The following is a 143,800-nucleotide window of genomic DNA, read 5'->3' on the forward strand; positions in this document are numbered from 1 at the left end:
CCCATCTCTAGGCCTGGCTTTCAATCCACTGAGCAACCCAGCTGCGCCCTCCCTTTCATTTCTTAAAGCTTTTTCTGTGGACCTCTCCTTTGTAGTACACACTTATATACATCCTATTCCCCCATCAAACTGTAAATTCCTTGAAGGCAGGAACTTCACCTTTGTCATTTTTCATCCTTGTCTCTCTTATGCTTAGCATATTGACTTTTACATAGTACACATATGCTTTTAAGTTTGCAAAGTACTTTCTGCCTATTGTTTCATCTGATCTTCACATAACATGGTCACATTACCTCTACTTTATAGATAAGGACACTGAGGCTTAGAAAGAATAACCAACATAGCTGGGAAGCATCACAGGTAGCACTCAAAGGAAGATCTTCCTGACTGTCCTTTCTGTAACTTTCTGTAACTCCTATTTCTGACACAGGATTTATTAGGGAGAAATGATTTTATAAACCTCTCTTGGTCTTTGTGATAATAGACCTCCAGTCAACATTTCTTTACTGTGTGCTGAATTCAAGGCTGGTAGGTATTTGAAGTACTTCATTATAGCTACATGGCTATGGACCATACCTCAGCAGAAAAAGAAAGTAAAATGTTTGGGGTCAAATAGACTCAAAGAAATGCACTACTGGTCCCCTTGGAATATAGAACCACAGACTATTGAAGACAGTGGCCAGGATCCTCAAGTCCAGCTTGCCTTGAACCATAACATCTTCTAGTCTCTTCTCAATCTTTTTACACTCATGGCAGGGGCCACTAACTAACTAGCACTCCAGTTTTATCTACTCAGATTTTGCTGTTGAAAAGGAATAATCACTTCAAAAGAAACAGCAAGAACAAAAGTGTAGGCATTTTCTTCTCAGTGTCTCAGAGCATATTCTCCCTCTGTCTCTGGGGGAAGTAGGCTCAAACTTAGCTCATTCCTATAACACTGCTCCCACCAGGTTTATATCCAAAGGTGAAATTTCTGCCAGATGAGTCTTTGTATTGTTAGCATTGGACTGAGGTCCCAAAGGTCACTTGTTGGGAAATTGATGTTAATGGTAAATAATATATATTTATATAGTGTGCCAGACCTCATGTTAAGCGCATTACAAATAACTCATTTGATCCTCATAATCATCCTGGGAGGTAGGCACCATACCCATTTTGTAGTTGGGGAACCTGAGGCAAAATTGTATAAAGCTAGATTTGAACTTGAGTGTTCCTGACTCCAGATCTGGAGCTCTATCTGCTGTATCATCAAGCTGCCCTGCCCTATTACTGGTGAAGGACCAGCCCTAGGACTTATTTTCTCCCTTCCCTGACCCCCTACTCATAGAAACCCTGCAGGCAAGTCATTATATCCTGACATATGCCAGGAGCCTATAGACCCCAACTCCAGAAGTTTCTGTCACTCCCCCTCTTGGCATATGCCAGGAACTGATAACACCCCAGCTCCAGGAGTTCTGTCAAGTTCCTGTTCACTCCCCCCACCCCAGGAATTCCTGTGCACTCCCCCTACCTCTCCAGGATAAAAAGCCTGCAAGCCCCAGACTCAGGGCTCCAGCCATTTTTAGAGTGCTGAGCCCAAACTGAAGTTTGTTTAATAAACTCCCTCCTATGTGTTACATTGTTGGTCATTGTTTCATCCTTGGGATCAATTAACCGAGCACTTCACTGGAACCTAGACTCTAGAACAAAGAAACACTAGTGAGGACCTATAACCCTTTAAATTCATGAGGTTTATGGATCCAGTCCCCTAAAAGAGGAAATAGCAAAGCCCAAGGATAGAGGTCCTTTCATGAGGCCTTGAGGAAGTGGTTGCCCAGACTTTTCTGAACGCCTATATAGCTAATCAAAGAGCCTTTTTGCCCTCACATAAAACACAACTTTTGAGTTCCAAATTCTCTTTCCCTCTAGTCCTTCCTCAACTCATTGAGAAGGCAAGCAAGATTATCAATTATACATGCAAAGTCATGCTAAACATGTTTCCATATTAGCCATGTTACAAAAAAAAGTGAAAAAGTATGCTTCGATGTGCATTCAGAGTTCATCAGTTATTGAAAACACTAGAAAGTATAGGAATAGAAGGGCTGTTCCTAAAAATAATAAACAGTATATATCTAAAACCATCAGCCAACATCATCTGCAATGGGGATAAACTAGAAGCCTTCCCAATAAGATCAGGAGTGAAATAAGGATGCCCCTTATCACCTCTATTATTTAACATTGTACTAGAAACACTAGCAGTAGCAATTAGAGAAGAAAAAGAAATTGAAGGTATTAAAATTGGCAATGAGGAGACCAAGTTATCGCTCTTTGCAGATGACATGATGGTCTACTTAAAGAATCCTAGAGATTCAACCAAAAAGCTAGTTGAAATAATCAACAACTTTGGCAAAGTTGCAGGATACAAAATAAACCCGCATAAGTCATCAGCATTTCTATATATCTTTAACCCATTTCAGCAGCAAGAATTAGAAAGAGAAATCCCATTCAAAATCACCCTAGACAATATAAAATACTTAGGAATCTATCTGCCAAGACAAACACAGGAACTATATGAACACAACTACAAAACACTTTCCACACAGTTAAAACTAGATCTAAACAATTGGAAAAACATTGATTGCTCATGGGTGGGATGAGTTAACATAATAAAAATGACAATCCTACCCAAATTAATTTACTTATTTAGTGCCATACCCATTGAACTACCAAAAAACTTTTTTACTGAATTAGAAAAAACCATAACAAAGTTCATTTAGAAGAATAAAAGATCAAGGATATCCAGGGAAATCATGGGAAAAAAATACAAAGGAAGGTGGTCTTGCAGTCCCACATCTCAAACTATATTATAAAGCAGTGGTCATCAAAACAATTTGGCACTGGCTAAGAGATAGAAAGGAGGATCAGTGGAATAGACTTGGGATAAGTGACCTCATCAAGACAGTCTATGACAAACCCAAAGACCCCAGCTTTGGGGACAAAAATATCCACTATTTGATAAAAACTGCTGGGAAAATTGGAAGACAGTGTGGGAGAGATTAGGCTTGGAGAAACACCTCACACCCTACACCAAGATAAACTCAGAATGGGTGAACGACTTGTACGTAAAGAAGGAAAGTTTAAGTAAATTAGGTGAACACAGAATAGTATACATGTCAGACCTTTGGGAAGGGAAAGATTTTAAAACCAAGCAAGACTTAGAAAGAGTCACAAAATGTAAAATAAATAATTTTGACTACCTCAAATTAAAAAGGTTTTGTACAAACAAAACAAATGTAACTAAAATTAGAAGGGAAGCAACAAATTGGGAAACAATCTTCATAGAAATCTCTGACAAAGGTTTAATTACTCAAATTTACAAAGAGCTAAATCAACTGTACAAAAAATCAAGCCATTCTCCAATTGATAAATGGGCAAGGGACATGAACAGGCAGTTTTCAGTTAAAGAAATCAAAACTATTTATAAGCACATGAAAAAGTGTTCTAAATCTCTGATCATCAGAGAGATGCAAATCAAAACAACTCTGAGGTATCACCTCACACCTAGCAGATTGGCTAACATGACAGCTATGGAAAGTAATGAATGCTGGAGGGGAGATGGCAAAGTAGGGACATTAATGCATTGCTGGTGGAGTTGTGAATTGATCCAACCATTCTGGAGGGCAATTTGGAACTATGCCCAAGGGGCGATAAAAAGACTGTCTGCCCTTTGATCCAACCATAGCACTGCTGGGTTTGTACCCCAAAGAGATAATAAGGAAAAAGACTTGTTCAAGAATATTCATAGCTGCACTCTTTGTGGTGGCCAAAAATTGGAAAATGAGGGAATGCCCTTTAATTGGGGAATGGCTGAACAAATTGTGGTATATGTTGGTGTTGGAATACTATTATGCTAAAAGGAATAATAAAATGGAGGAATTCCATGGAAACTGGAGCAACCTACAGGAAATGATGCAGAGCGAAAGGAGCAGAACCAGAAAACATTGTACACAGAGACTGATACACTGTGGTACAATTGAACATAATGGACTTCTCCATTAGTGTCAATGCAATGTCCCTGAACAATCTGCAGGGCTCTAAAAAACACTATCCACAAGCAGAGGATAAACAGCGATGAAAAGCAACTGCTTGACTACAGGGGTTGAGGGGATATGACTGAGGAGAGACTCTAAATGAACACTCTAATGCAAATACCAACAACATGGAAATGGGTTCGAATCAAGAACACATGTGATACCCAGTGGAATCACTCATCGGCTATGGGAGAGGTGGTGGGAGGAAAAGAAAATGTTCTTTGTTTCCAATGAATAATGTTTGGAAATGACCAAATAAAATAATGTTAAGAAAGAAAGAAAGAAAGAAAGAGAGAGAGAGAGAGAGAGAGAGAGAGAGAGAGAGAGAGAGAGAGAGAGAGAGAGAGAGAAAGAAAGAAAGAAAGAAAGGAAGGAAGAAAGAAAGAAAGAAAGAAAGAAAGAAAGAAAGAAAGAAAGAAAGAGAGAGAGAGAGAGAGAGAGAGAGAGAAAGAAAGAAAGAAAGAAAGAAAGAAAGAAAGAAAGAAAGAAAGAAAGAAAGAAAGAAAGAAAGAAAGAAAGAAAGAAAGAAAGAAAGAAAGAAAGAAAGAAAGAAAGAAAGAAAGAAAGAAAGAAAGAAAGAAAGAAAGAAGAAAGAAAAAGGAAAAAAAACCCAGAGTTCATCAGTTATCTTTCTGGAGGTGGATAGTATGTATCTTCATCATGAGACCTTTGGAATTAACTTGGATATTGTATTGATTAGAGTAGCTAAGTTTTTCACAGTTGATCATTGTTGTAATATTGCTATTAACTGTGTATAATGGTCTCCTGGTGCTGCTTACTTCACTTTGCATCAGTTTATACAAGTCTTTTCATGTTTATCGGAGATCTCCTTGCTTATTTTTTTAAACTCTTATCTTCTGTCTTGTATCAGTTCCAAGGAAGAAAAGCAGCAAGGGCTAGGTATTTGGGGTTAAGTGACTTGCACAAGATCATACAGAATAGTATCTGAAATCATATTTGAACACAGGACATCCCATATCCAGACCTTCACTGAGTCACTTACCTAGCTGCCTTTTGCTCATTATTTTTTATAACACAATGGTACTCCATCATAATCATATAACACAGCTTATTCGACCATTCCCGAATTGATGAGGATTTATCCTTAAACCCTACACTTTGCTTTGATTCTCCTCTTACATTCACACACCATCAGGAAGCCCTCTCTTTACCCCTCTGACAATATCTTTGGGTGCTTTAGGGCTAGCTAGAGGCAAGACTGATTCTAAAACTGATGCTCTCACTCCTGTTAGAGCATATGGTCAGGACTGAAATTAGACTGATAAAGTCAAAGGGAGTACTTGCCTCTGATTATCACCCTCAACCAGAGTTGGCAAACCTTTTCAAGTTTGAGTGCCCAGAGGGCAAATTCAAGCTGTCTGTGAGTCGCCACCCCCATTACCAGAGAGAGGAGAGGGAGGAAGTAATTGCTTTGGGCAGCTGTTTGGAGGGACTGGGCATGCAAAAAAAATGTCCTCTGGTGCTGGGAAGAGGGGAAACAGAGCAGCTCCCTGAGTGCTGCCTCTACTTCTGCCATGTCTTCCCCAATGCTGCTCTAAACCAGTGATGGGGAACCTTTTGGAACTTTCTAGGGACCCTGTACCATGTTCCCCCACATTATGTGCCACACCCTGCCCCTAAATGCATGCAGGGGTGTGGCCCCATGTTACATTAGGATATTATTATGTACAATTGGAGGAATACATCTTCATTCCCTTCCTAGAGGTGACAGGGCTCCCAGTACAATTTCTACACAGTGCAGGAGTCTTATTAAAAGTAAGGGACAGTGACCCAACCCTTAGCAAAGCACTTATAAGGGAAGGGGTCTTGATTAACCCATCCATCCTGAATGAGCATAATCCCTGTGTGGGGAGGTAGGGATACTGAGTAAAAACACTGCCCCATGAAAAAGCAGGGGGCCTTCTCTCAGGTATCCCACAGGTAGCTAGAACCAGAATGGATGAAATTTCCTAGAAGCCTCAAGCATTTGGTAGGCTTTTGAAGCATCTGATGTAAGGATAATTAAGGTCAGTGCCACCTGTATGGGAAGAGCAATGAGCTACAGCTAGGGTTTTAGCAGCTGGAGAGCAGAAAGAACATCATTAATAATTCCTGCACTAGCTATAGATTTTCCAGCTAAGGTTAAAAATCCTCTCTGGAGCCATAGCATCCTGACTGAGTGACAAATGCCAAAAGCACATCTAGAATCCATATAAATTGTTACCTTTTTATCCTTGGCAATTACACAGGCGTGTTTCAGAGCTATGAGTCCTGAACCTTGAGCACTAATATTAGAGGGCAGTGAAGCTGACCAATCAGTGGCAAATTCTGTGACTACAGCAGCTCCAGTGTAGCATATACCATCCCTCATGAAAGAGGAACCATCAGTAAATAAGACCAGATCTGGATTGTCTAAGGGAGTGTCCAAGAGATTATCTAGAAACTTTTCTGCCATAGACACTAGTGTTTCACAACTGTGTAATAGTACTCCTGAAGTTGGTAAATCTGGAAGCAAGGCTGCAAGGTTAAGGTTTGTACAGCATTTTAAAGTGATATTTTCCATGTTTAACAAGGTTATTTCATACCTTGTAATTTGCTTATCAGAGAATGCCTGTGTTCTATCCTTAGCAACAATGCTTCTACCTCATGTGGGCATATAATTTTTGTTGTTGTTTTTTCACTTTTAAACATTATTTTTATTTGGTCAATTTCAAACATTATTCATTGGATACAAAAATCATTTTCTTTTCCTCCCTCCCATCCCGCCACCCCTCCATAGCTGACATGCGATTCCACTGGGTATCACATGTGTCCTTGATCCAAATTTCCATGTTGTTGGTATTTGCGCTAGGATGTTCATTTAGAGTCTGCATCCCCAATCATATCCCCATAGCCCCTGTAGTCAAGCAGTTGCCTTTTTTTCGGTGGTTTTATTCTCACAGTTTGTCCTCTGGATGTAGATAGTGTTTTTTCTCCTGTAATCCTCTGAGTTGTTCAGGATCAATGCATTACCACCAATGGAGTAGTCCATTACATTCAATGTACCACAGTGTATCAGTCTCTGTGTATAATGCTTTCCTGGTTCTGCTCCTTTCGCTCTGCGTCACTTCCTGGAGGTTGTGCTAGTCCCCATGGAATTTCTCCACTTTATTATTCTTTTGGACAAGTATTCTATCACCAACATATACCACAATTTGTTCAGCCATTCCCCAATTAAAGGGCATTCCCTCATTTTCCAATTTTTTGCCACCACAAAGAGCACAGCTATGAATATTCTTGTACAAGCCTTTTTCCTTATTATCTCTTTGGGGTACAAACCCAGCAGTGCTATGGCTGGGTCAAAAGGTAGGCAGTTTTTTAGTGGCTTTGGGCATAGTTCCAAATTGCCCTCCAGAATGGTTGGATCAATTCACAACTCCACCAGCAATGCATTAATGTCCCTCCTTTGCCACATCCTCTCCAACATTCATTACTTTCCATAGCTGTCATGTTAGCCAATCTGCTAGGTGTGAGGTGGTACCTCAGAGTTGTTTTGATTTGCATCTCTCTGATGATCAGAGATTTAGAACACTTTTTCATGTGCTTATAAATAGTTTTGATTTCTTTAACTGAAAACTGCCTGTTCATGTCCCTTGCCCATTTATCAATTGGAGAATGCTTGATTTTTTGTACAGTTGATTTAGCTCTTTGTAAATTTGAGTAATTAAACCTTTGATAGATGCTTTTGTTATGAAGATTGCTTCCCAATTTGTTGCTTCCCTTCTGATTTTAGTTACATTGGTTTTGATTGTACAAAACCTTTTTAATTTGAGGTAGTCAAAATTATTTATTTTACATTTTGTGACTCTTTCTAAGTCTTGCTTGGTTTTAAAATCTTTCCCTTCCCAAAGGTCTGACATGTATACTATTCTGTGTTCACCTAATTTACTTAAACTTTCCTTCTTTACGTACAAGTCGTTCACCCATTCTGAGTTTATCTTGGTGTAGGGTGTGAGGTGTTTCTCCAAGCCTAATCTCTCCCACACTGTCTTCCAATTTTCCCAGCAGTTTTTATCAAATAGTGGATATTTTTGTCCCCAAAGCTGGGGTCTTTGGGTTTGTCATAGACTGTCTTGATGAGGTCACTTATCCCAAGTCTATTCCACTGATCCTCCTTTCTATCTCTTAGCCAGTGCCAAATTGTTTTGATGACCACTGCTTTATAATATAGTTTGAGATGTGGGACTGCAAGACCACCTTCCTTTGTATTTTTTTCCCATGATTTCCCTGGATATCCTTGATCTTTTATTCTTCCAAATGAACTTTGTTATGGTTTTTTCTAATTCAGTAAAAAAGTTTTTTGGTAGTTCAATGGGTATGGCACTAAATAGATAGGTAAATTTGGATAGGATGGTCATTTTTATTGTATTAGCTTGTCCTTCCTATGTGCAGTTAATGTTTTTGCAATTGCTAAAATCTAGTTTTGGTTGTGTGGAGTGTTTTGTAGTTGTGTTCACATACTTCCTGTGTTTGTCTCGGCACATAGATTCCTAAGTATTTTATATTGTCTAGGGTGATTTTGAATGGGATTTCTCTTTCTAATTCTTGCTGCTGAGATGGATTGGAGATATATATATATAGAAATGCTGATGACTTATGCGGGTATATTTTGTATCCTGCTACTTTGACAAAGTTGTTGATTATTTCCACTAGCTTTTTAGTTGATTCTCTAGGATTCATTAAGTAGACCATCATGTCATCTGCAAAGAGTGATAGCTTGAGGGGGCAGCTGGGTAGCTCAGTGGATTGAGAACCAGGCCTAGAGACGGGAGGTCCTAGGTTCAAATCTGGCCTCAGCCACTTCCTAGTTGTGTGACCCTGGGCAAGTCACTTGACCCCCATTGCCTAGCCCTTACCACTCTTCTGCCTTGGACCCAATACACAGTATTGACTCCAAGACAGAAGGTAAGGGTTTAAAAAAAAAAAGAGTGATAGCTTGGTCTCCTCATTGCCAATTTTAATACCCTTAATTTCTTTTTCTTCTCTAATTGCTACTGCTAGTGTTTCTAGTACAATGTTGAATAATAAAGGTGATAAGGGGCATCCTTATTTCACTCCTGATCTTATTGGGAAGGCTTCTAGTTTATCCCATTTGAAGATGATGTTGGCTGATGGTTTTAGATAGATAGGGTTTATTATTTTTAGGAAAGATCCTTCTATTCCTATACTTTCTAGTGTTTTCAATAGGAATGGGTGTTGTATTTTGTCAAAGGCTTTTTCTGCATCTATTGTGATAATCATGTGATTTTTGTTGGTTTGATTGTTGATATGGTCAATTATGGGGGTGGTTTTCCTGATATTGAACTATCCTTGCATTCCTGGTATTAATAAATCCCACCTAATCATAGTGAATAACCCTTGTGATGACTTGCTGGAGTCTTTTTGCTAGTATATTTGTTTAAGATTTTTGCATCTATGTTCATTAAGGAGATTGGTCTATAGCTTTCTTTCTCCATTTTTGGCCTGCCTGGCTTTGGGATCAGTACAATATTTGTGTCATAAAATGAATTTGGTAGAACTCCCTCTTTGCTTATTATGTCAGATAGTTTGTATAGTATTGGGATCAGCTGTTCTTTGAATGTTTGATAGAATTCACTTGTGAATCCATCAGGCCCTGGGGATTTTTTCTTTGGAAGTTCTTTGAATGGCCTGTTAAATTTCTTTTTCTGATATGGGATTTAAGAATTATATATCTTCTTCTCTTAATCTAGGCAATTTATATTTTTGTAAATATTCATCCATATCACCTAGATTGGCATATTTATTGCCATGTAATTGGGCAAAATAGTTTTTAATGAATGCCTTAATTTCCTCTTCACTGGAGGTGAGTTCTCCCTTTGCATCCCTGATACTGTTAATTTGATTTTCTTCTTTCCTCTTTTTTATTAGATTGACTAATATTTTGTCTATTTTGTTTGTTTTTTCAAAATACCATCTTCTAGTCTTATTTATTAGTTCAATAGTTCCATCACTTTTGATTTTATTAATTTCTCCTTTGATTTTTAGGATCTCTAATTTGGTTTTCTTCTGGGGGGGGTTAATTTGTTTGCTTTCAAGTTTTTTGATTTGCATGTCCAATTCATTGACCTCTGCCCTCCATAATTTGTTAATATATGAACTCAAGGATATAAAAATTCCCCTGAGTACTGTTTTGTCTGTATCCCATAGAGTTTTAAAGGATGTCTCATCATTGTCATTTTCTGCAATGAAATGATTAATTGTTTCTATGATTTGTTCTCTGACTAGTAGATCTTGGAGAATCATATTATATAATTTCCAATTAATTTTTGATTTGGTTCTCCATGTACCCTTACTGATCATTATTTTTATTGCCTTATGACCTGAAAAGGTTGCATTTATTATTTCTGCTTTTCTGTAGTTATATTCTATGTTTTTATGACTTAGTATATGGTCAATCTTTGTGAATGTGCCATGTGTTGCTGAAAAGAATGTGTATTCCTTTTTGTCCCTATTTATCTTTCTCCATATATCTACTAACTCTAATTTTTCTAAGATTTAATTCACCTCTTTTACCTCTTTCTCATTTATTTTTTAATTTAATTTATCTAAATTTGATAATGGTTGGTTCAGGTCTCCCACTAGTATAGTTTTATTATCTATTTCCTCCTTCAATTCTCCTAGTTTCTCCATTAGAAATTTGGGTGCTATACCATTTGGTGCATACATGTTGATTAGTGATATTTCCTCATTGTCTATACTCCCTTTTACCAGGATGTATTTATCTTCCCTATCCCTTTTAATCAGGTCTATTTTTGCTTTGGCTTTGTCAGATATCATGATTGAAACTCCTGCCTTCTTTCTGTCAGTAGAGGCCCACTAGGTCTTGCTCCACCCTTTAATTCTGATCTTGTGAGTATCTACTCGCCTCATGTGTGTTTCTTGTAGACAACATATGGTAGAATTCTGGATTCATATCCACTCTCCTATTCGTCTACGTTTTATGGGTGAGTTCATCCCATTCACATTCAAAGTTATGATTGTCACTTTTGAATTCCCTAGCATTTTGATATCCTCTCCTAGTTCTGACCTTTCTTCTTTTGGTATATCCTTTTAAACCAGTGGTTTACTTTTAGTCAATCTCCCTATTCCCCTCCCTTGATATGCTTCCCTTTCTGTCCCCTTCATTTTTGTTCCCTTCTTGTTTTTTTTAGGGTCTGTTAAGTTCCCTCCTCCCTCTCCTTGCCTCCCTTTTTTTTGAACTCCCTCCCCCCTCCCCCCCCTTAGTTTTCCCTTCTTTCTTACCCTGTAGGATAAGATAGATTTCAATATCCCAATGGATCTAGATGCTTTTCCCACTCAGAATTGATTACACTGAGAGTAATATTTAAGTATTACCTATTAGCACTCTCTTCCTCTCCCTCTTATAAGAGTATTCTTCCCCTCTCTTTCCCATGTGTATCTTTGTGTGACAAAGATTATTCTGTTTATTTTATTTCTTCAAGTATCTCTTAGTACCATCATTGATTCCCCCTCACCCTTCTTTTTCATATCATTTTATAGCCTTTGATGCCCCAATCTTTTCCTATGAATGATTCTTCTATTTACTATTTACTATTTACTATTACTTCTATATACTATTTACTATTTACTATGATAATGAAAACGTTTTGGAGAGTTACAAAAAACATTTTCCTCATATATATATATATATATATATATATATATATATATATATATAATTTGATCTAATTGTAGCCTTTAAAGAAGAGAATTTGAATAAGAAAAAAAGAAAAAACACATTTTTCTCCTTTTCCCTCTCCTTCATATTTACCTTTTCATGTTTCTCTTGATCTTTGTGTTTGAATATCAAACTTTCCACTTAGTTCTGGTCTTTTCCTTACAAATACTTGGAAATCTATTTTGTTGAATGCCCAAACTTTCCCCTGGAAGTATATAGTCAGTTTTGATGGATAGGTGATTCTTGGTTGAAGACCCAGTTCTCTTGCCTTTCTGAATATTGTGTTCCAGGCCTTGCAATCTTTTAGTGTGGAAACTGCCAGGTCTTGTGTTGTCCTGATTGGTGCTCCTTTGTATCTGAATTTATTCTTTTTGGCTTCTTGTAGGATTTTCTCCTTAGCTTGAAAGCTCTGGAATTTGGCAATTACATTTCTGGGAGTAGTTTTTTTGGGGGGTTTATTATAGAGGGTGTTCTATGAACTCTTTCAATGTCTATTTTTGCCCCCTTGTTCAAGAACATCAGGGCAGTTTAATTGGATGATCTCTTGTAGTATGGTGTCAAGGTTTCTGTTTATTTCTGGCTTTTCAGGTAGACCAATGATTCTCAAATTATCTCTCCTTCCTCTGTTTTCCTGATCTGTCACCTTGTCAGTGAGATATTTTATGTTTTCTTCTATATTGTCAGTCTTTTGACTTTGCTTCATTAATTATTGCTATTTTGCAAGATCATTGGTTTCCAGTTGCTCAATTCTGGTCCTTAAGACCTGGTTTTCTGCTTTAATCTTTTGGTATTCAGCTATGATTTCTTATTTTTTTTTTTAACCATTTCCCACTTCTCTTTCTGGAAGGCTTCTGTCTTTTTGATAAGCTCCACTTGATATTTTTCCAGGTCTTGTGGACAATTTCTGTTTGTTTGTTTTTTCCCTTTGTTTGAGTTTTGATAAGTATTTCCTCTGTAGCCTGGGTTTTTTCTCCATAAAAATTCTTGAGGGTCACAGCCTTCTTTTTGGTTTTTTTTTTGGAAGGATTTTTGAGGCTCCTGTGCACAATTAGCCATTTTTCTAGATGTTTTCCCTTCCCTCTTTAGTCAGAAATCTGAGTAAGCTGGGCAGGTTCTCTGTGTATGAAGTTAAGGAGCAAGGATTTTGCCTGAGGCAAGCTCTCAAGTCTCCACAGTCCTTTGAAGCTCTTCTTGGTGCCACTCTCCCAGTGGCGTTCAGGGTCTGTGGTCTCCTGCCCGCCTAGTTTTCTGGTCTAGCTGCTTTCAGGGCTGGGTCCCCTGGGGTCCTAGTCAGCTCCCAAGGACCCAGAAGTGCCCCCTGCTTGCTCCAGAAGCACTCCTTGCTTACTCCCTGGTTCCGGCAGGCACACTGGCTCTGGGCACTTAAGGTCTGCCCTCTCTCAGGCGCTGGGGTTTTCCATCTAGCTGACTTCAGGGGTCCCCTGGGGTCCTAGTCAGCTCCCAAGGACCCAGAGGTGCCCCCTACTCACTCCAGAGGCTCCCCTTGCTCATTCGTCTTGGTGTGTGCTGGCTCTGGCTCTGTAGGTGGGGGTGGGGGAGGATGGATCGGTTCACGTTTGGGTGGAAGCCCTTTCACCCTCTTATAGACTGGAAAAGACCCAATTCCACACACCTTCAATGCTGCGCCCTACTATACAGCTCCTCCACTCCTCTGAAAATGATTCTTAAGGTCTTTTGGGGGTAGTCCTTGTCGGTGTGTGCTGAGGAGAGTAAGTGACCCACTTTAGACTGCCACCATGCTTACCCGGAAGTCTCCCACATAATTGTTAATGGGCATTCCAATACTAGATCAACAGTTTTTGTCACTAGTAAGGCTGTAGCAGCTACTCCTCTAAGACATGGTCATGCTCATGAAGCTACTGGGTCCAGTTGGGCAGAATAATAAGCAATTGGGTGTTGAGAAGGTCCCAAAATCTGAATTAAGACACCTGAAGCTACCCCTCTTCACTCATGTACATACAAAGTAAATGGCTTGTTGTAATCTGGGATGCCTAGAATAGGTGCAGACAGGATAGCCTGTTTTAGATCTGATAGTTCTTACAGGTGCTCTGGCTCTAATTTGAGGGGTTCGGGGACCAAATACCTTGTTAGTGCTAGAAGGGGTTTAGTAATTTCCCCATAGCAAGGAAACCATTGTCTACAAAACCCTGTTGCTCCTAAAATTGCTCCCAACTATTTCTTAGTATTAGGAGTGCTTAAATTTTGAATATTTTCAATTTGTTTCAGCGAAATAGAGTGGGCACCCGCAGTCAGGATGATCCCCAAATATTCTACTTTAGGGAGACAGCACTGAACTTTATTCTTTGAGATCTTATCCCCTCTTTTGTTTAGTTCCAAAAGAAGGTGTTTACTATCTTCCTGACATGCTTCTGCATCTGTTGAGGCCAAGAGTAGATCATCTACATATTGATTAATTTACTATTTTTAAATGTTATATTATCTGTGTCTTGGCTCAAAATTTGTGCAAATATACTTGGGATTTCCACAAACCCTTGTGGCAGAGACTCCATGTAAATTTAGAGCCCTTAAAGCAAAGGTATGCCTGGAGTTCTCATGTATGGGTATGGAAAAAAAGGCCGAGCAGAAGTGTACTACTGTAAAGTATGTAGCTATGCTAGGAAGAGAAGAAATAATCATATGTATGTTGGAAACTATGGAGTATCTCTTTATAATGTGATTGTTCACAGCCCTCAAATCCTGTACAAATCTATAGAGGTGCTTGCTATTGGGCCCTATTTTTGGTTTTTTAATGGGCAGGATGGGCATGTTGTATTCAGATTTACAAGGGATTATTATTCCCTGGTCAATTAATGAGTTAATTCCTGGGGTAATACCCTCAATTGCCTCTTTTGAGAGGGGATACTGAGGAATGGAAGGAGGTGGGCTAGATTTAGTTTTTATCTGCACAGGAACAGTTGATTTAAGTAAGTCTACATTGGAAGAAGATGTGGCCCAAAGAGACTCCAGTATATCTGCAGGTATTACAAAGGTGGGATGCTCTTTTCCCTCCTCTGAGAGAAGTACAGGGAGTAATTTTAAAGATTCCTCAGGTACTTCCAATGATAAGGAACCATTTGGGGAGCAAGTTATTGTGGCTCTGAGTTTGCATAGAAGGTCCCTCCCCAGCAAATTTAAAGGGGAGTCAGGCATCAAAAGGAAGGAATGTTGTACTTCTAGAGGTCCTACAGACACCATTCTAGGGGAAAGCTTTTTAACTCTTTGGGGTATCCCTGACATTCCCATTACACTCTCTGAGCCAATCAATAGCAATGTAAATCAGGTGTACTCTTTAATACAGACCTGGAAGCTCCAGTGTCCAAAAGACCATCATAATAGGTGTTACTCACCTTTAAGGTAACATGGGGCTCATCAGTATGGGGTGGGGTAGTGGATAGGGACAACGGGTAGTAGGACATCAGGGTCCAGAAAATCAAAGGTTGTATCCTCTGATTCCTGTGCCCCAGCCCCCCCCCCAACACCTTCATAGTATTTTGGGAGTTCCTTGGGCTCCTCCCTGAAGGGCACCCCCCTGAGGGGCATTAGCACCCTGAGTATTTTTTGGACGAGCGCCACTTAAGTTAAATTGTTGTGGAGTCATTTGGTTTGAGTTATCATTTTCCCAATATCTATTCCTATAGTTATCATTTCTAAAGTTGTGATTTCCATTATCATTATTATAGTTATTTCTATATTTATCACTTCTATAGTTGTTATTAAACTGCATATTCCTTCTGATTGCCTTGAATAAAGTTCTACACTCTATCATTCTTTGGCCCTTCTCACAGAATTGGCAGGTAATGGATCAATAATTAAATTCCTGGAGAGGGGCAAGTGCTATTGGTTGAGTATCATGCCCTCTTTCCAGTTTAGCCATCTTACCTGATAAATATGTCAATCATTTCTCAATTTTCTCCATGAGATCATTAGTCTCTTCTTCCTTTTCTCTGTTTCCCTTTGAAACATATAGAGCAGTTTTTCATAATTCTTCAAGATCCATCTGTGGCCTCCTTGGGCAATGTGTTCTAAAATAATCCCTAATCACTTTGCAAGAGTTATTGACAAAATGCCTTCTAATTTGTCTTGTGCAATTTTCTTTAGAAAGGTCAAAATCCAGGCATCAACCCCCAAACTCAATTATTCTGTCCATGAATCTGGAGGGTGTCTCTTCTTCATTTTGCTTAATTCTTTCAAATTCTGTCCACTTATCTGTACTGTCTGCACACTCTCTCATGGCTGTTAAGATAGACTCCCTACAATGGTATAGTTGTAAATAATCCTCAGAGTTGCTATAGTCCCATTTGGGATCCTGAGATGGCCAGTGCCCCCAGGCTTTATTGACATGAGAAATTTTATTTTTCTCATGTTTAGTTAAAAAAAGCCTGTAGCAAGTTTTCAACGTCTTTGTAAGATGGATTATACTGAAAAAATATGTCTGTCATCTTTTTTGTTACCAGAAAGGGATCTTGTTCATATGTGGGAACATTTCATGTGAATTCATTTATTTCTTGGGAGTAAACGGTATATTGTGCCTTAGAGTCACCACATCCCCAATGCGTCCTATTTCAGGTACTTCTCTTAGAGGAAAAAGGCCTCTAGTTTAATTTGGTACCTGTGAGTCAGTTTTTAGTCAAATTAAAGTCAAAAGGAGTTTCTTTAGAAGGATGAGATTTCCTCGGGGCTGAAATTGGTTTTTGGGTAGGAGGACATTTCCTTGGGGCTGGGATTGGTTTTTGGGTAGGAGAAGGAACAGGAGAAACTGGGATTTCAGAAGTTTGGGTTTCAGGAGAAGGGTCTTGGAGATTAAGTTCAGCCAAGATTTGTAGGCCATGAGAGAACCAGTCTGTTAGCTGAGCTATAGGGAAGGTGTTTTCCATCTCCATTTCTGGGAAGGGAATTTCCTCATTTAAAGGTTCAGAAACAAGTTTGTCAGGTTCAGACCTGTTTTTGGTGGGGTGGATATTTGCCAGTTGATCCTGTAAGAAGCATTTTAAATTATCCAATTGGGTTTGTATGTTCTCCTGTATTTTAGCCTCAAAATTTTTTATGTTTTCCTGTGTTTTATCTTCATATTTTTTAATGTTTTTCTATACTTTAGCTTCAGATTTTTGCATAATTTCTTGTATTTTAGCTTCAGATTTTTGTATGGTTCCCTGGATTTTAGTTTTGGATTTTTGCATGTTGTTCTGCATTTCAGCTTCAATTTTTTTATGTTAGTATTTCTTTCTTTTTTTTTCAAATTTTGGAAGATACTTATGAAAAAAAAAAGAGCCCACAAAGAAAATAAAGTAAAAAATAGTATGCTCTGATCCACATTCAGACTCCATCATTCTTTTTCTGGAGGTAGAAGGTATTTTTCATCATGAGACCTTTGGAATTATCTTGGATCATTGCATTGCTATAGCTAAGTCATTCTCAGTTGATCATCATACAATATTGCTGTCACTTTGTACAGTGTTCCTTGGGTTCTGCTCACTTCACTTTGTATCAGTTTATGTAAGTCTTCCAGGTTTTTCTTTTTTTAAAGTTTTTTTTTTACTTTTTCCCCTTAGATTATATGCAAGTGAAGTTTTCAATAATTGTTTTCTGACATTTTGCAATTCAATTTCTCTCCCTTTCTCTCACTCCTCCCTCTTCACCCAGACAGCAGGTAATATGATGTAGTTTGCATATGTGTTATTATACAATACATATCTCCATATTCATCCAGATTTTTATGAGATCATCCAACTTGTCATTTCTTTTTTTTTTCAGTTTTTTTTAATATATTTTATTTGATCATTTCCAAGCATTATTCGTTAAAGACATAGATCATTTTCTTTTCCTCCCCCCCAGCCCCCATAGCCGACACATAAATCCACTGGGCATTACATGTTTTCTTGATTTGAACCCATTGCTTTGTTGATAATATTTGCATTAGAGTGTTCATTTAGAGTCTCTCCTCTGTCATGTCCCCTCAACCACTGTATTCAGGCAGTTGCTTTTCCTCGGTGTTTCCACTCCCATAGTTTATCCTTTGCTTATGAATAGTGTTTTTTTCTCCTGGATCCCTGCAAATTGTTCAGGGACATTACACCGCCACTAATGTAGAAGTCCATTATGTTCGATTATACCACAGTGTATTAGTCTCTGTGTACAATGTTCTCCTGGTTCTGCTCCTCTCGCTCTGCATCACTTCCTGAAGGTTGTTCAGTCTCCATGGAACTCCTCCACTTTATTATTCCTTTTAGCTATGTTAGTATTTCTTAACACAGTATTGAGTACAAAAATGACATTACCTAATAACATAAGAAATTGGAGGTATCCTGAATTCCTTAATGTCTCTAATTCTTCAACTGCCATATAAATGTCAGAGAATGTAGTATTCATTTATATATATACATATATATATATATATATTTTTTTTGGTAGTTATTTCCCTAGTGGGCCTCACAAAATACATGGGGAGCAGGAGAAGGCCAAAACTTTCTTCAGGTTTCTCTCAGTGCTAATTAAGAGTAATCTAGGCAGTATTGTCAGGGAGGGTTGCCTAATTGGGTTGTTTGTTCCCTGAGGGAAAGGGGATTCATAGGTAAACATCTTCCCCAGTCCAGCTTCTAGGTTTTTTTTTTTTAAGTTTTCAATTCAAATTAAGGATAAGAGAGAAAAAAATGTTTTATACTTATCTGCTCTAGCAGCTGTATTTGTTAGCTGTTTAAAAGACTGACTTGAGCAAGTAATAGAGAAAGGAAAGAGATTTCACAGAAATTTGAGGGTCCCTTCGTGGATTAGCCAGACTGTGAGGATAATTTAGGATTGTGACCTAATCTAAATCTGATTTTTGGTCGCCAGGGGATATCCCAAATAAAATATACCAAAGGCAGTTTGTAAATATATGGTGGTTTAATCAATATATAGGGAAGAAATCAAGGAGAAGAGAGAGGGAAAAGAATAGGATTTCTCAGAAAGAAATCACAGGAAAGAGAGGGAAAGGAATAGGATTTCTTCCACCCGACCTGTGCTGGGTGAGTTCAAAGTCCTCCGCCATGGAGGTCCTTGAAGCTTAGAGGCTTTCTCTAAGATGATAGTGTTTGGAAGGTAAAGGAGAGAAAAATCAGCTTAAACTCCGAGAGATCTCAGAGAAGAGCCTCACCTGAATTAGGTTACTAGGCTTCCTCCAGTATGGTATCAAGGAAAACTCACCGCTAAACCCAGACAATAGCAGCCGCCACACCAAGATGCTGAAAAACGCTCAGCAAGTTGCCTCCAGCCACCTCTTCACCATCAAAGAGAGCCAGAGAAAGGAAGTGACGCGAAATATATAGAGGGTTTTACATTACTTTCCCATGTCTCACATGTACCAATGATATCTTAGACTTGACTTAGGACAGCCCAAGGGTCTGTCAGTTGTTTCTGATTTGTCATTTATTAGCACATGTCTGTCATAGGCCATCCTCCTAAATACTTAATCCTTAAGTATGGGTGTAGACATTCCTGATTTTGTTAGACTAAATAGGGTGGAGTAATCTAAAGTTCACACTGGAGACCCCCAGGTAGCTAGGTATGCATAGTTCAAAACCCAGGAGACCACCACCTGTTTCTGGGGGGATCCATGTATTCTGCCCTTTCAGTTTTATAGGTGGGTGTGGATAGGGTTGACCACATTGAGGTGTTAGCTGGTTTGATTCCTTTGAAGGATTCTGAAAGATCGGGTTAGCACATTCCCTTGGGGCAGGGGTCCCCAAACTATGGCCTGTGGGTCACATGGGGCCCCCGAGGCCATTTATCCTTTCAGAAGGGGCACCTCTTTCATTGGTGGTCAGTGAGAGGAGCACTGCATGTGGAAGCACCACAAAGTGTGGTGTCGCTCACAAATGGTACTACTTCCAGTGACATAATCCTTTGTGTGGCACCTTGTTTGAACAAGGCATGGCACAAAGGATTATGTGGCTACACAATGGAAGACGTCAGCATGGTGAGCAGCGATCTGGGGGGAGGGGATTCCGCACTGTGTATACTGCTGCCCGGTATAGTGGTGGCAGTGATGGGTCTGTGCAAGTGTGACAGGCCCATCACAGCCAGTGCTGCAGTCTTCACTATCCCAGACAGAAGTATACAGATTTGTTCGTAGTTTTCTTTTTAAACCCTTACCTTCCATCTCGAAGTCAATACTGTTTATTGACTCCAAGGCAGAAGAGTGCTAAAGGCTAGACAATGGGAGTTAAGTGACTTGCCCAGAGTCACACAGCTGGGAAGTGTCTGAGGACAGATTTGAACCCAAGACCTCCAGTCTCTAGGCCTGGCTCTCAATCCACTGAGCCACCCAACTGCGTCCCCCCCCCCCCAGTTTTTTTTTTTAATAGTCCAGCCCTTCAATGGTCTGAGGGGCAGTGAATTGGCTCCCTGTGTAAAAAGTTTTGGGACCCCTGCCTTAGGGCTTGGTGAAAAGGGCTCAGTCTTTGATTTGCTCAGGGGGTTATTTTAATTACGGTCTTTGCCATCTGGAGCACCAGGACCCAATCAAATTTTTGCTTACAAAAGCAGTATTGTAACCTGTTCTATTCACCCAGAAAGGGTCCACAAAGACTAAAAGGACTTTGTACCTTTTGCAGAGTGATAGGTGGGTAATTCAATCTATTGCCAATCTGAGGGGTGTGGCCATCACATTTGCTGCTCAACTTCAGGGAGGCTGGGGAGAGGTGGGGAGAGAGAGCCCCTGCAACAGTGGAGAGGCTAGAATGCCCCACCCTGTGTTTGGGGGTGGGGCCAGCCTCCCAGTCAGCCAAGCCAGGGGCCTGCCTGTGCCCACTTAGAGGCCTCTGCATGCCATTGGTTTGCCATCACAACTCTTGGAAAGCAGCTTCTATCTTATTGGCAATGATTCAGAGTTCACAGAGTACCCACTATGTGTTTACACATAGTGCTTAATACTTAATGAAGTGTTATCAAAGGAACTGGAAGATAGTTCCTCAGTCCTTTAGTAACTTGCCCTTTCATGGGAAACAAGCACAGTCTTATAATCCTGCATTTATTTCATTTTACCAATTTTCCCCTAGAGCTGAAAAAATCTGCAGTTGCTCTCTAAAGGATAATAGTCCCTATGTTTACAAAGTGACCCAAATGGCTTGGGTAAACTTTGGGAACTTCTCAGCTCTCTAGCTTTTTTCCCATCCAAACGCAATGTGAGAACTTTAGTGTCTGACACTTTCTTGAGGGAAGCCACCATTTCTGGTACTTAAAAAATGCTTATTGAATGAATTCATCCTACCTTCATTTTACTGAGTGAAAAGATATAAAGTGACTTGCTAAAGATCACTTTTTTAACTCTCTAAAGTAGCAGTTGTTAGGGTCCGTTTAGGGGCCAAAGGAACAGAACAGACGCTGCAATCAGCACAGAGAGGTGGTTTATTGTAACTCACTTCACACGCGTGGGGAGGAGCCCAAAGGGGTTCCCCCCCCCCCCCCCCAGCAAACTTTAAGGCAGGCTTATATACCCTTGGAGCTCACCGAGGGTCCATATGGTTATCACACGGGGTGGAGTGGTCAATGTGGCTATCATTCAGGGTGGAGAGGTCAATGTGGCTATCCCCCAGGGTTCGTTGGCCTAGGAAGGGTGCTTATCTACACCAGGTTCATTGGCCTAGTTCCCTTTCATTGTCAGATCTGAAACGTGGCTGACTTCAAATTCAGTATTCCTGCAGCTCTGAAACACTGCATTACTAGTTCTGAGTTCAAATATTGGCACTGCTGTCTCACTAATCCATGAAGTGACAGAATAGGCAATGCTGGGGTGAACTTATCCTAAAAGGGAAAAAGGTTGAGTATGTTCTAAGTCCTTTGATGAGAAGAACATGTTATTAGATTTAATTAACTTTTGTAAGTTTATTGGCAAGCAAGGTCAAATTGCATGTCTCCTGGAAACCAATGACCTGGAAACCCAGAAACTACACTGGATCTTAGGTTCATTTTTATGCCCATTTGCTTCCTGTCCTAGACAGGAAAGTATCATACCAGAAATCCATCCCACTTGCATTTCAAGAAAAAATCCCATAATTTTTTTTTTTGCATAAAGCAAAATGCATTTTAATGCCCTATCACTTTATTTTTTTATTTTTGTTTTTAAAATTTCCATGGTTACATGATGCATATTTTCTCCCTCCCTCTATCCCCCCACCCCAATCTTAGAGTTGACAAACAATTCTACCTGGTTATTGACATGGGCACTGTACCCCAGAAACCCAGGCGAACTATTGTCAGGGGAACTCCCTTGTTGTTTTCCTGTCTCTGAGCCTAAAAACATCCAATCACCCCACCTAGGGTCCTGAGATGACTATCTCCCTCTGATCGTCCTCTAGATGGTCAGAAAGATGCACCTTCAAGCCATACCTTGATCCTATCGGACATCTGTTTGTCCCCTAAAACTAAGGAATCTTTATGTCCCCAGGCAGACCCCAGTATGATCACCCCACCTCATGCCTGAGTGACTAACTGTTGTGAAGAATGTATAAAATCCCCAGAACTGATGTCGTCTGGGGGACAGCCTCTCTATCCATGCTGTCCCCATGGAGGAACAGCCTTTCCTTTCATGCTGTCCTCCCAGGGAACTGCTCCCCACCTTGCTGTTCTACCCTGCTATCCTCCTGGCCACTCTCAACATTACTTTCTAAATTAATAAATCTCTTTTTGTTTTAAGCTAAGTTTTGGAGTCATTGCATGCTTGCAAAAGGCATCCTTCCCGAACCCCAAGGGTATCCTTTCCACACCCATAACAGTTATATATATATATATATATATATAAATATATTATTGCTCAAACTCATTTCCACATTATTTGTTCTTGTAAAAGAGCAATCCTTTAAAACCAAAACCCCAAATCACATATCCATATAAACAAGTGATAAATCATATGTTTTCTTCTAGAAATCCCATAGATAATTCAGGCAGGGAGCACAGCCATAGAAGAAGCTACCATTACTACTTTAGGATACAGTCCAACAATGACACACACAAAGACTTGGAAAATATATTTAGTGTTTGAGTTGATGAAATGGTTCAAATGTCAGAGATGTGGATTTAAAATGCAAACAATTATACATTTTGCACTCCCTTCCCCGTGCATCTTTGCATCATGCACCTATCACCTCAAATATGTACCTATGACTTGCCTCCAAATCCAAGGTAGCTCTGGATATGCTGTAGCTGTTTTGAAAACAATCATGACAGCCAAGATTCAGTCTTCACAGCCTCTGAGGGCAGCAGAGACACAAGCTGAAGATGGGGTGGATTGGGGATAAGTAAAATGTCTATCTGGAATGCATTAGGAAGGGCATGTTAAGAGAACCCTCCACAAGTACCCAAGATAAACCATATTGCTGAGGGCCAACAAATCTCTGGGATTGACTTTGTAACTCTAGAAATTGACCCTCTCGTACCAGATTGTGATATTGCATTCTGGTCTTCATCACAGCTACCCCTTAATAAAGAAGGCAAGCCTAGGGAAGTTATTGTACTAAATAGGTGAGAGTGGGGAAGATCATTAGATAGCTGGGCTTACTCTAAGAGGCTATAACAGTGTACTTGCATACCAGTGAAATGCACATGCCAAGGAATGAATCATGTCAGGTCAGTGACTTTCTATGTACCCTAAAATGGCAAAATCAGAGGAATTCAGGGACCAGTCTTTTTTATGGCATCTTTGGCAGATTTTGGTTCAAAGGGCATTGCTGGATCCCACTTTTGCTGGTCCAACTCCACTGGAATTCCAAAGCGTAATCGAAGCTGCTCCAAGAAGACAAAAGTTAAAATGGTTTGTGGTATCAGGCGAAGAGCAGTAGGGAACAAACTCTGAAATGAGAGGGGAAAAAGATGGGATGGAGGCAGAAATGAATTCAGATATGTGATAGAATCCTGATGCTAATCTAGGAGACCTAAACCATTCAGCAGCACAAAACACAAATGCAACATAGCTGATAATAAAAAGACATATACACAGGTATAAATAAGTAACAGTATGAAGTGTTATATAAGTAAAAAACCTACTAGTTCAGCATGAAGAGGTGGCAGGAGTACCATGAACAACAGTGATTCAGGAACGTTTAATAGATGACATAGTCCCTGACCGGGCTTTTTAGGTTCACTAGGATTTGGATAGAGTTAGTGGTTATTGCTCAGTCACTTTAGTCATGTCTGACTTCTTTATGACTCCATTGGGGTTTTCTTGGCAAAGATACTGGAATTTTTTTTTTGCCGTTTCCTTCTCCAGAGTGAAGTGACTTATGCAGATGGTTTTGAACCCAGGAAAAGGAGTCTTCCTGACTCCAGGTCAGCACTCTATTCACTGCACCACCTGTCTGCCCTATTGATCATCATAGCAATAGCTTAAAGGTTCCTGAGAGTGCCTCAGATGGAACAGAAAGAAATGTAGCAGGCATATAAAAACAGCATTCATTTGACAGGTACTTAATGAATGCCTCTTGTGTGTAGAACACTATACTCAACTGTACAATCAGTCCACAGACAGGTACAACTAGGAGATTGGATCTTACTTCTAGTTCTAGATATATGCTCTTGGTAGCTGGGCACATACCTGTGATTTGGTGCCAATCTGTTCCTTAGCTTCTCCTTGTTCAATTTAAGAGATTCTTTTGAGTGAGTGCTCTTGGCAAACCCAAATCTACTCTACTGGCTAGGCTGGTCTCACATGCTCCAGTTTTATCTTCTCCAACAGAACTACCATGCCTGCCTAAGGCTATTTCTTTCCAGGACTCCTCTGTGACCTCTGTCCTTATGCAAATACTACTTCTAAGGTTTCTGGAAGACAGAGTAGCTAGTAGTTGGAAAATCTGGGTTTGAGCCAGTTCTGTTGTCACTTCTTTCTCTGTGCTTACTTTTGTATCTGTAAAATGGGGTTAAAAATACCCATGCTACCTGCTCAAGGGTTTTTTTTTTTTGGTGAGGATTAAATGAGTTAGTGTATGTAATTATCTAATTGCTGTATGTCTGTGAAACCTGGATAGTATACTAGCACCATACCAGGAAACTGAATCTCTTCCATTTGAATTGTCTTAAGATTCTGAAGATCACCTGGCATGATAAGGTATTGAATACTGAAGTCCTTTCTCAAGCCAAAATGCCAAGTATTCAGACTGTATAGCAGAGAGCACAACTTCAATATGGTGGTCACACTGTTCAAATGCCAAACTTACATTTGCCTAGGAGAATATTCTACAGAGAACTCACACAAGGCAAATGCTCATAAGAGGGTCCAAAGAAGAAATATAAGAATACTTCCAAGGTTTCTCTGAAGAACTTTAGTATCTATTGGGAGGCATGGAAGACATAGGTGTGGGTATGCCATTCAGAATGGTCCTGTTCCAGGGGGCGGAGTCAAGATGGCAGCTTAGAAGCAGCAGAAGTTCAGACCTTTGAAAACCCTTCCTTACTGATTACAAACTTACTGCTTCTAGGAAACTGAAAATCAAACCTAACAACAAGACAGAGCCAAGGAACCCTCCTGCTGGACTCAATCCAAAAGGTACACCCCCCAAAAGCCAGAATCCAAGAACACTCGGCTTTAAGGGGAAGGCAGAAGGAAGGTCCCAGGACCCTTCACTCCCCCCCCCCCAGAGCGCTGAGCCCCCAGCAGCAGCGGGAACCTCTGGGAAGGCAAAGGTGCTGGTCTAGAGGGTGTACGTTGTGGGCAGGGCTGTGCCAGGCTCAGAGCTTCCAACACAAGCAGCAGGGAAGCAGCCTGAGAGGGATCAAAGAGCTGGCAGCCTGGGAAGCTGGGTCCTTCCATTTGGCTCCAGCCTTACCTGAGGTTTTTGCCTCTGGGGCACATCTAGCCCAACCCAGCTGAACTCAATCCCATCAGAAGTCCTAAGAGCTTAGGGAGGCCAGGACCCCTTCCCCTCATGCCCCAGAGTGCTGGGCCTCCAGCAAGGACAGGAACCTCTGGGAGAGCAAAGGCACTGGACTAGAGGGTGTACCGTGCAGGCAGGGCTGTGCCAGGCTCAGAGTGTCAAACACAGGTGGTGGGGAATCAGCTGGAGAGAACTGGAGAGAGCTTGGGCAGCTGAGACCTTCCATTTGGCTCCAGCCTTCCAGGAGGTTTTGGCCTCAGAACACATACAGTCCAACCCAGCTGAACTTAATCCCATCAAAAGCCTCCAGAGGACAGGGAAGCTCAAACTCCTCCCCCAGAGACTGCACTGAGAGAGCTGACAAAGCTCCAAGAGGGGGGACTGACAGGAAGTCCGAAAACCAAAAAAATGAGAGGAGCAAGAGCACAAACAAATACGGGGAGCAAAGAAGGGGCAAATATGAACAAACAGCAGAAAAAGAAGAAATAAATTACAATAGACAGCTTCTATTCAGCAAACGGAACAGAGGGGGAGAGATAAGCAAATGATAAATCAGAAAGCCCAGCGAATTAGATACAGGCTGTGGAAGAACTCAAAATACAATTCAAAACACAATTAAGAGAGGCTGAAGACAACTGGGAAAAGAACTTAAAAACTCAGATAAGTAATTTGGAAATAGAAAATAGTGTCTTGAAAGCCAAAATCAACCAGCTGGAAAATGAGGCAAAGGAGATGAAAGATGAGGCAAAGAAGATGAAAGATGACCTCCAAAGAAAATCAGACCAGAAGGAAAAGGATGACCAAAAAGCCAGGGAAGAAATCCAGTCTTTAAGAACCAGAATATAACAACTGGAATTAAGTAACCTCATAAGGCATCAGGACACTATAAAACAAAACCAAAAGAATGAAAAAATTGAGGAAAATATGAAGCATTTCATTCCAGAGGATTTAGAAAATCGTTCGAGGAGAGACAATTTAAGAATCATTGGTCTACCAGAAGACCATGACAAAAGAAAAAGCCTGGACATAATACTACAGGAAATTATTCAGGAAAACTGACCTGATATCCTAGAACAAGAGGGAAAAGTGGAGAGTGAAAGAATCCACAGATCACCTCCTGTACTTAATCCCCAACTGACAACACCCAGGAATGTTATAGCCAAATTTAAGAACTATCAGACAAAAGAAAAGATATTACAAGGTGCCAAGAAGAAGTCATTCAGATATCATGGAACCACAGTGAGGATAACACGGGATTTGGCTGCATCCACACTGAAGGACCAAAAGGCATGGAATATGATATTCCGAAAAGCAAGGGAACTAGGTCTACAACCAAGAATCAACTACCCAGCAAAACTGACTCTATTCTTGCAGGGGAAAGTATGGCTATTCAACAAAATGGAAGAATTCCAAGAATTTGTAAAGAAAAGGCCAGACATGAACAGAAAATTTGATGTCCAAGCACATAATTCAAGAGAATCATCAAAAGGTAATTAAAAAAGAGGGAAAAAAGAAAAACAAAACAACACAAAAAAATTTTAAGATACTAAATAAGTTAAAATGATATGTAGCCTTATAAGAAAAGTCATTGGTAACTCTAAAAAACTGTTGTTACCACCTGGGTAGCTAGAAGAATTACACTTAGAGGGAACAGTGACAAACTGTATAGGATGAAAGGACAAGACATAAATAGGTATATAGATATATGCACACATAAATACATATACATGTGTGTGGTGTATATAGATATACAACAAGAGCTAAAAAAAGAGGTTAATATTAAAAGAAATGGGAAAAGAAACAAATGGGGGTAAATTCATATATCACAAAGAAGCTCATGGTGGGAGGGGGGAGAACATCAATACATTGGATGGGTCAAGAGGTCAGAGATAGGAAATATTCAACTCTTACTTGCTTTGAAACTTACCTAAAGATGGAAGAATAATCCAATTCATTGGGGCAGAGAATAGATTTGCGCCCTATAGGGGAGTAGAAGGGTAACAAAAGGACTGGTGGGGAGGGAAGCAGTACAAGGGAGAGAGAGGGTGGGGGGTAATTTTAGGAAGACTACAGGAAAAATAAGGGGGGGAATAAGAAGGAAGGGGTAGAAAGGGAAGTAAAATAAGGGTGGGAACTAGGGGGACTGATTAAAATCAAACATTGGTGTAGAAGGAAATAGTGAAAGAAGAAAAGGTAGGACCAGGAATAGAAATCAAAATGCTGGGAAATACACAGCTAATAATCATAACTCTGAATGTGAATGGAATGAACTCACCCATAAAATGAAAGTGAATAGCAGAGTGGATTAGAATCCAAAACCCTACTATATGCTGTCTGCAAGAAACACACATGAGGAAGGTAGGTACGCATAGGGTGAAAGTAAGAGAATGGAGCCAAATCTATTGGGCATCAAATGATAAAAAGAAGGCAGGAGTCGCAATCATGATATCTGACAAAGCCAATGTAAAAATAAATCTAGTTAAAAGAGATAGGGAAGGTAATTACATCCTTATAAAAGGCAGTATGAGGAAATATCTGTACTCAACCTGTATGCACGGAGAAACTAGTGGAGATCAAGGATGAAATATAGAAAAACTGTACTAGTGCGAAACCTGAACCTTCCTCTCTCTGAACTAGATAAAGCAAACCAAAAAATAAATAAGAAAGAGGTAAGAGAAGTTAATGAAATCTTAGAAAAATTAGAGTTAGTAGACATGTGGAGAAAAATAAATAGGGACAAAAAAGAATATACCTTCTTTTCAGCAGTACATGGTACATTCACAAAAACTGACCATGTATTAGGGCATAAAAACATTGCAAACCAGTGCAAAAGAGCAGAAATAATAAATGCAACCTTCTCAGACCACAATGCAATGAAAATAACAATTAGTAAGGGTACATGGAGAGGTAAATCAAAAATTAATTGGAAATTAAACAATACGATTCTTCAAAACCAGTAAGTTAAAGAACAAATCGTAGAAACAATAACTTCATTGAAGAAAATGACAATGGTGAGACATCCTTTCAAAACCTGTGGGATGCAGCCAAAGCAGTACTCAGGGGGAAATTTATATCCTTGAGTTTATATATTAACAAAGTAAGAAGGGCAGAGGTCATTGAATTGGGCATGCAAATTAAAAAACTAGAAAGTGAACAAATTAAAAATCCTCAGATGAAGACTAAATTAGAGATTCTAAAAATCAAAGGAGAAATTAATAAAATTGAAAGTCAAAGAACTATTGATTTAATAAATAAAACTAGGAGCTGGCACTTTGAAAAAACAAATAAAACAATGTGCTAGTCAGTCTAATTAAAAAAAAAGGAAAGAAAAAAACAAATTGACAGTATTCAAGATGAAAAGGGAGACCTCACCTCTAATGAAGAGGAAATTAAGACAATCATTAAAAACTACTATGCCCAATTATATGGCAACAAATATGGCAATCTAGGTGATATGGATGAATACTTACAAAAATATAAATTTCCTAGACTAAAAGAGGAAGAAATAAATTATCTAAACAACCCCATATCAGAAAAAGAAATTGAACAAGCCATCAAAGAACTCCCTAAGAAAAAATCCCCAGGTCCAGATGGATTCACAAATGAATTCTATTAAACATTCAAAGAACAACTAATCTCAATATTATACAAACTATTTGACAGAATAAGCCAAGAAGGAGTTCTACCAAATTCTTTTTACGACACAAACATAGTACTGATCCCAAAGCCAGGCAGGTCAAAAACAGAGAAAGAAAACTATAGACCAATCTCCTTAATGAATATAGATGCAAAAATCTTAAATAGGATACTAGCAAAAAGACTCTAGCAAGTCATCACAAGGGTTATCCACTATGATCAGGTGGGATTTATTAATACCAGGAATGCAAGGATGGTTCAGTATTAGGAAAACCATCCACATAATTGACCATATTAACATGCAAACTAACAAAAATCACATTATTATCTCAATAGATGCAGAAAAAGCCTTTGATAAAATACAACACCCAATCCTATTGAAAATACTAGAAAGTATAGGAATAGAAGGGCCTTTCCTAAAAATAATAAACAGTATATAACTAAAACCATCAGCAAACATCATCTGCAATGGGGATAAACTAGAAGCCTTACCAATAAGATCAGGAGTGAAACAAGGATGCCCATTATCACCTCTATTATTTGACATTGTACTAGAAACACTAGCAGTAGCAATTAGAGAAGAAAAAGAAATTGAAGGTATTAAAATTGGCAATGAGGAGACCAAACTCTTTGCAGACGATATGATGGTCTACTTAAAGAATCCTAGAGAATCAACCAAAAAGCCAGTGGAAATAATCAACAACTTTAGCAAAGTAGCAGGATATAAAATAAACCCTCATAAGTCATCAGCATTTCTATATATCTCCAATCCATCTCAGCAGCAAGAATTAGAAAGAGAAATCCCATTCAAAATCACCTTAGACAATATAAAATACTTGGGAATGTATCTGCTGAGACAAACACAGGAACTATTTGAACACAACTACAAAACACTCTCCACACAATTAAAACTATATCTAAACAATTGGAAAAACATTGATTGCTCATGGGTGGGATGAGCTAACATAATAAAAATGACAATCCTACCCAAATTAATTTACTTATTTAGTGCCATACCCATTGAACTACCAAAAAAACTTCTTTATAGAATTAGGAAAAACCATAACAAAAGTTCATTTGGAAGAACAAAAGATCAAGGATATCCAGGGAAATAATGAAAACAATGCAAAGGAAGGAGGACTTGCAGTTCCAGATCTCAAACTATACTATAAAGCAGTGGTTATCAAAACAATTTGGTACAGAATTGTCCTGTTCCAAAGAAGGTGCTGTGCTTTATGAACAAAGCAGTAGTTCAAAAGAAATATAAAATGTACAAATTTAGAGACATCTCCACCCCAAATGTTATACAGGTTATTTGTGCCCAACTTATGGTAGAACTTTCTGAGCTCATACTGGTCTGATCATTCACAGTCAGACACACTGTGCATTGACCTGGACATGGTAATGTAATTTTGGTTCTCTCCCCAAAACTAACAGTGCTATAAAACACTGAGGGGATATTATAAAGGAGATTCCTATTCAGTTATGAATGGGGCTGAGATGCTTTCTGAAGTACCCTTCAGCTCTGGGATCCTAATTCTATCATCATCATCAATTTGCTATGTGAAAGCCATGATTAAATTAAAGTCTACTCTTTGTTTTGAAGTGACCTGTGTAGGAGGTGGCATAGAGGCAGCAAAAGTTCAGACCTCTGAAAATCCTTCCTTACTGATTACAAACTAAATGCTCCCAGGGGACTGAAAATCAAGCCTAACAAGAAAACAGAGCCAAGGAACCCTCCTGCTGTGTAGGATTCCAGGATGATAACTTTGGGTCGAGGTTTTGTTTGGATAAAGTTGCATTAATATGCCTTATATAAAGTTTCTGAACTTCATTCAGGTTTTTTTAAAAAATAATGTCTAATAACTTCTATCCTTGCTGCCCTTATGTCCTGCTTAAAAATATAATTCCTACATATTTAAAATTTGAATGTACTAGAAATTTCTCTAAGGCATATACCAATTCATGCTTGTCATTTAAACAATTATATTTAGTATTAACTTTCCTTTTAACCAATTCCAGTACTTGTGATAAAAACTTATAACCTGAGGTGTGGGAGTGTTGTGCCCCAGGTGTCTTTAGGACCTTTTACCTTAGGCATAGAGTTCCAGAGTGCATTCATCTTTGAGGAGACAAGGGATTCAGAGACTGAAGTCTGAACGGAGATTACCGTCGACAGGCCATCGAGGTAAGGCTCCTTCTAACAGAGATGGGTCAGAACACTTCCTCTCAAACTTGTTATATTAGATTGCTAATGTCTTTGATTGAAAATGGAGTAAGGTCTCACAAGCCAAAATCAAGGCGTTACTCAAGGTTATTCAGAAAGCATATCCTGAATTTCCATCAATGGGAGTTCTAAATGTTCATGAATGGAACCTCATAGGACAAAAGCTGAAAAAATATAAAAAAGAGGGACACAAAGTTACACAGATCAATTTAAATACGTGGAGTATTTTCAGGATGATTTTAGTTGATCAGCCTCTTCAAATAAATCCTCGACCCAAAGTTATCATCCTGGAATCCTACATGCTGGACTCAACTTAAAAGGTACACCCCCAAAAGCCTGAATTGGAGAACACTCAGGTTTAAGGGGAAGGAAGAAGGAAGGTCCTGGGATCCCTCCTCCACTTAGAGTGCTAAGATTCCAGTGGCAGCTGGAACCTCTGGGCGGGCAAAGGCGCTGGTTTGGAGGGAGTATCTTATAGGCAAAGCTGTGCCAGGCTTTAGAGTGTCCAACACAGGCAATGGGGAAGCAGTTAGAGAAGAAACGCAGAGTGCAGAGTGGGAGACATAGTTGCAGCAGCAGAGACACTCCATATTCCGCCCCCTTCCTGAGGTCTTGGCCTCAGGGCACATTCAGTAACCCAGCTGGGCTTAATCCCATCAAAGCCTCCAGAGGGCAGGGAAGCTCAAGCTCCAACAACCCTTCCCCACAGACTGCACTGAGAGATTTACTGACAAAGCTCCAAGGGTGAAGGTGGAAAGAAAAGTCCAAAACCACAAAAAAATGAGAGGAGCAAGAGTTCAGGCAACAGCAGGAAGTAAAGAAGGTGTAAATATGAACAAACAACAGAAAAAGAAAAAAGAAATTACAATTGACAGCTTCTATAAAGGCAATGAACAAAGAGCAAACAGAACAGAGAAGGATGAGGAAACTCCAAGCAAAAAAACAGAAACCCCAGTGAACTGATACAGGCTCTGGAAGAACTCAAAGTACAATTCAAAACACAATTAAGAGAGGCTGAAGACAACTGGGAAAAGAACTTAAAAACTAAGATAAGCCACTCTGAAACAGAGGCACTTGAACTAAAACAAGAAAATAGTGTCTTGAAAGCCATAATCAACTGGCTTGAAAATGACACAAAGGAGATGAAAGATGACCTCCAAAGAAAATCAGACCAGAAGGAGAAGGATGAAGCCACCTGTGTAGCAGAGACCTAAGGAGAAAGTTCCTTTGGCAGCCGAAATTAGCCAAAGTAAAATAGGCCTGAAGGTCATTCTGAGGATTGGGAAGCTGAAAGTGTAAATGCAGGAGGAGGCATCCTTAGACATGGACTCTAGTATTTTTACTTTCCACAGGATCCCTGGTTTTTTAAGTCTCTTCTAGGATGTGGACCTTACCTAACAAAATCTCCAAAGCCTGTGCTAAGTTTACCCAGACTTGTGGAACAAGGGTCTTTCTGGGGTCTGTCCCTTTCATTCACTGGTTCATTCATTCAATCATTCAGCATTTTATTAGGCATCTACTGTGTGCTAGGCACTGTGCTAAGCATGCTAGGGTTTGATAAAATTATATAATACCATAATATAATAATACTAATTTCAGCTTTCAAGGGTCTCATATTCTCTTAAAGGAATGACAAATACACCTAGAAGTAAACAAGTCAACACAGAGTCAGGTGTGGAATGGACTCTAGTCATGGATGAATCAAGAAAAGTCTTGTGAAAGAGGTGCTGACTTTTTAAGGAAAAGCAAGACTCTTAGTGGGGGAGGGGAGTGTTGAGGGGGAAGTGTATATGCTAAGCAGAGATAGGAGATGGGATACTAGGGTCAGACTTGAACTTCTGGGGCCTCTTTAGTCCAATAAATATTTATTAAGGATCTACTATATACAAAAGCATTGTATCTCAGCTAAGATCAAAACACAAACAGTTCCTACTGTTAAGAAATTTTCATTCTCACACCCCAGTGGAATTGTTCCTTGGCTATGAGAGAGGGTGGGAGGAAGGGAGGGAAAGAACATGATTCATGTAACTATAGAAAAATATTCTAAACTAAATAACTTTAAAAAGAAAAATAAAGAAAATTTTCATTCTACCTGCATGGTGATGGGATACAACACATGTATAAAACAAAAAACAATCTGGTTAGAATGAAAATGCCCTAAAACTGCACTAAGACTTTGGGGATGTCCTATATAAGGTAATTTGGGGAGTGTAAAACTACTAACCACTGAAAAACAAGATTTCAATTTGTGGAATGGAGGGTATGATCACCCCTGGCACTGAAGGTAAAAACTTAATAGTTTTTAATTTTTAATAATTTTTAATTCATTTTTAAAAATTGATATCTTTTGTTCTTACATCACCTAAACCACCATTAAATTCTTCTTAGAAATACACTTTAATTCAATAAACACTTATTAAATACTAGATATATGTCATTTTGCTAAGTACTGGGAACATTAAGATAAAAACAAAATCATCTCTGCTCTTTTCCTAAAGTCTACTTGGGGCTAGGAAGATGGTGTGACCATAATTGACAAGTATGGTTTGGATGGTTATTGAAACTTCACAAGCTTTTGAGAGTGTGTATAAAATTGGTAGAATATTAAGATTTTTTTGTAAAAAAATTTTTTTAAAGTGATTCATCAACTCTTCTCTGTCTTTCTCTCAGGTTAGGGCCCCTTTCCCCAAAATCCTATTGATGACAAGTCCTTAAGCCTCTTAAAATAATAGATACCTTGTAAAAAGCCCCTGGTCCCAATTTGGCTGTCTCAGTTACACAATAAAAGACACTCTGAAAGAGACAAAAAACACAATTTCCAAAAATTTATCAGTTTAGTTGTATGTTAGTTCCTGTATAGCTCTCTTCCATCAACTTTATGATTTATGTTGCAGACAAATCAAGGCAAGTTCTCACCTTTATTTAAAGAGAAAATTGAAGGGTAGCTGGGTGGTGCAATTGATAAGAGTGCCAGGTCTGAAATCAGGAAGACTCATCTTCCTGAATTCAAATCTTGTCACAGACATTTACTAGCAATGGGACCCTGAGTAAGTCACTTAACCTTGTTTGCCTCCGTTTCCTCATCTGTAAAATGAGCTGGAGAAGGAAATGGCAAACTACTCCAAGATCTTTGCTAAGAAAACCCCAAATGGAGTTATGAAGAATCAGATACAATTAAAAACAATTGAACAACAAAGTTTAAAAAATTAAGTTAAATAGAGATAAAAAAATACCATATGCTGATTCTTTGGGTTCATAATAGCAATGACATTTGGGAGGAAGGATCTTTGAGAGAAGTGAAATAACTATAAACTTACATAATAATCCTGGTTATTCATCATTCGAATTTTGAGTACATCCAAGGGCTGGCATAGGAAGGTGGCACATAAACCCTGGGGAGATGAAAACTATTAAGATTATAGGGAGTAAAAGAGCTCTCTTTCTTTCTTCCATGGGATATTATAATTTTCTAGGCATTTTCCTCATGCAAGTTTCTCAATGATTTGGCAAGCAGATGGTGCCAGTGAATTGCCTGAGAAATCAACTAATCACCCAATGAATGCATATGATTTATCATACACTTTCTACCACCATGGTTTCAGAAAATTGGCGTCATGGTTATTTACCTAAATAAAAGCTTCAAGAGAAGCTGCTTCTGTCCAGGAGCAAGTCTGTCCTTAAAAATTTGTTTCTGGGGGCAGCTGGGTAGCTCAGTGGATTGAGAGCCAGGCCTAGAGACGGGAGGTCCTAGGTTCAAATATGGCCTCAGCCACTTCCTAGTTGTGTGACCCCGGGCAAGTCACGTGACCCCCATTGCCTAGCCCTTACCACTCTTCTGCCTTGGAGCCAATACACAGTATTGACTCCAAGACAGAAGGTAAGGGTTTAAAAAAAAAATTGTTTCCTTCCCAACCATTGAATTAAGACTTTTTTTTTTTTTGGGGGGGGGGGATGCGTTGTTGATCTGATCTCTTATTCCTAACAGCTCTGCAAGTCTTAGTTTACTCTTCGTATTCAAGTTAAATGGGAATAGACATCTGGAATGGTAAATGGGCTGATCCCTACACAATAATGCAGTTGTACCTAACACAATCAACTATTGTATAGACCTCAAAAACAAAACTTTTTATTGGAGTTGGTGTTCATAATAGGAGCTAAGAGGGGCAGCTAGGCAGCATAGTGGATAGAGCTCAAAGCCAGGAGTTGAGAGGACCTAAGCTCAAATGTGGCCTCAGACACTTCCTAGTTTCTAGGTCAATCATTTAACCCTAATTGCCTAGCCCTGTGGTAGTGAACCTATGGAATGCATGCTAGAGAGGGCACACAGAACCCACTCTATGAGCAAGCGCACCATCACTGGCCAGAGTTTGTTACTAGAAAGCCAAAGGGACTCTGGGTGCTCCCCACCTCTCCACCATACCTGAGGACATTCCTCACTTCACCTGCCCCTCTGTCCAGGAGCCCAATAGGAGTGCTTCTTCCCTCTCCTGTCTGGGGTGGGGGTGGGGAGTGGCACTTAGTCTCTAAAAGGTTCACCAACACTGGCCAAACCCTTGCCTCTCTTCTGTATTAGAAGTGATACTAATATAGAAAGGCTTTTTAAAAAAGGAGATAAGAATACAAGGGAAATTGACACCACATCACACATGATAAAGAATAAATAAATCTTGACCTTGTGAGACATACTAAGTGATAAAGGAGTAAAAGCTATAAATTATAAGAAAATTAGAAGTAGTGACATGAGTTCAGTGGGCATCACACAACCTAAATGTGCATAAATAAGTCTGTGACTTAAGAATGAGATAGCTTTCATGTCATTGGATTGTCGACCTGGAATCTAGACTTGTAGCCTAGTGAGATCTGATAACCCCCCCAGGTCTAGTTAGCTTGAAGGTGAAAACTTCCAAGTTTGACCTTGTCACATGAGAATTTCTCCTGAGGGAAAGTCCAAACAGTTTCAGGGTAACAATAGATCTTAAAGTAGTTTAAGTGGAGATGGCTAATCCCATCAGGTATTAACTCTTTTTGTCCCAATGGTTTCTCCCCTTAGGCCAAAATCCTTTACCAAGGTAGCCCAGCCCTTTGGCTGGATCTTTCCCTTTTGTGTCCATTGTAAAGCAGTCTGCCTCTCACTGTTATTCCTGTCTAGGACTCCTCATTTTCTTTAATCAACTATACTGTCTGGTCCATAGTTCCTGAAGAAGTATATAAGCTTCCCAATTGTAATGGCTCTTTGGAGTAGTCATCTCTGGTGGTGGCCCTCCCAGGAATTCTGTGACCAGAGATGGATTTGTATTTCAGCCCTGAGAGGAGGCCTGATTTAGTGCTAAACTCCTCTCCATAATTAAAGAATGTTTTTTCTGACTATTTAATAGTTCTATGTTTTTTTCCCAGTTTAACAGGATATAAAGAAATTTTCCAAGTTCAGGTAAGACATTAGATCAAACTTATTCAAGGTCACATGAAATTCTTAGGAAAGAGAACCTAGGAAAAAGGAGACAGTGCAAAGGAGGAAAAAGGCAATTGTCAAAAAATGCAGATATGAAGAAAGGGAACATAAAGGGAGGGAGAAAGGGACTGGGAAGAGATAGAAAGAGAAAAGATATAATAATATAACCAAGACCCAGAATTTTAGACAGTAGTTTGCTGTTGATTAACAGAAATAAGAGTGTTTCATCTCTGTAGGCCTAGCTCTGCTTCACTGTTGCTTTGCCAGAATAAGTGCAAAAGAACCCAAGTCCAAGGTTAAAAACAGAGTTGAAAAATTAGGCATATGTTCATACAACACCAGATTTAAACTACTAGATAAATTTGAAGCTATGGCCACATTAAACTATACCTTCTCAGAAGTCCTCTTACTTTTTACTTTAGTTAAAATAGAGACTTGATTTTCTAGAGAGATTAAAGAGAATTCATATTTTCTTGTTACTGGTAGATATTCATAATAAAAAAAGGAATGTAATTCAGGTTCTTCCCCTGGGACTTTTGTCCTTGTCCTAACTTCATTTGAATGCAAATCAAAAAAGACCTTGGGAGTAACCTTGGGTTTCATCATCCTAGCCTCCATATAGTTCCAGTGAAATTTTTGGAGGGTATAAGTCTCCAAAATAGGTTTTGAGTATATAGGCTCACAATCAGAATGGAATTCCAGTGATTTCCTAACCCTGAGTTATTTGTTTGGGAATATGAATTTTCAAAAAGGACCCAACACATTTAAATTTTTAAAAAACCATACCTGCATTCTGCCAGCTTTTGTTGACCTGATGAAGTGTGGAGATTCATAACCATAAATTCTTCATTAAAAGAGCTGTAGCTCTCCCTGGAAAGACTTTCTAGTCAACCCACCCTCCAGACAGTAATAGAGAACATCTCACTGACCAGGAAATCAGGGGAGATGCACATAAAGCATAGAAGCATGACACCCAGCAGAAATGACATCAAAGAGTAGTGCAATAAGGTCATGAAATGAGATAGGCAGCTCTACAAAATCTGAGGGATGAACTGCCCTAACCACACATACCCTATTGTCTTTGTGGGTTCCTGGTCTGTGCCTCTTTACTTACATTCCTTAGTGATGTGTATTCTTTGCAATGTGTACTTTATCCCATTGTTCATATAGAAACCTATCGGAAAATTTACCTCATACATGTTTGGGAGAAGGAGGAGGCGGCAAAATCTTTTTGTCACTTTATTTACCATGCTATTAATCAAATACCTTTTGTTCTGAACCGAGTTCTTTGGCTGACTGATAAAAATAAATAAAATCAAAATATACACACTAAGGACAAAAGGGCAGCTATGTAACTCAGTGGATAGAGAACCAGTCCTGGAGACAGGAGGTCCTGGGTTCAGACACTTCCTGGCTGTGTGCCCTTGGTGAGTGAGTCACTTAACCATCACACCCCCCCCCCCCCCCTTACCACTCTTCTGCTTTGGAACCAATACTTATCGATTCTAAGACAGAAGGCAAAGATTTTTTAAAAATACACATATTGGTAGGGGTTTGTGGACTATGGTCTTGCATGAATGTTGACTCCAAAGAGTACCTTGAAATGGATAAATTTTCTGTGAATCTCAAAGCAAGAGGAGTGATGCTTACATTAATATTCTGGTAAGATTCCCCATCTTGTGCTAAAATCTCTAGAAGTTTCTATTCTATGATAACATATGCCATATGTCCATTCTACTACCCGTACAAGGTCATGGAGCTGCATGATTGTCATTTGGAGCTTTTAAAAGGAACCTACGGCCATGAAACTGACTATGATGTGGGTGAAGAGACTGTCAGAGAAGAGATTGGAGGTGATCCCAATTTCCTTGACTTGGTCATAGCAGGATGCCTACAGAATGAGATTGAAATCAAGAGGAACTATGTCAACAACTTCAACCCTTAACTGCAGCAACCTTTAATGCCCATTCCTCTCTATCAACTATCCAGCAGGGCCTTTGCATAGGTGAAAATGAGATGAACTCTCCCCTGCCCATTTTTAGATTTATTCACCAAAAGCATATACATCCCACTTATCCTTAAGTATGGGGAGGTCTGTGACCCACAGTGTGCTCTAGTGAGTGACTAATCAAAACTCACTGACTGTCCTCTGGGCAGTCCTAAGCAGACCTATAGCTACAATTGGTCCATGTAAAGTGGAAGGAAGGCACAGAAAATGACAAAAGGAAGGGTCTTTAAAAGTGGCAAGAACTTCCTATGACCAGCTCTTTCTCCTTCAAACTTGGCCCTAGAGGAGCTCCAGCTGGTGACCTCAGACTGCTCTTGGATTTTCCCTTAGAATGACCACATGGATGAGTAAAAAAGGCTGACTTCCTTTCCAGGCTTTTCTGGAGGTACTAGCCTCCAGAGTCTTAGAGGAGGTCTTGTGGCTAAGACCCTTATTTAATTTACCTCTGTGCCCCCTTTGCTGGGCCTCTGAAGTCCTACCTGATTCGGAACACCAGAATAATTATCTGCTCTCTTTTATTTCCTTATTTTCACCCTTTCCTTCTATTTTATAAATAAATTGCTGTAAAGTCATTTTGACTTGAGATATATTAATTTTTGGTGACCACACCCTTATCCAACCCTTTAATTTTTAACCCTTACACATAGAAGCTTAGTATGAACCCAGTAATAATTGTATACTCCGGCATAATGGATAGAAATTTAGCCTCGTATCCAGGAGAGCCAGTTTTAGTTCTAACCCTAACATTTATTGGCTATGTGACTATGGACAAATTGCTTGATTTGAGATTCATTTTCTTGATCTGAAAAATAAAAATAATGCTTCTATTATTTATCTTGCAGGGTTGTTGTGAAGAGAGTTCTTTATCAATCTTAAAGCACTCTGTAAATATAAACTGATTATTCTATATTTGATCTCACCAAACCCTTTTCTCTGAGACAGCAGTTATGAATACTTTACTTCAAATCTCTGACTATAAGGTATATTAATAGGATTCAATAGTATTTTTATGACTAGGTGAGGTTGCATTGAAAAACAGCCTGAAATTCTGTGACTTCATTTCTGATCTTCTGTCCTTCTATGACACTCTCACACCCAATAGATAGAATTCATGTAGGTGGCTAGAGATCTGGGAGAAGGAACATGTGTCTTACCTGTCCCACCATCATCAAAGCCCCTCTACTTGATGCCAGGGTAGCACCAGAGAATAATGCCCTAAACCTCTCTGGAGAAAAGAAGAGGGGTGGGGAAACAGGCAGAATGAAATGGAGCAAGTTTGGACTACCTTCCCAAGGATCTATAGGTCCAATCCCAATGTAAACAAATACCAAGACACCCCGTGAAGTTAATTCACCACTATGATTAATTCTACAAACCTCATTTAATAGTGTATGAAATATGTAAGGGTCCCAAGGTAGGTGCTGGTAACCAGAGAAGAAAAGTGACTCTAGCACTTCATCTTTGAGAATCATGAGGTTCATTCCATGCAATTTAATTCCAATAAACATTTATTAAGCTCCTACTAGGTATTGAGCATTATGCTATGCTGTGGGGGTACAAATATGAATGGTTCCTATCCTTTAAGAGCTTACATTCTCCTTTGTGGGACGGAGTATACACATAGAAACATAAAGACAAGATATATGTATTGTATTAGATTGCTTACCGTCTCAGTGAGAGTGGTTAGAAGAGGAAAAGAATTCAGGCCCTGTGTGACCTGGGCAAGTCACGTAAGCCCCATTGCCTAGCCCTTACCACTTTTCTGCCTTAGAACCAATATGCAGTATTGAGTCCAAGGTGGAAGGTAAGTGTTCAAAAAAAATAAATAATAAATAGATTAAAAAAAAAGATTTCAGGCCTCAAAATTTTTTTAAATGTTAAAAATTGTTTTCATGCACTGCTGTAAAAAAAAAGGTTTAAATTACTGAGTTGAATAGTTATGGGAGAACCCACAGACTTCTATAGAGATGATGGATGTCATGCTGAGCATTTGAGAACTATGATAATCTAGACTTTATCATTTCAAAAACTTTTTTTTAAAGAATATACTTGCATGCCAAATGTCTTTTTCAATGATTTGTAATATATGTTTTATGACTGGAAACTTTTTTGTACAAGACACTCCAATAAATGTTTTGATTTTCAAAAAAAAATTGTTTTCATGTATTATTGGGGAAAACAATATTTTTAAAAATCAAAATATATGTTAAAAAAAACATGGTCCATAGGCTTTCTCATACAAAAAGCCTTTTCTGATCTTCATCATCATTTATCCTCTTCCCTTCTTCAAATTGTAAGGTTATTTGTTTATATGTTGCAACCCCTCAAAGGAATGCAGGCCACTTGAGAACAGGGATCATTTCATCTTTATACTCCTAACATGGTTACTTGCATATTTTACTTTTGGAGTCTTGACCAATATTTACATTGGTATAAATAAAGCTGCCACTAGCAACACAGAACAGCTGCACCCCACCCCCACCCCCCAACTCAGTCTTAGAGAATTGCTTGGGGGCTCTGAGGGTTAAGGTGACTTGTTCAAAATCACAGTTAGTATGTGTGAGGCAGATTTTGGGCCCAGATCATCTTTACTCCCAAAATAGGCCTCAATGTTTATTCTCAACCTGAACATAAAAGGTACTTAATAATTACTTGTTAAATCATATGAAACTCTGAACTATATGCCCTTATTTAAGAGGCTTCATTTTGATAGGCACCTGGGGCTTACTTTGTTCTAATAAATGTGATTCAAATGACATGGGCACTGTACCCCAGAAACCCAGGCGAACTATTATCAGGGGAACTCCCTTGTTTTTTCCTGACTCGGACTAAAAACATCCAATGACCCCTCTAGGGTCCCGAGATGACTATCTCCCTCTGATCGTCCTCTAGATGGTCAGAAAGATGCACCCTCAGACCACACCTCGATCCTATCAGACATCTGTTTGTCCCCTAAAACTAAGGAATCTTTATGTCCCCAGGCAGACCCCAGTATGATCACCCCACCTCATGCCTGAGTGACTAACTGTTGTGAAGAATGTATAAAATCCCCAGAACTGATGTCGTCTGGGGGACAGCCTCTCTATCCATGCTGTCCCCATGGAGGAACAGCCTTTCCTTTCATGCTGTCCTCCCAGGGAACTGCTCCCCACCTTGCTGTTCTACCCTGCTATCCTCCTGGCCACTCTCAACATTACTTTCTAAATTAATAAATCTCTTTTAGTTTTTAAGCTAAGTTTTGGAGTCATTGCATGCTTGCAAAAGGCATCCTTCCCGAACCCCAAAAAGGCTATCCTTCCGTGCCCATAACACAAAAAATAACAACAGCAAAACAACAATAGACCAGCATTCTCTGCTTTTTCCCCTTTAGGAGAGCCTACCTTCTCGTACAATACGAATCATCCCGTCCAACGCATGGGAATAGCTATAGGACAAAAAATGTTTATAGAGATTATAGTTATGTCTCAAGTATTCTAGGACTAGTTATTTAGTTTGTAGGTTTTCCATTCTGTTTCTCTTTTTCCCTTTTGCAACCAGTGGGAATGAGGTGGAGTGGGGGTGGGGGGGATTGTTGGGGAAGACTAAAGCGGATTTCAGAGATCATCTATGGAATTCATTTATCCAGGCAATTTGTATTTCCCTGTAACCCCAAATTATTTCTTCCTAACATTCCTAGTCAAAAGCAGCACATTTCTATAGGGAACATTGCCATCTGGTAACAGCAAGACCTACTGCTATTTATTTCAGGGGAATTGTGGAACTCTTTTGCACTTTGTTCCCAGGAGGTGAGATTTTTTTTTTCTTCTTGTATCAACCAGCAAATTTGTGTATTCCTCTAGGCACTTTGCCACAGGGCTCAGTGTCCCTGGGGCTTTAGTGACAGCTAGGAAGAAAGAGTAAGAAAGCATAATCCTACCATGGTATGTTTAAGATTGGAACATAGGTCTATTAGCTCCATCTCTACTTCCAGACCTACCCCAAAACACTAAGGCAGGGGTCCCCAAAATACGGCCTCCAGGCCACATGCGGCCCCCTGAGGCCATTTATCCACCTCACTTCTGGAAGGGGAACCTCTTTCATTGGTGGTCAGTAAGAGGAGCAATGTATGTGGCAGCACCGAAAAGCGTGACATCACTCATGTACAATACTATTTCCAGTGACATAATCCTTTGCATGGCACCTTGTTCTGAGAGCAACTGAATGAGGCTCTCCGCAAAGGATTATGTGGCTGCACAGTGGAAGCCGTCAGCATGGGGAGCAGCGATCTGGGGGAGGGGATTCCACACTGTGTATACTGCTGCCGGGATTAATGGTGGCAGTGATGGACCTGTGCAAGGTGTGACAGGCCCATCACAGCCTTTGCTATCACAGACAGCGGCATACAGATTTGTTCATAGTTTTTTTATAGCCTGGCTCTCCAACGGTTTGAGGGACAGTGAACTGGCCCCCTGTGTAAAAAGTTTGGGGACTCCTGCACTAAGGAATAGCTAGCTCTCTCTGAGTTTCAATGATCTCCTGTTAATTTCAGTTGACCTCTGGCCTTCAGTTTGGTTCAGGTGATCTCTAAGTTCCCTTCCAGTTAAGAGCTTCAATGAATTATGAAAAAAGTCTCCTTTGCAACTTACTTCCTCTTCATGTGCAGTGGCATCTTCACATCATTCTGCATCCTGCTTCCAAATGAGATCCAATGATTAAACAGATTGATCACCCTTGTAGGTCACAGAGACATGACAAAGTGCAGAAGAATAGAGATGCCAAGGGGTCTGTGGTAAAGGGAAGATTTCCCCAGGTAAAGAAGAAGGAAAAAAGAGAGGGAGGGCAACAGGGGATGTAACTGACCTAATTTTTACGATGTCTGCTGGGGTCCCCACAAACCCACCGGCAAAACCTAAAATCAAGGGGAAAAGGGCACAGGATTTACAATCCTGCTTCAAACTCCATGAAACTCTAGGAACCATCCAGTCTCTTAGCAACCAAAATTTCTTAGTTACAACAGCCCTCCCAGGGAAAGGACACCCACCCTTTGCTGGCTACAACAACAATCCTTAGGCTTTCAGGCATTCTGGGCCCTCCCTATCAACTCCAACCTCATCCCCTCTTTACTTACCTCCCATAGCCCCTATAATCACCTTCTGATGGAAGGGTAGGTACTTCTTCCTGCTTTCTGACAAAATTTCCTTCAGAAAGTCATAGACAGAGAAGCGAATCATAGAATAGGTCAGCTAATAAAGAGATAGAAAGTTTCAAAGAGAAGGAAAGGGTGTATAGGATAAATCTTCAGTAGCAATCCCTAGATCCCATTGCCTGGGGTATTAAAAAATAAAAAACAACTCTCAGAGTTACAACATTTATTAATAACATTTAAGTACCTACTACGCACCAGGCCCTAAGACATGGGGATACAAAGACAAAAAGGAACCGTCAAAAAGTTTATATTTTATTGGATGGGAAAAAGTTTGGAGAAATTAATCAATCAACAAATATTTGTTAAATACCTACTATGTGCTATGATGTGCTAGAGATAAAAATGACAAAAAATGTTCCTGCCCTCCAGAAGTTTACATTACACAAGCACAGATGTTTTTTGTCCTACCCTCTCCCCTCCAAGAGGACTAATGATATCATGGGATGATGTCTTGACTCAAATGTAAATTGGATTTAAGTGAGATAGAGTTGTGCACAAACATATATATATATATATATATATATATATATATGTACATAAAATACAAGTATCCCTTCCACATCATAACTTTCCTCACTGTGGTTTCAATGGTGTCATAAGAAATTAAATGGGAAGCTTTACAGAAGTCATAGCCACAGATTGCATAGAAAAGTTTAGAAATTGATTAGTATGGTATAATATCAACATGTTATCTTTTTTTTTTTAATCCTTACCTTCTATCTTAGAATCAATACAGTATATTGGTTCTAAGGCAGAAAAGTGGTAAGGGCTAGGCAATGGGGGTCAAGTGACTTGCCCAGGGTCACATAGCTGGGAAGTGTCTGAGGCCAGATTTGAACCCAGGACCTCCTATCTCTAGGCCTGGCTCTCAATCCACTTGAGCTACCCAGCTGCCCCCAACATGTTATCTTTTAATACAATAAACATAAATAATTTTTTAAGGTTAAAGTATTACACAGATTAAAATTTTATTTAGATTTTCCAGATTTTGAGAGGTGCAGCATCCCTAATTCCTGTGATGTAGAAGGGATACCTCCAAATGTCCTTAATTTTTCAAGTTGTCTGACAGTTATACAAGACACTTTAAGGAAAACTTAAATATTTTCCTCTTTATTTAGATGTTATTGGAATAGTGTTTGATTCTGATGAGTGTGTGTATATATGTACATGCATATATGTATGCATGTACATATATACAGATATATTTTATATATTTATAATTTTTGTACAATTGTTTTAAAATAAAAGAAAGATATTAGTAAAATACCAAAGTTTTACTGTCTCAAAAAAATACAAAAATAAAATACAAGATAATTTCAGAAGGTCTAGCAGTTGGATGAGTCAAGGGGGATCAGGAAAGGCGTAATGCTTGATCTAAGGTCTGAAGAAAGCTTGAGATTCTAAGAGCCCATGAGAGAGTACATTCTGAGTAGGGAGGTGGGCTGAGTAAAACCACAGAGGTGGCATATGGGAGCAACAGAAAAAAAGCCAATTTGGCTGGGACAAAAAGAGAGTGACAGTAATAAGCCTGGAAAGGCAGGTTGTATAGGATTGCAATAGAGTTTATAGAGGAGGGGAGCAATACCTTCAAAGCTGGGCTCTAGAAGAATGGAACTGTGTAGAGTATACTTTAGAGAAAGGAGGAGCTAATACAAACAGTCTAGTCCTGTGTTCCCCTCCCTCTCTACTCTGCCCCAGAGGACATTTCTCCCATCACCCACCCCTTTACCTAGCAGCCCAATGGGAGCACTTCCTCCCTCCTGTCTGGGGTAAAGGAGCAGCTCACATGTGGTGTGAGGGTTGGGATACGAGGGTTGCCATTTGGGCACTCGGTCTCTAAAAGGTTCACCATCACTAGTCCAGATGAAAGGAAAGGAAAGCCATGAAAGAGAGAGGAGAGGGGACGGGAGAGACTCTGTAGAGGTAATGGCTGAGAAGTGCCAGCAGCTGACTGAACACATGGGATGATGGGGAATGAGCAGTTAATGATAATGGCCAAGTATAAAGATGTCATCCTAGATTTAATCAAAAACCCTGAAGTACTGACAGTCAGGATGCCATCTAGGTTGATTGTTTTCTGAACCCAGGAGGGGTGATATCTTGGATCTGAGGACAAGAGTACTCACCATGGGTCACCTACCTGTCTACAGAGTGAGCCAGAGAACCCATTGTAGAAGGAACTAAAGCCATTGATGGTAATCACTCTCACTGTCATGCCAGCAACACCAAAATGTTTTCCATGTTCTGTCTGAAGAAGTACCTACACCAGGGAGACAAGAGGAGATGAACATGTGTATAATTGAAAATCTGTTACCCTAAAAAAGAACTACATTTCCTGGGAGCCCACTGACTTCCTATCATTAGGTACTTCCTGTAGATAGGGAATAAATAATCATTGGGCAGTCCTGTTCACTCTCTTTGGCATGATGCAGCAAGCATGGTGATGATGGTAAGCTAAGCACGGGGATTTTAAATGGACTAATCAACATGGGCACATGATCTTTATTTTGTATCCTCTTTATTCCTTTATTTCTAATGATCACTAATAAATCTCCTAAAATATAATATTTTTATTATTGAGATTTAATTTTAACTTTTATACATGGAGGTGCTGCTGCTGCAGTAAGCTGCTGTATTACAGGGTAACTGACAATGTGAGGAGGAGCTGAGTAGGAGTCTAAGTAGATTCTATCCATGTTGGAAATGCTTCAAGCGCAGATCCAGAAATGAGGACCTATCATCTGAGTACTAGTCCAGCTAAGTTCTGCTGGCTGGGATAAATGGGATGAGTATGGGAAAACCAACTGTCCATAGGAACTTTGGAAGGATGCCTCCCAACATGTAGCCAACTGCAATTTAGTATGGTAGAGGGAGAACCTGGACTGAAATAAATTGTAATACACTTGGGCAGCTAGGTGGCACGGTGGATAGAGTACTAGGCCTGGAATCTGGAAGACATTGGCTCAAATCTTGCCTCAGATACCTCCTAGCTGTGTGACCTTGGGCAAGTCATTTAACTCTTCTTACCTCACTTTCTTTATCTATAAAGTGAGCTGGAGAGGGAAATGGCAAACCCACTCCAGTGACTTAGTCAAGAAAACTACAAATGGTGTCAGACACAACTGCCCCTTCTTGACTAACTAAACCTTACTGCTCACTGCTTAGAGATACAGCTATAATAACCACAAGGAAGTGACACCTCTTTTGTGTGTTTGTGGGAAAGGGGAGAATACAACCTCTTCATTTGATGGATACTACCTGATGGTTTCAATTTATGTCTCAGGGAATAGCTAAAGAGATAATTTTGTAAAAATATATCAAGGAAATTTTAGGAACTACCTGAGCTGATGAGGTCATCACTTGACAGTGTGGGAAGTGGGTGTAGTGTTGGTGAACAAAAAATTTAAAAATTCAGTTATCCTCATAAGTAAATACCGAGGCAGAAGAAAAGGAATATGGAAGAAGAGTAGAGTCAGAAATAATTGAACAACAAAAAGAACACAAGGGATGTCTGGGAAAAATAATTCAAAGGGACTTTGGAAAATGACCGAAAAACATTGATAGCTGGTACACTGAGATTAATAAATGTGGCCAATAGTTACTGAGCAATTTCAGTGGCTGCTTTGATGTTCAGGTTTTTTGGTCTGGATCTTTGAAGTCATGAAGGTGGAGAATTCCCTATGAGGAGGCTGACCAATGTACCTGGTTTGCAAATTCTAGTTTTCTGGAAGCAATGAGAAGTTTAAATTATTTGCCCAGTGTCACATAGCAGGTATGTCTCAGAGGCAGGCCTTCCTGAATCCAAGGGCAACTTCCTATGTGAGAATTGCCTTAAATTTGAATAAAACATTTAATTTTAATTTTTGGTTTTATTTTAAAGAAGATCTAGAAGAAATAGCATGAGATTAGAGAGGGGGAAGAAACTTAAGGATATTCTGAGCTATATAATCAAAAGCAGGAAGCCTGGAACTTTGGTTGGAGAGATGGGGATCTCTTGTTTATGAGGACTTGGCCAAGAAATTTTCACTAGACATTTTTCAGTTTTTTTTAACTCCTTAATTTTCCTTAGGCAATGTTTTTTTAAAACTAGTCATATTCTTGTGTGTATTCAATCGGAGAAAAGAGCAAACTCCTAGGAGAATGGTCTTCCAGGAACAGCTCAGGAAGGGGAAGAACACACTTTCTCTCTACAGTGTGAGATTTAAAATGGTTGAGGTCTTAAACTGTAGTGAGTTAAAATGGTGGAAGATATAAATTGTGATAGATATAAGAGAGGGTGAGTAAATTTGACCGCAGAAATATGTTTCACTACAGTGTCTTGGTTTTTAAATCAAATATAAGGTGGTCACCAGGGAAATATTCCCAATTATTCAAATACCCAAGTCAATTGGGTTTTATAGAGATTTTAATTAACAATACAATGATAATCAAAGAAAGAGAGAGAGAGTAAGAAAGGAATAAGTATGAAGGGCCTCAAGCCAATATGGCCTAGACCTGAGTCTTAAGAGAGAAATCAGTCAGTTTTTTAACACTCACCACAAGCTCTGACTAAACAAGGATTCTAGTGACATCAGGCCAGCTCCATCTCAGCTGACTTCACCAGAGAGCCTTCCAGCCAGAGACTGTTCCAAAAGGCCTCTCTCAAGAGATTCTTCCCAAGCTGTCCTCATCAGAGATCCTCCAAAAGGCTTTCTCCAAAAGGCTATCTTCAAGAGATTCTGCTTTTTCTTATATAGGGGTTTTTTTCCCATGTCACCTCCCCTAAGTCCCTACATCTACCAATCACTGTAGACACTTTCCAAAGGACTGCCCATCTGAATTCCTGCTAAGTCTACCAAGATCCTCAGTAAGTCTGAACCAGTGAAAACACAGCTGAGTCAACTAATCTCATTAAGACAAAACTTGCCTGACCCTTTTAGGTACTAGCATCTCATTGTATCAATTCTAAAAATAGGCCTGGCTCAAAGAACTCCTTGCCCCATCATAAGCATGGATCCAAGTACTTTCTTTTGTTTAGCAAGGAGTTTTCTCCCCCAAAGCAGTCTTAAGTACTGGTGGAGTAGAGGTCCTCCCATTTCTGATCCTGGCGAGTTCTCACATCAAAATGGGGAATGTTTCTCAGTAGGGAATTTGTTCCAATTAAGAATTCCCCGATGGGGAAATTTTTAACATTCACAAGTCTGAGAGATTTCAATATTTACAAGAGATAATGCTAGAACATGGGGCATGAAGCAAAACCCTTGTGTGACTTTTGACAGTTACTCCCCTTGGCTTTCTCTCTGTAGAAAGAAGAGTCCTTAATCTGGAATCTATGAATTCGTAATTTTTCATATTCTGTTAACTATACTTCAAAATAATTAGTTTCCTCAACAGGCTTAAGAATTTTATTCATTTCACAATACTATTCTAAAAAGGGGTCCATTGGCTTCACCAGACTCAGTCAGATCCATTACAAAAAAGGTTAAGAATCTCTGCTTTAGAGTAATCATTAATGACAACATCTACTCTTGGCATCAAACCATTTTCAGGAATTTTTTTTTGTGGTGGCAAAGATTGTGGAAACTAAGAACATGCCCCTCAATTATGAAATGTCTGAATGATAATTATGATATACTAATGGGAATACTACTGTTGTATAATTAGAATCCATTACCCTAAAAACTACAATCCCCAGCAAAAACTACAATACCCAGCAAGACTACAATTCCCAGCAGCCTATTTACTTCCTGTTGTTACATGCTGAGGTAGACAGGATATAAAATGGATCTTTTTCCTTCTTGTTGCAGCTTTGGTGGAGTGGGGATTTTTGAGCAGGTAGAAAAACTTAATCCCATGCTGAAGTAGTCCCAAAAGGGGAGGATAGTAAAATTTTTTAGGGAACAAACCTGGTTTCCCTCCCCCAGGAGGTGGAGCTGTTTATGCAGACAGCAGACTAGTCTCTACTTAACTTGGAGGATGAGAATTAGAAAGGGGCAGGAGACAAAAGGAATTTCAGTAATATCAAAAAGGTCAGGATGGAAGCAAGATGACTAAGTGCATGTGAAAATAAACAACCCCTGAATAACAACCCCCAATAAATCTGAGGATTGTCCCCCCCCCCCCCATCACTGACCTCACATTCCTGTGTTAAGGTTTGTTTTATTGCCAGATAAGAACCTATATGTGAAAGGAAATAACTCTGTATCCTGTAACCCTATATAAACTGTTTCCTAATGTTAGCCCAGTGCTGCTTCCACTAGGGAAGTCTGTCCCAGCTGGTAGATTTTTTTTTTCTGTTATTAATAAATCACGGTTCCAATAATTGAAATTCTGGGTGTTTGGACTCACTTTGTGAAATGTCCTACTTCAATGGTTCTATTTTGTCAGATAATAATCTTTATAAAAATAATACTTATAGTATTGCATATTAATTTAAATTTTACACTATGTTCTAAGAAATGATAAAACAGCCATCCCTAGAGAAACCTGGGAAGGCTTATATGAATGAAGGGAGTGAAGTGAGAACTGAAGGAACAAATTATGTAATGAAAATACATAAAAATAAAGAAAAACAGTTTTGAAAGGTTTGAGAATTCTGAACAACACGATAAGCAGCCATAATCTCAGAAGGCCAATGATATCAATGAAATATGCTACCCACCTCCCTGCAGAAAGGCAACAGATTCAAGGTATAGATTGAAACATACACCTTTTAGATATGACCAATGTGAGCATTTCTTTTGCTTAACTAAGAATATTGGCTACAAGGATTTTACTTTTGTTTTTGTCCTTTAATTGGAAGAGAGTAGCAGAGAGAGAATATGTTCTTCTTTATTGAAAAGATTTAAATAACAAAAAGATACTGAATGAACCTGGGTGATGGACTAGGAACAACCTAATTAATTTCATAGAGCATCATCATCATTAGGTTGGGGCAGGGTGATGAAACTTCTAGCCACAGCAACTATTATGTAATTATTTAATTAATATATTAGATTGTTATATGTTATATAATTATTATAGTAATATAATGTTACATTATATTATTTATGGATTGCGATCTAAATTAGTGAATGAAATACCTCCTCCTAACAAAATTTATAGATCTTTAAAGCACAAGGTATAGATTAATTTACAATTTGGTCACAACGTCTACCTGTGGAGAAGTACAAACCTAACCAAACTGCAGTTCCTTTAAGTATATCTTATCTACAAAAGACTATAAATTCTCTCCTAGCATATAACATAGTATATTGCCTGTTTTTGTTTTCTTCTGGACATGTGAATTTATTGTCTTTAGGAAGTCTTTCTTCATCAATGGAGAGATCAAAAGCTCATCTGAAACTTTAAGTCTTAGAGTTGCCCAAGGGGCACTGAAAAAGTTGAAAGACTTGCTTGTGGCCACACATCTATTAAGTGTCTGAAGTTTTTGGTTTGCTTTATCTTTTATTTTAATAACAAATTTCCACATAAATTTTCCAAAGTTATGAGATTCATGTTGTCTCCTTCCCCACTTCTTTTCCCCCTCCTGGAGCTGACAAGCAATTCAATCTGGGTTTTACATGTATTATCACACAAAACCTATTTACATATTATTCATTTTTGTAAGTGAATAGAAAAAAACCAAAACCCCAAATCAAACACACAAATAAACAAGTGGTGTAAACCTTAAAATTTCTTAGACTTATGAATGTTGGAAATTTCCCCATTTCCAACATTAGGTAGGGAGGGTCCTTCTCCTCCCTTTAGGACAGAAACCTTTTGCTAAACAATGGAAAGGGCTTTGACCTATGCTTAAACATAGAACAGGAAGTTCTTTGAGTCATGATTGATTTTAGAATTGATACAATAGAGATACTTGGAATGACAGAACCAGGTCTTGGAAAATACAATTTCCACCCTACTTAGAGTAACAGGATTTAGGAAAGGCTGCAGCAAAGGATCAAGATTTAATTATTTGAGAATATGACCTTCAACAGACATGTGCAAAGCCCAGACCTCTGGGCGGTCCTGGGTTAAGCTAGAACCATCATTGGCACAGGGGAGACATGGACAGTGATTGGTAGATGTGAGAACTGAGGGGAGGGAACTTAGATGGTTCCCTGAGATAGCGGGGTCGAGGAGGTTTTGCTCTGAGCGAGGTGGCTCTGAAGGAGGACTGAGAAGCTTGCTCTGAAGGAGGCGGGAGGTGAAGGCTCCTGAGACTGTTTCTCCATTTTGGTCACGTGAGTGATAGGGACTGATCTCTTTTCTTTGCCTCAGCTATCTAAGGGCTTGGGCCTTTTGGCCCAGCCTAAACAGAGGGGGTATTTAAGCCCTATTCCCTTCTCTCTTCTTCCCCCCCCCCCCAATACCTTTCTTCCTCCTGTTTGTAATTAAAAACTCCATAAAAGGTTGACTGCTGACTTGAGTTTTCATTTAGGAATTACATAGCTGAATTCCTTGGCGACCTTAAATTAATATATATCAGTCTTTTAAAGTGATCTCCTTGTCACAGTGGTAAATCATATATTTTCACCTATATTTCTACTCCAACAGTTCTTTCTCTGGAGAGGGATAGCATTCTTTGTCATAAATCTGAGGTAGGACTTTGAACCAATGTCTTTCTGACTTCAAGAAATTTTATCTATGACAAAACTTTCTACCTTTCTATGGTTGGCATTCATGAATGATTACTTTAGGAATGCATACGTAAACCCTTAGGAGAAGACATTATTTTCACCTATTTTTTGGAATGGAGAGGATGGTACCCACCTTGAGCAGATCCAGTGGGTGAGTCACACAGACAGCTGCAAGAGAAGCCAGACCTCCAAAGTACCACCGAGACACTGATTTCTGGTACATGGAGCTGCTTTGAGAGTTTCCCAGTTACTGGGAACAAGTCACTTGCCAGGCAGGGACTCAGTAGAAGTCTTGGTTATCAATATGCTTACAGGCCAAGAAAAAATGATCAGAGGTTGCAGCTGCCACACTTTTGCTCTCACAGTAGTTGGAAGAGGATGCACCAGAGTGTTCAGGGAGTCTGTGTTAACTGATCCATTTAGAAAGGCTACACATCAGGCAACGTCCACAGGGCATTTGCCAGGTCTTGGTTGTTCCATGAGCTCATTTAACTTAAAGAAGACTAAGAACCTGAAGGATTCAAAGGTGTGAAAAATTAACAATAGCACTGTGCTCTTTTCTTTTGGGGGATCCTAACATTAATTGTGGATTTTAAAAAGGGTGAATTTTGATATTAAGTTTGAAGTCACCCTCTGACTGAATTAAGGGCAGCTTGCTCTTACCTTCTGATTGAATTAAGATAGTGGGGGAAGAGAGGAACAGATATGCATTGTCTAAAGATCCTGATTCCTGGGATTCTGGAGACCCCTGTCTCTTGTCCCTTATGACTCCCTGACATCTAGAAGACCTGCCTCTTGCCCAGAGTGAGGTTGGAGTCCTCCAATTGCAGGGATTTGGAAATATAAATTTGAAGCAAGAAAGGGAGGGCTTTTTTTTCCCCCTGGAAAATCCAGAGGGAGAAGTGTGTGTAAGCTCTGTTCTTGGCTCTTGGAGGTGGCTTGTTAATTGAACAGCCAGCCACATGTGGCTAGAGGCCTTTTTTTTTTATCCTGTGGCCCACTTCTTATTATTTAAGAAATACTTGTAAATTAAGATAGAGTCCCTAAAGAATTTTATTCTTAACAAAGGACATTTGGAGTCAGTCAGGCAGAGCAAGACTGGATGCAGGGGAAGGGAAGACAGAGATAGCAAAAACATGTTCTGCTCATCATTTCTTATAGCACAATAGTTTTCCATCACCAACATATACCACAGTTTATTCAGCCATCCCCTAATTAATGGACATCCTCTCAATTTTGAGTTCCTTGCCACCACAAAAAGAGTTGATATAAATTGGCCAATATGCCGGTAAAGGGAAATAATAAATGAAGGGGCTGTGGGAAAATTGGGACACTAATGCATTGCTGGTGGAGTGGTGAATTGATCCAACCATTCTGGAAGACAATTTGGAACTATGCCCAGAGCGCTAAAAGGCTGCCTGCCCTTTGTACCCCAAAGAGACAATAAGGAAAAATATTTGTTCAAAAATATTTATAGCCATGCTCTTTGTAGTGGCAAAAAACTGGAAAATGAGGGGATGCCCTTCAACTGGGGAATGGCTGAACACATTGTTGGAATATTATTGTACTGGAGGAATTCCAAGTGAACTGGAACGACCTCCAGGAATTGATGCAGAGGAAAAGGAGCAGAACCAGGAGAACATTGTACACAGAGACTGACACACTGTGGCATAATCGAAAGTAATGGACTTCTCTACTAGTAGCAATGCAATGACCCAGGACAATCCTGAGGAACTTTTATTTTTTTTGGAAGCTCTGGATGCAGCAGAATTGATTTTGTTGTATTTTTTCTCAGTTTGCCTCTACCCTGTCACCAAAATACCTCTCTATTTTATCTTTTTTATTGTTGTTTGCTCATTTTACTGCTTTTCTTTTCTTTTAGTTTAAAAATCTGTTAAAGTTGGGGTTTGTAACTGTGGTGAAGGGAAGCTGCAGGATTTTTGTGCAGTTTCCTTCAGAGCTGGCACTGGCGATCTACCTGCTTTCAGTTCTTCCAATGTGGTAGGATGTAAGGAGATGTATGCTTAATACTCTCTGGACCTGTGCTGTAGTCCATAACTCCAAGCCCTCTTTTACCTTTGGGTCCCCTACTCCCCTGTGGCTGCAAGTGCTGGTGGATGCTAGTGCTCCTCCTTAGCCCAGGTCTGTGCCCCCGAACTATGACCTGGTTCTGTATATGGACAATTAGATGAGTCTTGCATCCAGAGCCAGCAAAAGGTCCCTTGTAATCTCCTTCTGAACAATTGTCTGACTGGCCCTTACCACCTGTGGCTGAAAGTTCCAGAAGCCATGGGTACCCTTTGGTTTGTGAAGATGGGATTAACACACCCCTCATCTACTTTTAAATTTAATCAACAAAAGTGAATATACCCCTAGTTAGGGGTATATTCACACTAAAGTAGGGGAAGTCCACAAACTACTTACTAAAGGGGTTTGCACCTCCAGAAGCAACTGACTTCCCCTTGGGCAGTCCTAAGCAAATTTGAAGACTACAATTGGTCTCAAGTGGAGGAAGGAACAGGAAGTGATATAAAGAAGGGTCTTTAAAAGTGGCCAAAACTTCCTATTATGAGGTCTTTAAGCACTTTCGAGGTTTTGGAGGCTGGTGGAAGTGGAAGACCTTCTTTAGCGTGGACCTGGGACTCTAGCATTTGGAAAGGCTGCTCTTGGGTCTTCCCCTTAGGACTTCAATGTGGATGAGTGAAAAGCTGACTCCTTTCTTGGCTTCTGGAGAGATTAGTTTCTGGAGGAGGCCACGTGGTTTTTCACCAATGGGCTGAGGGTCCTCTGGTGGAGGATTAACAAGCCCTGCATGAGTTGAGCCAGGCACTAGAGAAATATTTAATGTGTTAGATTAGATATCTTACTCTACCCTCTTTCACATTTCCCTACTTTCACTCTTCCTCTCTTTTTGTAAATAAAGTTGCTAGAGTCATTTTGACTTGGGCTGTATTAATTATTATTTAAATTGGTGACCACATTCTCTTGTATTTAGTACAACCATAAATTTAATCCCTACAGATTATACCCAAGGCCTGTTGCCCTGGTGTGCTGTGCTCTACCTCCACCCTGATGCACTAGATCCCTTGGGCAGAACATCTATGTTGTTTTGGGCTGAAAAATTACTTCACCTTGTTTTTTTTGTGGGTTATGCTGCTCCAGAATGCATTATGAGACATTATATCATTGTTTCTTAAAGGTTAATTTGTAACAATCAGATATCTTCCTGTACCTTCTCTGCCATCTTGGCTCCACCCCACATCTTAGCCTTTTTTGTGTTGTGTCCAGTAGACTGCTGGCATCTGTGAACCTTTCTTAGAGAATCAAACAAAATACATAGTATTACAAAGGAAACTAATTATATTGAAATAATTTTTTAATTCAGGTCTCCAGGTTGAGAATCTCTGCCCTAAAGGTTGCTAATTTAGTCTAGATCAACATTATATGCATAGTCAAAGGCAGACTTTGACTCTGTATTGTGCTGGGTTTTGCTGAGGGTTCATACTTTGCTTCTAAATGGATCATATAATACATACCATAAAAGCCTCTACAAATCTTTCCTTGACATCCTCTTCTCCCTAGTCCTTCTTCCCCCAAGGAAAGGGGATTTCTTCTACTTCAAATTTCTCAAAGTCCTTTGCCTGGCTTTCTCTTTTGGCATGAATCATGGTTACTCACATACAAATATTTTCCTTCACTCCCATCATTAGATGCTAAGTTCCTCAGGAGTCATCTGTACATCTCCATAGTAGCTTTCCTTGTGCATAATTTATGCTAATAAATGGTAACAACTTGAACTGAATTAATAGGTGGAGCTGTTTCACAATAGAATGTGTGGTTGTGTCCTTCATTTTGTTGTTCAATCTTCTTCAACTTTTCCTGACCCTATTGGAGTTTTCTTGGCAAAGGTACTGGAGTGATTTGCTATTTCCTTTTCCAGCTCATTTAACAGATGAGTAAACTGAGGCAAACAAGGTGAAGTGACTTGCTCAGGTCATCTAGGTGTTTAAGACTGGACATGAATCCAGGAAGCTCAGGACCAGCATTCTATCCATTACCCTTCCATTCACTAAAGATGTTGGAGAATACTAGATAGATGGCCAGTGGGCAGGGCTTAGGGCAGATTCCTACACTAAGTGGGAGGCTGGAATTTCTAGTCCTAAAATTCTTTCATTCTCTCACTCTCTGGTTCTGTCCAAGCCAAGAATGGCAATTGCATTCCCCTCTAGCAATATAGACTCATAGTAACTTCCACATTTAGGCTGGAATATTTGCTCCAGGTTACTGCTCTGTGTGTGGAAGGAAGGACTTCATTGGGAAGGTGGCAATTGTGAGATACAGTTAAGCTTGAATCAGGAGTACCCAAAACCTTCTTCTCTACCAACACTGGGCTAAGGACAATAGTGGGGGTGATAATTTGGAATGGAGATAGCAACATCTTATTTTGAAACTTAGAATTTCAATTTATATAACTGTCCCCAAACATTCTGAGGATACTAGAGATGATGGCAGAAAGAAGTCTTGTTTACCATAGAACAGATCAAGTCACATTTTGCTGCTAGAGGTGATATTTGAGAATTTACTTGAAATGATGCAATTAGAGGATGATACTAAAGAAAACTAAGGAAAATGACAGATGCTGGAGTGAATGTGTACAGTAATGCACTGTTGGTAGAACTGTAAACTAGCCCAACCATTCTGGAAAGCAAAAACTACTGAACTATATATACCCTTTGACCCAGCAATATCTTACTAGATCTGTAACCCAAAGAGATCAAAGAAAGAGGAAATGGACTCATGCATATGCAAATATTTACATTTGCTGGAGAATTGGCTGAACAAGTTATAGCATATGACAGTGATGGAATGCTATTGTGTTATAAGAAATGAAAAGGATGGTTTTGGAAAAACTTGGGGAGAATTTGTTGAAACTGATGCAAAGTGAAGTAAACAGAACCAAAAGAACAATTTATACAGTATAAGCAATATTATAAAGATAATCAACTTTAACTGATCAACATAATAACCACCCACAGTTCCAAAGGATGATAAACCCAGTCAAATGGAAGCATCTTTTTTTTCCTTCCTTTTCCTTCTTTCTCTTTCCCTTTCTTCCTTCTTTCTTTCCTCCTTCCTTCCCAGATTTTGTTCTGCATGCTTACACATTTGTAATGGGTTTTTTAATGCCTTCTCAAAAGGGTGTGGGGAGGGTAAGAAAGGAAAAGAGAGGGATTTTGGAATAGGAAATAAAATTTAATTTAAAAAAAGAAAGCCGGGTAGCAGCTACCCTTCCTACATGCCTCAGGCAGAGTAAAGCCCCAAATACAAACACAGAAGAGGCTACTGTATTAGAAACTATACATCAGATGAAACTTGAAGTTGGCCTCCTTGCTGGCATTTCATCTCCTGCCTCCAAACTTTTTCACTGACTGCTCCCCATGCATTGGATTCTTTGCCCCTTTTAACTCTTGATTCCTAGATTCATGAAAGCCCCGTTTCCTGTACAAAGCCTTTCCCAGCCCTCCTTAATCTCAGTATCTCTTTAGCCAGGATTATTTGCACGTTGTTTTCCCCATTAGACTGTGAGCTCCTTGAAAGGTCTATTTTTTGCTTCTTTGTATCCCCAGAGTTTAGCATAGCACCTAGCATATAGTGGCCTTGTGTAAATCATAACTGGCATTTCCCTACCCATCTCTAGCCCAATGAAATGACACAAACAGGGTGGCCCAGAAAAGTGAACTCAAGTCCCAGGTTCCCTGGAGCTGTATGAAGAGGAGCTGCTGCATGGGCTGGTTGAGGCTAAGCCTTCTAAGGGGATTCTGAGTTTTGTGGCAGGTGATAGATTGGGAGTGGGGGATGGCTCCTTCTTTCTCCCAGACCCCCTCCAGGCAGCTACAGAGGCCTTCCCTAGCTCCCCAGGGTGTGGCGCTGGAGCAGATCCTTTATTTTTTTCTTTTAAAACCCTTACCTTCCGTCTTAGAATCAATACGGTGTATTGGTTCTAAGACAGAAGAATGTTAACGGCTAGGCAATGGGGGTTAAGTGACTTGCCCAGGGTCACACAGATAGGAAGTGTCTGAGGTCAAATTTGAACTTAGAGCCTCCGGTCTCCAGGCCTGGCTCTCAATCCACTGTGCTACCCAGCTGCCCCCGAGGATCCTTTATTAATGGTCTGAGGATTATTTTCCCAGCACACTTCGGGGTATGACATTTATAAGAAACTAATCCAAAACCAGAAAGGGAAAAAGACTCCTGGCGCCTCGATGTGCTCACCTGTAAGATGGAGGGATTCCCTTTAAAGCCTGGGTTAAGTTGCAGTGAAAATAAACATGAAAAAGGAAGGTGAAGCATCCGAGTAATTAAGAGGTCTTGCAAGATGTCTTAAGATAAGGTCCCCCAGCTCCACCTCCTACCCCTGGACTCACGTGGTGGCCCCAACGCCTGACCGAGGTAGGAGGAAGATGGAGGGGCAGACCAACCGTCAGGGTGGTCCTGGGCCCCGCCCACGTGCGGAGAGCGTGGAGGAGGGGCCCGCAGGCCAATGCTGGTGGGGGAGTGGGGAAGCGATGTCGTCATACACAGCCGCGAGGCTGACAAATCCCATCCTGGGAAGGGTGAGGCATCTCTCAAGTTTGAAGATGGGGAATAGGGCCTTCCGCATGTGTAAGGCGTTTAACAAATGTCGGTCCTAAGAAGTGTCAAGAAAACGTTCCCAACAATTTGGAGAACATGGCAGAAGGACTCAAGTGGTAGTGGCCCTCGAAGAAGGTACAGAAGGGTCACTCCTTTGTCCCTTTTGGGGGTGGGGGAGGAGTGCTTTCTTTGCGTCCCCTTGAGTCACACACTTATGGGCTTATTGACCAAGCAGCCTCGAAATCCCAGGAAAACTCAAGTAGGGCTCAGGGCTTAGCAGCCAACAAGGAACAGGGCTGCAAGGTACCTGCAACATTGAGTCTGGGTAACATTTCTGGGTACAACAAAACTTTCTGCCTGAGGTTAAAGGCCTCTATTCATCCAGTGTTCAACCAGAAAGCTTGATTCTACTAGGAAAAACCTATCCCTCCTCCAGCTATCAGAACAATGCCCCACTCGTTCACTTTTAAAATGCATTTTATTGTTTCCAGTCAGTTTACTAAAGACACTAAATATGAGAGATGAGTGCTCAGAAGCAGAGGTGTACAGACTCCAACCTTTGGCCAAGTTCTATGGGGGCCCATGACTCCTTAGAGCTAGCTAGCTTCTCTGAGAGGGGAGCCAGCTTTGGTCTATACTATATAGTTCCATATATGTTCCCTTATGGCCTCCACAGAAGCTGGGGATCCACTCAACAAACACAAAGTAAAAGAGAATTCTGGCTGCATCTGAAGGTGGAGAAGAAACCAAAGAAACCACATTCTAACCAAGTCCCGGGAAAGGCTCAAATGAAGCTCTTTCTTTATCAGGGCCAGAATTGCCTTGGAAGGTGATTCTACCCTCCTAACCCCACCCTTCTCCTTTCACAAGGGCCAGGCCTGGGAAAAGGAGTCAATTTCCAGAAACATGGCACCAATGAGATGAATGATGGTGATGCAGGCCTGGGAAATGAAGAAACTGCAGGAAGACAGAAAGAGCTTTGGTGAAAGGGAGATGTCCAGAAACCATGACCAAACATGACAATTCTACCTTCATTCTTAAGATTCCCCCTCTCCCAACCTGTACAGAGAAAGAACTACACAGCAACAGGCAGAGAATGAGGTGACAGAATAATGGCTAGTTAAGTACAGAAGTAATTTCTGATGAATCAGTGTCATACTGGTATGGTGATCCCCCAACCCTACTACCCTTCCCCAAAGATCAGTCAAAGGAAATGAGCTGTGCCTCTCCACTGCCTGGGGCTGGCTGGCCCTGGGATGGAGGCTGCGGAGGCACAGGTGGCTGCTGCTGCAATGGGCCTCCTGGAGGTGCCAACTAGAGAGAAAAAAAAGACATTTGTTAAGAGGCCGTTTAATGACAAAGCACTATTTGGTCAGTCTTCTTTTGCCCACTAGGACAGCTCTATAACCTTCAGGTTCTAGGACATTCACTTGTCTGATAAAGAACCTTCCCTGAGTGCTCAGCCCAAACCCTATTACTCATAAAGATTTCAGAGCAGAGTGGCTTTCTTGTCACTCTTTGTTTGGATCCCCAAATCTACTAGAGTTGTATAGAGGCCTTTCTTAGAACAGTATTTTTCAAGGTCATACAGCTAATTAACCAACAACAGGGGGTGAGACCTATGGAAAAGACTCACCTGTTGGTACATGGGCTGCTGTCCTGAGAGGTAGGGTTGCTGGGGTGGCATGGCTGGATCCTGGCCAGGCAGGGTAGTCATAAGATTCTAGGGACGAACAAAGGAAAGCTGAAAGCCCTAAATATTCCCAAGGCCTGAAGGATTGGAAGAACTTCAAGGATGAGCATGGGGAAAATGGATTGCCTATCACTCTGTCACTTGATTAGCCCAGGCTCCTCAGGTGAATGTTTTGGCCACCACACCTCTCCAAGATGAGGGAGAGTGGCTACATTAATGAATAAAAATGCCTGATGTCTGAAATATATTAGGCAGGCTCAAAAGTAGGAAGGGGAAAGTGTTAGATGGGAAGAAAAGAGGGATCAGAAGGCAAAAGATATTCCACTTGTGCTTAGCTCACCCCAATACCAGTTTCTATAGGAAGTGATGGCCCACGAAGCATAGAGGTACAAACTCCACTCAGCCACTGACCCTAAGCTATAGACCATGGTCTCACCTGCATGCTGTATGGCTGATATCCCATGGAAACGGACTGGTTCCCCATATAGCCCATTGTACTGGACTGTGGAGGCTGAGAAATGGGTGGAAGGCTCTGTGGGGCTTGGGAAGCGACATTCTGAAAAGGGAAGGTAAAGTAAGATAAGGTAAGGTTCCTGTGTGTCTGTGCCTTTATAATAAGACAGTGGCTCTGACTCTTTTCCCAAGAAAAAAGAGCTAAACTTTCTGCTTGCTTGGTAGGTATTCTATCTACTTACCTGATAACCTTGTGTGGGGGTTGGCTGGTAGGAAGAATAGGCTGGATTTGTGGTGGGCACAGGCTGCCCTTGCTGAGTTGCTTGCCCACCACCTGCCCCTGCTTGGTACATGTAGGCGCTCACCATATTAGGATCTGTGGCAGAAAAAAAATGGAGGATATCCATGTTTAACATGCTTTCTTGTCTATGTACCAGTGGCCTAATGACCCTGTGATATCCATACCATACCCTATTACCTGTTCCAGCCACTGGCATGCTAGGATAGGGTCCACTGCCTGCCTGTGCTGGCTGGTTCATGTATACTGTGTGCATAGGGGAGCCCTCCACTGAGCCTGCTGGGCTAAAAGTACCAGGGAAATTTGTAGGGCCAGAAGGCTGGTATATCACTCCACCTGCTGGGGGCATTGCCTGTAGCTGATAAAAGGAAAAATAAGAAGTTATTAGAGAGAGAACATTTAGAAAAAAATGCCTGATTGAAGATAGAATGAATAGCATACCTGGGCATAAGGCAAAGAGAAAGCTGGCATCTGTGCTCGCATCTGAATTGTTTGCTTCTGTTGTTCCAGGCGCATCTGCCGCTCCTTTTCCTGCTCCTGTAGGCGCTGAATGGCCAGTTGCCTTTGCATCTCCAGGTATTCCTGGAGAGAAAGCAGGATCGACAAGGCATCCCATCAGTATCTTCCCTGGAAATCAGGAGTCATAGCATAAACACTGATGACTTGGAAATTACTAATGGAAAGAACATTTGGAATTAAAGATCCAGGTTTAAATTCTGACTCAAGTATTCATAGACTGTGCAATCTTAGATAAGTCATTTTAATGTCTTTGAGATTCAGTTTCTTCATAGATAAAATGAGGAAAATACCACTCCACTTTACAGAGTCTTTTTGAGGAAAGCATTTTGTAAACCTGGAGGGGCTATACAAGTGCAAACTGGGACTCCTACATACAGCTGAGGAACTCAGAAACTATAAACCTGTGTCCTCCTCCCTAGCAACACACGAAGGTATATCTAATTCTAGAACCATGGAATCCTGGAGTTGAAAGGGACCGAAGCCTTTATTTTGTCAAGTTAGAACATTATTCCTTGGTTATAAGAATCATATTCTTTCCCTCTCTCCCCTTCCCCTCACGCCCCTCCCATAGCCTACACACAATTCTACTGGGCATTACATGTGGGACCCTAAGGCTTTTGACTTCAAGCCTATATATACCTGGATGCCCACCTGAAGAGGCACCACTACAACATTAAGGTCATACAGCATACCTGCTCTAGGGCAAGGGGAACTGCACTCTGGAGGGATCCCACCCTGCTTCTGCACACATGGCCCTCACTATTTCTAGGCTTAAGCTCTTGAGGCAAAGCAGAACAGGTTTACTACTTCTTCCACATGGTGTCTAACCCTGCAAAGGGCTTAGTCATTTACGGCAAGTTGTCTTTTCTTTAAGCTAAAAACACTGCTTTTGGAAAAGACTGGCCCTCTGCAATGAAACATTGCTCCTAGGGAAGCATTCAGGACTTGCTCACTTGCTTCTTCTGCCTCATGATTTCTAGCTTCTGGGCCAGCTGGATCTGACGCTGACGCTCTGCTTCTTCAGCTGCCCGGCGCAGTTTCTCCCGGTGCTCCTCTCGAAGGGCATTGAGCGCTCCCCGAGCATCTCGGATCTGGGCCAGCTTATCTTGGAGTCCCTCATAATACACTGTGTGGGGAGGGGCAAAAAGAGTAAGTTTGAACGTCCAGTGGTGCTGCTGGATCATCACCATCCTGCACACACCAGGACAGTTCTCACCCCAGCCAATACTTGGGCAAACTCTTCCCAGAACAAGTACAGAGCTGGACTGTCTCCGTCCATGTCATCATCAAGATCAAGATTAGGAGCACAGCCAACATGTTCTGCCAAGACTGTGTTAAGGCTTCTGCTAAAGAATGGGCACCCAACACAGGAGATCCCCAAAGTCTGAGTTGCCTCTAATATGCTCTAATGACTCTCAGGGTATGTGAGGAGACTCACAGGAGGCAATAAGTTCAGAGGGCAAGCACTGTATTTAGGACCATTAGGTAGGCATCACAGTGCCTAATAGAAGGCTATATGCCTAGAGTAGGCATGTAATAAATATTTGCTCTGAAAAATAACTAGTTTCTGAACACACACACATGATGTATAACTTGACATTTTTTTACCTGACACAAAATTAGCTGTTTTTGGGGAAGAGAAGGAATGGTGATAGTATAACCTAGTCTCACTGGGAGAGGGGGCAATGTAGTCCTTGCTTCCAGAAAGGCCAGGAAAGGCAGTTCAGATATGACCCTTGGGTTGTGAAGGCTGAACTGCCCTTCACTCTTTGTTACTATCTTGGAAGCAAAGTCCCATTCAATCTGCACTAGTTCTAGCTGATGTGGCATCAGGAAAACAGAATTTCTTGACTGAATAAGTATAATGGAAAAGACCATTGGTTCTGACTTCCAATAGTAAAGAATTCCAAATGTTGGATATGACAGATGCTTTGGGTCATACTGGGTAGTAAGAGTAAGGTTGGAGTGGAGCTCAAGAGGGTCCAGAAATCACGTACACCTTCGCTCATCCAGCTGGTTGAGCAGCTCCAGCAGCTGAGGATGCATGTTATTTATAGACTGGAAGAGGGAGAGCACAGCCGAGTCATTGGTGATGCTTCGTCCCCTCATGTGGTTGCTCTTCATGCGGTTAACAAAAGTGGTGACAGCATTCTGTAGGGCCTTCAGGAATTGCTCATGGTTTTCCTCGGACTCCCCGTTCTGGTACTGCTGCTGGAAACAAAGCGTAGGAGATTGCCAAGTACCACTCAGCCTCATAAGCTAAGATTTAGTAGCTCCAGACTTTCCCAGGGCAGGGAACCAGTCTATCTAATAGGCCTTCAGAGCAGTGGAACATTATAGGGAAACTAATAACTTTTAACATTTTGTGAAAAATCCTTTCTTCTCTCCATGGTAGAGAGCTTCCCTTAATTCTACAAGGCCTCAGTTCTTGCTCTCATCTAACAAACCCAAAATGCCAGGGGATAACTATTGTGGGACAAACACCCAGGAGTTAACATTCTACTTCCCTTGGGATGGCTCCAGGCAATATCTGGACCCTGGAGCTCATCCCAGGGCAGGCTCAAGCTAATTCTAGGTCTCTAGTCCACAACTAGCATTCCAGACCCTCTAACCACTACTTCACCTTCTATAACAAACCCACTTCTCTCAGGTCCTCAGCGTCAAGGTTTCAATCAATTTAGAAATGTAGGATCCATAAATGATCCAGATCACATTCCTGGAGCCAGAATCAGCACAATCCTGAGTAAAGGGGGAGGCCATGGTGGATCAGTCAGGACATCCCCTCCACTGTGGCACTAGTCTCTTGCTTGTTTACTTCAAGGCCTTTTTCTGGTGTGTCCAGGAGCAGGCTGGCTGACTCCTTGCATATTTCTTGCTAAGATGGACAATATAATTAAGCCTATGGGCTGGGCCAAGCAACAGCTTACCTCACTAAAGGGGCCACCGGAGGGAGTTATGGGCTGAGAGTCTGTTTCCGGGAGGGGAGTCTGGAAGAGACCAGAGGTTCAGTGGGGGCCTGTCATCTTAAATCTTTCCCCCAGGTCCTCCCCGCAATGGTGGGACACATGGATGAGCTGCTGGGGGTCACCCCGCTACCTCTAGCATGTTTACTGGGGTGGTGTGTCCCTCTGTAGGCTGTGGAACAGAATCTGCCAGCTGAGCAGGGGCTGATGGTGTGGGGCTCTTTTGAACTTCTTCTTGCTTTTTCTCCCAATAGTTCCGGTTGAGGTACCGAGCAAGCTGCAAGAAGGAACAGAGGGGAAAAGGTCACATCCGTGGACCAGGAAAAAGAAGGCAAGATAGTATGGAACAAGCAGTCATGTCCCTACCTCAGGATCAATATCCTCAGCCAAGGGGGCGGATGAATTCTGTGAAATAAAAAGAGGATATTCTGAAATAGTCACTCCCTACAAAGAAAACGGTCACCCCATCATAATTAAACACCCACAGTGGAAGACAACTGAGAATATTGCCCATTCAATAGGAGTAACAGAGGGCAAGCCCAGGACTGAGCATACACCACTCCTCCTGCTCCCTCATTCACACCCACAGACCCTTGGGGAGCATTCCTTACAAGGAGCCAGATTCAAACAGTAAATTACAGATCATTTAGCAGCTCTGACCTTACCCCCTTTGCTTAAAACCCCCATAGGCTGACACTGAATAAAGCCCAAACTCATGTATTCAACATTTGATGGACAACTTTGCTCCATCCCAGTCTTCTTTTCTTCAGCAAAATTCCTTTAAGCAGTCCACATTATAGTCAAATGGAAATATCTGTCATCTTCTGAACACATTTCTAACTCTCCCACCCTTCTACAGTTTATAACATTACTCTGCCTAATCATTCTGTCCTGACCATCTCTGCTTGCTAGAATACCATGATATCCCCTTCAAGACCGAGCTAAAATAACATCTTCATGAAACTTTCCTAGACTCCTTTACTTGCTGTAGCTAGAAGTGATATTTTCTTGTTTTTCAATCATATTTCATCTTATGGTGTTCATCTGATTTGTATTATTTATATGTATTCCTCCCATCTTCTACTAACTATGGAAAATAAGGACAGGAACCATGGCATTGTCATTGCTGCATCTACCCATGAAACTCGGCATAATATTCTTCATGTAGTGCCTTCCAAATTTAAAATCCTGATTCCTTTGAATGACCAAAAAGAGCTATAAGGTTCTTGGTGACTTTGAAATGACTGTACTTCTTTTGTCAGTTAATAAAATGAATGACCTTTTGGAAATAGCTCTTTAAGGAAGAAGGCAACTTCATCTTCAAAATGTAAAAAAAGAAAAAGATACACTGCCCTCCTGACTGAAGAAAAAGCTTCAAGTTGGTCTGGTTGTGGTAGAATTATGCAAAAGGGGCCTTACCACAGGAGAAGAATACAGGGTGCTAGCAGGGGGTGCAGATGAGGTCACAGGGGTGGGCTCTGCCTTTGGATACATGGTATATGTTGTCTTTTGCCTCTGAAATAAGAGTGGAAAGCAGAGTTTTTCAGAAAAGATTGATGAAGAAACAAGACAAGTGGAAAATTCCTTCTTTTCACCTAACACCTCTACAAGTGAATCCTTGAACCCATGTCAACAAAGCAAGTGAAAATCTGAGGACCTAATTCAGGCAGGGGTTGGATTAACAGTTTCCTTTGTAATCTAGGGGTCCCCCTACCCCACACAGGCTCACTTACTCACCATCCTCTCTTTTTCCTCAGCCTCTGACTGTGACAATGCGATGGCCAGCTGCAGCTCTTCTTCCTCCTGCAGAGCTGTCTCATCTCTCTTGGGAGGCAACTAAGCACAGAGAGAGCTAAGTAAGAGGCTAATCCAGGGAAGAACCATACAAGACCCCTGGGAAAGTGAAAGGAGGAACAGGAGAGCAGGAGGTGGGAACTCTGCTACTTCCCAAGGCCCAGGGCAGGGAGAGGCTGCCAATGAGGAACCTCTATACCTGAGACTGCTGGGACAGAGGGCTAGTCAGGTACTCCGGAGGCAGCTCTGTTGTAGTGTTAGCTTTACCTTCGGCCTTCCTACATGAAAAAGAGCATAAAAGGGGAGTGAGTGATGAAAAATGCTCTTCAAAGTAGCAAAACCACATGGAGTCACCCCTAAAACCAAATTGCCAATTATGTATTTCCTAGGGGTTTTCTAGGTATATTAGATAAGATTAGAAAGGAATGAAAAAGATTCCATAAGACACAATTGGTCTCATTACTTTATAGTCAATTAGAAGTAATAATTAATATCACTTCTTTTAATTTTATATCTTACACCAGTACAGCATTTTACCTCTTTGTTCACATGCTTTTATATACATCTTACTTGTTGACAACAACCTTATAAGGCAGAGAGACAGCATATCCTCAAGTCCATTTTGCAGATGAGGAAATTAAAACTCAAAAAGGCTAAGTGACTTGCTGAAGGGAACAAAGCTAGTATGTGACAGGAACATAAAGCTTTTTATAATACCTTTACTTGAATTAATTTATCTTAAAAAATTTGAGGTATCAGTATCAGATGGCAAACTACAAAATAGTAATCATGAAAACAATTGAGTTCTGAGTAAAAAAAAAAAAGGCAAAGCTACCCAACAGAACAAAGCAGTAGCTTAGTGTTAGATAACCCCAAGACCCAAGGTAATGGGGAAAGGTCTTATGAAAAAAGCTATTAAAGCTATTAAAACTGGATCACTGAGGCAGTTAGGTGGCTCTGTGGACATAGTCAAGCCTGGAGATAGGAAATCCTGGGCTCAAATATGACCTTACACACTTCCTGGTTGTGTGAACACCTGGCACGTCACTTAACCCTTAGCCTCACCACACTTCTGCCCTGGAACCAATGCTGTAATCAATTCTAAGACAGAAGGTACAGGTTTAAAAAAAAACAACTGAATGACATCAGTTTAAAACAACAACAACAAACAAACTGGATGCCAGTATGGCAGAAATTAAAAAATGCTCCAAATGGAGAGTTGACTTAAATATAGAAAGTTACATTATAACTTAGAAAAACAGGAAGGAAATGATCTTTTAACTTCATTGGTAAGGGAAAAGATAATGACTAAACAAGTAATAGAATAACACAAGTTAAATGGAAAATGTTGATTAAAAATCAGGAGGTAAAGAGGTAACTGAAAAATCTTAAAAAACAAAACAATTTATTTATAACCAAACAAGAGATAGAGAACATTTCAAGATGCAAAATGAATAATTTGAATTATATTAAATTTAAAAGGTTTTAAACAAACAAAACCAATATAGCCAAGATTAGAGGGGAAGAAACAAACTGGGAAGAAAATTTTATAACAGATTTCCCTGATAAAAGGTCTCATTTCTCAAACATAAAGAATTAAGTCAAATTTATAAAAAATTCAAGTCATTACTAATTGATCAATGGTCAAAGGCTATGAATACATAATTTTCAGATAAAGAAATCAAAGTTAACAAGTCACATAAAAAACATTTTAAATCTCTCTTGATTAGAGAAATGCAAATTAAAACAATTATAAGGTACCACCTCACACCTATCAGATTGGTTAATATAACAGTAAAGGAAAATAATAAATGTTGGAGGGAATGTGGTAAAATTGGGACACTACCACATTTCTGGTGGAGTTGTGAACTGACACAACCATTCTGAAGGGCAATTTGGAATTATGCCCAAAGGACTAAAAAACAATACCCTTTGATCCAGTAATACTATTATTATTTCTGTATTCCAAAGAGATAAAAAAATGGGAAAGGATCTGTTTGTACAAAAATTTTTATAATTGCTCTTTTTGTGGTGGCAAAGAATTGGAAACTAAAGGGATGTCCTTCAATTGGAGAATGGCTGAACAAATTATGGTATATGATGGTGATGGAATACTATTGTATATATGTATTGAATGATGAACAGGATGATTTTAGAAATGCTGGAAAGACCTACATGAACTGATAGAGTGAAATATGCAGAACCAGGAAAACACTGTACACATAGTAACAGTAATTATTGTGAATGATCGAATTTGATAGACTTGATTACTATCAGTAACACAATGATCCAGAACAATTCTGAGAGATCTATAAAAACAAGCTATCCACGTCCAGAGAAAGAACTGTTGAAGTAGGAATGAAGATCAAAATATATTTTACCATTTGTTTATTTGGAGATATATATATGTGTGTTTGAGGGTTTTGGTTTTATAAAATTATTCACTTACAAAAATGAATACTATGGAAATGTTTTGCATGATAATACATGCATAACCCAGAAAGAATTGCTTGCCAACTCTGGGAGGCAGAAGAGAAAAAGAGAGGGAGACAATTTTAATCATGTAACTTCAGAAAACTTATGTGGAAACTTGTTATTAAAATAAAAGAATAAAATAAAAAATAAATACATATCTTTGATAAAGATCTCATTTCCAAGATATATAAGGCCCCATCTATCAGATTAAGAATTGTTGTAGTGAAAATGTCACCCTTTAAGATTGTTATAATATTAAAACTATGGCCGCCAAGGAATTTACTTTTGAAATTCCTAAAATGAAACACTCAAGTCAGAATGGAGTTTATGGAGGTTTAATCACACTGGGAGTAGGGAAAAGGAGAGGGAGAGGAGAGAGGAGAAAAAGGAAAGGGGTTACTCAACCTCTGACCAAGGCAGAGGGAGATTAGGCCCAAAGGGCCAAGGTAGAAAGGAATCTCCTTGACTCACATGACCGATCTGAAGGGAAGCTGTCCACGGGCCTCCTCCCTGTTCAAGCTCCTAACACCAACTGGCCTCTAGCCCTGTCCACAGGAAGTGAGTGAATTCCAGAGGCTGCTTTCTCCATCACTTCCTGTGCCTCACAAGTGCCAATGGTGGCTCAAGCTTGGCTTAGGACAGCCCAGGTGGGCAGTTAGTTATTTCTGATTTGTCATTGACTAGCACATGCCCGTGTAGTGTGGGTGTGCACAATTTTGGGTGCTAGACCAAGATGGAGATTTTAAAATTCACAGAATGATGCTCAAAAAGAAAAATGGTCAATGGATAGGAATAGGCAATTTTCTAAGGAAGAAATCAATGCTATCAATAATCATATGAAAACATTATCTAAATCACTAAAAATGAGAAAAATACAAATTTAAGTAACTTTTGAGTTTCTAGGGACAATGCAGAATGTTGGAAGGGCTGTGAGAACACAGGTATATATGCCAGTGCAGCCATTCTGGAAAGCAATTCTAAACTATGCCCACAAAGTTGCCATAAGGTACCAATCCATTCTTTAAACTAGTTATAGCACTACTAGGCCTATACCTTCAAAGAAATCAAGGAAAGAAGAAAAGGATCTAAATATATAAAAATATCTATATTAGAGCTTGTTGTAGTCAACCAAAACTTCAAAACTAAGGGATGGTCTTATTGGGAGGAATGAGTTGTTATTTATGAACACCACCACATACTTGCAGAGTATTTTACTCCTGTTCCTAAATAAATTCTGGTACATTAAAGTAATAGATTATTATTGTAGCACAAGAAATGAACAATTTCAGAAGGAATTGAGAAGATCTTTATGAACTGACTCAGAGTGAACAGAATTAGAATAATTTATACAATGAAAACAAATTCAATTTAGCTAAAATTAGAAAGGAAATAGTTAACTGAGGGGAAATTTCTGTAGGCCTGATACTCTCTCCACTGTGCCACTTAGATACCCTGAAGCACATCTTTTTGAAAGTGGTCTCATTTCCCAGATATATTAGGAAATGAAATAAATGTTTAAGAATAAAAGTTATTCAAAGAACTGGAAATTGAGGGAATGCCCATTAACTGGGACAAGCTGTGGTAAATGATTGTGATGGAATACCACTGTGTTATGAGAAATAAGAGTGAAGCTAGATATGAACTGAGCAGAACAAGGAGAACACTGTATACAATAACAGCTATACTGTAAGGATGTTAAAGACTTAGTTACTCTGATCAAGACAATGATCCAAGGCAATTCCAAAGGATCAATGATGAAAAATGCTATTAACCTTCCAGAGAGAGAACTGATAAATTCTGAGAACTGCTTGAAGCATATTTTTGAAAAAGCTTTCATTTTTCTTGTGTGGTGTACCTATGCTTTCTCTTGCAACATGGCTAATAAGGGAAACATGTTTTGCATGACTTTACATTCATAATAGATACCATTTTGCTTGCCTTCTCAAGAATTGAAGGGTGAGGATTGAGAGCCAGGCCTAGAGAAGAAGGGAGGTCCTAGGTTCAAATCTGGCCTCAGACACTTCCCAGCTGTGTGACCCTGGGCAAGTCACTTAACCCCCATTGCCTAGCATTTACCATTTTTCTGCCTTATTTTTATTTTCTGCCAATACTGTAACCAATATACAGTATTGATTCTAAGATGGAAGGTAGGGGCCTTAATAAAAAAATAAATAAAAAAGAATTGAAGAGTGAGAGGGAAGAAGAGAATTTGGACTCAAATTTTTAAAATGAATGCTAAAACATTCTTAGATGTAATTGAGAAATATTTAATAAAATATATTTAAAAAAGAATGAGTCATTCCCTAATTGATAAATGGTCTAAGGATATGAACAGGCAATTCTGAAAGGAAGAAAGTAAGGTTATCTATAGCCATATGAAAAAAATGCTACAAATAAAAAAAATAATTAAAGAAATGAGAAGTAAAGCAATTTAAGTTCCACTTCAGTCAGTCCATAAACATTTGTCAAGTGCTTACTATGTGCTAGTGCTAATCGTTATCATACCCATCATATTAGCACTGACAAAAAAGAAAATAATGAAGATCAGAGGAACTACAGGAAAATGGGTATACTGATGCATAATTGGTGGAGCTATAAATCAGTTTAGCTGTTTTGGAAAGCAATTTGGAACCAAGTACAAAAATTACTAAAGAGTGAATGTCCTTTAACCCAAGTTATACTACTAATGCTAAGCCTATACCACAAAGAAATCAAAGAAGAATATTCTTAGCAGATCTTTCTATAGTAGTAAAAAATTCAAAACCGACAAGGTGCCCATCAATTAAGGAACACTTGAACAAATTGTGATATATGAATGTAATGCAATACTACTCTGTTGTAAAAAATTAGGAAAAAACATGGTATCAGAAAGACAAGGAAAAATTTATGCAAAGTAATAAGGAAGCGAGTAGAACAAGAACAATTTGATATTATCCTGTGATATTAAAATTACAAAAACAAACAATTTTCAGACTTAAGAATGCTTATCACATAAATTACCTATCATGGTTGCAGTCAACTGATAAAAGAATGTGTCTCACCTCATGTTAGAACTGATGGACTAATATATATAAGATAAGAAAAGCATTTCTGGATATGTTCAATGTGGGAATTTGTTTGCTACATTAGGCAAAAATGTACTAAGGGATTTAATTTATCTTTAAAAAAAATCTGCTTAGTTGGAATGAGGAGTTTTGGTGGCATACAGAGGGTCAGATTGAAAAATTTTTAAAGTATCTTTAATCTGGAGAATCAAAAAACAATTTGGGGTAAAGAATTATAAGATCTAGACCTGAAATCTCAAGTCTAACTGTCATTTTGTAGCTAGTACAGGGATCATTGATGAACAAACAGGTAGAACAGGTAATGTGTCCCACCCAAGTCATACTAATAGCACTAAGAATCATTAGAGTCAATCATTAAACTCCCTATGGGACCTAGCCCAGCCACTAAGATTTCCTTCAATTCATCAGCATCACCACAGTTTGTGGCAGTATTGGGATGAGAACCTAAGTGTCTTAACTTCCAGTCTAGGGCTCTCTTTATTATACCACATTGCCTTGAATCTAAGATTTCTGATTTGTACCCAAGGATTCTTTCTGAAAAAGGACAGAATCTCACTGAGTATGTTGTACAAGCACAATCTTACAAACATAATCTTAGACAAGCAAATCTAACTTACATACAGCCAGACATGTCAAGAGAGATAAAGGCAAAGGGCAGCTAAGTGGCTCAGTGGATAGAGAAACAGGTATGAAAACAGGAGGTTTTTGGTTTCTGGAACCAATACTTAGTATCAGTCCTAAGATGGAAGGTAAGGATCCTTTACCTTTTGTCTTAGAATCAATACTCTGTATTGGTTCCAAGGCAGAAGAATGGTTAAGGGCTAGGCAATGGCAGTTAAGATGACTTGCCCATCGACACACAGCTAGGAAGTGTCTGAGGCCAGATTTGAATCCAAGATCCCTTATCACTAGGCTTGACTCTCAATCCACTGAGCTGCCCTGAAGGGGAGGGAGAGAGGGAAGTAGGAATGGAGAGAAGGAGGGATGGGGGTAGGGGTGGGGCAGAGACAGAGCTAAGGAGGGAGGAGCAGGTTGATAAATAGTGATTTTAGGATTGGAATTCTGTTCCAAGAAGAGTCTTGGCCTTCTTAACTATAGTCAATACAGTCAAACCTTGAGTTATGTGGTGTTCTTAAGAACCCAAAGGAAAACACCTTTCTCAGGCAAGTAATAATCTCTGTTCTCAGTTTCCTCACCTCTAAAATGAAATGATTAGATTAAAACTAAGTAAGCTATAAGGTGTCTTCCAGCACTAATATTTTATGATTTTGTTATGTAGGAAATCCAAGTTCTAGGCAAGAATTGACTTTCAAAAATAAAGTCATTATAGCTTACTTGAAAGAAGATATCTGAAAAGATGACACAGAAGAAGGACTCACTTGTTCAGCAGTTCATAGCAGGGCTCACACACACGTACTTCCTTCTCAATGCCAAACTTGGGAATGGTGGAGCACTTAGAGGAACATTTCCCACAAAAGATCTGTCCACATGCCCGGCAGTGATGCTACAAATAAGAAGTGAGGAGGGCATCAGAAATTTGTTTCACTTCCCATCTTACCCAACATAAAAACACAAATTGACCGTTTCCCTCAGCTTAGACCATACTTACTTTACGTGTCATCACCCCAAATTGCACTCTGCATCTGTGACATTCTTCAGCATCAACCCAATCAGGAGCCTGGGAAAGAAAACAGAGCTGGACATTTCATGGGTGACAAATGTAAATGGTACTCTTCCTACACTGACAAATTCAGGTTTGAGTGATAAAATAGCAGCACTGGGTAAAAAAGAGTCTCAACTCCTAATAAAGCAAGGAAAGATTGAATGAAAACTCCAAGGTGTAGGAAGAAATGGTAATTAAATAAGCAAAGGGACTGTTTACTTCTGTCAACTAAAATCAGCATATTAGAAGAGAGGCAGAAACGTTAAAGTCTAAGGGTTGTGTTTGAGACAGGAAAAAAAAAAAGAGGATCCCAAATCAAGGTAACTTTTTTTGGGCAAGGATTGGAAATTCAGGACATCTTGGAGCTTTGAGTAAATTTACATTTAGAGCTTAGACCACACCACCAGTGGCCACAATTTCAAAAGAGTCATTGACTCTGTATGGTTTCCTATCATAATTCTTTACTACATTACTGAAAAAGAGATTAAAACATCTCACATTCTAGCTTTGGACAGCTTTGTGGCATAGTAGACAGAGCATCAGGCTTGGAGTTAGGAAAACATGAATTCAAATCTGGTCTCAGATACTTCTACCTACATGACCCTGAGCAAGTAATTTAATCCAATTTGCCTCAGTTTCCTCATCTGTAAAATGAGATGGAGATGGAAATGGCTAACCATTCCAGCATCTTTGCCAAGAAAACAAGAGGTGTACATTACTAAATAACAACAAATATTCTGGTTATGAATTGGCTATAGCAATTTCTGCATGATTAGAAATTCAAATCTTTGAAGGAAATACCAGATGTAGACACACACAATATTATAAAAAAAAACAAAAAAAAACCACATATAAAAAATTCCAAATTTCAAAAATTTCAAAAGTGAATACTCTCTCAACGTCTCAATAAAGCCCAAAATCTGGATCTGAGAAAACTTACCCTTTCTGCAGCAAACATGGCATCACTCTCCTTGAATTCTGGGAAGACATGACCTGTAGAAATGAGAATATAAATTGTACACACCAAAAAAATTACCCCTCTCTAGTAGTTTTATGAAGCAAAGGCTGGAATTAGAAGTCCTAGGTTTGCAATCTGATTTGTTACATGTGACCCACTGCAAGTCATTTCCCATTCTTGGCCTCTGGCATGATCCCAATGAAAAGGTATGAGTGGTCCTTTGTTTTTTCCTTGTTCTTAGCATAGAAAAGATAAGCTAACTGAAACCTAATTTAATAATTTTATTTATATTTTTAATAATAAATATTTATATGTAATATAAGCACAAAAATCTTAATAAGTTTAGTTTATTTATGATAAATAATATATATTAGTATAATATAAAAACATAATAAATAATAAACTAATCAACAGACCTAATTTAAAGAGTTCAGGATCACCTGCCATCACATTCTAGAAGACACAGATGTCCAAAGAGTTTTCTATGGGTATTAATTAGGTTTTTGAAGTTGCCTATTTTTGAGTGGTACAGTAAATGGAGAATTAGGCCTAGAGTCAGGAAGACCTGAGTTCAGATCCAGCTTCAAATACAATTATCCCTTCCATATCAGGGATCACATTTAGGGGCATGACACCCCTGAAATCTGGAAAATCCTGAGCCCACTTTTTGGCCCTCCCTTCTGTGTAATTAGGATCTGCTCCCCAGAACTCTATATCCCAGCATCCCACTTTAATTCTCACATTATGTCCTTATGTTTTGGAGTTTGTGTATAACCCCACCCCTCTCTCCCTTTTCCCCTGATCAAAGCTGTGGAAGCAGGCTTTTTGGGCAGGTAGGAGAACTTATATGGGTTAATTTTTGTTAGATGATTAAGTTTGAATTTCTATTTCTTTTAATTTTCTTTCTACTTCAAGTGATTATTAATAAATTTTATAAAATACTTGGAGTTATTGGATATTAATTGAAATCTTATACTTCATATCAGAGAAGTATGAATGTTTTTTTCTTTTATCAAGTGTTTATGGTACCTTATTGTAAATTTTGGGTTTAAATATGCATTTCTGAGTTTCTAAACTTTTTCAGTGTCACCTACAGCTTCCAAAAAATTCCCATTTAATTTCTTATGACAACTTGCAATGTATTGAAATTACAATGGGGAAAGACAAGATATGGAAAGGATACTGTATTTACTAGCTATGTGATCTTGGGCAAGTCACTTAATTTCCGTTTGTCTAAATTTTTCCAATGTTAAATGGAGAAAACAATAGTGCCTAACTCAAAGAGTTGATGTGAGGATTAAATAAGATAATGTTTGGAAAAGTGCTTAGCAAAATGTGTGGAATATAGTAGATACTATATAAAATGTTTATTTCCTTCCTTCCTCTTATAATAATTTTTTTTTCCTTCTTCTGGGGTCTAATCCCTGCAAATTCTACCAGACTATTTTTCCTAATACAACTGTCATATCAAAATTGACAGTGACTTAGACATATAATAGATCCTTAATTACCATACCGCTCTTGAACTGCACCTAAATTCAAGGCTTTTCATAAAATGGTCCACGCTACCTGATTTCTTACTACTCATTAATACAGATATTCCTTTTCTTTCACTAGACACTCCTCACAAATACATCATGTTAATTCCCAAATTTCCTTCTCCTCCTAGTGGTCTTAACCTAGAATGTACCCCAACCTCCCAAATTAAAAACCTCTAATTTAACTCTTCCCACATCTCCTGCTACAATTTACCTTCCACCTTCATGATCTGGTAAGTGTCCTGCACTACCTTATACTTGGGCTCATTTCGGAATGCATGAGCCCACGCCTGGATCAGGTAGAGGATTTTGTTACGGACATTTACTTCCACTTGTCTCTGCAGAGAAAAGAGGAGGTTGAGATCAGTGAAGCCAGCTGGAAATGTAGCATGCCAGGGGAAGAAGCTTTAGGTTAGGGAAAGCAGATGAGAAATCCACCACTCTACTTATTTTATTCTGTATCAGTTCATGTAGGTCTTTCCAGCTCTTTCTGAAATCATCCTGTTCATCATTCATTACAGTACAATAGTATTCCATCACCATCATATACCACAATTCATCTAGCCATTCCTCAATTAAGGGATATCCCTTTAGTTTCCAGTTCTTTGCCACCACAAAAAGAACAGCTACAAATATTTTTGTACAAACAGGTTCTTTCTCAATTAAAAAAAATTTTTCTTTGGAATATAGACCTAATAGTGGTATTATTGGATCAAAGGATATTCTTTTATAGCTCTTTGGGCATAATTCCAAATTGTCCTCCAGAATGTTTGGATCAGTTCACAACTCCAGCAGTAATGCATTAGTGTTCCAATTTTGCCATATCCCCTCCAACATTTATCATTTTCCTTTATTGTCATATTGGCCAATCTGATAGGTGTGAGGTGGTACCTCAGAGTTGTTTTAATTTGCATTTCTTTAATCAATAGGAAATCTACCACTCTAAAGAAATGCAACTCGACAAATCAGGAAAAGGGGAAAGAAGATGTTCCCTAAGAGTCTGGCTTATGAATCTATAAAAAGAAGTATCCAAATCTTACCCAAATAGTAGGACAATTCTCAAATTGCAATTCTTCAATGCCATTTCAGTTAATTATAAAACTTCCTATGGGACCCTACCTAGCCATTAATATTTCCCTCAATTCATCAGCTTTATTACAATCTTTTACCACTTCAGACTTCTAACACCTAGTTCTTCAACTCAAATTAAGCTTTGCATTAGTGAAACCCTGAACCTCCAATGTTGAGCTGCCAGCTGCAAGGAGAGAGGATCAACAGCCTTTCACAAACTGGGGTGTTTAAGAAGCTGCAGTAGCTTAGTTCAGCAGTACTTCCTTCTACTTTCCTCCATACACAGCCAGTCTTGCACAGAGGTTTTGCCATCATCAGCTGATCCTGGCATCATCACTGCATACCACATGACCAGCTGTTCTGGAAACTCCCTCAGGAAACAGAGCAAGTGCCAAGTGCTGAAAGCTCCGATTTCAACCAGGTCACAGCACAGCCAAATCTTCAGTCTCTATATCTATTGAGACTAAAGGTATCTACCTGTAGCTCTAAGTTCTGGAGAGATAAAGAAGCAGAGGGAATGGCTTCAGGGATGGACCACAAGGAACCTCAACTTGGGCTTCAATCTCTCAAACTCTTATCTCAGTAAGAAAACCCTCCATATGCCACTAGATGGCATTTCAGTTTAGTGATAACTCATGAGGCAAAGGGAATACTCAGATGATTAGCTCCTAAGGTCAAGTCATGGTTTCCTTCAGTTCATTGAGACAAATAAGAACCTGATAATAGCAAAGATGCCGAAAGCAGTATCATTCTAAATCTGTAATTTTAAATATAAGTAGCAAATGCTCAGTTCTGGACAACAGGTTCCTAACTGTTCTTCCTAACCAAGTCTCTCTACCCAGATGTCAAGCTGACAGTCCTAAAAAACAGATACAACTATGTCATTCTCTTAATTAAAAAATTGTTCAGGGCTTTCCATTGCCTCTAGGACAGGGGTCCTTGACCTTTTTTTTTGTCATAGACTCCTTCCTAGAATTTTTTTTAAATGCATGAAATACATAGGATTACAAAGAAATCAATAATATACACTGAAAAGCAATTATCAAAATATTGTTTAAAAGTTTGTTAAGGACCAGGTTAATAACTCCTCTGCTTTTCTAATCTTATTTTATGACTCTGTTCTAGCTAAACTGTCCTGCCAGCTGTTTCATGAACATACCATCTCCTATCTCTGTGATTCTGTACAGATGAACCCAGTCTACAATGTTTTTCTTTCTCACTAACCCTGACAAAAACCTACACAATAGGTACTCAGTACATGTTAACTGAATTGAAGGAGTTCAGCACCCACCAGTTTATGTTAGCATGCTTGAAACACTCCTGGCACTCACCTCTGAGTTGAAGGCTAGGAATCATTCACAAAAAGTAAAATCTATTGCAAATAACCAGATTAGCTATGTCACTATGCAGTATGGGACGCGCTCTCTATCCTCCACTCCAGACAGAAATTATCATCAGGAGTAGAGTCCTTGTCTATAAGAATAGTTATCAGGTTAGCCTGCTAGACATTTGGCAACAAAGATTTTCAGAAAAAGGAACAACCTTCAGATATTGTCAATAGGGCATTTGTTTTGCAGAGATTTTTTCTTTCAAGGAAGATCTTACCTTGAGCAACTCTTTCAGCTCTTCCATTGTTTGCTTGTTAGCAACCTCATCATGAACTGTCTGACCACAGTTCTTGACAACAGATTCCATAACCTATCAAGGGGAAGAAAAACCAAAGATGGGAAGGAAATATTCCATTAAGACAAAAACTACAAAATTTCTCCCCTACAGGTTCAGTGGCTTGGAAGGCAAACTCCCACCAGTCCTTTCTCCTTACATCTTTGAGAAGCCAAAAATAGTAATTTCATTCTTTTCGATTAGGCAGCCATACAAAGTCTGCAAGAATTCCCACTAATTTCTTATAGTACTAGCAAGAAAATACACATGAATCAATTAATAAGTATTTATTACTAGAAACAGGTCTGTTATTTACAAGTTACAGTCAGAGAAAGCAAGGCAAGAAAATAATTTCTCCCTCCTGTAGCTCATAAAGTAAGGGGCATTGCTAAGAATCTGAGCTCAGGAATTCTTTTAGGCCAGCTCAGTGCTCAAGAGAAAATTCTGCTTTACGCTAGGTGCCTCCCAGAGTCAATGAAGCAGATGAAAAGCTTTACTCATCTCTGTGCCTTCCAAAAGATAGAGATGTGGTAGAATGTAGAATGTGGTAAAAGCATGGGTCAGACTTCATTGAGATATACTGGTTTCTAATTACCTCTAGGGCATAAAGGGCCACATGTGGATTCTTGTCATTGACTTTTTTCTTGATGGAACTTACAGCATATTTTGCTCTGAAAGGAAAGGACAGAAATGAGAAAAACACATCCTTAGCAACTAAAGAAAACTGCAACACAAGCCTAAGCACATTTATCTACCTAGTCCTTAAAGAGGCCAAGAATTCAGCAACTACATAATTTTCAACATGTTGATAAAAATCAGAAGAATCAAATGTAATTGTCCCAATATCTTAATTGTAACAGCACAGCAAAGCAGGAAATTTTTTAAAAAATAAGCAATATTGATGTCTTTGTTTTTATAAGTCATTTCTGGATATAAATGACAACTTGCCAAACTCCAGAACTGAACCTTCCCCTAAAACAAAGCAAAAAAACCTATAATGTCTCTGAAAAAGTATGTAATATTCTATCTGTATAGTCTTTTGTGCAGGGTTCATTATCTGTTTTCTGGGACCAAAACTGGTTATTATAATTAGAAGGAATATTTTCTTTTATGATATTGTAGTCAATTAATAAACATTTATGCTAAAAACTGGGGATACAAAAAGAGGCAAGATAGTCTCTGCCCTCAAGGAGTTTACACTCTAAAGGGGAATAACAAGTGAACAAATACATTCAAGGTAAACTATAAACAGGATAAATAGGAAATAATTAACAGAGAGAAGGCACTATAACTAAGAGGGATGGAGAAGGTGACTGTAGAAGGTTAGATTTTGTTGTTCGGTCAACATATGCCAAAGGTAGAATTTATTCAAGATCTCAGGCAGTCCAGCAGTAGCAGAGAAGTCTGTCTGCCCCTTCTCCTAGACTCTTCTCCTTTTACTTTTTAAAGGATTTTTGGGCAGTGAGGGGTGGAGGAGGCTGTAATATAGCTGAGAAGCAGGAGCAGGGAGAGAGAGCACATAATTGTATGAAGTAGGTGTTAACTTAAATCTCTGGTTTCAGCTATCTATGGTAAGTCTTGGAAGGTATTACACCCCCCCCCCCCCCCAGATATAGGGGTCCTACTGTAGTAGTAATTATTGCTGTTCAGTCATTTTAGTTGCATCCAACTTCATGACACCATTTAGGGTTTTCTTTGCAAAGATGCTGATTGGTTTGCCCTTTTATTCTCCAGCTCATTTTACAGACGAAGAAACTGTGGCAAATAAGGTTAAGTGACTTGCCCAGGGTCACATAACCAGTAAGTATCTGAGGCCAGACTTCGAACTCAGGTTTTCCTGAATCTATGCCCAATACGCTCATCTACTGCAACATCTAGCTGCCTTGGATTTTAGTTGGGATTTAAAGGAAGCCAGGGATGTCAGTAGTTGAGGGAGTTAAAGTTGAGGGGAGAGCATTCCAAGTATACGGGACATTCATAGAAAATGCCTAGAGCCAAGAACTAGTATTTTGTCTATGGAACAGCTAGGAGGCCAGTGTCACAGAGTTCATAGCCGGAAGAAAGATGTAAGAAGACTGGAAACATGGAGGGGGCTAGGCTATGAAGAGCTTTGAAAGCCAAACAAGAGTATTTTATATTTGCGCCTGGAGGTGAAAGGGAGCCATTAGAATTTAAAGAGTCAGATCTGTGCTTTAAGAAAACCATGCTGGAAGTTGAATGGAAGATGGACTTATTTACTTACTCTAGTAAGGGGAAACTTGAGGCAGGCAAATCCATGACCCGGCTGTTCAGGTGGGAGATGGCAAAATCCTGCACTGGAGTGGTGACAATATCAGAGGAGAGAAGGAAATTGACCCATCTCAGCAAGAGCTTGGCTATGGGTGGAGGAGGGGGACAGGGAGAAGGGGTGAGAGACAGTGAAAGTCCAGGATAACTTCTAGGTTTCAAGCCTGAGGAATTAGGAGGATGGTGTACTCTAAAGTAGTACAGAAAGTAGCAGTGGGATAAGAGTTTAGAAGAAAAGTTAATGAGCTCAATTTTGTGACCACTGTACATTCAATTGAAGATGTTTAAAAGGCAGTTGGAGATGTGAGATTGGAGGTCAGCAGGGAATTTAGGGCAGGATAGATAGATTTGAGAATTATTGGCATAGAGATGGCAATTAAATCCATAGGAGCTGATGAAATCAAGTGAAATAGTATACAGGGAAAAGAGAAGTGGACTCGGAACATAACCCTGAGGGACATCTAGGGTTAGAGGGGGTGATTTGGAGGATACTGAAAAGAAAACAAAGTGGTCAGACAGGTAAGAGAACCAGGAGAGGAGTAGGAGAGAGTGATCAATTTGTCAAAGGCTGCAATGAGGTCAAAGAGAATGAGGATTGAGAAATGGCCATTGGATTTGGCAACTAAGAGATCATTAGAACTTTAGAGAGAGTGTTTTCAGTAGAATAAATCAGAAGCTGGATTGTAATGGATTAAGAAGAGAGGGAGAGAAGACAAAGTGGCAGAAGAGAGCCTATAGGCTGATAATGGAGATAGACCTGGGCATGTTTGTAAACAGTAGAAAATGACTCAGTGAGAGAGAGAGATTGAAAATAAGTAAGAGTAGAGATGACAAGAGGGGGCAATCTTTTGGAAGAGATAAGATGGGATGGAATCATTTGTATGGGTAGGACCGGTTAGTTTTGGAAAGGAATAAGGCCAATTCATCATGTGAGTCAGGAATGATGGAAGACCAGTGGCAAAAGGCATCTGAATGATGAGGAAAATGGGAAAAGAGGAAGTTCCCAGTGAATAGTCTCAATTTTTACTGTAAATAAAAGACAAAGTTTTCAGCTGAGAGAATGAGGAAAAGGGAACCATGAGAAGTTTGAAACGAATGAAGAAGTTTGGAAAGAGCCACTGAGGAAAAGTGAGCTGATGAGGGAGTCATTGTACCATTGTAGCTGTGCATGCCATTCTACTTCTGCTTATTTCACTATGCTCCAGTTCATAAGTCTCCCCATTTTGCTCCGAGTTCCTTATCTTTCTCCTAGAAGCAGCCACCTACACCTACTGCCTCTACTTCTCTTAGTTATTCCTTGACCAGTTTCTGTCCTCATCAACAAAAGGAAATTGCTCTCTCCACTAGCAATGACCTCTTTTTTTTTTTTTGAGTTTGAAAAGTCCTTTATATGTGTCATCACTTTGATCTCGAAAAAACCCAATGAGGTATATGAGTATTAAGAAGAAACTGAGGTTTGGTGAGTTTAATTGACTTTCCAATGTCTCCATTTCTTTCTTTCTTTTTTTAAAAAATTAAATCTTTTTTTTTTTTAATTTGACTCTTTAAGTGGCCTCTTAGGTGTTATGATCTGATAGTCTTGATTTGTCTTTTTCATCTGAAACTAGGGACCACCTTCTCCTGAACACTCTTCCCTGAGTTTTTATGATACTACTTTTTCTTGGTTCTTCTATCTCTTTTGCAACTTCATTGGTTTTATGCTTCCTAAGGGTGGGTATACACCAAAGTTCTGCACTAAGATGTCTCTTCTTTCTCTACACTCTTACTTGGTGACTTCATCAGCTCCCAAGGGTCTAATTATTATTTCAATGCACAGGACTCCCAAACCCATGCATCTTTAACTGCTTTTCGGACATCTTGGAATGGGATGTCCACAGGCATCTCAAACCCAGTATGTTCAAATAAAACCCTTCTGAGCTTCCCTATTTCTTTTGAGGGCAGCAACCTCCTTCCACGCTCTCATTGAAATCTTGAATCCCCATTCTCCCTCACTCTACATATACAATCAGGGATCAAATCTTGCCATTTCTATTTCTATAACACCTCGGTTTTTTTTTTTAAGCCCTTACCTTCCATCTTGTAGTCAATACTGTGTATTGGCTCCAAGGCTGAAGAGTGGTAAGGACTAGGCAATGGGAGTTAAATGACTTGTCCAGGGTCACACAGCTGGGAAATGTCTGAGGCCAGATTTGAACCTAGGACCTCCTATCTCTAGGCCTGACTCTCAATCCACTGAGCTACCCAGCTGCCCCCATAACACCTCATGAAATTGTGTCTTTCTCATTACTCACATACCTCTTGCCTAAATTATTGCAAGTCCTCTAATCAGTCTCAAGTCTTTTCCCTATTCCAAAACATCCTCCACAGAGCTGCCAAGGTGATCTTGCATAACTGTAGGTCTTATCCTGTCACTAACTACCCTCCTCAACAAACTCAAGTGGTTCCCTATCACTTTTAGTATAAAATATTAACTCTTCTGATTGGCTTTTAAAGCCTTTAACAAGTTAGCGCAACCAACCTTGCTAGCTTAATTAACCAGTCTAGCCAAACTAGCCTTCCTGTTCTCCACATGACTCTCCGCTTCTCATCCTTGTGATGATGCACTGGCCATCTGCCATGGCTGGAATGCACTCTCTCCTCAGATTCACTTTGCAGAAATCTCTTATTTCTTTCAAGATTCAGCTCAAGTGCCACCTTCTACATAAAGCCTTTCCCAATTCCTCAACTTATAGTGTCATTCCTTCCCTAAACTATCTTCTACAATTCTGTACATCTATATGTACACATTGCCTTCCCTTCCGATGGAAACTCTTTGAAGGTAGAGGGGCTGTTTCACTTTTGTCTTGTATCCCTGGCACCTAGAACAGTGTTTGGAACAAAGCAAGTCCTTAATAAATGTTTGTTATTTTACATGTACAATAATATTTCATTATATTCACAAATCATAATGTGTTGTGATAATCTATTGTCCAGTGGATGGTCACTTGCCTTATATTTGGTTCTATGTTTCTTCAAAAAATCGTTGCTGTGAGTATTTTGGTGCATGTTAGACCTTTTGTGGTATATTTCTAAAAATGGAATTCCTAGGTCAAAGATATTCTTGGATAATTCCAGATTGTTTTCCTCTAACATGGACTATTTCCCTTTTCATCTCTGTTAGTTTGTCAGGGGTAAGATAAGACCTCAGAGATGTTTTTAATTTGTACTTTTCTATAACAATTTAGAATACATTTTCATTATTGTTAAGAATTTGCAACTCTTAAAAAATTATTACAGCTTTAGTTTCATATCCTGTCCAGCCAGCTTCCTAAACCATCTCAATGCCCTACCTGGACTAGCACCCCTACATCAGACCTAAGACCTAGACTAGGTCACTTAAAAACACATGGCCCAGTTCCAGGGAAAGTTGTCATTGAAAACTAGGGCATTTTCTCTATAGGTTGGCCCTTTACAGCAGAGCATGCTTTAGCTTCATAGCCCATGTTAACCTCACAGATTATCTCATCATCTGGCCCCTTTCAACTTTCTACTTCCTTAAAACAATTGTCATCATCTATTAGACTGTAAGTACCTCGTGGGCAGGGACTTTGTCTCTTACTTTAAAAAATGTTTGTATCTCAACCCTTATCATAGTTCTTGGCACATAGTAAGCATTTAATAAAATGTTGTTTGCTCATTTTTATATACTTTGACTACTTATCAGGTGGGGAATAACTTTTGGTCTTATATATTTGTCAATGGATTAGTACTTAGATAGCAGGTTTATCAGTGATTTTTAAAACATTTTTTTTCTCTTACTGGTTTATTTTATTCTAGCAGCATTTTTTTTTAAATACAGAAAGCTTTTTAATTTCATATACTTGAAATTTTGTGTTTTATGACCAAGCCCCTGATTTTTCAGATGAAACATTTCATACTAGGCAAAGCTTCTTGGGAAAAATCTAGACACATAGTCCTAGACTACAAGTCAGGTCCAATTTAGTCAGAACTTGGACTGGGATAAGCAACCTGTGTGTCAGCCCAGGCTGGTAGACACCATTCTGAGAAGCAGCACCTCCAAAGTGATGAAATTTAGAGAAGAAACATCTACAATAAAAATAAACATTGATCACTTACTGAGTATCTCCCTGACGGATCATGTCACAGATCTGAAGGATAGACTCCCAATCTGTCTCTAGCAAGAGTTGACTGGTAGCTTTGTCTGCAAGGAAGAAATGTACCCATTAAATGAATTCACTTTAATTTACTGGGATTCAAGCAAATGCCTAGCCACAAGATCAAAAACTGCCTTCTGACTTTTGATAACTTTTAACATCTTCAATATAAGTCTAAATCCTAAAAAATGGAGAAAGTTTTACCTGTTTCACAGAGAAGAAAATGTCCAAAGAGAAAGGAAAAAATTTGTTCAAGTATGATAATTTTATCAAGGAAGATAACTCTTTGAGCTATCCACTTATTCAGATGTTCAATTTACTCAATTAGAACATAGATTTAAGACAAAAGAACTGATATTGCAAATTCCTGATTGTCTAATCTAAAGTAGTCTATGTGATTGGGGTTATTAATTAATATAAATATTAATTAATATCACATTATATGATATATAACCTAATATTTTTATTTTAAGATACTGGTTCAAGGGGAAACAACAATACCTTGCTGCTTTTAACAGTATCACTTTCCCTGGGGATACATAAAGTGATATAATAAACCTTTTTCATTTTTGATACTGAATAGATAGTTAAGATGTAAGGCACTTTTTGAAAGATGGAAAATGTTGGTCACCTAACTAAAAGCAGAATCACTTTAAATGGTTGATACAATATAGACTTAGTTTATTTACTTAGGTACTAAGAAAGATTTATAATCCCCTCTAAAATAGTATACAAAACAAAAGAAGTAACTATCATGTGGCTGTTTGTTAGAAGCACTTATCTCTACCAAAAAACACACCCTTGTTGGCTAGGAAAATAATCATAGGAACAAAATTTTTGAGCTAGGTTACTTTGAACTCAGAGATTATAGTCTAATCCCTTCATTTTTTACAGATGAGGAAACTGAGGCTGAGAGATTCAATGATTTGTCCAAGGTCACACGAGATAGTATCAGAAATAAGATTTGAATCTAGATCCTCTAATTCTTCAAATCTGATGTTTTTCTATAGTATCATACTTGTGCTATTTTCTAAGAAAACACTATACTCTCCCAACCATTTTTGCCTCCTGAAAATTTACAATTGTAAGTTATAAAGCAAATTATATTAGTTGAATTCCTATTATTAAAAGAGAGGAAATATCTCTCTTCCATTTAGGCAAAAGGTCAGAAGGTTTCCTGGATTTGCAATCCCAATCTGTTATGCAAAGGTTAGGAAGGGCTCGGACTAAAAAAAGGTTTTTTTGTTTTCTGAAGATGGCGGCAGTAGAGCCCTGGCAGATCCCAGGAAGAAAACTGGTTCCACCGCTTGAGGAGGGGATCAGATCAGAGAATTTCATCAGAACCTAGACCTCTGGGGCAAACTATACTTTCCTGTGAAAAAGATATTTTCAAACCTGACTTTGGTCACTGACCCTCATGAAAGAGGTCTTCTGACTTCTGACCCAACCTGTCAGCTGCTAGTTCCTTAAGTAAGGGGACTCTATATTTTTTTTTCCTGAGGGACATGTGATAAACTACCTAACAGAATGCAGTCTCTAGAGCATCAATACTAGTATTTCCTTCTTTGAGTGCCCACTCATGCTTTCAAATCCCTAAGTTCCTGGCAATTAATTTTCACAAGACTACTAAAAATAATTGATGCTTTAAAGCTCCCCATGTGAAACGAAACCTTAAGGGAATACAACAAACTGTACCCAATTGTAGGGAAGGAAAATTGGGGAAGAGATTAAAGAATATAATGTCCCAGCAAGGGGGAGGAAAGAAAATGGGGGATCTTCATGCCTTTCACACCAATTCCCAAAAGGACAAGGCGACACTGACGGCGGCGTCCCCTCCCAGATCTAAGGCACAAGCCCATAAAAAAGTGGGAAGAAATGAGGAGGGTAGAGGCAGGCAGTAGATGGGGGGATGGGGTGGGGGCGGGACGATAGGGAAAGGCTTGGGAGGTGGCGAGGAGAGACCCCCCCCACGCCTGACCCCTCCCTTTCGTTTCTCCACGCTCCCCCAGGGGCCCGACTGACTCAGCGCCCCGGGATTGAGGAACCGCCTGGAAGGCGAAACGGGGCGGCGAGGCCCTCTAGACTGTATGAGGCAGGCCCGGGCTGCCCCAGAGCCACGCTGGAGAGGAGGGGGGTGGGGGAAGCTGTCCGTCTGGGGGCACGTTACCTAGGAGACGCTCGAAGGTGCCGCTACCTCTCCCCATGGCGACCTCAGACCCAACCCCGCAGCCACAGACGCTCTCCCAACTCGGAGCAGGCGCGCCCCCCGGCTTCCGCTTCCGCCTTGGGCTGTTTCCACAGGAGCGCGCACGTCACGGAGAGAGCGACCGACAGACCGACGGACGGCGACTGAACCTGGGAGAAGGCTCTGGAATCTCGGGAATAGGAGCTTCCGGGGATCAAGGGACTAGAGGAGACGTTCCATCGAAGCAAAACGAGAAGCTTGCGTATTGGACGTCCTGCCGCGATGATCGGTGGTAGGGATCAATCAGCGGTCGGAAGAGAAAGACGTCAGTCCAATGAGAGTGGTGGGGCGGAGCGAGGCGTGAGTGTGGGTGTAGAGTATTTGGTCACTACCACGATTCGGTTGGGCCAAAGCGGCGGGTACAGCGATGTGTCTCCTTTTGGGCGCCACGGGAGTTGGGAAGACTCTGCTGGTGAAACGGCTGCAAAATATCCTTTCTGAGCATCAGGGACGGAGGGAGGAAGGGAAAAAAGAAGCGCCCCCGCCCCAGGCCCAGGAGCAGGGCTCGAGTGAGCAGCAGAGGGGTGGGGGCGGGCTTAAACTCCGGGCTCCAGGTGCCTCGGGGCGTCATTGTCCCCCCCCCCCCCCTGCACCGCCCCCTCCTGTTTTTCCTTAATCCAACTCTAACAGCTGAGCTCCCGGGAGGGGAAAAGTGACCTTGGTGACCCGCCCCCCACCCAGCCCACGGTAGGTGGTCGGCCTGGACCTGGAGCCGTTTCAACACGCCTTGAATTCAAAAGTGACTTCTGACTCTGACGAGCAGTGGGACCCTGGGGAAGTCACTTTAAAACAAACACCTCTCACCTGTTTCCTTTTCTCCGAAGGTTGTCGTAAGGATCATTGAGTTAACACGTGTAAAGTACTTTGATAGATATTATTATTGGAGATCACCAATCAGAATTATTAAGGGACAAATTTATAAACCTGAAAGGCTGAAAGTGTAATAGTACCATATTTCCACTAAAGAGGTATGCAGGAAGGGTGAGTTTGCTGGGAAAGAATTAGTGTCTCTCCAACATCCAGTTTGAAATGTTAAATAGGCAGTTCGTGAGCTGGGACTAAAGCTCAGGGAAGTGAATAGAACTAGATGTGTAGACCTTGGAGATAAGATTATAGCTAAAATTTATATAGCATGTAATATTATGCCAGGCACTTTACTACAATTGTCTCATTTGATCAATAATCTAAGGCCAGATTTGAACTCCAGTCTTCCTGGTTCTAAATTCAGCACTCTATCCACTAGAGCTGTCCTCAGGACATCCTGTCCTCAGGAAGATGACAGTTAATCCCATGGAAGCTGATGAGATCACTGTGAGAGAGTATAAAAAGAAAAGTAGGGGAACTAGAACAATTATGGAGCATTGATAAGGATGATAAGCCTGCAAAAGCTACTTAAGTCCTCAGATGACAGGAACCATTTCTGTTTAGTTTGTATTATAGTGTCATATGAAGTCAAACAACTGAAAATCATTTGCTAGGGTAGCCAGGTAGTAGAGTGGGTAGAGCACCAGGCCTGGAGTTGAGAGGACCTGGGTTCAAATGTGACCTCAGACACTTCCTAGCAGTGTGATCCTGGGCAAGTCACTTAACCCCAATTGCCTAGTCCTTACTACTCTTCTGACTTGGAATTAATATTTAGTATCAATTGTAAGAAAGTAAAGGTTTGAAAGAAAAAGAAACATTTACTTCTCTCCCCACATTTGCATTGATTTTTTTTTCCACAGGTGGGCACTGATCTCACTGACATCATGGCCCAGAAAAAGATGACAATCCGGGAATTAGGGGGATGCATGGGTCCCATCTGGTCCAGTTACTATGGAGATTGCCATTCTGTCCTGGTGGGTACCAGTCTGTTAGACTTCCTTTAGAGATATATCACTCATTCTGGTTTGATTCTCAGTCCTGAAACTGTGTAATGGAATTTGGATTCTTTGGTGACTCTGTTTTAGGATATAGTCTATGTTAAGTTTTCCTGTTTTTGGAAAACATGATTTTTAGTGTCCCAAAAGGATTTAGGGCTTAGTCTAACAAACATATATATGTATATCTGTATATAAATATGTCAAAGAAGTGAGAGGCTCCATATCATCAAGAAAGGATAGTTCTTGGATTCCGAAAGATTTAGATTCAAAACATATCTCTTAACAGAGCAGTTCTCAAACTTTTTGGTGTCAGGATCCTTTTATACTCTTAAAAATTATTGAGGAAGTAGCTCGGTGGATTGAGAGCCAGACCTAGAGACAAAAAGTCCTAGGTTCAGATCTGGTCTCAGACACTTCCTAGCTATGTAACCCTGGGCAAGTCACTTAACCCCAACTGCCTATCCCTTACCACTCTTCTGCCTTCGAACCAATATTGGTTCTAAGACAGAAAGTAAAGGTTTAAAAAAAAAATTACTGCGCATACATACATACACACACAAAAGAACTTTTGTTTATGTGAGTTATATTTACCATATTAGAAATTAGAATGTCTTAGTATTTTTTAATCTTAAGGACACCCTGAAATGTTCCCCAGGAATCCCCAGACAATACTTCTCAATACCCTAAGCAACTATAAGTTATAGGTGAATTGCTCATCTTTATAGTAAAATGAGTTTATGTACCTAAGATTGCCCTCATGCAAATTAAATCATAGGTCTGAATGTTTTTCTTTTAAAAAGTAAAAGCCTTATTTACTGTTACTAGAGTAGACTATTGACTCTATTGATCTGGAGTCTGTAAACTTGTTCATTTTTTAAACATTTTATCATGGTGGCAGCTAGATGGTTCAGTGCAAAAGAATAAGGCCTGGATATGGGAGGTCCTGAGTTCAAATCTGGCTTCAGACCCTTTTTAGCCATGTGACTAGGCAAGTCACTTAACCCCCATTACCTAGCCCTTACCATTCTTCTGCTTTAGATCCAATATACAATATTCATTCTAAGACAGAAGATAAGAGTTAAAAAAAAACAAAAACAACAACTGATTGAGAGCATCATCAAACCTTTATCACTAAGGATGCTAACTACATTGAGAGAAAGAACTATGGGAGTAGAAATGCAAAAACAAAATCTATGACATCACTTATATGTGTATATGAATATGTGATTTGGGGTTTAGGCTTTAATAATATGGAAATAGGTATCAAGTGATAACATTTGTATAAACAATTTGTATAACAATTGATAACCCATTGGAATTGCTTGTGGGCTGTGGGAGGAGGGAGGGAAAGAAAATGAATCATGGAAACATGAAAAAATACTTTAAAATTTAAAAGGAGTTAAGTTGGATGGAAAAAAGACCTTGCCATCACTGCTTTGTTTAGCCATTTATGTTTGATCTCAACCCAGAGTGAAACCAGCCTTAAGACGTACCATCTGTGATTTAAACCCAGATGTCTCCAAAGCAAAGAAGCTTTTTGGACCCTTGACCTTTTCTTTCCACTGTAGCTTTTTTCTTTTAATTGTTCTGAGTGCACCTCTGGTTTTCCAGTATTGGCAGGGGTCCCTAGTTATTGGGTATCCTTGACTAACTGGTTCTCTTTCTTCCTAGTTCATGATTGATGCCTCTGACCCCACCCAGCTTTCCTTATCCTGTGTTCAGCTCTTGGGCCTCCTTTCTGCAGAACAACTAGCCAATGTATCTGTTCTGATCCTCTTCAATAAGATGTAAGAATGTTTGGGTAAAGAGAGAAGGTTGAGACAGATTGCTATTTGAGAAAGTGTGAGATTGGGTTGTCATCACCAACCAGTATGACTATCAAGCAGTTTTTGTTTTTGTTTTTTGATTACAGTGATATGCCCTGTTACATGACTTTGGAGGAGATGAAGTCCCTAATCAGACTCCCAGATATCATTGCTTGTGCCAAGCAATGCATCACTATAGCAGAAATCAGTGCCCGGGATGGCACTGGTTTGGCAGGTGTCCTGCGCTGGCTCCAGGACACCCACAAAGCCATCAGCTGATTGAAGGGTAAAGAATACAGATTCTAAAGAATACTTGTCAGACAGAAGGAAAGAAGAAGGCATGAACTGTGGTACTTGGTCCTGATATGCAGAAAGCCCAGGCTGAGCCACCAGAAGGTGATTAGTATGGCCTAAACTCAATTGGCTGAGTTAGCAGACAAATGGAGGCTATTTACAGGGTCTGGAAATCCCTGGTAGCTTAGCTGCAAACTGAAGAGGCTGGCCATAGCCCTGAGAGCATATTTTGGGCAGCTAGGTTTTACCCTTTGGAAAAGTCATTTAGTATTCCTAATTCAGCCTTTAATTCTCCAGTGTATTTTGCTTACCTCTCTTCTGACCCAGATAGATTTTCCCTGAGAAGCCCAACCACCTGGGTTTTATAGTAGAATATTCATTAGTTAATTAAGAGTTAAGTAGGAAATGGGGTTAATTAACAAAATTTATGGATAGATGGCTAAGAGAGTTGAGTGAGAATGGAATCTCAAAGAGGATTGATGGGAAGATAATTTTCTCAAGGAGCTTTGGGAAAGATAGTTGAACTGACTCACTCTTTGGGCTGTTCTGAATCGTAGTCTGAAGAGCCTGAAGGTGGGAGAATTTCTGGTGAATTTATCTCTTGAAACCATCCTTGCTGACCAGAGGAGAGTATTGGGCGCAGTACCTGTGCTTGGTCCAGTAGGTGGCAGAAAAGAGTGAACTGTTTGAGTGGAGAAGCCTTTGAGAAGTAAGGGGCTGCTTTTTCATCTGAGCAGCAGGAAACAAAATCTGACATTCCTCTCTGTTTATAAGTTTATATTTTTAGATTTAGAATAGAAAGATAGTTATTTGGGGGATTTAGTTAGAGAGAGTAGATTAAGATAGGAACACCCCTTGGTGAACATGAAGTATTCCCTTGCGGGAAAGTTTGGGTTTGGGATTTAATTAGAATTTATTAGTATAGAGAATATTTTCTTATCAGTATTTATCCTGCCTTTTACTTTCTCTTTTATACCAATTTTAGTAGTTATAATAAATAGGGTTTTATGTAACTGGCCTGAGCAGGAATTTTTCTTCAACTGCTTGAGCAACCATTTTTTATCAACGGTCAAACTCAAGAGCCTATGCACATCAGTGATTATAAGATAATGAAACTAGTGATTGAAGAGAACAGTGTAGTTGAATTGGATCACAAAGGAGGGGGATGGAGAGAGGAGTGGCTAGTGCAGAAAATTGGCCTGGGGAAGAATTGAGAAGTCATGGTACAGATACAGTAGAGTAAGAAAAGGGAAGGTAGAGGAAGAGGTGAAAAACTAATAAATTTTATTTGGATTAAGAGATTTAAGAATTCTTAGAAATGGAGGTAGTATTATTGATATAGAGAAATGCAAATTCAGAGAACTCTGAGGTATCACCTTATACCTGTAAGATCAGCTAACATGACAAAAGGAAAATGGCAGTTGCTGGCAGGGAAGGGAAATTTGGGATACTTAATGGACTGTTGGAGTTTTGAAAAGGTCTGATCATTCTGGAGAACAATTTGGAACTATGTCCAATAGGTTATAAAACTATGTATATTAAAACCTTTTGACCAAAAACCATTAGCACTATTAGGTCAATACTACTAGATAGCAAAAATAAAAGTGAAAAGGATCTATTTGTATAAAAATATAGCACCTCTTTCTGTGGTAGCAAAGATTTGGAAATTGAGTTGATGTTCATCAGTTGGGGAATAACTGAACAAGTTGTGGCATATGATTTATATAATGCAATACTATTGAGCTACATGAAATGATAAGGAGATGGTTTCAAGAAAAATCTCTGAAGACTTATATGAATTGATGCAAAGTGAAGTGAGCTGAACCTGGAGAACATTGTATTCAGTGATGACAATATTGTAAACATCAAATGTGAGAGACTTAGCTACTCTGTTCAATGCAAGGCAATTCTGAAAGACTTAGGATGAAAAATGCTATCCATTTCCAGAGCTTTGGAAGAACTTTTGGAGTCTGAATGCAGATCAGATCATACTACTTTTTGCTTTATTTTCCTCATGGAATTGGTTCTTTTTGTTTGTTTTTATATGTCTTCTTCCACATGACCAATATAGAAATATGTTTCGCATGATCACACATATATAACCTGGATCAAATTGCTTACTGTCTCAAGAAGGGCTGAGGGGAGAAAGGGAAGGAAAGAACTTGGAACTCAGAATTTTAGAAAGCTAATGTTAAAAATCATTTTTACATGTAACTGGGGAAAACAATATCGAAAGAATAAAGAGTGTTAAAAACAAATAAATGAAATTAAAATGGAGGTAGTACATTTGTGTGTGATGGCAAGATTAAGAGTGTGACCATTTTTATGTATGGCCAAGGTGGGGTGGAAGTTTTAACTCCTGCAAGGTTAAAGGAACTTAAAAGGAATTAAATTAAGCATTTGACTAAAATATGTGAGAACTCTAAATAATAATATGGTGGTTGCCTATTTAAAATATACCTCAAGTCAAAATGATTTAATAACTTATTTACAAAAGGATAGAAAGAGTGAAAGTAGAGAAATACAAAAAGAGAGTAAGAAGATGTCTACCCTATCACCCTAAATATTGCTCCAGTGCTGGAGTCAGCCTGCTAGGCTGAGTCAACCAGAGGACCTGGAGTTCCACCCACATGGCCTCCTCCAAGAAGGGAAGGCTTTTCTGAAAATAATCTCTCTCCAGACACCAGGAAAGGAAGGCCAGCTACTCATTCTCCCAAAAGGCAGTCCAAGTCCCAAGTTACTTAGAGGCAGGTCACTACTCAAGACTACTGAAGATAAATGAGACCCTCTAGCAGAAAAAGATCAGGACTTTTATAGTCCTTTTTGTCCCTTCCCCTCTTCACAGGGGCCAATCACGGATTCCAAATTGCTTAGCATTGCCCCAGGGGCAGTGTCTGGAATTCACACCTCCCATCCTCTGAAGGTGTCAGCTTTTTATCATGGGATTCACAAGTTTCTGATTGATCAGGTTAAAAGGGTGGAGTTCTTCAAGTGACTTGTTAATTCTCTTCTCCAAGTGAATGACTTGTATGGATTAGAATCTTGAACCCTAGAGACTACATTTCCCACAATCCCCTTTTCCTGTCATGCATCATGGGTTAATTTTGTATTCAGTTTTTGTTTTTGAGCACATTTTCACTCTGCTGGTGGTCTCTGGCAGAAGTGTGAGCCAGTGGTAGCAGAGAGGAGCTAAGTGCGTGGCGTTTTAGTTTTCCCTTTTTTTAAGGCGATTTTTAATAAATAGTATTAAAATAACATGGGAATATCAAATTATCAATTCTAATCTTTACAGACTCATGAATTCTCTTGATGCCTTACAAAATGTTAAGTAGGGATGTTTTCAGTTTTTGGTTGATCAATTTAAAAGTTGCTGAAGAAAGACTTATACACTTCGCAAACTGAATAGTTAGAATATTCAAGGAAGAATTAGTTTATATATTGAAGTCCTCTAGCAGTTAAGCTCTTCAAAGTTAAAGAGTTAAAGTTAAAAGTTAAAGAGTTAAACTCCTCTAAGCAGTCCTCTAGGAGTTAAGGAGAGAAAAATTTTAAGCCAGGTATCTAGGTTCAGATCTGGCCTCAGACACTTCTAGTTGTGTGACCCTGAGCAAATCACTTATCCCCAATTGCCTAGCCCTGACCACTCTTCTGCCTGGGAACCAATACACAGTATTGTTCCCAGGTAGAAGGTAAAGATGAAAAAGAAGAAGACAGGATGACCTGAGAGTATAGACAACATTTATCAGGACTTTGGGTGTGTTATGATTAAAATATTCAAGAGACTGGTTTTGGGGTAAGAACATCAATTTATTGATTTGATGCATTTAATCAATAAACTGGTGTTCCTCTTCAAAATCCCTGTGAAACTTTAAAAATGATTCCACCCTACTCAGACAGTACTTTAGGGGAAGATAAAGTTGTAAACTCCTGATTGAACAATGGAGGTACTTAACTCATACCTTATAGTGAAGCTAGAACTTTAAGTCTATTTTTAGATCTAATACAAAAAAGTGTTAAGTACCTATAAAGGTTAAATTAATCACAAAAAGGTCAAGTAACAAAAGGTGAACTTAACAAAGAAGTGTGAAGTAGCTCAGAAAATATAATCTAACCAAAGAAGGTGAGAACTAAAGAGTGGACAGTCCTGGAGAAAATCTAATCAAAGAAGGTAAGAACTAAAGAGTTGGCAGTCCTGGGGAAAAGCACCTGCTGTGATTGGTAGACGTGAAAATTTAGGGGAGGTGACACGAGAAATGATCTTTAAAAGGAGGTCTAGTTGAGCAGCAAAAGGTCAATTCAGAGGAGGAACTGAGCCTGGAGGATCTCCCCCAGACAGCTTCCTTGAGTGGTGAGTGATAAGACTGACTCTCTTTCCCTTGGGCTCAAGGAGGCCACTTGGCCAAGGCCTTTAACTACTGCTTGGCTTAGCCTGAGCCGGAGGAGTTTAAATTAACTCTTCTCTCTCTCTCAATCACCATAAATTCCAGCTGACTTGGGTATTTTATTATTTGGGATTTTCCCTGGTGACCAATTAATTTAGATTTTTCAAGTCACAATGCTAAAATTATCTTACAACCCTGAAGTTCCTTCACACAGATCTATAAATATTGTTTAGAATTTTATTATTCAGTATTCCTTTGGACATCCCAAGATATCTCTAATTGGTAAATAGCTTATGAGGAGGTGGACTTGGGGACCTCAACTCCTCACTCATTACTTAGGTCTTTGCCTAAATAAGGAAGACAACAGCCCACTCTCCCCTGCCATGTAGTTAGGCCAACTTAGTTTCAAATGGTTCAGAGTTCATGGCCTATCAGTCCTGTCTTTAATCCTTTCAAGGTCTTATCAAAAGACAAAGGGTTCTAGCCTAGTTTAATAGCTTGAGAGGCTTAGTTTGGAAGCAGGTTATTTCAACCTGACTTTGGGAGGCTAAGGGGAAAATGATTTCACATAGAAATATTACCCATGAATATAATTCAATATTTTATGCAGGTGGCAGATTTGAATGGCATAAACCTCAAATGAAAAGAAATTACTGAGTGATGGAGGAAGGAAAACTTGGAAGTGGCAAGGAGAACAAAGAATATTCCAATTCCCTTGCCTGGGCAAGTGAGTTAAGGTGCAGTCAATACTGGAAAGAGTGGCCAGGGAGAAAGCCTGTCTGTGAATGTAATAATTCCAGATTGCTTTCCAGAATGGCAAGACCAGTAGATGGAAGCAGTGAGAGAGAAATAGATTTAAGATAAAGGCAAGTTTATTGCTTATGGAACAGGCATTCCAAAGGGCACAATAAACAAGTTGAAAGATAAAATTTGGGGGTAGGTGGATTGAAGGAGATGATAATGAGGAAAAGGGCGAGGAATGGGGTTTAGGTAGTTTACAGTTCAGATTCACAGGGATGTGAAGGATAGGACCAGGTATGAGAATGTGGCAGAACCAAATCTGGGGACATCAGTTTGTAAACTCAGGAGTGGTCTAGATATGGCTATAAAGTCATGTGACTACTTTTTAAAAACAACCCAGATCCATCTTACATGTAGAACTTCTAAATGAGGATGTCCTCTTCAAAGAAATCACTTTGGATTAAAAGCCATTCCCTAGTAGATGAATAAGTCTCAGGATATGAATATATAATTTTCTTTTTTAAACCCTTACCTTCTGTCTTAGATGCAATATTAAATATCAATTCCAAAGCAGAAGAGCAGTAAGGACTAGACAATTGGAGTTAAGTGATTTGCCCAGAGTCATACAGGTAGGAAGTATGTGAAACCAGATTTGAACCCTTGAACAGATAATTTTCAAAGAAAAAAATCCAAGCTATCATCAAAATACTTTAAATTACTAGTAATTAGAGAAATGCAAATTAAAGCAATTCTGAAGTTCTATTTCATACCCATCAGATTTGCAAAGATATGAGGAAAATGACAAATGTTAGAGAGAATACAGGAAAATAGTTACACTTGTATACTATGAATTGGTCTAGCCAGTCTGAAAAGCAATCTGGAATTATGCTCCCAAAATTACTAAATTGTGCATACTATTTGACCCAACTATTCCACCAATAGCTCTTCAGAGTAGTCCCAAACTGGAAACTAATGTACCCACCTACTATTGAGGAATGCCTAAACAAATGGTAGTCTGTGAATATAATGGAATATTATTTTTTTTATTTGAAAATTTTTATTTAATTAATTTAGAATGTTTTTCCGTGGTTACAAGATTTATGTTCTTTCCCTCCTTCCCTCCACCCCTCTCCCATAGTCTACGTGCAATTTCACTGGGTTTTACATGTGTCATTCATTGATCAAGAACTAGTTCCATATTCCATATTATTGATATTTTCACTACAGTGATCATTTAGAGTCTATATCCCCAATCATATCCCCATCAACCCATGTGATCAAGCAGTTGTTTTTCTTCTGTGTGCAATGGAATATTATTGTGCCATAAGAAATGAGGAAACAAAGAGTTTCAGGGAAAATTGCAAAGATCTCAGAAGAGAAATGAAAGTGAGCAGAGTTACAATAATTTATACAACAATAACAAAACTATGAAGAAAAACAACTTTTCTTTCTTTTAGATTTTAAGTGGCAGCTAGGTGGCTCAGTAGATAGAGAGCTAGACCTGGAGACAGATCATGAGTTCAGATCTGATCTCAGCCATTTTCTAGCTGTGTGATCCTAGACAAGACATTTAGCCCCAGTTATCTAGCCCTTACCACTCTTCTGCCTTGGAACCAATACCTTGTATTGATTCTGAAATAGAAGGTAAAGGTTTAAAAAGAAGACAGAATTCTGAATAATGTAATGATAACCCATGAATCCAGAGGTCAAATGATGAAATGTGCCATTTACTTCCTGCCAGAGAGTTAATGGACTTAAAATGCAAAGTTAGTCATACATTTTTGGACATAGATGATATGAGAATCTGTTTTACTGGGTTGTGAATATTTATATTTTATTTTCTAATTATTTGGTTGAAAGTCAGTGGGAGGAAAAGATAAATACTTGTAAAATTAATTTTTTTAAAGCAGTCACCTTGGGAGGACATATGTTCCGTTGATATTGCTAGTTAAAACATGTTAGGAATTATTCCTTTGAAACTGCTTTTAGAGCCAGCAGCATATTATTTGAGTAACTTCAGTGGTGTCAGTACGTGTATGTATATATGTATGTATACACATATATTTATATATACTAGAGTGGATTTGATTTTTTTAAATAGCCAAAAGTCATTCATAGCCAAATCTGGTGAAAAAGGTGGTTGACCAAGCTGGGTAAGACCAGTAATGAAATATTTTTTTTTTGAGAGGTTCTTAAATATTCTAAAAACAATTCTCAAAAAAGAGCTCCATTCAATGTTTTGATAAGTGTTATTGAAAGAAGTATTTAATTCTAAGAGAATTCTAAATAATTCTATTTTGAAAGATATCTGGTTTGTTTCCATCTCAATTTTATATCTGAACCATAGTGTCAACTGCTTGGCAAATCCTTCTAGGATTTGTAAGTATGAGGGGACAGAGAAAGAGATTCATTGTAATAGAGGTAGTCAAGTGGCTCACTTCTAGTTTTTACTAAAGTTTCCAGTGTGACAGAAAGTCATAGAAATTGCACTGGCTTAGGGAGACAGAGCCAAGATGGTGCATAGTAGCAGGAGCTATCTGGATCTCCTTACAACCAATCATTACAAAGCATCTCAAAAGGACAAAAATCAAAAGCAGATGAGTAAAGGGGCTCTCCCACTGGATGAAGCCTTAAAGGTAGGCAGTGTTTGGGGATTCCCTCACTATAAGGGGACAGAGCTACACTAATCAAAGCATAAGCTGATCTCCCCTCCCCCACATTATCTACTGGGTATGGCAATGGATTACCCACAGAAAAGGTTAAGTATGTGTTCCCCTTTCACACTGGTGGACACCTGTGAGTAGGGTGTGAACTTCCTTCCTGGATCTAATAAGGACCCTACATCTGTATTCTTCAGTCTGATCCTACCAAGGACTCTGGAGCTTGTGAGAATCTTGGGCCCCTTTTGCACTTTATCTTTTATTTACCTTCTAGTTAGTTAGATTAAGCTTAGATTAGAAACTTTAGTATGTTAAACTCTGGGTGGTTAGAGATAAGTCACTCCTTAATTTCCCTCCAAAACTCTTGCCCCTGTTTAGTTTAATAAACCCCTTTATATGTAGCTTTTGTTAGTGTGATTCATCTATTAACCTTCCCTTCCCCCAAATCTCCCAATTACACTGATCAGAGTTAGAGTGAGGGCCTGGGCAATCTCTACATTCTTGGAGGCTGCCTGAAAGCACCATAGACTTACCCCTGAGGGCAGTGCAAGGTCTTGGCAGTGAGACTTGAGACTCGAGGCTGAAAAGCGCAGAGCCTGGACAGCAGAACACTGAGCTTGGGCAGAAACAAGACTGGCCACAGCTAATGCAGCAAGGGCTGGAAAGATAGCCTCAGGGAAAAACGCTTTAAAGCAGCTACACAAAGAACATCACAAATCTACCTGCCCTCATTTAGGCTTCTGACTGGGAAGTGAAGATACTACCAAGGCAAAGACCTGTGTGGTTTTTAGATTTTCCCCATCTTGCTTGGTCTAGCACCCAGGAATGTGCACACCCACACTACATGGGCATGTGCCAGCAAAAGACAAATGAGAAATGACTGACTATCTCCTGGGCTGTCCTAAGCCAAGCTTGAGCCACCATTGGCACATGTGAGAAGCAGGAAGTGATGTAGAGAACTGCCTCTGGAGTTCCTGTCAATTCCTGTGGAGAGGGCTAGACACCAGTTCGATCCTGAAACTCAAGCTTGGAGGAACTCCCGCAGACAGCTTCCCTCAATTGGTCACGTGAGTGAAAAGAACTGACTCCCCTTTCCCTTGGCTCTCAGGGGAAGGCCGCCCTTGGCCAAAACCCTTGAACTCCTGCCTGGCTCAGCCTGAGCCGGAGCAGTTTGAATTCTCTCTCTCTCTCTCTCTCTCTCTTAATTTCTTCCTCCTGTTGTAATTAAATCACCATAAAACTCCATTCTGACTTGAGTATTTCACTTAGGATTTAAGAAATTAAGTCCTTGGTGACCAAATAATTATTATATTCAGTCTCAACCCTAAATTTAAACTTACACCTGTGAGACAGAAGCTAAGAAAGCAATGACAACCAACATACAGGAACCCCAATCCACTAGTGGCAAAAGGGATCAGCAAAAAAAAAAAAAAAAATATATATATATATATATATATATATATATATATATATATATTGACCCTGAATTATTTCTATGGAGAAAAAGAGAAAAATACAGAAGCAGCAGCAGAGAATGACACACAAGCAAACACAGCCCAACTTTCCAAAAAAATTAGAAATTGGTCACAAGCTCTTGAAGAATTCAAAAAGCTCAAGCACCAAGTAAGAAAGACAGAAGAAAAATGGGAAGAAGATTGAAATTAGTACAAAAAGAAAATAACAGTTTAAAAGACAAAATTGCTCACATGGAAAAAGAGGCACAGAAATCAAATTAAGTAATAAGTAAATTGGAGACCAGAATTGACATTCTGGAAACCATGAAAAGCAGGATAGATCAAACTGAAAAGGAAAATCAAAAGATCATAGCTGAAAATCAGTCTTTAAAGACTAGAATTGGGCAAATAGAAGCTAATGATCTCATGAGACAGCAAGTATTAATAAAGCAAATCAAAAGAATGAAAAAAATAGAAGGAAACATGAAATATCTCATTGAAAAGACAACTGATCCCAAAAACATATCCAGGAGAGACAATGTGAGAATTATTGGTCTACCTGAAAGCCTGGAACAAAATAAAATCCTTGACATCATATTACAAGAAATTATTCAAGAAAACTGCCCTGATATTCTTGAATAAGAGGGCAAAATAGACATTGAAAGAATAGATCACTCCCTACATTAAATCCCCAAAAGACAACCCCCAGGAATGTTATAGCCAAATTCAAGAAGTTCCAGGCCAAAGAGAAAATACTTCAACAGTCAGAAAGAGACAATTCAGATATCAAGGAGCCCCAGTCAGGATTACATAGGATCTGGCAGCCTCCACCCTAAAGAACTGCAAGGCTTAGAATGTGATATTCAGGAAGGCAACAGAATTGGATTTACAACCAAGAATCATCTATTCATCAAAACTGACTATATATTTTCAGGGGAAAGTATGGGCATTTAATAAAATAGAAGATTTTCAAGAATTCCTAAAGAAAAGAAGAGAACTAAATGGAGACTGTGATGTTCAAATACAAAATTCAAGAGAACCATAAAAAAGAAAGAGGGAAAAAATTTTTTAGGACTTAAGGATGGGGCCAGATGGTTAGGTTTGGGCCAGTATTAGAAGATTAACAGGTTTGGGAAGGCCAACAATCCCATTCAGGCAGAGCTTGACTCTAAGATGACACACATAGATGACTCAAATAAAATGAGTAGATTTAATAAAAGAATAAGGTAAAGGTATATGAGATAACCTATAGTTAATTTGTCTAACTAATAATCCAGGATCTAATATCTCTACAGAAATTTCTTCAGTGATTTTTCCCTACTCGAATCTTCCCTAACTGCCTAAATCTCCAACTAACCCTCCATCCCCCTTAGCTGGTTTTAAGGAAAGTGTCTTTGTAAGTCTGATAGGGCCCAGGAAAGGTCCTAGATCCAAAAGGACCCAGGCCTGGTCTCACAATCACTGCAGATGGTTCAGGATCATGAGGAACTGCAATAGACAAAGTTGATCAGCAAGCAAGCAGGGTAGCAGATTAGCAGAACAGGATAGCAAGACAGGATAGGGAATTCAGGGTAGTATGGGGAAAAGCAGCCTGTCTCTCCAGGGCAAAACCAGAGAAAGAACCCCTAAACATCAGTTAACTGTCTTTCCCTTACTATCCCATTCTAGAATTCTCTCCCTGTTAGTTTCATGCTTCTGCAAACTTGCTCTAACCCTCTTCCTTATAACATATGGAAAAATGATATCTGTAACTCTTAATTTTTTTTGTTATCATAGTAGATAGAAGAAATAATTATAGGCAGAGGTTGTGGTATTAAGTTATTTAAGATGATATATAAAAAATTGGGGGTGGGCAAAAAAGAGCATGATACTAAGAGAAACTTGAAGGAGAAAGAAAAATAGGATGAATTACACCATGTAAAGAGGCGGGGGGGGGGAGGGGAAAGAATACTATTATAAGAAGGGGAGGAAGATAGTGGTAATAGGTAACCTTACTCAAATTGGAAACAGCTCTGAGAGGGAAGAACAGCCAGATTTATTGGGGTATAGAATTCTATTTTACCCTACAGGGAAGTTGAAAGGGAATAACAAAGGGGGGGGGGGAGTGGGACAGGGAGTATTAAAAGGTGAGGGAAAGGTGGGAGGGCACCTTAAAGAGAAATAAGAGGGGAATAAGAAGTGAAGGGGTGGGAAGGAAAGTAAAATAAGGGTGGGGAAAAGGGGGACTGATTAAAAGCAAAACACTGGTATAGAAGGAAATAGTGAAAGAAGAAAGGGCAGGACTAAAAAGAGGAAATCAAATTATGGGGAAAACACAGGTGGTAATCATAACTCTGAATGTGAATGGGATGAACTCACCCATAAAATGGAAGCATATAGCAGAGTGAATTAAAAGCCAAAATCCTACCAACCATAATGTTTACAAGAAATACACATGAGGCAGGTGGACACACACAGGATAAAGGTAAAAGGTCGGAGCAAAATTTATTGGGCATCAACTGAGAAAAAGAAGGCAGAAGTCATAATCATGATATCTGACAAAGCCCAAGTAAAACTAGATCTGATTAAAAGGGATAAGGAAGGTAGTTACATCCTGATAAAAGGCAGTATAGACAATGAAGAAACATCATTACTTAACATGTATGTACCAAATGGTATAGCATCCAGATTTTTAAAGGAGAAACTATTGGAGCTTAAGGAGGAAATAGATAGTAAGACTATACTAGTGGGAGACCTCAACCTTTCTCTATCAGATATAGATAAATCAAATCAAAAAATAAATAAGAAAGAAGAGATGTGAATGAAACCTTAGAAAAATTAGAATTAATAGATATATAGAGAAAAGGAAATAGAGATAAAAAGGAATATACCTTCTTCTCAGCAGCACATGGTATATTCACAAAGATTGACCATGTACTAGGGCATAAAAACATTTCAACCAAATGCAGAAAAGTGGAAGTAGTAAGTGTAACTTTTTCAGATCATAATGCAATAAAAAATTATAATTAGGGTACATGAAGAGGCAAATAAAAATAATTGGAAATTAAATAATCTGATTCTCCAAAATTGGTTGGTTAAAGAACAAATCATGGAAACAATGATTTCATTGAAGAAAATGACAATGAGGAAACAAATATCAAAATTTTGGGGATACAGTGAAAGCTAGTACTTGGGGAAATTTTGTACCCCTGAGTGCCCATATTAATAAAAAAGAAAAAGAAGAGATTAATGAATTGGTCATGCAACTAAAAAAAAAATAGAAAAAGAGCAAATTTAAAAAACCCTCAGATAAAAACCAAATTAAAAATCCTAAAAATCAAAGAAGAAACTAATAAAATTCAAAGTAAAAGAATTATTAAACTAATAAATAAGACTAGGAGCTAGTATTTTAAAAAAAAAACAAATAAAATAGATAAAGTATTGGTTAATCTAATGAAGAAAAAGAAAGAAGAGAACCAAATTGACAGTCTCATGAATCAAAAGAGTGATCTCATTTGTAAAGAAAAGGAAATTAAGGTAATTAGCTATTTTGCTCAATTATATGGCAACCTAGGTGAAATGGATGAATATTTACAGAAATATTGTGAGTTAAGTGACTTGCCCAGTTATACAACTAGCAAATGTCTGAGGCCAAATTTGAACCCAGGTCTTATTTTCTGTATTGATTTAGAATCTTGAACCCTAGAGACTACATTTCCCATAATCCCCTTTTCCTTTGCTTGTTTGTGTGTCTCCTAATGTGGGGGTGAGTTTTGAATTTCTGTTTCTGCCTACATGGTCTTTCTGGTTCTTTGGTGGAGGAGGGAGAGTGGCTTTTGTTTTTTGCTAGCTATACTATCTTATACTCTAAGTATTATATATATATAGCAATAGTTGTATCTCTTTCTAACAGTGAGGCATAGGCAGGGGCAAATGGTTGTGCCTGAATAGGTGGATGTCCAAATAGCATATCAAGTGGTGAGATGTATAAATTGCCTCTGGGTCTGCTTCTGAGATAAAAAAGGGCCAGAGGTAGAATTTCAGGCCACTTTAAATGAGTCTCTGTGCATAATTTGCCAATCATGATTTTAAGTTCTTTATTCATTTGTTCAGGTTGGCCAGAGCTCTGGGGATGATATGGTGTATGAAATTTTGGATTTATCCCCAGACATGAATAAATTTGAGATAACACCAAATTGGTAAAATGAGTTCCTTTATCTGAATCAATAAGTGCTAGCAGGCCAAAATGGAAATAATTTCTTTCAGAAGGATTTTAGCAACAAAAGCCGCTGTGGCATGAGCAGTAGGAAATGCTTCAACCACCCTTCTCTAGGCCTGACTCTCCATCCACTGAACTACCTTGGGGCCCTCCACTTATTGATTCTTTATCTGACTAAAAAAAGTACCCTTAGGCTAGGATTAGGTTTTCAATCAATCAGTGTGTTCTAGACTCTGTACTAAATTCTAGAGATATAAAGATAGGCAAAAAATCCCAGCCCTTAAGGAGCTGAGGAAACAACATGTAGATAAATGGGTACATAGAAGCTACTACTTGCAGAAGGGATAGAAGGAAACCTTAGAGAGAGGAAGGCTCTAGCAGTGTGGGACCTTTTCCATGTCTGTGTTTAGGCTGGAGATCACAATCTTAGATTACAGATAACTTTGCCTTACTTATGGTTTGTCAATCTTGTTTGATTCCAAAATCTTCCCTAGTTTAGCTACAAATGAATTTGAGCCGTGAGAAAAGAGAGCCCAACGGGAAAAGGTCAATATTCTCTCCCTATTTAATTCTCATTCTTTATTCTTTCTTTCTTTAGTATTATTTTATTTATAGCTGTCAATAACAAAGCTTTTGCTTTGCTACATTATACTGATCATCGAAAAATCTTTGTCTTCTTGTACGTCTATAAAATTTATGTAACCCTAAGATCAAATCTGGAGCATCTGTGTAAGACTCTCCTAATAGAGCAAGAAAAATATGATTTGTGTTTTCTTGTCTCCATGAAGGGATTGGCATATGATTTTGGGAGAAGAGAGACCTTATTCTTTCCTGCTTCAAGAGAGGATCTGTAGTTTTAGACTCTTTTTTGAGAGAAAAGTTGAGAAAGATGGGACAGACTTTGGAAGATATGTAGGGGGTAGATAGTTTCCCAAGCTGTTCTGACTTAGATTTTGGGAGATTCTCTCTTAGGTAAGATGGCAGTATCTCTCATTAAGTTGAGCTAAGCTATCTTCTTCCTTGTAAAAGAGTTTATTTACTCTATGTACAGGGATGGGCAACCTTTTGAGCTTGGTGTGTCAAAATTCGCCAAAAAAACAAGCATAACTCGGGTGGTATGTCACTTCAAGAAAACCCCCCCATCATCACTTCAAGAAAACCTCCCCATCATAATTTCATGATATTTATAGTTTAAATAACAAAAATTTATAATTGTAATATATAACTGTATTTAATAAAGCAAAAACTAATTACTTAACTTACCTGCTTAGTGACTTCTTTGTTTATCTGTCAGTCAGTTTCTTTTGTGGGTCTTTTGTTATTTAACTTGTGTGGGGTATCATGAACTAAGATAAGTGAGGGGGAGGGGGAATTCTTTAACTAACCTGCCTATTAGTGACTTTTTTGTTGTTGAATTTCATTGGCTAAATCTTCAATTGAAGGTTGGTATTTTGTACACTTGAAGCCCAAGCAATTGCTACTAACTTCATCTGTCAATCTGTTTCTTTTGTTGGTTTTGATTAATGCTGAGAATAAGGTCTCAGAAAAGTACGTAGAGGGGAAAATTGTGAGTAAAACCATTGCTATATTTTTCAGGGTGCTAAAAGTGTCTGTAATCAGTTCCAGGCACTCCAAATTTCCTGTTTGTAGTAGCACTCCTCTTGATTCTCCAAGTGGCACCTTTCCAGATTATCAAGCTTTGACCTCAAGTTGACAAACACCTGAGCCCAGATGCTGTCTTGAAATTCTGCAAGTTGCATCTCCAAATCATCAATTTGCATCCATTGGAAACCATTTAATTCCAAACTACTGTAGACTACTATATCAGGATACTTAATTATTTTCATGGTCTGTTCTAGGCTTCTAAATTGATTAAATCTATCACTGAACTGGTCAAGTAATAAGTCTAAAACATGCTGGTACCTTATATGCAAAGGTTCCATTTAATTTTGTACAGCTTCACTGGCCTTCTCAAAATACTTTGTTACTAATAAAAATGACAATCCTACCCAAATTACAATTAAGTAGTTGTTTTTCTTTAGTGTTTTTACTCCCACAGTTTTTCCTCTGGATGTGGATAGTGTTTTTTCTCCTATAACCCTCTGAGTTCTTCAGGATCAATGCATTACCACCAATGAAGGAGTCCATTACATTCGATTGTACCACAGTGTATCAGTCTCTGTGTACATTGTTCTCCTGGTTCTACTTCTTTCGCTCTGCATCACTTCCTGTAGGTTGTTCCAGTCCCCATGGAATTCCTCCACTTTATTATTCCTTTGAGCACTGAAACGGCTGACCAGCAACCATTACAAAAAGGAATTTCTAGTGGGTGGTTCTACCATATATGGCACATTATATCAAACTAGTATATGACAGAGAGGGAGAGAGAAAAAGAGGGAGAGGGAGGGGGGAGACAGAGGAAGGGAAAGAGGGAGAGAGAGAGAGAGAGGGAGGGAGGGAGGAGTCATGCTGTTCCTGTCTTTTATTAAGGTAATGAGTTGGAGGCACTTAATGCATATGTAACAACACACAGTGGATTGCCATTGGTTTAAATGTAAATTACGATAAGTTCCAGGCATGGATAACTTTATCCCACAAAAGACAAAGAAGCCTGGATTCACACCAGAATGTTAAGAATGCTGAGATCAAAGGTTGCGTGGCCAGGTGAGACCTTCACTGCTCATGAGAGGATCTGTCCATGCATGTTTTAATACAATTCCCATACATCAAACATATACCTTATACATACACATGTGTGGACTGTTACATCTCCCCCTTTTTGTTTAACATAAAAACAAAGATGTGTAATATTAAAAATGTGACAAAAATTATAACTTCAACAAATACAAACATAATGGTGCATAATCAAATGATAATTCAAAAGTGAAAACCGAATTGGATTGCAAAAACTTAAATGTAAAAATCAAGTGTGATTGTCAGTAAAAAATTGATTTAGTAATAATTCTGTAAAATAAAACTGATCTTATCTACTTATCAAAGTCAAAGGTAAAAGTTTCAGTAATGATAAAAAATAATAAGAAAATAATTTTCACTCTAATGATCCTGGTTTAATGTGGTATTAGTCCCATAGCTCATAGGATAGGTGCATTAATCAATCATACTACCCATGAATAGTCAGGACTATAAGAAGTTGTCAGATCTTGTAATAGTAAAAGAAAAAGACTATATCTGGAGATGAAGGGTAATTTCTTCCTTTTCCTTGTACTGATCATGCATCTTAGGGATATATATATATATATATATATATATATATATATATATATATATATATGTGTGTGTGTGTGTGTGTGTGTGTGTTTGTGTGTGTGTGTGTGTGTGTGTGTGTGTGTGTGTGTGTGCGCGCACGCCCAGATGTCTGCCACATAGAAATATGGTTGGAAGTTTAGTACCAGGACGAGCTGTGAATGAGGGTGTCAAAGTACCGTGTCCCTGCAGCTCCAACCTTAGCTATCCATCTCATATGGAATATGCATCTGTGTGTGGCTTTGGCTGTCTGGTTAAGAATGTGGTATCCATTGTGATCCCTTTTTTATCAGACATAATCTCCCAGAATAGTCATCTGAAATTTAACAAATGCTGTCATGTTCTTGTAGTCTAAGACTTTTGGGTATCTGCAAAAATAAAAATTCTGCACCTTCATAACTCAGGATTAGAGCATTAATAGTACTTGCAATGTACTACAAATATTAGCAAAAGTTGTGAAAAGGAAAAACAAAATTGAATAATCAAAAGTAAACCAAAAACTGCTCAATTAAAATGAGAATAATACTGATATCCTTAAACTTCTTCTCCTTTTTTTTTTTTGATTGGGAGAGATCCTGTTAAAAAAATGCATCCTCTCTGAGTAATCTTGGAAGATTAATAAGCATGTATAAAACATACAAAATATATCAGCATCTTTTACTTGTTAAAAACATCAGTGAAGAAGCATCATCATTCTCCTGCACATCACACCCTGATTGCTTGCATTTCAATATTCTCCCATAATAAGTTCTGAGAATGATGAGATAGCGCCAATTCTGGCTGCATGTTTCGGATATAAGCCCTATTTTTCCAACTTTTTCTGCAAAGTATTATCAAACCAATAGCCAAAATTATGAAGAGTATGATAGTGCCAATACTGGTCAAGTTAGTTTTACCAAACCAATTTCTAGGATCCATGGAAGCTAAAGTTGCTTCCCATTTGGATGCTATCTTTACAGCTTCCTGTTCGTACACAATTTGGTCTAACTTATTAATTTTGTGTTGCAGCTGTATGATGTCCAATGTGCTGCTATGATTTCCCCAAGCAACTTTAATATGCTCTACCATAGTTTGCCATTCATATGAGACATTATCATATGGCAGAGGCGTAATACAATAACCAGTTTGATTAAAATGATATGGATAAGTAATTCTTGTGTTTAAAGCTTCAACCTCTTTTCCTAACCAAAATATAGCATCTTTCAAAGTTTCCAGCTCATCTCTAAAAGCTAAGTCAATGCTTTCAGATGAATTAGATACCATTTCTTGTATGAACTCTTGGTTCTGAATAGAAGTAGTTAATGCCATTGTTGCTGTGGTCAATGCCGTAATCATAGCAATGATGGACACTACTGCTCCTATGACTGCTAATACCATTTGTTTATTGCAATGCATAATGATATTAAATGCTTTTTGAATAATATGTACAGTAGGTGTAGATGCCCATGTCTCTGTAAGATTCACACCAATGGTGGTTGGTACATAATAGCTATATATGAATCCTCATGCATAGAATTTATGCATTGATGTAGGTGACATTTAATGCATTGGATCTCATATAGTCCTTGCTTGTTCCTAGAAATGTTAAGACTATCACCCACTAACATTACATATGGAGCAAATACACATGCAGTGACATTGATGTGAGTGGCATATTCAAAATAAATCCCTCAATTCGTTACATTGACCTTAAATTTATATATTGGCTGTGTGGCAGCCACTATCTTCCATTGAGTATTCTGAATGGGACCTGCTTCAATAGCAAGTCTAGGACCAGCTACATCAACTTCTAGCAAGTCTTCAATCTTATGTAGTGTATGGCATGGCATGTGCCATTTTTCATATTTGCTATTTCTGTCTAAATGTATTAATTGATCAGAATGACCACATTGCATTCTGAGTCCCCAAATGTACATCTTAAAGGTTACTTTTGCTGGCATCTTAACCTTTCTAGGAGATTGGACCAAACAATCTGCCCATGATAAATCCCTGTACAATGTTCCTATCTGGTTTGGACATAAGTTCTTATTCCCGGGATGGTTAGGTTTAAATGATGGACATGGTGTATCATCTCCTTGTCCTATCATACCCATACCAATTCCCATGTAAGCATTGTTACTAGCATTTTTAACTATCCAACCTTGATTTCTGTGAGATACACAGAAAGAATTCCCTTTGTTAGAATGTCTAGAAGATATAAAAAATGGAGGGTATACAGTAGAGCCTGAATAGTTGTAACTTGCCCCCTCAGATTCCAGAGGAATATTTCTGTCTAGGGTACGGTAGCCATTTAGTATCATTAACATATACAAGTGGGGGCTTATTCATCCAAGTTAACATTTTTAATATAGGAGGTTTAGGTATGATGGACCAATAGACTTCAGCATGACAAATGTTCATCATTGTGATAATAATAAATGTCATTAAAAGTAATGTAATATCGGGGGCAGCTGGGTAGCTCAGTGGATTAAGAGCCAGTCCTAGAGACGGGAGGTCCTAGGTTCAAATCTGGCCTCAGCCACTTCCCAGCTGTGTGACCCTGGGCAAGTCACTTGACCCCCATTGCCTAGCCCTTACCACTCTTCTGCCTTGGAGCCAATACACAGTATTGACTCCAAGACGGAAGGTAAGGGTTTAAAAAAAAAAAGTAATGTAATATCAGTCTTTGGTGCGTGTGCATTCACCAATGATAGTTTCGTCCCTGGTGCCTTGAGTGTGTCCAGCATGCAGTTAACTGGTGACAGCAGTGATGATCGTCTGCTTCTCTTCCTAGTCTCGGGTTGCCGGTGGAGTGGTGCTCTGGTCTGGCTGCCTCTCTGCTCCCCTTGCATCTGGATCTGGTCCTTTCCATGGTTTGAGATGCTTACTGGGAGTTCAGACGTCTCCATTATCTCAAAGGCCTTTTGACAGTAATCTTGGCTCGGACTTCAGTCTCTAAATTCCCTTTCTCCTCAAGTTGAGTGCACTTGTGAATTTGGCACCTGTAGAAAGAGACCTAAACCCGATTGAGGTGCCAGATGCAATGGCTAACCAGCAACCGTCACAAAAAGGAATTTCTAGTGGGTGGTAACTTGAGGAGGAGAAAGAAGTCGGGAGAAAGGGTTAATAAATTGAGAGACACACAGATCAATTGAATTGTAAGGAACAGCGCTTGTTCCTTTAATATCTTCCTTTGTAGGGTATTCAGTGAAGGAAGATACAAATAACTGAGAATATGTGGAATGGAGAATTCCTATACATCAAACATATACCTTATACATACACATGTGTGGACTGTTACAAGCAAAATAGTATTCCATCACCAACATATACCACAATTTGTTCAGCAATTCCCCAATTGAAGTGCAACTCTTCATTTTCCAATTTTTTGTCACCACAAACAGTGCAGCAATGAATATTCTTGTACATGTCTTTTTCCTTGTTATTTCTTTGGGGTACAAACCCAGCAGTGCTATGGCTGGATCAAAGGGCAGTCTCTTATTTCCCTTTGGACATAGTTCCAAATTTCCCTCCAGAATGGTTGGATCAATTCACAATTCCACCAGCAATGAATTAATGTCCCCACTTTGCCACATCCCCTCCAGCATTCATTACTTTCCTTTGCTGTCATGTTAGCCAATCTGCTAGGTGTGAGTTGGTACCTCAGAGTTGTTTTGATTTGCATCTCTCTGATTATAAGAGATTTAGAGCACTTTTTCATGTGCTTATTAATGGTTTTGATTTCTTTGACTGAAAATTGCCTATTCATGTCCTTTGGCCATTTATCAATTGGAGAATGGCTTGATTTTTTGTACAATTGACTTAGCTCTTTGTAAATTTGAGTAATTAGACCTTTGTCAGAGGTTTTTGTTATGAAGATTGTTTCCCAGTTTGTTATTTCCCTTCTGATCTTGGTTACCTTGGTTTTGCTTGTACAAAAACTTTTTAATTTTATTTAGTCAAATTTATTTATTTTACATTTTGTGGCTCTTTCTAAGTCTTGTTTGGTTTTTAAAATTTTTCCCTTCCCAAAGATCTGACATGTATACTATTCTGTGTTCACCTAATTTACTTAAACTTTCCTTCTTTATGTTCAGGTCATTCACCCATTCTGAGTTTATCTTTGTGTAGGATGTGAGGTGTTGCTCCAAGCCTAATCTCTCCCACACTGTCTTCTAATTTTCCCAGCAATTTTTATCAAATAGTGGATTTTTGTCCCAAAGGCAAGGATCTTTGGATTTGTCATAGACTGTTTTGTTGAGGTCCCTTACCCCAAGTCTATTCCTCTGATCCTCCTTTCTGTCTCTTAGCCAGTACCAAATTGTTTTGATGACAACTGCTTTATAGTATAGTTTGAGATCTGGGACTGCAAGGCCACCTTCTTTTGCATTTTTTTTTTCATTATTTCCCTGGATATCCTTGATCTTTTGTTCTTCCAAATGAACTTTGTTATGGTTTCTTCTAATTCTGTAAAAAAGTTTTTTGGTAGTTCAATGGATATGGCACTAAATAAATAGATAAGTTTGGGTAGGATAGTCATTTTTATTATGCTAGCTCGTCCTACCTGTGGGAGTAGGGGGCTGGCCGGCAGCCCTCCCATGAAAGGAAAGATAGAAGGTTGACCTTGGGGGAAGGATTGGAGCCAAGGAGATGGGTGAGAAGCAGTCACACACACATGCAATATTTATAATATTCGAGCTCCACAGAATAAGCCCAGCTACTTAGCTTTCACTAGGACATGAACCAGTTAAGTAGCTTCCAATCAACATATGGGAGTAAGCAATGAACATGGAGATTAGTTGAAAGAAAAGCCACGATCCTTTACAGCCTGGACTGCAGGTACGGATCAGTCTGGCTTGAGGAGAGGAGATCAAGAAGGAAATCGCCAGTCCCTTAGAGCTGGTACTCTAAGCATGGACCATTTGAGGATAAGAGATTAAGGAGGAAAGGTCTTTCAGGAAGAGAGAGAGAGATAGAGAGAGAGGAAGTTAAAGTTGAGCTTGGCCAGAGGCCAAGCTCTGGGAAAGACAGAGACAGGTGAGGGGTGATAAGGTAGAGAGAGCTCTCTGTGGATGCTCCTATTTAATATTATTGAGGTGCAAATGTATACAATACATATGGATGAATACATAGTGGATTGCCATTGGTCAATTATAAATTATGACAAGGTATAGGTGTGGTTTGTCTCAGCCAGGTGAGCACAAAGAAACCTGATTTCACGCCTAAATCTGGCAGATGCTGGGATCAAGGGTCAAAGACTTTACTTGCCATGTGCAGGACTAAGCATTCACTCTCCTAAGACAATCTTTACATTTTAACTATTTCCCTTGACCATAGATAGGTATGGACTGCTACACTACCCATGAGCAGTTAATGTTTTTCCAGTTGTTCAGATCTAGTTTTAGTTGTGTGGAAAGTGTTTTGTAGTTGTGTTCATATATTTCCTATATTTGCCTCAGCAGATAGATTCCCAAGTATTTTATATTGTCTAAGGTGATTTTGAATGGGATTTCTCTTTCTAATTCCTGCTGCTGAGATATGTTGGAGATATATAAAAATGCTGATGATTTATGTGGGTTTATTTTGTATCCTGCTACTTTGCTAAAGTTGTTGATTATTTCCACTAGCTTTTTAGTTGATTCTCTTGGATTCTTTAAGTAGACCATCATATCATCCACAAAGAGTGGTAGCTTGGTCTCTTCATTGCCAATTTTAATAGTTTCAAGGTGATAATGGGCATCTTGTTTCACTCCTGATCTTATTGAGAAGGCTTCTAGTTTATCCCCATTGCAGATGATGTTGGCTGATGGTTTTAGATAGATATTGTTTACTATTTTTAGGAAAGACCCTTCTATTCCTATACTTTCTAGTGTTTTCAATAGGAATGGGTGTTGTATTTTATCAGAGGCTTTTTCAGCATCTATTGAGATAATCGTGTGATTTTTGTTGGTTTGCATGTTTATATGGTAAATTATGGGGATGTTTTCTTGATATTGAACCATCCTTGCATTTCTGGTATAAATCCTACCTGATCATAGTGAATAACCCTCCTGATTACTTGCTGGAGTCTTTTTGCTAGTATCCTATTTAAGATTTTTGCATCTATGTTCATTAGGGAAGATTGGTCTGTACTTTTCATTTTCCGTTTTTGACCTACCTGGCTTTGGAATCAGTACCATATTTGTGTCATAAAAGGAATTTGATAGAACTCCCTCTTTGCTTATTATGTCAAATAGTTTGTATAGTATTGGGATTAGCTGTTCTTTGAATGTTTGATAGAATTCACTTGTGAATCCATCAGGCCCTGGGGATTTTTTCTTAGGGTGTTCTTTGATGGCCTGTTGGATTTCTTTTTCTGATGTGGGATTGTTTAAGAATTCTATATCTTCTTCTCTTAATCTAGGCAATTTATATTTTTGTAAATATTCATCCATATCGCCTAGATTGGCATATTTATTGCCATATAATTGAGTATAATAGTTTTTAATGATTGTCTTAATTTCCTCTTCATTGGAGGTGAGGTCCCCCTTTTCATCTATGATACTGTTAATTTGCTTTTCTTCTTTCCTTTTTTTAATTAGATTGACCAGTACTTTGTCTGTTTTGTTTGTTTTTTCAAAATACCAGCTTCTAGTCTTATTTATTAGTTCAATAGTTCTATCACTTTTGATTTTATTAATTTCCCCCTTAATTTTTAGGATCTCTAATTTGGTTTTCTTCTGGGGGGATTTAATTTGTCTGCTTTCAAGTTTTTTGATTTGCATGTCCAATTCATTGATCTCTGCCCTCCCTAATTTGTTAATAATATATGAACTCAAGGATATAAATTTTCCTCTGAGTACTGCTTTGGCTGCATCCCATAAGGTTTGAAAGGATGTCTCACCATTGTCATTTTCTTCAATGAAATTATTAATTTTTTCTATGATCTGTTCTCTAACTAACCAATTTTGGAGAATCATATTATTTAATTTCCAATTGATTTTTGATTTGGCTCTCCATGTACCCTTACTGATGATTATTTTTATTGCCTTATGATCTAAAAATGTTGAATTTATTATTTCTGCTTTTCTGCATTTGTATGCCATGTTTTTATGACCTAGTATATGGTCAATATTTGTGAATGTGCCATGTGTTGCTGAAAAGAATGTGTATTCCTTTTTGTCCCTATTTTTTTTTCTCCATATATCTATTAACTCTAATTTTTCTTAGATTTCATTCACCTCTTTTACCTCTTTCTCATTTATATTTTAATTTGATTTATCTAAATTTGATAATGGTTGGTTCAGGTCTCCCACTAATATAGTTTTACTATCTATTTCCTCCCCCAATTCTCCTAGTTTCTCCATTAGAAATTTGGGTGCTATACCATTTGGTGCATACATGTTGATTAGTGATATTTCCTCATTGTCTATACTCCCTTTTACCAGGATGTATTTACCTTTCCTGTCCCTTTTAATCAGGTCTATTTTTGCTTTGGCTTTGTCAGATATCATTATTGCAACTCCTGCGTTCTTTTTGTCTGTTGAGGCCCAATAGGTCTTACTCCAACCTTTAATTCTGACCTTGTGAGTATCTACCCACCTTAGGGGTATTTCTTGTAGACAACATATGGTAGGATTCTGGATTCTAATCCACTCTCCTATTTGTTTACGTTTTATGGGTGAGTTCATCTCATTCACGTTCAAAGTTATGATTGTCACTTGTGAATTCCCTAGCATTTTGATATCCTCCCCTAGTCCTAACCTTTCTTTTTTTGCTATATCCTTTTAAACCAGTGGTTTACTTTTAATCAGTCCCCCTAATCCCCTCCCTTGATATGCTTCCCTTTCTGTCCCCTCCCTTTTTGATCCTTTCTTGTTCTTTTTTTATTTTTAGGATCTGTTAATTTTCCTCTCCCCTCTCCTTCCTTCCCTTACTCACTGTTTCTGGTTTTTACTGGTTCTGACTAGGTAAGGTGGGGGAAGGTAGGTCAGCTCACTTTGGTTGTGAGCTTTTCCTACTTATAGTGTGGAAATGCTCAAACCCCATGTACCTTCAATGCTGTGCCCTACTGTAGAGTCCCTCTGTTCTTCTGAAGATGGTTTTTATGTTCTTTTGAGATAGTCTATTTCACTGCGTGCTGGGGAGAGGAAGTGACTCGCCTCTAGATTGCCACCATTCTTACCCGGAAGTCTCTTAAGTTTACTTTCAAAAGCTTTATGTATCCAAGCATAACATACTTTTGCCAAAATCTTGTAACTTTAAGTTCAGTTCATTAATATGAACAGAGAAATCTATAAAAAACATCAGGGTGTTGGCCCACTTATGATCATTGAGCTAAAGAAAATTTCCCATATCCTAATCCTCAGGAAATATCTTAGTTTCTTCAAAGCACTCCACAAAGTGCTCAAGAACTTCACCTCGGCTCAGCCATCTTACATTATTGTACATCAGCAGTCCACTGTAGGTGGAATCAACCTCTAGTAAAAGTGCAGAAAATTCTTGCTTGTGAAGGAGGTGAGCAGCTATTAAATTAACTATTTTTATAACAATTGACATTAAGTTGTTTATGTTGGTGAATCCTGCCTTGGCACATATAGCCTCCTGATACAATGAAAAGGCACAATCGGTGTCCAATATCTTCTGTAAACAATTTGACAAATCCGACTTTTCCCCCACCATGTTTGGTGCCCCATCTGTCATCACTGACACAACTTTAGAGATATCAATGCTTAGGTCATGGAATGTTTGTATAACAACCTTATATTTTGCTTCCTGATGTACTTGTTGGCACTGATACTAACTTTATCAACTCTCATTGTGAGACCATCAGAATATCGACCAATAATGGCCACCTGAGCATATGATGTTACATCAGTAGTTTCATCAAGAGAGATCGAAAAATATTTATTGTAGCATTCCAAGCATATTCACATCTAAGAAATATAAATGATGTATGGATATTGTGTCTTCAGACACAGGTTTAAACTCTGATATTTGTGGGCGGACTCTTGTCCTAGCCATGCTGCCTTTGTTAAAGGCAGACTCATTAACATTTTGCGAGGAGTCAAATCCCTTTGTAAAAGCGCAGGTTGAAGTCAACATGTCCAAAAGGTGTCATCATTACCATCCCATCCAATCTGAATTAACTATGTTTTGTTATGTATTCATTGAGTACCTTCCAAGCCACACTGAAATAAATTTGGGAGGCGGTCCCGTGATTTTCTCTCTTGGACTTTGCATTCTCACACTTGATACTCTCATCTTATTTTCTATCTAGGAACTCTTGTTTCCTGCAACCTTGAAGTTCTCGCTACTGTCTTTCTCTTTACTAAGGCCACTCTTGGCCACATGCTTTCTATCTCAGAATCCTTAATTCCACATGTCTGCATTACTTCTCACATTTTCCTTTAATTATTTTTCCAAGGAGAATGTCATAGGGTTTCAAGCCTTCCCTACCAAAAATATTGACTTGTCTGTGTCCCTTATTCTTCACCCATTTTATTAGACTCCTTCCTCCTTCTCGAGCCCAAACCCACAAAGGAAAATTCTTTTTATAACAGCCACTGGATGGTCTGTTATATTTACAATTACTTATGTCTCTCTTTAATTGATATTGTACATTTGTGTTCAGTCTCATTATCTGGTTTTCTATGATATTTCTACTGAGTGGTAACTCAGATATTCTCTTAATAATTGGATCTTTATTCTGCATATTGTAAAATAGAACTGGTGCACATCTTGGGAGAGTTTCTTTAATAAATTCTCTGTCACTGAGTGCTTTTCCATGCTGAGCTATGGAGTGAGCAATGCTCAAACTTGCAGATGTTAAATTTGTATAGCCTTTTACAAATTTAAGGAAGGAATTAGATTGGCCCTCATAAAGGTGTAGCTGCCTGGAAATGTATTCTGTCCTTTCATCCTCACTTTTTTTCAAGACCTGGGAATGATTGGTTTCAAAATGTCTATTTATATTCCATGTTCTGCTTACTACCATTTCAGTACATAGAATGCAAAATGATCTGTCATTTTTTTCTATAATGCCATACATCTCAGTCCATGTTTCTTGAAAGGGTCAGCTACTTTCCTTCCTTTACTTAACCTTGTTTTTTTATTTTTTTGGGTTCTCCATGAGGGGGACAGTGACAGAAGATTATAGATAGCTTGTTAGCCCTGCAGGCAATTAGGCATTAACTAGCCTAACTGACCATAAGATGGCACATGTAACTGTCTTTTAGGAAAGCGCAGGGTTAATAAGCAGAAATAGGGGTTAATTAGGATGCACAACAGTACTAGTGGTGAAATGGAGTCTGTACTATGATGCAAGATGGTGTCCTTTATGTAAATTAAGGTGGCTGCCACTATTTCTAATGGTGGGGAAACAGCACAGGCCCTTGCCTCTCCCAGTCTCCCCCTCACTTATCTCAGTAATGATGGTCAATTAGAAATCCATGACACCCTGGAACAGTAGATTGGATGATGGTGGCTGTGGTTATGTGGTTGCTAGTGATGACGATCACAGGGCCCCCAGAGATGCGTCCCCCATGGCATTCCACTGCTCCCTGTTCTGCTGGCCTTAAGTGAGGTCAAAGATCCCTTAACAGCCTAACCGGAAGTCCTAGAACTAGATGCTCTGTGCTGGATTTCTGTTGTTTTGGCCTACAGACCTCCAGCACAGAATGTCTGCACTACTGCTGGAAGCCATCATACCCCCCACTGGCTGACAATGTCACAGGCTGGGGAAATGGAAGTTGCAAGGCAGCCCCCAGAAAATGAAGCCCCCACTGATCCCCCTCTGTGACTTCTCTCTCTCTCCAACTTCCCTTATTAATGGACTTGTTATGATTATTGTTCCCTCCCCAATACAGGAGGAATAATATGAGAGCAAATATGAGGGTGCAAAGTGGCTTGCTGGGTCTGTGGTTTCCTGTGCAAATGATCATACACAATAGACATATATTTCATCTGTTCATACACATCTTGAAGGTGGGGGCCCTCCTACAGTCAGGAGGAAAAGCTTTGTATGTCTGTTCAACAATTAACACAAGCTCAAAAGGCTTTGCTTTTAGAGAGAGCCTAGTTCAGTGATGGAGAACCTGTAGCACAGGTGCTAAAGATGGCACCAGGCTGCCCTCTCCTCCCCCCTTTCACCCCAACAGAGTTCATTACTAGAAAGGCAGAGAGACTCAGGTGGAGCTGCTCATTTCCCTCTCTCCACCTTCCCTGATGACATCTTTTGACATCCCCCACCCTCCTCTCCACACTCAATGAGGACATTCTTCACTGGCTCCTCTGCCCAGCAGCCCAATGAGAACAATTTCTCCCTCCCTTGGGTAGGGTAAAGGGGGGGCGGCACATGTTTGGCACTCAGTGGAGGGGAGGGACACAGTGCTCAGTTTGGGGGATGGGATGGAGGCAGGGTCTGGCACTCCATCTCTAAAAGGTTCACCATCACTGGTTTAGAGTCAATGATAACTTCAGAATTAGTATCTTCAGTGTCGGTGTCAGTGTTGTGTTGGTGTCAGCCTTGGTGACAGTGTCAGTGTCTGTCAGTATCAGTGTTTCCTCTCCCTCAACCAAAGAAGGGACTGGTGGTGTGAAGATGGGATTAACTCTCCCCTATTTATTCTTTAGATTTTAGCCACCAGGAATGTACAAACCTTAAATAGGGAGGGGGGAGGTCTATGACCCATGTGAGCTACCGAGTGACAAATCAAAAACAACTGACTGCCCCCTGGGCGGCCTGAAGCAAAGTTAAAGCTGCCATTGGTCCATGTAAAAGTGGAAGGAAGGTACAGGAAGTGATGCAAAGAACTATCTTAAAAAATGGTGGTAACTTCCTGTGACCCGTTTTTTCCCCCCTTGAACTTGGCCTTGGAGACACACCAGTTTGGGACCTCAGACTGCTTCCCTTTGGACTGCCACTTTGCTGGGAACTGCTACAGAGTCGAAGTAAAGAAAGATTGGAACATTATCAAAGCAGGGATAATGAATGTTTATTGTGTGCAGCTATACGAGATTTAAAGCTCTCCTCGAGAGAAACAATCAATCCTCCCCAGAATGTGAACAGGGGAGTTAACCTGTTCTCAGAAGTTCTTGGAACTCTTTATGCAGTCTTGAACTGAGAATTCTATGTTTTGGCATACTCAGCAGGAATAGTATGTCACAAATACCTGGGAAGAGGAACTCTTTTCCCATGAGTTCATGGAAGGTTCATTACAATTTCCCCTTTTTGTTTATGCCATCCAATTCCCTTTGGTACAGGTACAAAAATAGTTTTTTGCAATACAGCAAAACTAGTCATAAAAGGTTTTAGTAAACAAGGCAAGCATAAGCAGATACACAAAATCACAAGTGCACCAACTACAAGAAGAGTAATATCATGAAATAAGGAGGAAAACAATCCTTTTCCTGTTTCAATCCAATTATACAAAGAATCTGCAATATGCTGTGGTTCAAGGTCCTCCTGTAAGGATGAATCAATATTCTGAATTAATATACTGAGATTGTTAATATCTTTGGTGATATTTTCATGCTCCCATAATCATTGTAATTATAATTTAATTTTTCCAATGTTTTTGTATCACTATTTATTGTTGTGGGTAGCAAGCAAAATGCAGTATATCTATAATCACATTTCATGCATGTTTTTAATGACAAATATTCTTCTTCATTTGTTAGATCAATCATATTTTTCTGTAACATCATAATACTTTTATAAAAAACGTATATCAATTTCTTTTTGTCTTTCTAATGCTGAGGTAACATTAGCAGCCAATGCTTTCAAATAATTGACATCATGCTCAAGAGTATATAAGTTAGAAACTGATTGTGCCAAAGATACAGAACCTATTATAGTAGAAGCCAATGAAGAAACTAATGCTACTATGCCTAATGCAATACAAATAATACATCATTTATGTTGTGGTCTTATTTTTTGTTGTAATACACGAAGAATTTGATCCCCTGGACTACCATACCATGAATCTTTATGTTCAGTGGCAAAAAGGGCCATGCATGGTCGCTTGATGATTAAGACCGGCCCATCCACTTGTGACCCTACAATTGCTACAGGTTACATTCTAATATATAACTCCTTTGTGTGTTATTTCAGTAAAGTTCAAGGCTTCAGGATGATTTTTTACTGTTGTTATAAAAGCATACCCCCCTGTTAGGCAAGCTTGAATGTCTAATGTAACACTTCTATTTACTGATTTTTGGACTTTCCCATTATTAGTAACATTAACATAATGAGACATATTTACTTTATCCAATGCCAGGGCTATCTTTCTGTAATCAGTCAAAATCTGTGTGAAATTAGCAGAACGTAACCAATTAGCTCTGGGGGCCATTACCCACAAAGGCAAGCTGTATCCTCCTATAAAACAATCATGAAATTCATAAGAATCCAGTTTCTTTCCAATTTACCTTATGTTGTTATGCTAAGACACCCAAGTTATATTTTTCCAATGAATTCATGATGCCCTTTTAGATCTACATGATAGCAAAGGCGAAAACATATTAACAGTGTCTCTTTGTTCATATTCCATCACGTATGGACAAATAGGTCTTTCTTGTCCCCAAGTACTATCACAAGATTCCCCTAGCCAACTTAAATATTGCAGTTGGTCATAACCTTCATATTTTACCCCTTTGTCTACATGATAAGGTCTATCCAGAAAGACAGGTCAGGATGACCATAATAATGTGCCTGCAGAGATTTGAGGGGCAGGCATTCAGGATGGTCTCGTGTGAGGCACACTGGGGGTGCCTCAACTAGTTCAGTCCAATTGAAAGACACAAACAAATTATTGGCCTGATTGCTGTCCTTAGTTTGTCTCTCAAACTGGTAAATGCCAGGAATACCAGAGTTAGTTTTTGTATATAAGATGACTTCTGTTAAAGTGCCATGCCGACATACTCTACCCAAGGTGGTTGTTCCCAAAAAGCCCATCTCTTTATTCTGGTAGCTGTACTTAAATTCTGGAATAGAAGCAGAAGGGTCAGCATCTTATGGAGACGTTGTCGAGTCTCCTCACGAGGCTTCCTGTGTCCTCTCCTTGTCCTTCTCTTTATGGTCAATTTCTCAAACTCGGCAGGAAGGGAGCCATACTCTGTCTTTACCTGTGGAGGCACAAACAAAACCTTGGCCTTGCAGGACCACTGGGTGGGGTCCTTGCCAAGATTGATTATCATCTTTCCACATGACACATTTTTGTTCTGTGGCATGAGGCCCAAAAATAGTGGTACCTGGATTTTGTTCATAAGAAAATGCAGAGAAAAAATTTTCAGCTCTGGATATATTATTGGAAGTAAAGATCAAATTATTTATAGTATATATAGCTATTGACAATCACTTGATGCAGGGTGCTGTTTCCCCCATTTTGTTTTAAAAGAAACGTTTTTACTATTTGATTACTGCGCTCCACAATAGCTTGTCCTTGTGGATTGTACCGTATACCTGTGAGGTGCTGAATACCCCAAGTTTGACAAAAAAGAAAACATTGTTTGGAAGTATAAGCAGGTCCATTATCTGTTTTAAATATTGGGGGGGGGGGCGGTCAGCCATCTGAAAAGTCATTAAGCAGTGATTAATAACATGAGAAGTTCTTTCTCCCATTAAGCAGGAAGCCCATAAAAACCCTGAATAATCTTATCATTCTGGACATGGAATGTTTGCATTAAGATTCCACAGCTTCAAACAAGCTACTTGGTAAGACAGGGCTGGCAAAGTTTGTTTGTTTGAGCATCTTAAAACCTCCAAATCTACAATTAAAATATACTCATCTTTAAGTTCTATCACACAGTGGTTGTCAACTCTGAGGTCCCTATTTCAATCCCTAAGTATTGGTGTTGAACAATTATAAGCACTTCTTTCTCCTTCCTGTGTGCAAGGAAGGGGTTAATAGCTTCTGAGCAATTTATCCTAAGGCTCCTTGGCTCAATTTGTGTTTTATAACTTGACAAGCTTGTCCCATCCTTCTTTAACAAGTGAGCTTACTACAATTTAAAATTTTGAATGTATCAAACCCCCTTCATAATAATTTACTCTCAGTGGATTTTAGTTTGAACCCCACCACTCCCAAATAACTTTGATTAAGTTCTTTAGCAATTTTTCAGTATGTAACCAAACTGAAGTTCAAAGCATTGACCTGTACTCCTCTCAAACCTCTGTCTAAAGTAGAATAGAACGTCCAGTTTAGTTTTCTTTTAGTTCAAAATATTGCTACATACCTGATTAAATTCCATCAACAGTATTCCAATTTATAATTTGTTGTATCTATTTCACACTAGAATTCATAGTATCAACAGTATATCTATCCATTACTCTTATTTCTTCTGGCTTCTCCTCTTTACCATTATTGTAAGTAGAAGAAAGGTACTATACTGAATTATATTTAATCCTCATGACAAGCCCTTCTTGATATCAGGGCTGGTCAAATTTGTCTTGTTAAGGATATACAGTTTGCATATCATATATCCTGAAATTCCCTCCTATACATAGTGCACATTTTAAAAAGCAATTCATATAACCTTAGTCAAAGACAACACCATTTAGAAATTCCCTTTTGCAAAATACCAAATTCTTAGTACTTGTATTATTAAATCCCATGCACAGATTAACCACTTTAAAAACTTCTTGTGTATCATATGATTTCTTGTTACTAGTTCTGACAGCACATGCATTAAAATAAATCTGATTTGAAAAAATTCCAGATTTCAATTCTAGAATAAGTTCTTCTCAACAACATAACAACTTTTTCTGGATGACTTTTACATATATAAAGTAGCCAGTACAATTTCTGTCCTTATAGAATAAAACATTCCCTCTCTGTGTCCGGCTTGCTATCAATCACATTTAGACAATTCTCAAATTCACTAAAACCATTATGCATTGCAAGATCTAATAAAACAAACTTCTAACCATGAGTTTTGTTGTGCTCAATAAAATCTGGTTAACATTTCACATTTAACTGACAGCTACCACAATACATGAAATTATATTTGTATCATATCAAAATCATTAGCAATCCTCCCAAATTGCATACCTTAGAATTAATCTTCAGTGAAAAGTAGACTCTAAATGTGGAGTAAAAATCTCCCTTTTCTGCTCTGAATTTGTCTCTTTTTTGCTCCTTTGGGGACCCATCCAAAAGATGAAAGAAGAAAAAATCATTGAACAGGTATTTGCTTTTGTCCTCTGCTGAGGATTTTTGACAGTGGGAAGTTCAATCTTGCAACTATTCCATTTTGTGTGTGTGTGAGTTTCCAATTTAAAAATACGTAGAGACTGTGACAAAGACAATGACAAACAGAAATATACAACATTATGACAAGCACGCTTTGAAAGAAAAAAAAAATCAGTGTTTTAGGATCCATTCTTAAGAAATATTTGCAGGGAGAAAAATCATTAAAAGTTTCAGTGTACTGTCCCTTTAACTGACGAAGCTGTTCTGAACTAAGCTACTGAGATTAGCCATCTGATTGGGTGAGCTGACTTTCTGGTTCCCTAGCTTTTCCTGAACTCTACATGCTGATCTATCTAAACCTTCTCTCTTTTGATTTATGATTTCTAACAAAGTGCTCTTGTAGTATGTGGACAAAACTACTATCTGCTCCCAATTGGGGTTGGAGGTGAGCTGTTCATGAGGCTGACTGGGCTTCTCAAGGAAGGAACTTTCAAATCCCCTCCTATTCAGATTCTCTCTCCTGCTTGGAAGTTTGCTGCTGGAGTAGGCACAGCTTCTCCTTCCTAGCCAGCCTGGTTGGAATGTAGATGGAGGGAGCGGGGAATAGCCACCACAAAAGAAATTCCCCTTTGTGAAACTGCATCTTAAACTCTTTTTGCCTCTTCCTTTCTTTAATCTAGCCACACAAAAACAACAAAGACTCAACACAATTTTCTTTTCTGCCTCTTTATCCTCCAAACATAACAACATTGTAAATTAGCGTAAATTCAGGCTGTGGTTCTTCATTGCCATTAAATTTGAATCCAATCCATTCCCAATCCTCTATAGTGACTCTATTTTGGTCCAGGAACCATGGGGCTAATCTCTGGACATATCGGACAAAATCTTTTAACTTCCTCCTTTTTACTTTAACTCCATGTAACCCTAGGACTGTTCTGAGTAGCTTTTCTGCAACCTGATCTTTGTTTGAGATGAATACAGGAATATTACCCATCTTATTTATACCAGACAAATGCAATTATATGGGGGGAAGGGGGGCAATAGCAGCAACAAAGAAATAGTACTAGCAAAAGACCAAGACCTATTCCAACTAAAATACAAATTAAAAGAACTGATATTCCCTCTCACACTTAGAGTATCTCATATACTGTAAAGGGTGAATATTATAGTTGAGACTGAAAAAAATCTAAATTTAAATGGTCGCCAAGGGAAATCCCAAATAATAAAACCCGTCAGCTGCCAAAATTTTATGGTGATTTAATTACAACAGGAGGAAGGAAATATTAGAGGGAGAGAGAGAGAGGGAGAGGAGGAAAGAGGGAGAGAAGGAAAGGAGTTTAACTCAGAACCACTCTGGCTCATGCTGAGCCAAAGCGGGTGTTAAGGACTTGAAAAGCCAAGGCAGAGAAAGGGGTCAGTCCTTATCACTCAGGTGATTGGTCTGAAGGAAAGCTCTCTGTGGGGCTCCTCCAAACTCAAGTTCCAGGATCGAACTGAACTCTAGCCCTCTCCACAGGAAGTCACGAGAACTCCAGAGGCTGTTTGTTACCTTACTTCCTGCGTCTCACATGTGCCAATGGTGGCTCAAGTTTAACTTACGACAGCCCAGAGGTCTGTCCTTTTTTTTTGCACATGTCTGTTGAAGGCCATTTTCTCAGATAATTAAATCTTGAGTTTAATGCAGACCTTCCTAATCTTGTTAAACTAAGAAGGGAGGAGAAATGTAGTTTCCTGGTTCTGTTATTCCAAGTATCTCTATTGTTATTGATCAGGAAATAGCTAAATCAGATCTTCTAAAGAATGGTCTGATTAGGGTGGAATAGTTTTGAAATTCACAATACTCACCACCAAGGGGATCTCCATAGCATCAGAACTCTGTATGACCTGCACACAGGTTCGGGAGTTCACGGAAGAACCAGACAAGTCAGGGGTTCTCCAAAAGGAACTGAAGGGAGCTCATGGAAGAACCAGGGAGTTCCAATAAAAGAACCAGGGAGTGTCCCTGTACTGGGTGCCACTTGCTGGGGAATGCTATGGAGTCGAAGTAAAGAAAGACTGAAACATTATCAAAGCAAGGATAATGAATGTTTATTGTGTGCAGCTATACAAGATTTAAAGCTCTCCTTGAGAGAAACAATCTATCCTCCCAATCCTCCCCAGAATGTGAACAGGGGAGTTAACCCATTCTCAGGAGTTCTTGGAACTGTTTATGCAGCCTTGAACTGAGAATTCTATGTTTTGGCATACTCAGCAGGAATAGTATGTCACAAACACCTGGGAAGAGGAATTCTTTTCCCATGAGTTCATGGAAGGTTCACTACACCACTTGGATGAGTAAAAAGGCTGACTCCCTTTCCTAGTTTTTCTGGAAGGACTAGCCTCAGGAGAGGCCTCTCATTTTGGGGGAAGTATCATGACTAGAACCCTTGTTTAATTGCCTCTGAAGCCCTGCCTGGTTTGGACCAGACCAGAGGAATTATCTCTCTCTCTCTCATTTTCCTTATTTTCATTCTTTATATTTGTAAATAAACTACCATAAAAGTCATTCTGACTTGAGTAATTAATTTTGGTGACCATACTTTTATATATTCAGTCTAACCATAATTTTACCCTTTAGAGTGGAGTCTGAATGCAGATCAAAGCTTGCCATCTTCTACTTTATTTCCTTCATGAGTTTTTTAGTGTATGTGCCATAGGGGTCTTCTGTCACAATATGAACAAGATGGAAATATATATTTCATGAAAGTACTAGGATAGCCCTTATTAGACCACCTGGGGTGGGAGAAGGAGGAAAGGTGAGAATCCAAATTATAAAATGTCAGAAAACAATTGTTCAAAAATTGTGTAAATTTTTACATATATATTTTTAATTTGAATTTTTTTATTTAATTAATTTAAAATATTTTCCCATACTTACATGATTCATGTTCTTTCCTTCCCCTTCTCCCTCCCCTCTCCCACAGCCAATAAGCAAATCCACTATGTTTTACATGTGTCATTGATCAAGACCTATTTCCATATTATTAATATTTTCACTAGGGTGACTGTTTAAAATCTACATCCCCAATCATATCCTCATCAATCCATGAGATCAAGCAGTTGTTTTTCTTCTGTGTTTCTACTGTTAAAGATATTTTTAGGATTGTGACTTAAAATCTAAATTAATTTGGTTGCCAAGGAAATCCCATAATAAAATACCCAAGTCAGCTGGAAGTTTATGGTGATTTTAATTAACATAGAGGAAAGAAATTAAGAAGAGAGAGAGAGAGAGAGAGAGAGAGAGAGAGAGAGAGAGAGAGAGAGAGAGAGAGAGAGAGAGAGAGAAAGGGAGAGAGAGAGAGAGAGAGAGAGAGAGAGAGAGAGAGAGAGAGAGAGAGAGAGAGAGAGAGAGAGAGAGAGAGAGAGAGAGAGAGAGAGAGAGAGAGAGAGAGAGAGAGAGAGAGAGAGAGAGAGAGAGAGAGAGAGAGAGAGAGAGAGAGAGAGAGAGAGAGAGGAAAGAGTTCATTTAAACTGCTCCGGCTCAGGCTGAGCCAGGTAGGAGTTCAAGGCCTTGGCCAAGGGGGCCTCCCCTGAGAGCCAAGGAAAAGGGAGTCAGTCTTATCACTCACAATGTGACCATCTCAAGGAAGCTATCTGAGGGAGCTCCTCTAGGCTTGAGTTCCAGGATTGAACTGGTGCCCAGGCCTGCTCCCAGTAAGTGACCAGCCAGAGCCACTTCTCTGGGGAAAGAGCCAAAAGTTTCCCTGGAGAGAGCCCGTGAGCCAAATATATAGCCCCCCTTTACTCTTGTGTCTCCTCCTCTTCTCATCTTCTTTGATTAGATTATATCTTTAGAGTTACTTAACACTTCTGTGTTAAGTTCACCTTTTGTGAGTTACTTAATCTTTTAATTTAACCTTTATGGTTACTTAACACCTTTTTGTATTAAGATCTTAAAATAGACTTAACTTAAAGTTCTACCTTCACTATAAAGTAAGAACTAAGTACCTTCATTGTTCAATCAGGAGATTACAATTTCATCTTCTCCATAAAGTAAGATCTAAGTAGGGTGGAATAATGTAAAGTTCACAAGACATTCCTGATTTTGTTAGACTAAGAATCTTCATTGTTACAATCAGGAGTTAGGTAAATCCAATCTTCACACTACTCCCACAGTTCTTTCTCTGGATGTGAATAGTGTTCTTTCTCATAAGTCCCTCAGAATTGACCTGGATCATTGCATTGCTGCTAGTAGAGAAGTCTATTATATTCAATTGTGCTACAGTGTATCAGTCTCTGTGTATAAAGTTCTTTTGGTTCTGCTCCTTTCACTCTGCATCAATTCCTGAAGGTCGTCTACATGTAAATTTTTAAAAAATTTAAAAAGTAAAATCAACAAAGCTCCAAGCATTTATTAAGCTCCTCCTATGTGTCTGCACTAAGTAAACCCTGGAATTCCAAAGAAATGGGTGACAATTTTTTGTTGTTCATTTGCATCTGTGAAAGAGACACAAGCATGCAAAAGGAAGAAGCAGTGGCAATCAAATGAAGGTTCCATTTGGAATGTTACTGAAAAACAGTTGAAGGCAAAAGCCAACTGTGGCTGGACTCTGCTTACCTGTCTTCTGCTGGTTGTCATATACCAGGGAAGGAGGAGCTGATTTATCTCTTGGACTTAGATCATCTCTTTGGCTTGCTCTGTTTATGATAGTGACTGAACTGCCAGACCTATCAATCATTCCTCTCAAGTTGAACTCTATCCCAATATCCTCCAACTTGAGGTCAATCTGTAGTTTAGGGAAATCCTCATCCCTCTTACCTTCATTCTTCATTTTTTCCTGTCTTCCCCAAATAAACCCTTACTTAAGATAAAGAGGAGAAAGAATATTTCATTTGAAACATCATTAACTCTCTGTGAGTGATTTAGAAACCAGAAGAAGAAAGGGGGGAAGGAAGCTGAAGAGGCTGAAGAGGGAAGCTGAAAGAGGGAGGAAATGGGAGGAAGGGAGGTATAGAGGGAGGAAGGGAAAAACAGAAGAAATAAGATAATTAGCATCAATTAACAATCAAATATACCCCCTCATTATTATCTATTACATATCCTGAAGTATCCGGTGAATAGATCCCAAGGATGAAACGATGACCAACAATGTAACACACAAGAGGGAGTTTATTAACCAAACTGCAGCTTGGGCTTGGCACTCTAATATGGCACAAGCCCTGAGTCTGGGGCTTGAAGGTCACTGGAGTGACCAGGAACTTTTGTGGTAGGGGGAGTGCACAGGAATTCCTGGGGTGGGGGGAGTGAACAGGAACTTGATAGGAACTTCTGGGGCTGGGATCATTATCAGTTCCTGGCACATGTCAAGAGGGGAAGTGACAGGAACTTATGGGGTTGGGGTCATTATCCGCTCCTGGCATATTGTCAGGAGGGGGAGTGACAGGAATTTCTGGGTGAGGGGGACAGGCAGGGGAAAGACTCGTTTGGGAGCTGGTTCTTCAATCCAACTCCTTGTGATTCCATTTAGGGTTTTCTTGGCAAAGATTCTGGAGGGGTTTGTCAGTTCCTTCTCCAGATCATTTTATAGATGAGGAAACAGAGGTAGACAGGGTGAAGTAACTTGTCCAGGGTCACACAGCTAGTAAGAGTACAAGTTCAGCTTTGAACTCAGGGCTTCCTAACTGTATAATTGAAAAATCTGTTACTCTAAAAAAAGAACTACATTTCCTGGGAGCTCACTGACTTCCTGTCATTACGTACTTCCTGTAGACAGGAAATAAATTGAATGGGCAGTCCTCCTTTCTCTTTCTTTGGCTTGATGACTGTGAGTATGGTGGTGGTAAGAGCAGGGTTTTAAAATGGGCTAATCAGCCATAGGCACGTGGTTTTTATTTTGTATCATCTTTATTCCTTTACTTCTAATGATCATTAATAAATCTATAAAATATAATATTTTTATATTTGATATTCATTTTAATTTTTACATAACTCCAGGCTTGGTGCTCTATCTACTGCCACCTAGCTTTCCTAAAATTACAGATAATCAACAGAGAGGACACTAGTATGAAGAGAGATTCAGAAAGACTTTTTGTAGAAGACAGGATTTCAGGTAGGACTTGAAGGAAGCCAGGGAAATCAAGTTGTTATTCAGCCATGTCCTGCTCTTTGTGAGTTCATTTGGGGTTTTCTTGGCAGAGATACTGGAGTGGATTGACATTTCCTTTTATAGCTTGTTTTACAGATGATGAAATGAAGCAAATAGGGTGAAATGATTTGCCCAGGGTTACACAGAAAGTATCTAAGGCAAGATGAGTCTTCTTGACTTTAAGCTTGCTTTGCTTTATCCATTGCACCACCCAGCTGTCTAAAGGATGCCAGGAGATGAGAGACAAAGAAGGAGAGTGTTCCAGGGATGAGGAACAGTCAGCGAAAAGGAAGAGTTAGGAGATGAATTGTCTTTTCAAGGAATAGCAAGGAGGTCAGCATCACTGATCAGAGATCTGGGGCTGAATAAGGTGAAAGAAGACTAGAAAGGTGGAAAGGGTAGGGGAAGTTAGGTGGCTCAGTGGATAGAGAGCAGGAAGACCTGAGTTCAAATCTAGATTTGACACTTGCTAGCTATGTGACTCTGGACAAGTCACTTTACCCTGTCTGCCTCAGTTTCCTCATCTGTTAAATGAGCTGGAGAAGGAAATTGAGAACCCAGGCCTTGAGTTCTGGGTTCAAATTGGACCTCAGACACTTTCTAGCTGTGTGACTCTAGGCCCTTACCACTCTTCTGCCTTGGAACAAATACACAGTATTATGTGAGATAAAAATTATGACAAGTGCCCCATTCACTCAAATAAACAAGACCTGAAATCAGAAGTTAGGAGTAAAAAGAGGCAGTTGTTTATTCCCTTCATGAAGGGAGAACATTTCAATAATGAACTAAGAAGTGCAGACTGACTAGGCAGCAAACAAGCAAATATACAAGGTCCCAAACAACCCCTCCTCCCCCAATCCCAAACACCTGTGCCTCTAACCCAGTTCAGGTGAGGCAAAGGGAGAAACTGAGGCATTTATTGCCCTTCCAGTCTGTTATCAGTCTCCATCTCCCCCCCAAGCTTGTCCTGGAGTCCTAAATCAACAAAAGATAACAAAAGAATAGCATGCTCAATTCTGTCTCACACAGTATTCTAAGAGTCTAAGACAGTTAAAAAAAGAGGAAAGAAAGGTGGAGTGGGCTAAGTTATGAAGACTTTAAATACAAAGCAGCTTTTCCTACTGCTTCTTAGAATTCTTTCTAACACAAGCATATTCCATTTTTATTTTATAATGATCAATAACAATAGATAAAATTCTCCAGCAGAGTAAAAGTACATGGCTTAAGTTAGGGTTTAATTTTTTTTTTAATTTAAAACAGATCAGTTTAATAGTCATGGTAATGCTAGTGTACCCTTGGAGAAATATCTCCCCAAACCAATTTTTTTTCTCTTTAACCACTCCCTCTAAGGATTCCTGTTTAATCTGATCAAAGGCAAAAAAGATACAGCTCTCTTAATTCCATTAAATAAGAAGGCTTTAGCTTGCTAGCCTTTTAAAGGACAAATTCTCTCTAATCTTAGTTTCAGGGAATTAACAACCTTCCCTGAAAATTGATTAAGTCTTCTATTCAAGAAAAACTGATTAGGTTTTTGATTCAAGTGAGACCAAGGACTCTAGATCATCCTTCCTTCCTTCCTTCCTTCCTTCCTTCCTTCCTTCCTTCCTTCCTTCCTTCCTTCCTTCCTTCCTTCCTTCCTTCCTTCCTTCCCTTCCTTCCTTCCTTCCTTCCTTCCTTCCTTCCTTCCTTCCTTCCTTCCTTCCCTCCCTCCCTCCCTCCCTCCCTCCCTCCCTCCCTCCCTCCCTCCTTTCTTTCTTTCTTTCTTTCTCTTTCTTTCTTTCTTTCTTTCTTTCTTTCTTTCTTTCTTTCTTTCTTTCTTTCTTTCTTTCTTTCTTTCTTTCTTTCTTTCTTTCTTTCTTTCTTTCTTTCTTTCTTTCTTTCTTTCTTTCTTTCTTTCTTTCTTTCTTTCTTTCTTTCTTTCTTTCTTTCTTTCTTTCTTTCTTTCTTCTTCTTCCTCCTTTCCTCCATGTCTCTCTCTTCTTTTTACCTTCTCTCCCTTCTTTCCTTCCTTCCTTTCTCTTTTCCCCTTCCCTTCACTCACTCTCTCTCTCTCTCTCTCTCTCTCTCTCTCTCTCTCTCTCTCCTTCCCTCCTTCCCTTTCCCCTTTCTTCCTTCCTCTCTTGGAGAGAAGTCTAAGCCCTTAGTCTGGATGTCTGTACATATCTCTGAATATGAAAAGGGGATTCATTGGAACTGGTTATGGGGAGGTTGCGCCTCTAACGATTCTATATTTGTTTCTTACCCAAGGGAAATTCAAGCCACAGACTGGCACCTTGAATGAGATAGATAGTCTAGGTTTCTTTGGGAAGGTAGAATTTAAGGGAAAGAAAGGAGAATGGGCTCCTTGTTCATAGGCTACTGTGAGTCCTTTATCCAGGAAAAGCTGGAATGTTGTTTTGAGAAAGAGAGAGAAAGAGAGAGAGAGTTAGTTAGTTTTAAATTAGATCACCCTACCCCTACCCCCAAGCTATTAAAGTTTAAAATTGTACCAAGAGGGGGAAGTGAGGTTGGTAAGTGGTTAGAGTCCTGGGTTCAAATGTGGTCTGAGATACTTCCTAGTTGTGTGACTCTGGGCAAGTCACTTAACCCCCATTGCCTAGTCCTTTCCACTCTTCTGCCTTGGAACCAATACAGTATTGATTCTAAGATAGAAGGTAAGGGTTAAAAAAAAAAGGAGTTTCCTCATCTAGGAGTTCTCCATACTAAAGAGACCATGGGTCTAATCCTTTTTTCTGTAAAATGGAGATTTGAACCCTGGGCTTCAATCCCCAGAAGTCCTTAGTACTTCCCAGAATTCCCTATAATCTCACCTGAGATCCCCACCTGAGTGAGATCACAATTTGTATTTGAACTGGCTGTAACACCTACTTCATGCTCTTCTTCAGCTTCTAAGCACATGTATCTCTCTACCTGGCATGCAAGATATAGAGTTAGTGGCTGTGAATGGGCTAATCAGCCCTAGGCACATACTTTTCTTATTCTGTATTTTCTTATTTCCTTGATCTCTAATAATCTTAATAAACCTCTTAAAATATAATATTTTTGTCAGTAGAAACTAATTTAATTTTTCATTTCTATATCTGCTTTTTAATACAAAACTATTTTTGTGTGAATCTCCTTTATAGGATATTATTTTAGTCACATTATACACATAAGATCAAGGCATACAGCTGACTTAAAGGTCATTCATTTATTTGTAATTTGACCCCCACTACTGTGAACTTTAGATTACTCCACCCTGCTTAGTCTAACAAAATCAGGAATGTCTACACCCATACTTAAGGATTAAGAATCTAGGAGGATGGCCTATGATAGACATGTGCTAGCAAATGACAAATCAGAAACAGCTGACAGACCCCTGGGCTGTCCTAAATCAAGCTTAAGCTACCATTAGTACATGTGAGATGCAGGGAAGTGATGTAAAACTATCTGTATGTTTCGCATCACTTCCTCTCTCTGGCTTCTTTTCCCAGAGAGGTGGCTCTGGCTGGCAGCATGCTAATTCTGGCATCTTGGTGTGGTGGCAGCTATTGTCCGGTTTGGTGGTGAGTTTTCCTTGATACTATACTGGGAGAAGCTGAGTAGCTAGTTCAGGTGAGACATCTTAACTGAATTAGCTCTCTTGGAGTTTAGGCTGATTCTTTTCACCTTTATTTTCCAAACATTATCCTTTTAGAAAGTCACTAATTTTCTGAGACCTCGTTGTGGAGGTCTTTGAACTTCCCCTGGCACAGGCCAGGCAGGAGAAATCCCAATCCCTTCTCTCTCTTCTCCTTAATTCCTTTCCTCTCTATATATTAAAATTACCATAAATTTCTAGCTGGCTTGGGTATTTTATTTGGGATTTCCTCTGGTGACCAAAATTAACTTAGATTTAAGTCACAACTCTAAAATTATCTTTATACTACCCACTGCCCTTTTTTTCCTTGCAATTCTGATCCCCCCCCCATTAGATTTATGAAGTGACATCTGGAACCGTACTCTCCTCCTCACCTCCATCTCCCAATTGTTTTTCAGATTTTATTATTTTTTTTACCTATTTATAAAGTCAGGGTGTATACTATTGTTCTAATTCTGTTCCCCACTTCCCACCACCACTCTGCTGTGTAATCAGGAGAATCCTGGGTTCAAATCCTGTTCCTGATATTTATTATCTGTGTAACCAAGGACAAGTAGTCACTTAACCTCAGCTTCAGTTTCCTCATCTCTCAAATGAGGATAATAGTATCTACTTTAAACCACATAAAGAGGCTCAAATGAAATAATGCATGTAAAGTGTTTTGTAAACCTTCAAGCAACAATATGTGTCAGCCTACAAAAAAATTATTCATATGACTCATCGCATATTTCTTTATATTTTTCATATCTTTTCCAAGTGCTAATGAACTGGTTGTATTAGAGACCAGGAAGATAGAAATCACAGAGGAAACAACAATAATAACAGTTAGCATTCATATAGCACTTGAAGGTTTGCAAAGCATTTCACAAATATCTAATTTTTACAACTACCTGGGGAGGTAGGTGTTATTATTATCTGCAATTTACCAATGAGGTCCATAGAGATTAATTGACATGCCCATGGTCATACAGATAGTAAATGTCTGAAGCTATATTTGAATTAATGTATTCCTGACTCCAGTTCCAAGGCTCTATCCACTGCCTAGGGTATGAAGGGAACCCCGTCCCAGGATCATGTACCCAATAGTGAACTAGGCACTTGACCCGGAAATGATGGGGAAATTGACCCAGGTGTAAAGGGAGAAAATAAAAGTAGGAGGATCCAGGAAGGGGGGGTCTCTCAGGTTTGTGGCAAAAGGAAGATGGCTAAGGGAGCTAGCCATGAGCCATTTGGAGAACAATCACATGGCTAGTTAGAATAGTTTTTTTTTCTCTTATCTGCCTTCTCTTATTCAAGTAAATATTAATAAACTCTATGGAAACTAAGGACCGGAATTAATTTAGTTATGACACTAGAAAGCTCATAGAAAAGCTTCTGATCATTCCTTGAAGGCATTCTTGTCCATTTTCTAAGATTCCTTATCAGAGAACATTTGGCATGGTGCTAAGTACTGGAGATACCAATGTGAAAAAACGATGCAGGACAATTGAATGGTTGGGAGAGATACGTCATGTCCAAAAAATAAATGTTGCTTCTCCTTTGTTTTCAAATAGGACCAATGACATTCACAGGGTGATGCCTGGACTTGTACATGAATAGGATTTAAATGAGATAGAATTGAACAGTCAGCCTCATTCTTCTAGAATCCAGTGGCAAACAAAAGTCACAACAACTGGTGATGGCCCAGGATGCAGTGGATGACGGAGACTCCTTCCACTTCAGCTGCAGTTAGAACAAATTGTTCTCATTCATCCATTCTGCTTGGGGGAATTTTCACATGTTTGGGGTGGATGACCCTTTGACTCGGATGGGTTTTGTTAGCCAGTCTGCCTGGATGGTTTTACTGGGGTGTGGCCAAGGTATATACCACAGCTTCTTGGAGCCACAGGAGAGAGCTGGGTGAAAGGTGGATAAACTCAAGATGGAGAAACAGTTTGCTTTTCTTACCTTCTCCCTCTATATATTTCCTACCAATTGAGAGCCTTTTAACTTGCTGCCCAGAATAAATATCAATCAAAATCCATCCTCCAGAGTTTGATAGAGCCCACATGAAAAGAGGAAATGGTGGACCTCAGCAGAGTAAAAAGCCCTTTCCTATTTGCTATATATGGCCAACCTTAAGACTAAAAAGTTAATAGCTACTCTCAGCAACACAATGACAGGACAATTCTGAGGGACTTATGACAATGTAATGGGAGAATTAACATGTGAATATATATAGCTTATTTGTACCTATTTATGTGTACATATGTACATGTGTATAAAAATAAGAAATAACAAAGAGAAGAGTGAAGAGGGATTGGGGAAAGCTTTTTGTGGAAGGTGGGATTTTAGCTGAGACTTGAGGGAAGCCAAGAGTTAGAGATGAAGAGTAAAAACATTACAGACACAGGGAGGGGTGGGAGGAAGATTCAGACTATGATTGCTCCTTTAAAGAACTGAAGAGGCTAAGGAAAAATCTTACTCCTTTTTCCTTTCCTCCATTCCCTTTTATCCAAAAGAACTGATGTTTAAATCCAGAGATAAATGTCCAAAGCCAAAAGTGTCTTGTTTAGGGAGCAGCAAGAAAGCTGGTGCTACTGGTTGGAAGAGTCATTATGGAGAGTGGGCATACAGGCTTAAGAAGACTAGAAAGTTGGAGTAGGAAAGGTGATAAAAGGATCTGAATGCCAAATAGGAAACTCTGTATTTGATCCTAGCAATGACAGGGAGGCACTGGAGTTTACTAAGTATTAGACTCCATTATCAGTTGGGTATATTTAGGTGTTTAATGAGTAATGTCTGTTGTGTCCAAACCAAATGAATTTATACAATTTTAGAGACAATCCCTCACTGCTCTGGTCCATTCCCTGTGGTCTGGCTCCATTTTTCTCCAGTCAGTTTTGGCCCTTTACATACTCATTTCATACTCCTTTACTCTTTGTATCAATGACACCATTGTCCTTCAGCCCTTCTAATCTCCAGCCCTGCTAATTCTCAAACCCTGCAATTGGAGAAAGGTACAAAACTAGACTGGCTCAGTCATCTTGCTAATTTCTTCTGGACCCTTACTGAGGCACAGAAATTCTCATTGGATTGGTTTCCTAATTAACACTTTTTTTAAAGATCTTTACCTTCTGTCTTAGAATCAATACTATGTATTGGTCCAAGGCAGAAGAGTGGTAAGGGCTAGCCCAGTGATGGGCAACCTTTTGAGCTTGGTGTGTCAAAATTCAACAAAAAACAGAGCATAATTCTCAGGTGGTGTGTCATTTTGAGAAAAAAAAAACACACCATAATTTTGCAATATTTATAGTTTAAATAACAAAAATGTATAATTGTAATATATAACTGTATTTAATAAAGCAAAAACTAATTATTTAACTTACCTGCTTAGTGACTTCTTTGTTCATCTGTCAGTCAGTTTCTTTTGTGGGTCTTGATATTATTTAACTTATGTGAGGTGCCATGAACTAAGATAAGTGAGGGGGAGGGGGAATTCTTTAACTGACTTGCTTATTAGTGACTTTTTTGTTGTTGAATTTCATTGGCTAAATCTTCAATTGAAGGTTGGTATGTTGTACACTTCAAGCCCAAGCAAGCGCTACTAACTTCATCTCTCAATCTGTTTCTTTTGTTTGTTTTATTATTTAACGCTGAGAATAAGGTCTCAGAAAAGTATGTAGAGGGAAAAATTGTGAGTAAAGTCATTGCTATATTTTTCAGGGTGCTAAAAGTGTCTGGTAATTGGTTCCAGGCACTCCTCTGTTGCATGTGGGCTGGAGCCCCACCTAGTCTTCTGCTGTCCCAGTCCTGCTCCACCCCTTCCCTCCCCAGACTGCCTGCCTGCCTGCCTGCCTGCCTGCCTTCTGGGTGCTTGCTCCTTCTGGCAGGATCCTCTTTCCTGCCCAGGCAGGAGCCCCAGGCCACTGCTTGTCTCCCTCCCCAGATGCCCCCCCATCTGCCAACACTAGTGGAGCAGCCCTCATCCCCTTAGCTGGGGAATGGCTACAACCACAGCCAGAGCTGCAGGCCTGTGACTCCTGGGCCCGAGGCGTGCTGAGCCCACATACGGCCAGGTGTTATTGAAAATGGCTACACATGTCAGTGCTGACATGTGTGTTATAGGTTCACCATCATGGGGCTAGCCAATGGAGGTTAAGTGACTTGCCAGGGACACACAGCTAGGAAGTATCTGAGGGCAGATTTGAACCTAGGACCTTCCCATCTCTACATCTGGTTCTCAATCCACTGAACCACCTGGTTCCCCCCCCCCCCCCCCCATTCACACTTAATCAGCATCTCTTCCAAACCTTATGTAATCTTTGTTTTGAATGCCTATATCCCTGAGACCACAGATACTGTTTTTTAAAATTTTAATTTATTTTAATTCTGAATTTAATATGATGGTTCCATATTCATAATAGAAATAAAAAAAAAAAGGCTTGTAAAAGAATTTGCAGATCTTATGTATAGCTTGCTTTTCTTAAATACAAAAACTTGTTTCTGCTTTTCTGGACTTGCTTCTGTTTTCTCTATATTAAAAAAATGCTTCATGACTCTTGTATGGAGTGAAAATTAGTGTATTATTCTCGTATTTCTGACTAGCAGTAAAAACTCCCAGTAGAGGTTAAGTTTAAATCATTAGCTTAATTAAATACAGCTTCACTTTCCCTTTACCATTCAAACTTTCCTTTCCCAGTCTTTCAGATAAACCTTTTATTGGTACTTTTTTACACAGATCTCAGAGGGTATTGTATTGTTTCATATAAATTGGGGAATTCATTTGTATCTTTGCATCTCTGACTTAAGCACAATGTCCCCCATCCTTTGCACAATATACAATAAAGTCCATCTTATCCTGGCCTCTCTGATTATTTTAGTGATTAAAGGGAGTGAATCTTTTTTTTTTTAAATATATTTTATTTGATCATTTCCAAGCATTATTCGTTAAAGATCATTTTCTTTTCCTCCCCCCCACCCCCCATAGCCGATGCGTAAGTCCATTGGGCATTAGATGTGTTCTTGATTTGAACCCATTGCTTTGTTGATAGTATTTGCACTAGAGTGTTCATTTAGAGTCTGTCCTCTGTCATGTCCCCTCAACCTCTGTATTCAGGCAGTTGCTTTTTCTCGGTGTTTCCACTCCCATAGTTTATCCTTTGCTTATGAATGGTGTTTTTTTCTCCTGGATCCCTGCAAGTTGTTCAGGGACATTACACCGCCACTAATGGAGAAGTCCATTACGTTCGATTATACCACAGTGTATTAATCTCTGTGTACAATGTTCTCCTGGTTCTGCTCCTCTCGCTCTGCATCACTTCCTGGAGGTTGTTCCTCTCCATGGAACTTCTCCACTTTATTATTCCTTTTAGCACAATAGTATTCCATCACCAACATATACCACAATTTGCTCAGCCATTCCCCAATTGATGGGCATCCCCTCGTTTTCCAGTTTTGGGCCACCACAAAGAGCTCAGCTATGAATATTTTTGTACAAGTCTTTGTGTCCATTATCTCTTTGGGGTACAGACCCAGCAGTGCTATGGCTGGGTCAAAGGGTAGATATTCTTTTGTCGCCCTTTGGGCATAGTTCCAAATTGCCCTCCAGAATGGTTGGATCAATTCACAACTCCACCAGCAATGAATTAAAGTCCCTACTTTGCCACATCCCCTCCAGCATTCATTACTTTCCTTTGCTGTAATGTTAGCCAATCTGCTAGGTGTGAGGTGATACCTCAGAGTTGTTTTGATTTGCATCTCTCTGATTATAAGAGATGTAGAACACTTCTTCATGTGCTTGTTAATAGTTTTGATTTCTTTATCTGAGAACTGCCTATCCATGTCCCTTGCCCATTTATCAATTGGAGAATGGCTTGATTTTTTGTACAATTGATTTAGCTCATTATAAATATGAGTAATTAAACCTTTGTCAGAGGTTTCTATGAAGATTTTTTCCCAATTTGTTGTTTCAAAGGGAGTGAATCTTACTATATCAAGACCCTCCCAAAATTCCTACTCCAGACATTTTCCTTCCCTCCTTTCTCTCTCTCTTTATTCCCCACCCCTATTCCATCCCCATTTTCCCTTGTAACAAATATGCATAGTCAAGCAAAATGAATTCCTGCATTGGCTGTGCCTACAAACATATGTCTTATTCTATATCTTGAGGTCTATTACTTCTCTGTTAAGAAGGTAGCAAGCGCCACCAATCCTTTGGAATCAAACTGCAGAGAATTGTTACTATAGCTTTGAAAGCAATCTGAATATTGGGGAAAACAGTTAATGTTGGCAATTGGGTGGGACACAGGCTTATTGGGAAGGACTTCCTCCTATAATCAGACAAACTCATTGGATGTCAGGGTAGAGGGTGTTTATCCCCTTAGAGTCATCAGGTTCTATGAAGACTATGTTATGAACTATGTTGTGCTACCCGTTTGGGGGAAGTGTTTTAACTTTTTTTTTCTTAGGAACTATATGATAGATTGTGGAGGGGTACTATTAACTCCATTAGCTCAAGAAAAGTTAAAATATCATTGAAGAATATAAAGCGATGAAGAGATGTTTTCTGAGGGAGTTTTCAACTTTCTCATGTAAAGAGGGTTTAAGAGGGTTCAATATCCTGAGACGCTGAATGGTATACTTAGTTTCCTGAAAAGTGGAATCAACTATGGGTATTTTAAATGATTCAGTTGACTTTGGTGGGGATATGGGTCAGAGCCAAATTACTGTAAATAGTGATGTTCATTATTACTCTCATTAAATAATGATCAATTTAGAATTTTAAAATATAGATCAATATGGAGAAAGACAGTAAGGTGGCACAGTAGACAAGAGTATCAGGCCTGAAGTCAGGAAGATTCATCTTCTTAAGGTCAAATCTGACTTCAGACACTAACTCGGTATATATCCTTGAGCAGCCCATTTCACCCTATTTGCTTCAGTTTCCTCATCTGTCAAATGAGCTGGAGAAGGAAATGGCAAACCATTCTATTATCTCTGCCAAGAAAATCTCAAGTGGGGTTACAAAGAATCAGGCACTACTAAAAATGGCCAAACAAGAGAAATTGTGTAGCAGCGTACTTAAGAGAAATAATAGACCCAAAATGTAGAATAAGGGATTTCTAGTCAGGCATAACAGGGCAAGCTGACAGAATGAGGCCCTGCAAACCAACATTCCACTGAGAACTCCCAAGACTGGGACTGGACACAGAGGCAGTTGCTGGAGAGGGAGTTGGTGAACTCTGGAGGAGTAAGGCTGCTTTCCTCTAGCAGTCAAGAGAGCCCAGGGGTGCTATCTGGTTATTTCTGGGGTGGACCCAGAGAGCCAGTGGTCCTTTTTCCTTTGGGCTTCTTTGTTTCCTGCCTGTTTTTGCTACTGGAGCTGGTGCTATTGTTGTGGAGATTTCATCTGACATCTGAGATTTGCTGTTTGGATCAAAGAAAGGATTCTGGTGTTGTGAGATTTCTTTGGGCCCCTTTGTCCTTGCCTTTACCGATTCTCCCTTAACTTGAATTAGTTTAGTATAGAGAGTATAGGATTTTAATATCTGGGGTGTGTTAGAAATGTCATTCCCTGATTCCCTTCCATTCCTTTCTCTCTTTATCTAAATAAACTTTTATTTTATATAGCTTGTTTAACCCTTCCTTTTAACCCTCCCCATAACCACAAAAGTGTGTTTTTGGCTGAAGTAGAGGGCAACTGTTAGAATATAGTAGGTAATAAAAACAGGAAAGTACCAACACAAACTTAATTTGATCCTTAGACAACTCATTGAATATAGTAGATTATTTTAAGGTCGCTGTGTGGTAGACACAGGATAAGAAGCTAGTCAGGATTCCTGTGAAACTCCAGGAATTAAATGGCCTGACCTCAGATGGAGACTATGGAGTTGGGAAAGATCTGATAAACAGAGAAAGTAGAAGGGCTCAGGTCTGGATTGGCTGAGAAAGGGGAAAGTACTAAAGATCAACTCAAGTGTGTACTTGGATGTCAGTAGGACAGAGGTTTTATAATCAAGAAAAGGAAGTTGGGAATGCATGAGTTTTGCAATCAGAATGAGCTACTTTTCCCATTATTTTTGAAGCAAGTGTCAAGATATTTAGTTGAAATGGGATATAGGACTTATTCAATAGATAGGGAGGAAAGGAATAACGTAATCCACCTTTAGATTTTCAGAGAACTCCATCTCCTCCTTGTGTTAGCCCTAGACTAATGTCAGAGAAGTTGATTAGAGAAATTTGGGGGGAAGCTAGTAAAATTAAGTAGTGTTTAGTGTAATCAGCATAAAAACAAAAAGTCTGGGAAAAACTCAAAATGGGAGAGATCTATCTATAGAAGTCCCCTCATCTGCTTTCCATTTTGGCAATCAGGACCATTAATAGTCATTAATTATTTTTATGTATTTAAGTTTAACTTTTATTTTATACTCAAATAAAGACCTACCTTTTCTCCTTCTCCCCACTCCTATCCTGCCCCTCCATTTCACATTGAGAAAGCAAGAAAAAACTCCGTTAACAAATATGTAAAGTCCAACAAAACAAATTCCAACATTAGCCATGTCCAAAAAAGTATCTCTTAAATCTTCACTCTGAGTCTATCACTTTTCTTAAAAGGAGGTGGGGCATCTTATTTCATCAAGAATCTTCTGGAATTGTAGTTAGTCAATGTGATCAGAATTAAAGGACATTAACTAAGGGTAGAGGGAATACTATTAATCATCTGTGGAAGATCATGCTTCTTTTTGGCTAGTGGAGAGAGAGAGCCAGGGCTGAAGACAGAAGATCCTGGATTCAAATCTGGCCTCAGACACTTACTAGCTATGTGGCAGGTCACCTACCCCCAATGGTCTAGTTCTTACTACTCTTTCTGCTTTGGAGGCAATACTTAGAATCAATCCTAAGACAGAAGGTAAGGGTTAAAAACAAACAAAAAAAGAGGGACAAAGCACAGGGGGCAGCAGTCCCTTATGTTGAATCTTGATTCTGCTACTTTTGTGACCTTGATGAAGTCCCTGTACATCTCTGAGC

General features: G+C 39.3%; 3 protein-coding genes and 1 long non-coding RNA gene across 11 annotated transcripts; 2 read left to right on the top strand and 2 right to left on the bottom strand.

Annotated features, from left to right (window-relative positions):
- Positions 1-22,814: 22,814 nt before the first annotated feature.
- Positions 22,815-59,252, bottom strand: LOC103100557 (mitochondrial dicarboxylate carrier-like). Of its 5 annotated transcripts, none has more exons than XM_016430719.2 (13): positions 59,046-59,252; positions 56,005-56,086; positions 52,906-53,283; positions 46,313-46,432; positions 44,095-44,164; positions 43,827-43,875; positions 43,613-43,654; positions 42,368-42,411; positions 40,142-40,212; positions 38,778-38,870; positions 34,848-34,922; positions 34,267-34,323; positions 22,815-23,649 (listed from the first exon to the last, which is right to left on the bottom strand). In XM_016430719.2, exons 3-13 carry the CDS (start codon positions 52,993-52,995, stop codon positions 23,473-23,475), a joined length of 888 nt encoding a protein of 295 aa, XP_016286205.1. In that variant the 5' UTR covers positions 52,996-53,283; positions 56,005-56,086; positions 59,046-59,252; the 3' UTR covers positions 22,815-23,472. The 5 variants fall into 5 exon arrangements, with proteins under 5 accessions (XP_016286205.1, XP_016286204.1, XP_016286203.1 ...); XM_016430718.2 differs by having other exon boundaries at positions 38,793-38,870; positions 44,095-44,209; positions 59,046-59,251; XM_016430717.2 differs by having other exon boundaries at positions 44,095-44,209; positions 59,046-59,250.
- Positions 59,253-59,377: 125 nt separating this feature from the next.
- Positions 59,378-60,524, top strand: LOC130457267 (uncharacterized). The gene is made up of 2 exons (XR_008916441.1): positions 59,378-59,540; positions 60,276-60,524. It is a non-coding gene; the product is annotated as an uncharacterized LOC130457267 (long non-coding RNA).
- HGS (hepatocyte growth factor-regulated tyrosine kinase substrate) lies at positions 59,865-88,298 on the bottom strand. 4 transcript variants are annotated; one of them, XM_007482862.3, is made up of 22 exons: positions 88,165-88,298; positions 85,960-86,044; positions 80,153-80,228; positions 79,501-79,593; positions 77,039-77,162; positions 75,269-75,321; positions 74,275-74,343; positions 74,045-74,169; positions 67,325-67,403; positions 67,069-67,167; positions 66,751-66,846; positions 65,698-65,736; positions 65,465-65,608; positions 65,296-65,355; positions 64,366-64,576; positions 63,322-63,494; positions 62,291-62,431; positions 62,030-62,207; positions 61,794-61,927; positions 61,535-61,654; positions 61,042-61,128; positions 59,865-60,719 (listed from the first exon to the last, which is right to left on the bottom strand). In XM_007482862.3, exons 1-22 carry the CDS (start codon positions 88,199-88,201, stop codon positions 60,606-60,608), a joined length of 2,337 nt encoding a protein of 778 aa, XP_007482924.1. In that variant the 5' UTR covers positions 88,202-88,298; the 3' UTR covers positions 59,865-60,605. The 4 variants fall into 4 exon arrangements, with proteins under 4 accessions (XP_007482924.1, XP_001370778.1, XP_007482926.1 ...); XM_001370741.4 differs by having other exon boundaries at positions 64,366-64,579; XM_007482864.3 differs by lacking the exon at positions 65,296-65,355.
- A 233-nt stretch (positions 88,299-88,531) lies between these two features.
- On the top strand, positions 88,532-94,480 carry ARL16 (ADP ribosylation factor like GTPase 16). Its single transcript, XM_001379758.3, has 5 exons — positions 88,532-88,670; positions 88,871-88,929; positions 89,967-90,080; positions 91,776-91,891; positions 92,017-94,480. Exons 1-5 carry the CDS (start codon positions 88,610-88,612, stop codon positions 92,186-92,188), a joined length of 522 nt encoding a protein of 173 aa, XP_001379795.1. The 5' UTR covers positions 88,532-88,609; the 3' UTR covers positions 92,189-94,480.
- Positions 94,481-143,800: the final 49,320 nt, after the last annotated feature.

Source organism: Monodelphis domestica, chromosome 2 (assembly GCF_027887165.1).
Source record: "Monodelphis domestica isolate mMonDom1 chromosome 2, mMonDom1.pri, whole genome shotgun sequence".
Taxonomy (NCBI): domain Eukaryota; kingdom Metazoa; phylum Chordata; class Mammalia; order Didelphimorphia; family Didelphidae; genus Monodelphis; species Monodelphis domestica.

Bases quoted from the DNA above. Each gene is read 5' to 3' on its own strand.
- LOC103100557 (XM_016430717.2), bottom strand. From the start codon at position 52,995: ATGTACCAGAAATCAGTGTCTCGGTGGTACTTTGGAGGTCTGGCTTCT. The intron at 42,412-43,612 runs GTAAGTTGCAAA...TTTGTCCTATAG, and splicing joins CCACTGCACATGAAGAGGAA to CTATTCCCATGCGTTGGACG. The intron at 34,923-38,777 runs GTAGGTTCCTTT...TCATCTCCCCAG, and splicing joins TCATAGTCAGTTTCATGGCC to GGTTTATGTGCCACCTTCCT.
- HGS (XM_001370741.4), bottom strand. From the start codon at position 88,201: ATGGGGAGAGGTAGCGGCACCTTCGAGCGTCTCCTAG. The intron at 63,495-64,365 runs GTACGTGATTTC...CTCCCCACACAG, and splicing joins CCAGCTGGATGAGCGAAGGT to TGTATTATGAGGGACTCCAA. The intron at 61,655-61,793 runs GTAAGTAGATAG...TTCCCTTTTCAG, and splicing joins CCCCCACACAAGGTTATCAG to AATGTCGCTTCCCAAGCCCC.
- ARL16 (XM_001379758.3), top strand. From the start codon at position 88,610: ATGTGTCTCCTTTTGGGCGCCACGGGAGTTGGGAAGACTCTGCTGGTG. The intron at 88,930-89,966 runs GTAGGTGGTCGG...TTTTTTCCACAG, and splicing joins CGCCCCCCACCCAGCCCACG to GTGGGCACTGATCTCACTGA. The intron at 91,892-92,016 runs GTAAGAATGTTT...TTTTGATTACAG, and splicing joins CTGATCCTCTTCAATAAGAT to TGATATGCCCTGTTACATGA.